The sequence below is a fragment of the Sphaeramia orbicularis genome, chromosome 6 (genome assembly GCF_902148855.1).
Source record: "Sphaeramia orbicularis chromosome 6, fSphaOr1.1, whole genome shotgun sequence".
Classification (NCBI taxonomy): Eukaryota; Metazoa; Chordata; class Actinopteri; order Kurtiformes; family Apogonidae; genus Sphaeramia; species Sphaeramia orbicularis.
The window spans coordinates 47,577,272-47,721,450 of NC_043962.1; the positions used below are offsets into that span (position 1 = coordinate 47,577,272).

Consider the following 144,179-nt stretch of genomic DNA (forward strand, 5'->3'; position numbering starts at 1 on the left):
AATATTAGTTAGGTAGGTTTGAAAACTACAGAACAGGATTATTATCTTGTATACTGTTGCCCGTAAAGTTGGACTTTATGGGTAACTGTGGAGATGGAAAATGTGATTTATTCTTGATAAAGTGCAACTGGAACTCAATATGTTATGATTGTATCTGATCAAAGGTAATTCCTGATGTGGATAAATAAGAATACAAAGAGGAATGTTATGGCTATGAAATGGACAAAGTTTATTTTTGATATGTATAATAGTTTAGCTTTTTATGCAGGACTGATTAGAATTTACTTTGACATGCGTAAGACTTGTATAGTTACTGTGAGAAACTGACATGGGACTTCAATGGATCAGTGGAAAAAGATGGAGTAAGGGGGTGGGACTATTTAGGTTAAACTTCAACCTGCTCCTTTTCAAATCTTTTTTCTACTTTTTTTATTTATTTTTTTATTTTTTTAACTTTTTTTAAAAACTTTTTTTACTTGTTGTTTTTGGTTTTTGATATTCAAAATAAAAAAACGAAGGGTCTGAAAACAAAATTAGTCCAACTTTATGGGCAACAGTGTATATACCGGTACTTGTGTCTTGGACATTTTCAGCAGTCAGCAAGACATTTATAAGAACCAGAGAAAGGAGCTCAGACTAGGAAGCATCTTTATCCATGACTTTACATGCTCTGCTCTGTCTCTAAGATGTGATGAAGGGGATTGAAAAAAAAAAAAAAGATCCCTACTGGACTGTGAATCAGATCTCATGAGTAACATCTAGTTCAGAGTTCACAGCTGCTAATATACCAAATGCTAGGCAGCTGTCTCTGGTATGGCCTGTGCCAGTTATCACTACCAGATTAGTCCACGGTGTGACACGAGAAAATGCAAAGCCCTGAAAAGTGAAACGATGAGCGTTTTGCCTTCTGGTCACACTGAGTAAAACTTGATGAGTGCTCCTGAGTTGTGTGGTGTTCAATCATGGTATCAGGTGGCAGATTAATGTCCACCACCGAGTTCAGTGTGGCATTCAATGTCAAAATGTTTCTTCTTGTCATCTCACCCTGTGTTCAGGATCAGACTAACAAAAGAGGTGATGAATGTAATGTTTCTGCTCCCATCTACTGCATTAAATGAGTTTTATGCTGGGTAGAAGAGCACTAACAATCACTTTCCTGAAGAAAAAAAGTTGCTGTTGAGGAATGTGAGAGAAGCATTAGAGGAAATCAGCACCTACTCTTCCTATTGCCTGCAGACAACTGTAGAGAGGACTAGATTTCTGAGTGAAACCCAATCATGTAGACAGTCATACGACTTGTGCAGCAGGCGCCATGTTCTGAATGAAGTCAGTGTGGGTATATCTTGGGCGTGAAACAGTCCCATAACTTGTGTTTAGATCATCGTCCTCTATGTGTAACATTTATGAGTGGGATGTCTTATTACGGTTTATGATCCCTCCCTTTCTGTCAGATCTTTTTAAAGTCGATTTCAACTATAAACATGATCTCACTTCGCCTGACTATGATTTGTTTAAGTGTAACTGATACAGCCATGTGATGCATTAAATTTGGTCTTTACAGCAGAAGACCTTGTGTCTCCAAACCCAAACACACCCTGACAGGCAAACCTCTCTCCTCTTCACACCCTTGTTTCCCTGTGGTCCATATTAGCAGTGGAAATGTGAAAACACAGCCGCAAGTATGAAAAACAGAGCCAAGGAAGTGGCCCAAGAGAAACAAATTGTTCGGGCTCGTTGGTTGTGAAGTTTAACCTACTAATTGACTGGTACTGCTCACATATGGAGTGAATCGGGGTTGACAGGGGAAATAGGACTGACAGGCTGTTTAAAACCACTTGGGGTGTAAGATACTTTTAAAATAGCATAAACCACCATAAACAGAGAAAACTGGGTAACAACAGGGAACACAACAGCATGTAGAAGTTAATTAATCACACCGTAATTAACTGAAGTGCATTTTGTTATCTGAAAAACCACTGAGTAGCACAAACACAAAACTATACTCTCTTTTCTACTTATATATTAGTTAAGTTTTCATTACATTTATTTCATTAAAGTCTTGAGTTTTTATTGAGAAAATTATCTACATCAGTGTGACATTGTTTATTGTTGTTTATTGTCCCATGTCCATTAAAAGTCACCACAGATAAAGTGGACAAAACCTATTAAAATCCGATTGACACCATGCAAAGTAAGGCAATGTAGACAATTTAGGTAAAGCAACACAATACAGACAAGTTTTTATTTTACAAGAATAAAGTAAAAACACTATACTGAAGTATTTTACAAAGTTTAAAGAGTAAGACAGGCAACATGCAAAGATTTAAAAAGATCTAAAATACCACTAAGCATTGACACAGACAGATAATACAAAGTAAAAGCTAATTATTTCACAGAAATTCCATGGGGAAGAGGACACAACTCAGACTGACTGACAGAAAACACATTAGAACAGACATGACAGTGACGTGTTATGATGTCTGGTTGTTTTTTGTGTGAAGGAATGATAAGTTTTGCTATATTGTATACTTATATATAAACATATATATTCTCTCTCTCCTCCTCTTCTCCCCTATTCATGTTCCTTCAACTACATGTTATTGACTTGACTTGCTCCCTGGAGTCTCTGTACTTTATGTCTTTGCAGGTTTTCCCTGGATCATCTCTAGATCTGCTGCTGTGGTCCTGCTTCTCTCCTGCCTCCATCATCATTATTTATTTATCCATGTAGTTGTGATAGGGTTTATCATATAAGTGCTGGGAAGGTCGAGGTTTCTATTGTTGGTTACTAACAACTGCAGTAGTTGTCCACTGTTAGTACTTGGAGTAGTATTATCAGCAGTTATGGGTATTTGTACTAGTTATTCAGTAGCTCTAGTTTTAACAGTTGTTAACAGTTCGGTTTGCTGTGCATCCATGTGTTTCCCCCTATTCCCTCCTTCCCCCAATCTTGCTATCTCTCTCTCTCTCTCTCTCTCTCTCTCTCTCTCTCTCTCTTCCTTTAACCCTCTCTCTTTAACCCCTTAAACTGGTCAAGGCAGACATCCATCCTCCAGAGTCAGGGTCTGCTCCAGGTTTCTTCCTGTTAAAAGGATATTTTTCTTCGCCACTGTCACTACATGTTTGCTCCTGGAGGATTCTGTCAGTGTCTGTGAATTTGCTTAAAAGTCTGGTTTAGACTGGCTCTAAATGTAAAGCGCCATGAAATAACTTTTGTTTTGATTTGTCACTATATAAATACAATTTGATTGATTGATTGATTGATTAATATTTCAGAACTGCAAAGCTTTATATCTGGCTAAATAACAATCTCCTCTCTTGTTTTAGATCATCTTTATTTATCTTCAGCATTTTTCTGACATATAAAAATGGTAAGGCTAAGGAAACCATAACCAGAAAGGATGTTAAAAGGATGAGAACTTTGTGATCTATTATCTAGATGCCCTCAGGTACAGGCCAGGTGACATAATAGTAAATATGTACAGAGACTGACTATTTAAAGCTGTATTATTTAAATGAACAATGGGTCATATGGGCACAAAATCCAGTCTTTGGTAGTAATGAACCTGCAGAGGTTCATGGCGCAACAGTGGATGACTACTCAGCATTACATTTCATGTTCAAGTCAATGTGTTGAGCAGATTTTTGCAATCTACAATTTTATAGTTCTGGTTAATTCTACCTACTTCTACAAGCTTTAAAATGACATTTTCAGTGAAAAGCACCAAAGCAATAAACACAACACACAGGAGATGGGGATGCCAGATAAAAATTTATGGCAGCAGGCCCATATCCTTTATTTGTACAACGATCCTGACTACAATGTGCAGTTAAAAGCCTAATTGCTAACTTTACCACAGTAAATACAGAACGTTGTTGAGTTCTGTCATCCATTACTGTTATTTTGCCGTAATATGATGATTCATCAATAACACACTACGCAGGGGAGTGATGAGAGAGTGCTGCTTTGACATTCTTCTCCAGCTGCCTGCAGTGCTACGACAGACAATACCTCACTCAATGGAAAGAGGAAAGAGGTTGACAGACCACTGTGTTTAAAGGGCACGAGGAATTCAGCGGCTTATGAAGCTTCGTTGCGGCAATGGGGGGCGGAAGCCTCTTTGGGGGGGCCTTAATCTGCAGTGCAAGCCAACACAAGTCTCAGGTGGCCAAGCTCCTTGATCACTGCACCATGAGAACCACCTGAATGGTCAGAGAAGGGGGAGGGTAGGAGCAGAGATAGGATGGAAAGGGGAAATATGGCTTGCATGTTATGGTAACTCCCTCAGTGACACAGTAACCTGCTGTCTGCACCCTGCAGACTTTTTCATTTATCCTCAGATGACTGAAAGACATGGTTCCCTACTGACTGTACAACAGAGTCATATATATATATATATATATATATATATATATATATATATATATATATATATATATATGTATATATATATATATATATATATATATATATATATATATATATATATATATGTATATATATATATATATATATATACATACACATACATATATATATGTGTGTGTGTATATATATATATATATATATATATATATATATATATATATAATATATATATATATATATAGCAGCACAATACCTGCTGTGTTAGCTCTGTGGTTTCTGATCATGAACCTGGTGTCAACCACAACTACAACAATACACAGGGATATCTTGCAGTTTTTTGTGGCCCCCCACCATTAGGGATTGTTTTTATGGTCATTATACAATCTATGCACAGGAGACCTCTTACGTGCAACTATGCATCAAAGCAGAGTTTGCAACACTGCAGAGAGTGGCTGGTGAACATACACTGATGTATATCAGGAAGTATAGATCACTGTTATGACTGGAGAGTTCAAACCCACTGAACCATGAGAGGGAGAGTGGCTCTGGAGCTGGAGGGAGTTGGACCCTGGATGATAAATCACCTGACATGTCAGAAGAAGAGGTTCCACTGCTGCCTTTAGTTAGAATACAGTAGGACGGGGGCACAGAGGCATTTTGAACACTGAGTTTTGGAGAGTTTCAAACATCTCCACTAGGAATCTTTTGCATCAAATTTTTAAAATGGCTATTTGATGATACTCTAACTCTCGACTTGCATTTTCTGACTGTTTCAAGTCGTAGTTTATGCATTTCCTTGCGCATTGCAAAAATAGGGTAACTACATTGTTGTGCCGTAGAAATGATACACAACATGATAGTAAAGCATTCAATTCTTTTGTTTGACGTGCAGTGAGGTTCGGAAAAAAGATCAAATACGAGAATAAACACATTAAGATATTATAAATATTACAAATCCATTGATCGTGGCAGATAGGCAGATAGTTTGGAGCAGAAAAAGTTAGAGCCAATTGAGAGCCAGTTAGTGGCATCCATTCATCCATTTCCTGAACCGCTTATTCCCTGAGAGGGTCACGGGTCAGTAACATCAGCACAGATAAAGCATCATGCATGAAATCTAAAATCTATCACTTTATTAGAAACTAAATAACTGTTGAGCTCAACATCAAACTCAAAGTAATTAATCAATAAATGTAATACAGAGGACCAAAACAAACATAAAATATAAAAATAAGAATATTTTTTTTCATCTTTTGTTCCATTATTTTCCTTTAAAGTTAGTATTTTCTGTTTAGCAGTTGGAGATTGACCATTAAATGTTTGTAAAAAAAAAAAAAAAAAGATTACTTGGCTGAACTGAAAAACCTGTCTACATCCAGAAATTACTAGCAGGACTGGAATAACATGAAGTAAAAGAATTCCCTTGTCATCAAACAATTCCACTTGTCATCAAACACCCCTTAACTTCCTTAACCTCAGAGTCATATATATCATTAACCCTGTTAATTTGAGAAGATGAAATGGCTAATGTGTTGGGTCCAACAGGCCTATGAAAGCCCTTTAGAATTAAATGATTGTCATTTGATTTTTGGAGCAATGATCTCAATATGCGAACAATTATGGGCTGCTGAAGGCATAACTTTCTGCTTCATTTAATTTCAGGTAAAATAAGAAATACAAGTCATCACAGGCTCAGTGGGGACTATTTGGTGTTTGTGCCCTGGGAAACCGTTACTGTTTAATTTGTACCTTATGCAGAGGGAGCACACTCCAAATTTAAGGATGCCACGTTATATAGAAGCTTAAGGCAGAAACTTTATGTGCAGAGACCTGGGTTTGTACATCTGGCAGAAATTGGGGATGGGTAATGAAAGCATTACCATGACATGTGGAGAATTAATGAGTATGTGGAGGCTACACTTACCCTAAATAAGCTATGTGGTGCAATCATGTGGCTATTGTTAAAATGTGCCTAAGGTGATCAAAGCTAGTTAGTGGCTCTGCTGGTGAGGTGAAGTTAATGTGATGTTTAAAGGCCTTGGCACCTGTGTGTAATGCAGAATCTAAAAGGTCACTAGACTAAGAAAGCAGCACACTTGGAATTCAACATTTTCAAAATACTAGTAAATATTCTCTCTATTAAACTCTTTTTCACATTTTCACTTTGCTCTTGATAGTAAAAGTACAGAGAGAGTGGTTTTGTTGGATGAATAGCCTCACAGGCAGCTCAAATGAATAACACATCAGGGAGGCATCAGAGATACAGTGAAGAGTTTTTGGTGATAAAAAAAAAAAAGAATAGAAATTCAAATGCAAATGGTAAAGTTTGACAGCGCTTTTGAATTCTGTCCACTTTTATGTTGTTGGGTTTACAAAATGACAGTGTAAACTTTTAATCTTTGATCTTTTTCTCTTTTTTTTTTTTTTTTACCTCTTTTCATACACTGTCATCTCACTTAAAGAGGGTATTTCTTTTCTGGCAAATACATTTAACATTAAAGATCAGCACCATGTCAATTCATCTGGCCATTTCTGAGATGTTGAGTAAGTTTTGATACAGCCACATGAGCATAGATCTGTGTGAAATCACTAAAGTAAAAATATAAAAGAAACCAAATAGCTTTTAGTGTCTCTTGTTATAACTGTGAACCCCAACTCCTTTGCTATGGCCCGATATATTAAGTAAACAAAAATAAAACACTCATGTAGTAAACACGGTGACTTCAAATGAAATGTGTCATTGAAACCCACTGAGTTTAGAGGAAGAATGAGAATGAGAAAGAGAGGCGCAAAAGAGACTTAAAAAAGTAATAGCCATGACTTGGAGACTAGATGTTTTGTGTTAAAGAAAGAGCTTACAGGATCCAAAAGTGTTTCCGGTGAGCCCACCGAGTCTAATTACTCACAATGCTGTGACATCAGTCTTCAAAGGACATGAAAAACAAGACTCCTTTCACACGTCCATCAAGTTTGTATAAGACTTTAAGTGCCCAAATGATTAACGAGAAGCTGACCACATCATGGCCAAAGAAGCCTACTTCCTCCAATAGATGACAGTGAAGAACGGCCCATAATGCCCTTTTGCTCATTATTTTGTGCTTTGATTGCAAGAAATAGTTTCCCATGTGCTATGAGAATTTCAATAGTAATTTGGCCGATAAAGCACAGAAATCCTGTTTTCATCATCAGAATTATGAGGTTGGTTTTGTGTTTAAAATCTGCATCACTTTAACTTGGGTGCAGATTTAAGACCATATGATGTTTTAATATAGTTACTAAACATATTTACAGGTACAGCCAACTCAGAGTGGAGACAATAATGTAAATAGCTGGTTCAGTGCTCTCCGGTGGTTTTTTGAATAAAGTGGGCTAAGTTTTAGGGGCTTAAATAGCTCAGAATTGTGCAATAAAATACATGAACTCCACCAGTTGAGAGCAAATTATGCAAGACATTTCATAATGTTTGACCTCCTCTTTGTTCTCACACATTTTTGTCTTTGCAGTGGATATAATAAGAGTCTGGTTCAGTGTCATGAGATACGTTTGTTATGATGTGGCGCTATATAAATAAGATATAATTCACTGATTGATTGGTTAATTGATTGATTAATATAATATCTGCTTTAACCCATAAAAACCCAAACATCCACCATCGACCAAAAGCATCCATCGATCTAAAATGTTGAATACCTGTTGATCCATTAATCCTGTCAATCCATGTAAATAACTGGGTGTAAAATACAGTTTGTTATCTTTTCGTGGTCATCAGATATGACCCATTTGAACATTCAGAGGCTCTGTAATGAACGTGGAAACACCATCATCTTCTACAACATTGATTCACAAGTAATACCCATGGAGTCTGATAAATGACAGTGGATGGAGATACTTATTTTTATGTTCACATATTGATGTCTTTGCTGAAAAAAGTCACTTTTTCTTCAGTTTTCTCTGTTTCTAATATGATAACCTTCAACTTTAATCTAAGCTTTTATGAACATCTACATGATCAGCAGATTAAATGGTTTAAACTGAAAAAAGGAAAATAGAAAGGAAAATATTATAATAAATAGAAAGATTAACTAGAGGGAAAAGTGCATTTGGGACAAAGGCAGCACTGGGTCTTTATGGGTTAATAAACACTTGTGGCTGTGTTTATTAAAAGGTGACCATAATACCCTGTTGATGTAAACCAAGTGTGTATGCAGTGTTATATCTGACCATTACAGTGACCTAATAATCTTTCCTAATGGCAAATCTTAAACTTTTGTGGATGGGTGTTATGCTTCACCAGTGTTTTTCAACCTTAATTTCAAATGGGGTCACCTGAAATTTCTAGTAATTGATAAAAAATGTTTAAAAAATGACTAATAAAAAAATATGGTGAGTTGAAAGAGACAATCACCATACATAAAAGACAAAATCTGAAGCTCAAACTGAAGCACTGTGGTACTGTTTATCTTTCAAATGTTCGTTGTGGCCGGTTTAAGATGCTGCAGCTCTTTCATAATTCATAATTTGAGTTTGTTTGTTCAGTATTAATTTGCAGCCCTGTAAATACAAGATGAACTGACTGTACATATCCTGACCAAGGAAAATAAAATTCTCACTTTGTGCAGTAATCTATACCTAGCTTTTTTGCCTCCGTCCATAATAATATACATTAAATAGACTGTTATCTAAAATTCACATTTATTTCCAACATAGTATAGCAAACTATTATATAATCAAAAACAAATTAATTTTAGCAAAAAAAAAAAAAAGTTTCCATTTTGAATGTCTGGGGTCGCCAGAATGTTGTGATTTTAAAATGGGGTCACAAGCCAAAAAAGGTTGGAAACCACTACCCGAAGGGACTGGGTTTGGATCCTTTGGGTTGATGGGGGCTGTATATGGCGAACTAACCTCAGCGAAACTAAAAGTACTTTGATATTTATCTGTTGATCTGACTGTACTGGATAAGAACAAAATAAATTATATCTTTTCTCTGTATAGTCTGCAAATACATCAATTCTTTTTTGTTGTTGTTGTGGTGTGGAAAAGTGTGTGTCTGTATGTATTACTTGCCCTCTATATTTTCATAAGACACACAGTAATTAATCAGTCAGACTAACTGTAAAAATGATTTTGAAACTTAATTATAGTTACTTTACATTTAAATTGTATGTCCAATCTCAACCTGGCTTTTCTGCTTCCGTCTGTAATAATATACATTATATAGCCTAAATGTCGTCTAAAATTAACGTTTATTCCCAACACAGTAATTCAAACTATTACATGATCAAAAACAAATTAACCCTTTCATGTATGAATTATGAGAACCTTAGTCAATATTTTTTCCTTGAATGTTTTTATTCCTCTTTAGGCATTAAAAAAACAATACAATTGATTTTTTTTTTTATGAAGCTATTTTTCATGGAGTTACAAAAATGTCCACTCAACTAGACACCATATGTTTAATTTTTGAAGCAATTTAACATGTATTTAAAACTCATCATCAGAGAGTGATATACTGTGTGAAAACTATGAAATAAAAACATTTTTAATGCTGCTAATCCGATGTTTTCTCACATTTTATCCTACTCAAATACTAGTTATTACTCATTTCATGGCGATAATATCCTCTGAGACCCAGGAAATTGATAATTTTAGCTTTTTTACACTAAAAAATGGTCTTGATTGGAAACTGCATAATGTAACTGTTTTTTCAGATACATTTTTAAAATAATTTTTATTTATTTATTGATTTTTTTAATGGAATGTCCTTTGCAATGGGCAGCATTTTAGTTAAATTGTCAAACTTTTGTACCCTATAGAGGACATAATGCATTGCTGGGTCTCAGGAGGATATGCAAAAAAAAAAAAAAAAAACCCAAAAAACTTTTGTTTCAGAAAACTGTTAATTACAGTCTCATAACAATTAGCAATTGATTTACACTAAAACATGTTACTGCAGATCAGGTTTATCAAGAACAGCAAAGTTACTGTAATGGTATGAATTGCAGTGTATAGGATGATGCATAAGACTCCACTGTGTTGGCTGATACACTGTAAAAAAAAAGTCCTGTTGTTTTTACGGAAAAAAACTGGCAGCTGTGGTTTCCAGAACAATTCTGTAAAAAACACATCCAACTGTAAACATATTCACAGAGTAACATGTAGATTTAACATTTTAAACATGTAGATTTAACATTGGATTTAAATGGTAGAATACTGTAATAACTTCAGTATTTGTTGAATTTCAGAGATGACCAAAAGACCAACTGTTCTTGCTAACCTCATGGTGGAAGGAGAAACAACCTCACTTGTCTTAAGACACCTGAAATCCAATGGAAGTGGCCCAATGGAAGCATTATAGCACCTGAAAGTAGTGATTTGTTACTTTCGGGTATCAGTAACATAAACATTACACCCACAGCAGATGACGACAACAGCAACATCACATGTGAGGCTCATTATGGAGACAAGATTCTTGAAAAAACGATCACCTTGACAGTTAATTGTAAGTACACTGTAAAAAAAAGTCCTGTTGTTTTTATGGAAAAAAACTGGCAGCTGTGGTTTCCAGAACAATACTGTAAAAAACACATCCAACTGTAAACATATTTATGGAGTAACATGTAGATTTAACATTTTAAACGTGTATATTTAACACTGGATTTAAATGGTAAATGGACTGCACTTATTTAGCACATTTTCTCCACCTTCATGGTGTCCAAAGCACTTTCCAAAACCACCAGGTCCAACTGGGAACAATTTAGGGTTCAGTGTCTTCCATGAACACTTGGACATATGAACAGTCGGAGCCACGATTCAAACCACCAACCCTTTGGTTATTGGCTCTACCAGCTCTACCAACCCATTAATTTACAAATTTAAAATGTTACATTGTTAAATGTTTACATTTTTATAACTTTTTTATATATATAAAAAAAAGGAAATAGGCCGTTATTTCAACATTATGGTCTTGCAATTTAAACGGCACCCCATTGTTTTTCAATTTACAGTTTTATTTTCTAAAAACAATAGAAATACATCATTTCTACATACAAATCTGGTTTTGTTCACATACTCTTCCTGTAAAAACTACAACTATATTGGATTTAATCGTTAACACAAAAATCTTTTCAAATAAACAACTTTGCATTGTATTGTCACTTACAGTTTTTTTTATGGTGCAATTTTACAACTTTTTGATGTTAATTCTACTGTCATTTTTTACAGTGTATAGAACTAAAACAACAAAACCCATGAATATATAAGAGAACAGCTGAAGAATAGCTGTCAACTGTAGTGACCACTATGCATGAAAGGGTTAATTTCAGCAAAACAAAACAAAACAAAACCAAAAAAAAGTCTGTCTTTTTGAATGTTTGGGGTTGCCAGAAATTTGTGATGTTAAAAAGAGGTCACGGGCCAAAAATGGTTGGGAACCCCTGTGCCACACTTACTGCTGGTTTCCAGGCTTTCCAGCTCTGCAGCCCTCCGGCCTGTCCCATGTGTGGTGATGGAAGCACACTCACCATTGGCTCCGGAGCCTGGAGGGGCGTTGCTTCGCAGTTGGTGAGTGCTTAGGGTGCACGGGGTGTTTAAGGGATGGCTAAGGGAAAGCGCACTTGGCACTGATCCCTCCTTTCAGTATAGACTGCAGTTTACATTAGGAAGCAATTTATTGTAAAAGGGGATGAATGTATCATAAATAATTCGCTTTTATAGAGGGTAGTGGATGCATGTTTAGCAATGCGATGAGGCCAGTGCACTTTGCAAGACTTGCGCTGCAGAGAGCCTCCGCAGATCCCACGACCTGTTGCTGACAAGCCGGGAAAAGGCGAGGGAGAGGGGGAGCCGCTCGGGAGACACAGAGGGTACTGCCTTGGAGACGACAGCCTGGGTTTCTTCGCGCAGGAAATCATGCAGTTTGCAATCTGGCTGGTTGGACTAACGTGTCATCTGTCAGCTCTGGTCCGGGACACTTTGCAAAACCGATTGCATCCGAAACAAGGTACAGTTTTGTGTTGATTTATGTGTTTAGAGCGCACGGTGAAGATGTTTGAGCTTGTGCGTTAGAGACTGATGCAGGCTGCAGCACAAATGACAGTGAAGCATTACTTTTAATACATACTACTTTTTTTCCCTCTGTACTCTCACTTTGTTTAACTTCTTGCAGAAAGCTTCATCAAACAGCTGTCATCGTATGAAATCATCACCCCACTCCGCGTAAATGACTTCGGAGAATCCTTCCCCCATAAATTGCACTACAGAAGGAGACGGAGAAGTGTAAATGATGACCTGTCGGGCTTACGGGTTCACTACAGGATTGATGCATTTGGGGAGCGCTTTCATCTCAATCTGACTGCAGACTCTAGCTTCATCGCTCCCTCTTACACAGTGACACACTTGGGAGCGGAACACAGCAACGCCACGGACTCCCACTCCATTGACCCGAGCGATATGCGACACTGCTTTTTCCGCGGACACGTCAACGCCAGAAGCGAGTACCCGGCAGTCTTCAGTCTGTGCACTGGCCTTGTGAGTATATGTTTTTTAACTTCTGCATACTTCAGCCCAACATTGCAGACATGCCTCCACGCTTTCTCCACTTTTGACCGGTTGCATCCTTGCATTTGAAGTGAAGTGTGAACCAAGTGTTGCTCTGAGCTGGAGGGCATCTAGTCCTGTATCTCAGGGTCTGTGAGGTGATGCTGTCAGGCATCAGGGTGGTGAAGGATAACAGATTGGGGCCAGTGTGGCAACAAATATCCTCTACACTGTGCTCAAGTGCTATTGAGCAAGACATGTTAAAATCCTAATCAGTTGAGTGTAGGTCTGTGGTTGTAAATTCTGCAGCACTTGCAACTATTTTGATGCAGCAGGAGTAATCTGAGCCTTTGCATAACAGTGCTGCAACAACTGATTTGTTAATACATAGTAATAGTACTTTGTTTTATTCAATAACTTTTTGTTTTGGACTTAACATGCCATGTCACCCTAAAGGATTTTTCAATCAATCACATTTAGTTATATAGGATCACATCATAACAAAAGTTATCGCATGACACTTTACATTTAGTGCTGGTCTAAACCAATTTACAGAAACCCAACAGAATCCTCCAGGAGCAAACCATAAAGACCCAAACAGCAACTGGCAACCAAAATCATCTACTGATTTAAAATGTTTAATAACTTTTGAACCACTAATCCTATCAAAATATGCAAATAATTGTTGTAAAATGCTGTTTGTCATCTTTTCATGGTCATCAGATATGACCCATTTGGATGTTCACAGGCTCCATAGTGAACATGGAAACGCCATCATCTTCTACAACATTGATTCACCAGTAAAACTCAAGGAGTTTGATAAATGACAGTGGATAGATGCTTATTTTTGTGTTCAGTTATTGATATTTTCACTTAAAAATCACTTTTTTCAGTTTCCTTCATTTTTTAACACAATAACCCTCAACTTAAATCTGAGCTTCCATGAACATCTACTTGATCAGTTAATTAAATACAGGAAAATACATGATTTTCACTGAAAAAACATAAAATACAGATGATAATATTGTAATAGATGGTGATAAATCATTTAAGAAAGATTAAATTTAGAGGAAAATTAATTTGGGAACTGCCACAAAAGTAGCACTGGGTCTTTATGAATTAATGACTAATGGCATCAAAAATCATCAACATATCACATTGATGCCAGTTTTCATAAATTATACACTAAATGAGGTATACTCATAAGATGTTAAAGCCTTAAGAAGGTGTTTTTTTTTTTTTGAGTTGTCCTTTATTATATCCTTCAGATCTTATGTGGTTTTAATGGAGTTATTGGGTAATAATGAGTTTACAGCCCACCATATGAAGGTCCTGATGCCCAGGCCATTTAGTTTGCTGACTCCTGTGTGAGAGAATCTGATAAGTGCTGAAAGGGATGACTTCATGGGTCACATAAGGTTACCAGTCCAGGGGCAGGGGGTTGACCCCAGTCGCGCCAGCTAGATTCTGGCCTGGACTTTGATGGGGGTGTTTGGCTGGACAGGGCAGAGGACCATACCCTTGGAGTCTCCTGTCTTGTCACAGCCCCTATCAGTGACTAAATCCTTATTTTAGATAGGTGCACCGTGTACAGCACCAGGATAGCATGTTACAGAATAAGCAACAGCTGTACTTTGAGGTGTTTTTAACTGGAACATTAACAATGTGATTGTTCTTCATTTGCAAACCAGCATGATGATTTAAATTCTTTGTGTAATATCACTTTTCAGACAATCCCCATTCAGTTTACATTTGAAGCAGTGAGATTTTTGTCCAAGAAGATTGTTTTTTTTATGTATGTACAGCCATTTAAAACATGGAGTATGGTGAACTTATCAGGGTAATAAGCCTTTAATTGCCCCTCTGCCCAACTTTGATGTACGACTCGCTTATCCAAACATGTTTGCATCCTTTTTCAAGCAATCTTTGTTGGTTATCCGCATCATCACTCACTGAGAATGACAGCACAATGGAGACAACCCCAGAGGCTATTGGGTCATAAATGTGTCCGTATATGATCACTGGGGCTTAATGGCCAGGCACATTTTGTTGGGATGAGGTCATTAAGGAATAATTAAACCCTAAAACAAAAGGGTCATTCTAGGAAAAGCAGGTTCCTTTTTTGTCCCGAGTTGCTCAAACCCATCCCCAGGGGGTTTTTGGGATGGGGTGGGTAGGGGTTGAGGAGCTTTTGGCCTTTTCAAAGTGAGCTGTGACAGAGAGAAAAGAGGAGAACCACTGTGAAGAGTAGAAGAGGAAGGAGACAACTGCCAATGGTCGTTGTGAGAAACTTAAGCATTGCTCACACCGTGGGAAATGTTAGTTCCTAAGGAGGATCATGCTCCTGGTGAAAATAATAGAAGTGTGTGGTGAGTCAACCTGTCCTGAGAAATGAGGTTATCTTCATTCCAGTACTAAGCAATACAGCTCTGTGTAAAGATCAGCCTCATAATGCTTTTATGTCCGGTTTAACTTTAGAGATTGAGTGCAACCGTGCATGGCACTTTTGGATGACTCAACAGAAAGTGTCTTTGTGGGATTTAATAAAATAGATTCGTGCCAACAGTCATTCCAACCATGTCTTGAGCATCACCTCCCTTCAAATAGGCGTCTCTCAGTTGTAAGGTCCAGTTCAGCGCCCACTGATGAACAGTAACTTTTGTGTCTGTCCAAACCTTTGCCAGATTTGCTGCTGAGCTAATGCTGGGAAATCCTGAAACTCTGCCCCTTCCTTTGACTAAACAGAGCATTTGTCTGTTCAGCCTTTTGATAATACCACATGAGAACTTTGGAAAGACTCATCCGTAATTATCTAATTAAACTAAACTCAGCAGGTAGTGATAATCATGTTTGTTACACTTTAATGATCTTACATTTTGTCCCGATCACTCAGCAGTACCTACAACATGATCATAACATTCTGAAATTTCATTTGAACAGTTGCTAAAACTAGCCTCATCATGTGATTATTTTAACTGCTGCTTCCGAGGTGGGTGTACCAGTTTCTTACCATAATCCAAACCTATGGAATTTGTTTTTCAGTGTATGATGGAAAAGTGATCCAAGAAGGCTGTTTAGCTGGGTTTTACTCAACTTATGGGGGGTTACTGGAGAGGAAATATGTGTTAAAATGACTGAATATATGTGTTTTATTTTGTGTATGTATGTATGCACTATCACACAGGATATATTTTTTTTTCCATTTCCTCAGGATTTACAGCATCACTGGACTCCAACAATGCTGACTCAGACATAACCATTAACTATAAGAATTTGAAAGATATGACACTCCCTATATAAGGTTGCCCAAAAAAGTTGGAATACAATATTTTACCTCTTCCCATGCAGTGATTGTGACATTGTGATTTATTCTTGATAGATAAAGTGTAACTGAGACTCAGTATGTAATCATTACACCAGGTCAGTGAGTACATACTGGATTACTGATGTGTATAAATAGGAATAAAAAGAGGAGTGTGCTCCAAAACAAAATTATTCCAACTTTATGGGCAACAATGTTTATTATGTGTCGTTTGTCATTTTGTCAGTTGTCACATATTTTCTTGCTTGTACTACGGGCATGGTAACACTACAGTACAGCATTTGTATCTGTACTCAGTTTGGAGTTTTAAACCTCCCAGGGCTTATTGTCAGAGATGAAGTTGTGTCTATTCAGTCTTGTTTTTATAAGCTAGTCATTACACTTCAGATCTGAACACATGTAGCACTCAAAGCCTGTAGAGCTTTCAAAGAAGTATTGTGTATATGTGGAAGTCTACTAATCCTTCACCCTTTGAAAGATGGGAAGGAAATGTACACATGTAGTTGGTACATGTTTTCCATATCCGATTTACATGTTTTCCACTGTCAAACATCCGTTACTTGTTCGGACAGTTATGGAATAACGCTGCCCAGAAGACAACATTCCGGGGTCCAATATCCTGTTTAAGTGTGCGCACAAAATTACCATACAAACACCATTGTGCCTCATGGCTGAGCGAGCTAAGAAGCTTTACAAGGGACTGAACCACCAAATCAATATTAGCATTCCTCTGTCAGTGACTCTGTCTGTGTACGATGATGTCACTTCTCCCAGTGTCAGGCTTTGAGGGGAAACACTTTATCACTGTGTAATAATAATTATGAATAATGTGCATCAAAAAGTGTATAAAATCGGTTTGTCTTTGATTCAGTAATGGCTGAATCAGCATGTTCTTTTCATGTGTGCCTGTAAAAGTAGAGCTTATATAGCATGTTCAAAAGAATGGAACTTGTGTGCACAGTGATGCCTGAGGGCAATGCTGAATGACTGCAGTGAAATTACACAACCGTGTAAAGAATACAGCATGCGCATATGCACGTGCCATTTCAGTGACATTTTCTTCTGTGATAGATTGGGACCTTTACAACACAACATGGAGAGTACTTCTTGGAGCCACTTTTGAATACTGTGGGGGAGGAATATGACGAAGAGCACAACAAACCTCATCTTCTGTATCGACATGAGAGACAGGGGAACGTCTCCAGTATGGACACCAACACAAAGCCCTGTACTGCCTCAGGTAACAGACTACAGACTAACTATACTAACTGTAACCACTGTCTGTCTGACTTTCACCCACAAACACTTACCTTTTCATGACCTGAATTCACTCTCTTAGCTATGGCAATAAAAGCTGCCTTAAAATATAAATTGTAGTTAGTCACGATCTTTGGCTCTCAGCTTTCCCAAAAGATTTCAGTCTTGATTAAGGGGTGCTATTGAAATCTCCTCAACTTAATTAAGCATAACTCTCTCCAGCACTGCCTGGTGGTTTCACTCACGTTCTGCTGGAGCATTCAATTGCAGGTCTGTGGCAGGAGCTCAGAGGAAAGGAATAATTACTTTGTAGTTTGGAGCTGTGAAGAAAAGAAGTGAAGAGGTTTTTTTATGGTTGAGGCCTTTGGGTGGTGGAGAGGCCCTCAAGAGAAAACAGGGTGACCGGGTGGAGTTCACAGTGATGGAGAGCCTTAGCGTTGTCCTTGCAGGGAGCTCTGTGGGTGGCCTTTGTTGTGTGATGCTATAAATCTTTTATGTGCGGACTGCTTGATTTGCTTGTTGTCTGAACCCAACCATTGTCACTTGGTGGTGGCCATTATGTACGGCGGTCTTTTAAAGGACTGGGACTGACCTGATGGGCCAGGCCAATACCTCCTTAATATGCTTTGTCCTTTCACTCATTAAGTATGTATGTCATGAACAGAAGCTGAAAAATATGGGGCGACTCTTAGGCCCCTCTCTGGGGTACTAAAGGTTTTGTGAATGACTTTTACTTTGCGATTATCCTTTAGTATCACCATCCAGTTGTATAATATGTTTGAGCAGCTTATCTTAGACTGCACTTGAATTCAGTACCTCCTGATGTTTTATCTTCTAACTGGAACACACCAATATGTTCCTTGTGTATTCCTTGAAACTGTGCTCAGATAGAAAGATGCACATATGGACAAGACACCTATAGCTTCATCAAAGACCAGTAGGTAAACAATAAGCAGAGGGATTAAAAGAAACTGTAGGTCTGGGTTAGGACTATAAGGTGTCCCAGGCTGCGGCTCCTTATCCTTATCAGATCGGCCCCTCTCCAGATTCAGCGATAAAAGGGCTCTTTGAAGGCCAAACTGAGCCAAGACTAACAGGTCCCCTGCCTTTTTATGGGAAGGAGTGCGGTACACGCTGCTACTAGTAGATATAAACACTGTTCTGTGCGTGTCATCCTACTTGCAGAACACACGGCACTGTCGCTCCTGGTCTGGGATTTGGACATTAAACCTGTTCATTGTCGTGTTTGACATTTGAATCTAGTGATAAAGACATGTATTTACTATGGTCTTGTGTCTGTAGTTCTTCCCTCCTCGGTACCCCAGTCTACACCACATATGCTGCAGTTTTGTATGTGTTTCTCTGAAACCTCCTCAGTCACTTTTTGTTTCTCATAAGACGAAAACTGTGTCTAAATTTGGGGTACCTATAACTTCACCCTGATCACTGAGGGAGAAAAAAAGTGCTGACACATGCAGGACCACCAAGTAGGATCTTTGTCAGCTGATAATTAAGACAGGAGGAGGAGGAGCCTTTTAGGAACCTTAGCACTAAATCTGTATGTTTACATTGGTGACAGGCCTCACGCAGTAGAATTTCTAAAGATGTTTCACATTTCTTAGCAGCAGTAGCAATGGATCACCTTCAGCGGAAGAGGTGATTCAGGGACAGAAACAACTGTTTTGTCTAGATCAGATTATTTCATTTACCAGTTTAGTGCATTTCAGTCTTCAGTTTAAGATAAGAAACAAAAGTTTCTGATTTATTTCCTCACATAAATGACAGAGTGCACAATCTGTGGTGTTAGCAGGGGGTAGATTCCTTTCCAGGCATCTCCTTTATAAAAAGCTTTAAAAACACATTGTCACGGGTCAGTCATCTTATGGCCCTTTTTCTTTTTTCACTTTGTGTTTCTCTGAAGAGGGCTCTTGTATTAAATCAAATTGGGAGCTGGACCTTGAGTGCTGAGAGGTTTGGCAGATTTGGGACTTTGAAGAGGCTTGGAGGTTTAGAGGGCATGTAGGTCTGAAACACGCTGGCTAGCTCAGTTCATCCAAACACATGGGAATAACATATGGCTAACAAGGCCTACAATCTGTTAGCCAGACAGCTTTTTTCCTTTCTATACAGATATTGTTTTGTAGGGCCTATTTATTTATGCACTGTGGTGATTATTATTCTTCATCTGCCTTTCTCTTTGTTGTGCCTAGAATGAAAACATATTTCTGAACAGTACAAAGATGAAACAAGCTGCAAGCTATCTAGCAAAGCTCCGGAAAACAAAATGTATATCCCCAGAAAGATACCACTGGTGAGATAATCTTTTCCCTCAGATATGATGTCTCAGAATACTGCCATTAGTGTTGTACAGACAGTACCAGATCGACAACAGGGAGTTTTCTATTTAGGCAGTTAGAGTTTCCACAGTTTGTACAGTCTCAACGCACTTCTGCAAGATGTGCTGAAAGGAGAGGAACGATATGTTTCCACGTATATGAACTTAACAAAGATGGAGTTTTGTTTTCAAATTTGCACTTGTCGCCTCTGACACGTACAAATACTTGACTTTTACACATGTGCCGTCACTACCTGTGAAGTGTCAGAAGCAGAAGTGCAATGACAAGGGCTTTTAAAGTGTTAGCTTAATGGAAAATGAAGTTTTGTTATTTCAGCAGTCATGACATGGCCTTATACCTGTCATCAGCTGCTTTTCTTCACTGTGTGTGTTCACGAGCTGTGGTAAAACACCACATGTGTCCTTGGTCCAAAATGTAAGATTCTTCAACTATAACTGCACCATGATATAATTGGAATAACTCTAAAAGGTAATCAAATGCAAGAAATTATTTGACCCTTTTACAGCTGTACAAGTATTGAGTCTGTGTCAGCAAACCTGGGTGGCTTCTCTGTTTAGAATACCTCTAGAGTAGATAGATGTTGAGTAGGTGATTAATGTTTTAACGTCACACAGTGCCTTGTTGTGCCTGGTTCTGGCTTTTAAAAGCCTCCGGGAAGAAGCTTACTGGGCTCAAATCACAACACAGCCCCGACCTTTAATGACACATTCTACGGGGTATCTGTCTCTGAGCTTGCATGTGAATCCCTGTGTCGCCCTTCGATTGAGATAGTCACAAGGATGAGGGTGGCTAGATAGGGGCAGATTCTTCCCTCCTTCTCTTCCCTTTTCTTTCTGAAATCCATGTGAAGACAAGCAAGACATGAAGCGAAGGAAGAAGAATTGTACAGTATCTATTTCTCACAGTTGTTGGCTGGATTAAAAGCAGTGAACTGAATATGAATGGCTTGACAGCAAACAGTGGCAGTTGAAAACCCAAATACCAATGTTGCAGTGTCAGCTGGTGGGTGTTTCAGCCGCTTTCTTGGTTTGATGGCCAACTGAGGGCAGCTGGGACAGCAAAGTGACAGTCTTTGATGCTGCAATACTTGGCACACATGGCATCTGTGCCCCCTGACCCTCAACACAATCATTATATAGGATTCCCCCCTTGGTGCCCACTGTGTATACATGGTAGTTCAAATGCTACCATCAGGTTTTTGGTCAATGGGTTCATTTACATGGAAAAATGCCCTCCCCCGCCTGGGGTTTGAACTAGCCGACTTGAATCACTGCCCGCTTTCCCTTTGCTCTTTCATGTATGTGAATAGGAGCACTTGTTGATTGTGACCTCACTTCCCTCTTTGTTTGGAGTCACTCACTGGACAGATAGATGTGACCTTGAGTTTTTTTCTCCAAGAGGTGCGTGGTTACTATTATTTAGGATGTAGTAGATGTGGAACTATGTACGCAGTAAAGCCTTTGTTTTCCTCTCCCTCTGGCTCTTGACAGGGGTCAGAAAAAGGTGGTCAGTCATGGTGTGACGGACGGCAGATGATCACTCAGACAACCTTTCTCACCTTCAGGGTCTGGCTTTAGATGGTGTGCAGCTTCTGAATGTCAGTTGGCTCCAAAAGGCTTAGGCTTGCCCTGTGCCCTCACATCCCCTGAACAGGACTAACTCCATTCCCCCATTCCAGGAAGCTCCTATTGTTTCTGGCCAAAAAAGTTTGCTTTTGGATTTTTTTTTTGTGTGAATGCATAGTTGTTTATCTGTGTCTTAGTGAAAGCGCCTGCTTCCATCAGGACTGCTTGTCAACCTCCTGGCCTGTCAGTGGACGGCACCTGCTGAGAAATGGGAACTGCACAGCGAGCAGCACAGGCAGACAGAGAATTCCCCATCTTTCTTAGTATGTTTCAGCAGTCCTGGCCTGTATTACATGTGTCAGTCTTGCTCTAGAGCTTGGCAGAAGCTAGACTTTTTTCATCTTACACCTGCTTTTCTGAAGTAGCTCTCTCATATGTTGCCATTAAATTGACTCCACAATAACAAAAGTTTGAATTTCTTTTTTTGTATTCATTTGATATTATCTTCCGAAGAGTATGTTTTTCTCATGTGAATTGTCAGTAAAAATTTTGGAATTGAATTTCACACACAGCTAATCTTGTCCATTTCCTTCATTGTTATCTGATTTTAAGAAAACAGATACTCTTTGCAGGTCTGGACAGGGTTGGGCAGCTATAGACAGTCTATAACTTTAATAGCTGCCATGTGTCTGCCTGCCCTGAGGCCTTAGCCCTATTGAACCCAATGTGTTGTGTTGTCTCGGGAGTTCCCGTGACAGATTCCAGCTGGGGCTATTTTCTGCCACTGTCTACTGTCTGGGCATTTTACGCAGCAGGGGCTGATTGGAAAGGCTAAAGCAGCTTGAGTGACAGTGACTCAGTGCACAGTGGCTTGGAGACAGTCAGAGGTGAGAGGGGGTGACAGGTGAGCGACAGTTTCCCACTGAGGTGGACTGGGTAGACACTGCTGAAAGCTGGCCGGTGAAATATCACTGTCATTGCCTTCAGGCCCTGCTGTTCATCATCTAAGAAACCAAACATAAGCTATTTGTTTTGGGAGCTTTCAAAGTTGTTTGCAATTTATAAAACTATGAGACATGCACTGATCTAATCCATACAGGCTGGGTTGGTTTAGTGTAATTATCACTCCTCCAGCCTGACTGAAATTGTCATTATCTTTTGCTGAACAAATCTATAATCTAATTAGTGTATTTTTTTTCTTTTCTTATAATAGTTGCATATGCAGCTCATAATTAAAATAATATGGTTTACTGGTAACTTGAACCTCACATAATATTCCATTGCTTGTAACATTGTACTAATCAAATTATTGTTTAGATCTGAAACAGAAACATTTTTTCATCAAAGTTGTTACAAGTTGAACAAGTCCAGTTGTGTGATTAAATTATGTTTCCAGATGTCAGCAATTAACATGTGAACGCAATGCTGTTATATGAGGCCGACCAGGGGATCCTAGTTGTGATAAAGTAGAATTATCCCGTTAAACTCCCCTCCTCATGTTTTCATTAGAAGCTGATGTCAGATGCCATGTTAATTGTTGTTTGTAGGATGCTTTACAGCAGGTTTCTCACCTTAACTGAGCATTATCAGCAGGGCGCTTATGCAACCGAAGGGTAGAACCTGCAACAATAAAACTAGATGAATTAGGTGACTTTAAGCATTGGCTCAACCTTCTCTTTAAAACATGTTTTTTTTAAATAATTGGTAAACTCCAAAATCACTTAAGCTGCCAGACACCTGCTGTCATAAAATGTAATTAAGGAACATAAAATATAGAGTTAACAAGAAGGTAGTATTTAGTTTTTAGGTCCAAGTTGATTGCTGCTTAAGTTTTTGGTATTTCTTTCATTACTATCCAGAAAATTTAATCCACACTGTTTTTTTATTTATTTATTTAATTACTTTCTTTTGCTTGACACTGTTTACCAAAACACTTAAATGTAGCGAATAAATATGGCTAATTTCAGAGGCACACAGTCACTGCGTCTTGATAATCATGTGAAATTTAGTGAGTGAGTGAGTGAGTGAGTGAGATTTTATCAAAGATGAACGAGTCAAAATAACCAGTTTAGGCCAGCTGATGCAAATTTTTCTTGAGCCTTGTCAATGTCAAACAATAAGTTAAAAATGGTGTAACTTTTTTATACATGCAGTCTGTGCTTTCAGATCATAATAACCATTAATCATCATTGAGCTATATTTGTATTTCATTTTATGTACATTTATTTGACAGGGACATACATACATATACATATAGGTGCTGTTATATTAAAAATATCGAACAGGCGCAATATAAATAGGGCTTGTAGCTGATATGCAGACTATGTCTCTTTTAGGTTTTTAATAAACAACATTAAAGTAAATGAAGACTAATATGAACGAACACCATAAATTCAGCAAAAACTAAATGTTCGACACAGTACACATTATTCGACTCAGATCAACAACCAGTTAAAAGATGGCGTAAGTTAAGGAAACAGAAATAACCCCAAAAAACCCAGAAGAAAAACAAATGATGCATGTTTGATCTTTAAATCTGATGAAGCCCATCAGTGTGAACCTAAGAGGAAAAAATACTTCCGCCCCCTGACCATCATTAAGACCTCAGATCCATAGGAGAGTGTTTTTTCTCCTTTGAGGAGGTCCTCCAAACACATTCTTCAGCTGGCAACCATGCCGTCTTTGGACTGAAAATAACAACTGAACTCTAAGAGCTCTGCCAGCGAACAAAGTCCATGTAGTCCATCAGTCTCCCAATGAGGTCAAAAGCCATGCCACTTGATTTTTAAAGGGCTTCTTCAGCAGCAACAATTAGCTGCCCTAAATTTCTCCCTGTCTCGCCACAGAATTGCACTTAATTATGCCTATGTCTGCAGGAGTTTCAACAGTTTTTTCTCTTTTTTGGTTTCCACTGTGAGTTATGCTACAAGACCTAAAGTGTTTGACTTCACAAAGAATCAAGGCACTACCTATACCCAATGTAAGGCATACTGTCTATTTAATTGGCGCCCGGGGAATAGGGCACTGTAAATCTCAGCAGGCCATTCTAAAAGAATGTTAATTAGTTCAACAATGAAATGTGCGTTGCCCATTATAAAGCTTCTGACATTGATACTTTTGACAGAGAAGCGAAGGAAAGTCAAAGAGCAGTTCTTTGATGTACACTGAAATCTAAGTGAGATCATTTGGACTGAGTGTACATGAATGTCCTCATTAAAGATTATATACAAGATCTGACAGTTTTCCATACTCTTATGTTATGTACAAATGTAAATACGTGTGTGCAAATGTAAGCAAGTAAAACAGGATTCAAACAGAACTGAAATCTTGGCAGAGGTACTTTGTTTAGTTTTATAACTATTCAGTCATAATGTGTTCAATGCGCATGGTGTGCACTGAACTTGTTATTGAGTGAGTAAATAAACATTTTTCTTTTGCCACAATTATAAAAAGTTTTTTCAAGTTTATGAGTCAAATAGGCATTAGAGCAGAAAAGTGATTGTGATGTGTGTCTATTTCAGTTGTGTGCATACTGTAGCCAACCATATTACAACATTTATTAAAGCTCATGCAGTGTTTTTATTGTTCACTGTTATGAAAAACTGTTGTAGTTTAGTTTTATAGGCTCATGCTCGTACAATACTTAGCAGGATTAAAAGAATGTAGTATATCACATTTTAAGGACTGGCATTTATCATGGTAAATTCAGACATTTATTATTCAGTGCCCCTTGATTGATGCATGTGTCCTTGTCCAGCTGTTTAGAGTGGTCACCTCTGTCTTCTCATAGTGTAAGTAGCAGCTCACTACCTAGCGAGAGGCGGATTTGAAGTAAGGCGATTTGGAAAAGGTTGTGTGTGGCTAATCTGCACTGATTCGAAGGCTATTATAACAGAGACCATATTTCCACTTTTGCCTTCTATTCTTTTTTTCATCTCACATTTGCTTGCTCTCTGAGACTTAGCAGCAGTTTCTCGATGTAGGTGCTCCTCTGCGCTTTGATAATCCCTTTGATGTCAGACTGTCTGTGGTGATGAGTCTGTTTAAGGGGTTTAGTGTAGGGTTTGGCCTCAGAGAGATTTTTCCTGGAAAATACAAAGCTCTGTTCTGGCCCAGCTGCCCAGGCTGTGTGTATGGGTATAGACGGGTTTGGCAGTGACTTGGATGTTCACGCTGGCATAGAGCTGGGCCTCACGGCGGCAAAGGGATATGTGCCATTGTGCCAGGGAGTCACGCTCCGCCTCGCGTGCCTGCTGGGGGCATCGCTTGAATAATCTTGGAGTGCTCAATGAGTTGTCTTTCTGTTTTTTCTTTCTCTGACCTAACAGTTACACACAATCTCTCTCTGTCTTACACTCTGGAAAGATTGAGTGTTCGGGAGACAATGAAACATTTCACTGTAATCGGGTTACCCAAAGTGAGGAGGTTGACTATGATGATGGACTCCAAATTAGGCGTGGCTTGTAAACACTGAAAGTCATATAAGGTTTAATGGGTGTCATTTTATGCTATTTGATTTGATTTATTGTTTTATTTAATTTAACCAGGTAAGTTAGTTGAGAACTGATTCTAATTTTCAGTAATGACCTGGACATAGAGACGAACAACCAATCGCTCTCACATTCACACCTATGGGAAATTTAGATTAACCGTGCATGTCTTTGGATGGTGGGAGGAAGCCATAGCACCTGGAGAGAACCCACACAAACTCCACACAGAAAGGTTCCTGGTGTTGGAAATGAACTCAAGACTCAGGACTCAGGCCCTTCTTGCTGTGAGGTGACAGTGCTAACCACTGCACCTCCATGCTGCCCAATTCTGGTTATAATATGACATAAATTATAATGCTAGTTTATGTAAAATGTTAATTTTTTAGGTTGATGCATGCCTCCTTAGAAACTGCACATGACACTGCACATGGCCAAAACATTTTACATGTGGATCCATGATTAAATTAAGATAAATTACTCTCAAAGACCTAAACAAGCATTGACCACAAACATCCAATGATTTAAACTGTTAAATAATGTTTGAACTGCTAATCCTATCAATATATGTAAATAATTCAGGTAAAATACAGTTTGTCAGCTTTTCATTGTCATCAAATATAACCCATTTGGACGTTCAGAGAGTCCTTAGTGAACACAGAGACACTGTCATTTGCTACATTGACTCACCAGTGAAACCCATGTAGTCTGATAAATAACAGTGGTTGTACTTGTTTTTATATTTAGTTAATGATATATTTTGCTGAAAAAAAGTGGCTTTTTCTTCAGTTTAATCTGTTTTTACATTGGAAAAATTAAATGTGCAGAAAAAAATTATTTGGAAGTCACCACCAAAATTCTTCCAGGTCTTTAAGGGTTAAGGGTGTGAACTATTTTCTTCCATTTTTTGTTTGCAGACTTTTCAGTCAATCTTCCTGCTACATTTATCTGGTACTTTGTTCAAAATGTACTCAAATCTTCCCTCCCTGAGCTACTAGATGGCAGAAATTACTGTAAGCAATTTTTTTGCACAGCATCACATGTGGCTATGCATCCATGGAAATCTTGGAAAGCACAATAATCTCTGTGTTTATAGTTATTCCTCAAAGGATTGGCATCGACAAAAAAATGTTGTGGGAACCTGTCCAGTATTGTAAAATCTTGTAATTGTGATTAAACATTCTGAATTGCAGTGGAGTACATACTTGAAGTGCTCATCTCTATCTTGATTGATGAAGATTTTTCTTGACAAAGATTCATCACTTTGTTTTCCTAACATACTCTGCAGCTGTGGGGGGAAACACAAAGAATCTTTACCAAGAAGGCCAGGCCTGTTCCCCCTCATGTTCCCCATTTCAGCGTCTCCTTTTCTGAGCTGTCAGGCTTCATCCCTGTAGACTGATATAAGATGTACTGTACGAGTAATTAACTCTGCCTCGACCTTAACCTCCACATATTCCTGTTTTTCTTTCCTCCAATGAAACAAGCTTTATAGACTCTCCTAGTCTGTCTCTGCCTCTGTCTCCCTCTTTTAACTTCACTCTGTCATGGTGAAGGAATCTATCACTCATAGCCAGCTCAACACGTGCAGTTCAGCTGAGAGTATGCACAATATATGGCTGTTGTCCTGTTTTTTTCCACATCTGATCCTCCTGCTGAAGGTATTCTCCACCAGTCTATGAAGAATCAGTTATTTCTTTGTACTTACATGATTGCCAACATTTTGTGTAATATGTTGCCTGGGGTCAGACAGATGGGATAATTTGTAGAATTGTATATCCTCTCATGGCCTGGTCACTGTGAGTCAAAGAATATTATGGGATTTCTGTTTGTGTGGTTTGCACAGATTGTCTGACCTAAAAATGCTCAAAGCTCAACAGTGACCCTGAGTCTCTTGGTACAACTGTGTCCCTGTGCAGTGGAATGACACAGTCATTTTGTGCCGTAGAAGTACTGTGTATTTCTGTTATGTCATAGGAATTCAGCTAAGCTAAAACCCTTGGGTCTTAACTGTATATGCCATGCTCTCATTTCATGCCTACATTAACATTATGTGATGAAATGTGGTGTTTTATCGTCATGTTCTGGGTTGTAAACTCTTATCCCTACCATATCATCACTTCAAATCATTTTCTCTTTTTTGAAACAGCGGACTCCAAGAGGCCAGTTGCTAATGAGAGCAGAAGGAACATGGGAGAGGACCAGGACTTTCTCAGACACACACTAAATGAGCAAGTCATTAATGAAAAAAACTCCACCAGCACACATCCCAGATCCCTACGCAGACGCAAGCGCTTTCTCTCCTACCCCCGATATGTTGAACTGATGGTGACTGCGGATGCCAAAATGGTTCGCCACCATGGACGTAACCTAGAGCACTACATCCTAACAATCATGTCAGTAGTAAGTAAAATAATGTTTCTAAAAATTATTTTTTGTTTTACTATTGGAACTGTACGATTTTGGGTGCCTGTATTTTACTTGGGAACGTAGAACCTGGTTAAATGATTTTTTAAGGGATTTTCCCCTAATAGGCAATATGGGTCAATATTAACCAGGAAAAAAACAGCACTAAATGTAAATGCTGTGATCTAAATATGATGGACCACCTTAAAACCTATCTGTAATCTATGATACTATTAATAATATACAGCAGTGAAAGTAATTAATAGATAACATGTTTTATTTATTTATTTTTGGGTTTTTGTATGAATTTGTGTGAAATTCTTCAAAATGGTTAAATAATTGCAGCAGTTTATGATAATACATTATAAATGTAATCGTAACAAAATAAATGTAATAAAATAAGCACAAAAACACAATATTTTAATAGTAAAACCTCCAGATTTACACTGGAAAAAAAGTCTGTCTGCTACATAGTATATAAGACAAAGATTATCGAAAGTAATTTTATAGCTTTATCATGGGAAGATAAATATGTAGAGGAAAAGATCCCATTTTAGGTTTTCATTTATTCTATTCATTTATTATTTGTTTGATTTAACAGCAATGACAGAGGAAGAAAACATATTTCAGCAACATGTCACAGTGGTTTATTTATTATTTCCAAAGTTGTATGATTATATTATATATAATCATATATAATGATTGGATGTAGAAAAAGCTTAGTGTTTCTCTCTACTTCTATTTTACTGTTTGATTTTTTAGCTGTAAACCTAGATGTGACCTCAGTGTACTGCTGCATCAGCCAAGGCAGGCCTGTAAATTAGTTAAAACTGAGTCAGCACTTTGACCTCTTTACGAGTTGCATATCTGACTGGGAAAGCTTGTGGGTAATCAAGGCCAGAATTGACTGTCTCTGTCTGTGTAGAAAAAATATTAAACATGATGGGGGAGTTTCTGCGTCAAACCAGTCGGCTCAGGGTATTGAGCTGGGTGGGCCTTTGTCTGTTTCTGACCAGTCTGGGAAACAAAGGGATCGTGACACTCATTAACTTAAAAAGAAGTAATGATTGTCTGTGAAGTGTTAAGGTTGAGTACAGCAGATGTACCAGCTAGTTCTATTGTCAGGTTTAAAGTTTCAACATAAGTTTTGTTATTTTAAGTTCTTTCTTTCTTTACACTTAACTGTGACTTAGAAATCAATGGAGTCTGATGAATTGGAGATGATCCAAAGTGCCTTTCTGTTTTTGCCATAATGAAAAAGAGCACTTAAGGTCACCGATTCTAGGAAAGGCCTATTAAAAAGACAGAGAACCTCGTGGTATAGCACTTGTTTTTGGTTAATTCTTACACTAGATCATGCAGTAAGATACATTAGTGCAAAGCAAGATGTCCCGTGTCACAGTTAAGTACAATTAAGTCAAAGCCAGTCCATCCAAAGCCAGGCTTCTTGCTGAATAGGCATGGTCCACATTTTTCTGCCTCTAAGCTAAGACGAGCTAAATGTTTATAGTGGAGTAATGAGTTCCTGTCAGGAGGGTGCACGCGGCCTCAGGAGACTGGCCGACCGGGTCCACGAGAAAAAACACTACCGAGGGAATGCTTTGTTGTCCTCACAGAACTCTAGGTTTTCTGGATCCAAGTTTTGGTTTATTTTTTATTGCTGCGGTCTGTAGGGGAGATATAATTGGTTTTAATACCTTGTTGATTAAACTTACCCTGAAGGAGACATTTTTTTCCTTTTCACGACTTGACTGAACGGTTGCTATTTTGATTAAGCCAGGTGGAAGTCAACCAGAGAAAGGAATAGCAATGGTCAAGGCTTATTTTCTCCAAGTACTGAGTTAGCAGACCAGTTTTATACATGTAAACATCTCAGCTAAAATTTACTTGGAGGGTCAAATGAGTGGCCATTTTTGTCAAAAAAAAAAAAAAAGTTGTAAGAAATGCATAGAAAGGCATAGAACTGTGTTGAAATAATGCTAATACATTTGTGCACAGACTACTGATATTATTTGACAGTGGAAGCTATATTTTCAGAAATATTGGATTTTGAATAGCACGTATATGTGAAAACTTTTGCTGGTGGATGGACGTGACATTACCCATGATGATCTGGTCAGTACCAGTACTTTATTAGTAATAAATTTATATACTTACTATTACTAATTATCCTCTTATTCATAAATGTTAGTATTGTGGATCTAAAACAATAACAGCTTAACAAAAACACAAAATGTGGCAGTGGACGGATGTGACATGGTTGTTACAGATCCCATCATACTGATGCTCGGCAGCCATGTCACCGTTTCCAGAAATGATCCCTGTGCAAAAACTAGTATCAGAATTATTTATTGCATAGTTTATCATCATACTAAAGAGTAAATAACAATATAGAATTGTTATTTCTTTATAAAAATGCTTATTATTAGAAAACTGTTGATTTAAAAAGTGACATGTGACATTCTTAATGTAGGTATTCACGTAACATAAGCAGGATGGATCAGCACCATACTCCATATTGCAACCTGTAAAAATAAAACATATGATATGTAGTATATAATCTTGTAAGAAAAAATGTGGAATCGAAAAGAATAGAATATTTGTTTTTCAGGTAAATTCAGTTAAAATATAACTTGGCCATTTGTGACATGAAAATATAGCATTAACTGTGATGAAATTGGACATTTTTGACCTGAAAACATAGGTTATATGACCATCAACACGTTGCAACAGAACTGAAATCCTGTAAATTTGCAGAACTTGCATTTCCCAACACAAAGTTCGTTTGGGGATTCACTTATATTGATTTCTTATGCACAACGACATAAATAAGACCTCTAAGCAAATTTTAGCCGATCTGTATTGTGGTTCAGGTTAGCAGAGGTTTGCATTTTTTTGTCTGTGTTTGTCTTTGTTACAGGTAGCAGCGGTGTACAGGGACCCGAGTGTAGGAAACCTCATCAACATCATGATTGTCAAGCTAGTCGTCATCCACAATGAACAGGTGAGTGCGGGGTCTTAAACGCTACTGTATCCAGGTCTCTAATATGGCTGACGTCAGTGCAGGTGTCTCTTGCCTGGCCTTTTCTCTGTGGGGCCGGTTTGAAAGGACACTGCCTGCCTTGTCAGTCTCCAGTCTCCAGAGGGGTTTTCATTGGGAAAAAAACAAACGATACTATAGAAGCAGCTAGCCACCTGCAAATGAGATGTGACTGAAGAGGCTCACTGTGCTTTTCTTTGCCATTTAAATAGATTCTAGATTAGTTAAAAAATAAACATTTTTGGAGGCATGCTCATTTGAAAATGATTAGCTGGTTAAAGAAGTCTCTCTTAGCATTAGCATTATGCTACAGACCAGTGTTAGCTTACAAAGTATTTTTCACACCTCCCACATATTATAGTATTTTCCACAATTTTAGTACAAACTTTAAAAAATGTATTAATTCATTGCATGTGATATTTTCAAACTTAAACATGCTAGAATTTTGCTCCTCCAAGCAATATTTATGTTAAGCTAAATGAAGCTACAAAAAAACTAACATAAACTGAACTAAGCCAAGCTAAGATAAACTAAGCTTAATTAAGATAAGCTAAATCTCAGCTGACTGTTGTTCAATATTTGTCTTACAGAAAAATTCAAACATTAGTACAGTTGCAAAAAATGTGCAGTATATTCCCTTACATTATTCTGATTTTTACTAATTATTATAACACAGTATAAGAACCAAAACTTCACAAATACATTCTTGAATCCTTGTTTGTAAGGTCTGACAAGAATTAAATTACTGTAGTATTTGTCTATGTAGTTATTTCTAACTGCTAACACTTCAAGTTAGGGGTAAATAATATCCAAACACAAGTTTATGGAAGGCTGTAAAAGGGTCCCACATTTTACTTTGAGCTGCATTTTTAGTAAATGGTATGCTTTTACTGGATAAAAATATGAAAAATATGATGAAAAAAATATGGGAATAATACTCATCAAATGACGAATTCCAGAATTTGCTTTACACATCCTGTTTCAAAACATTTTTGTATTATGTAAACAGTGTAAGTGTTAATTTACTGTATGTATACTAGTTGATTGGTCACATCCATCCATTGGTGTTTCTCCCCCTGCAGGAAGGGCCCACAGTGAGCTTCAATGCTGCTACTACCCTCCACAACTTTTGTGTCTGGCAGCAGAGCCAAAACATTCAAGATGACAGCCATCCCTCTCACCACGACACTGCACTCCTCATCACCAGGTACGCACCTCCTCTTGTACGGCGGAATAATTCAAACTAGCAATCCTGTTTAGGCAGGGGTAACATTTTTGTGTGTTTCTACTTTTTTTCAGGGAAGACATCTGCCGTGCGAAAGATAAATGTGACACCTTAGGTAAACTTTCACCTTTCTCAATTCAGAAAATATCATTACAAGTCTCTTTCAATTAACTTTCCACTCTGTTTAACACAGCTCATAAACTGTGTAGTAATGAGTTTATGGCAAGCTGTCAGCTAATAATATTATAGTGACAGAGCAGAGTGGTAGAAGGGGGAGGAGGCCGGGAAGATGGAGGGAGTCGCTGGCGGTGCTAATCTCTCTTACGGAACAAAAGTTTTGATGGTTTAATCGCCTTTAACACTCAAGTGGCAGCTCTTTTTTTTTCAATAGCTCTGTGCCTGTATGTATTTATGCATTTCTGTGTGTGTCTGCATGTGTGTACGTGACCTCATAGGGCTTGCAGAGCTGGGGACCATGTGTGACCCATACCGGAGCTGCTCCATCAGTGAGGAAAATGGAATTAGTGCCTCCTTCACCATCGCTCATGAGCTGGGCCATGTGTAGGTTGCACTGCAGAACCTAGGACGAACCCCACCCCTACTCCAACATACACACTGGATATACACACACACATATCCTTTCATGGCCCCCCAACAGCCAGCCTTGACCAACAAAAGCCCTCTTATCAGCAGACATAGTGCACAGCAGACACAGGTGCAACACATAATAAAGTGAAAAACTTGACTTTTAATAACCTGCCATCTTATAATATTCTACTACACAGCTCAGGAAGTTAACCCTGTATTCATCAGCTCTATATTTAAGGAACAACACACTCATTTTAGCTTTGTATTTAGGGAACAACATACTAGTTCTGTAAAAAAAAAAAAAAAAAAAGTAGTTTCCATAAATATATTCAAGTTGCACACAGAGCGTGACCAGACATTACAAGGCTACATATCCTGCTAAGTATTAAGAAGCTCACATACTTCCATTGTCCACATATATTCTCTGAAAACTGATTAAACAACCTGAAGATGTCACAGTGCCATCACATGTAACTTGTGTGTAAGTCGGTAATAGGAGTGTTATCACAACACGCCTGTCTGCCAGAGAGTGTTTTGACAACAAGCAAATATTGTCACATGTGTGAAGGGAAGAATTGACTAGTACGTATAATCTGTGTCCAAATGACCAAGTCAAAACATTTGACTGTATCTCTCATAAGAGGCTGTGTTTATTCTAAACATCCATCTACTTACTGCTGCTTTTAGTTCAGCCCAGGTTGTTGCAATCCAGCAAGAATTATTGGCAATAGATCATTCTTATGCTTCTCAATTTTCCATTCTCTTATTCTGGTTGTTTTTTAATCTTAGGAAGTTCACTTTTTGTTATATTTAGTGAGGATGACAAGTATCCTTTTTCCTTCCCTGTTTTTTCTTCTCACACACTTCCCTCACAGTATAAATGTGAAAATGAGGGATTTTTCTTTTTTTCTTGCAGTTTGCCTGTTCCTTTGCGTTGGATATTAAAACGTACAGTTGTGAAACAAGCGGCTTGTGAGCCACTGGATAAGAATGAAAGATATTTTTCTACCTCCTCTGTCCCGCTCACACATTCTTCCAGTGGAGAGACCAGAGCAGACAGATGAACTAGTGTACAGCCCCTCTTCCCATCGGATCTTGTGTGGATCTGTTTATGCTAAAGTTCAAGCAGCTGGGGAGCCAGTTGGCTCTGCTTCTTGGCGTGGTTAATCGCTGCGTTCACAGACGTGAGCTCTCAAGAGTGTTTAGCACTCTGAGAGACCCAGTGTCAGGTAGTGAGACCCACTCAGGAGCATTGAAGATTAAAGAAAGATTTAGACTAATGGATATGAGGCCTTTCTCAGATGACCGCAAGGATGTATAATTACTGGTAGTCATCATGGGGATTTTCAGGCAAAGCAGTGCCACTTGATAGCCTTTCAAAGGTGACACATACATAAGGAGTTATCAACTTTGTCTGCAGATGATGCAAAAGGCTTTAAACCACTTAGATCACAAGTAATTCTCTCTGACATTTTGATATATCATTACATTCCATTGCAACAAAGATAGTTTTTGCTGAACATCTTAAAGAAGAAATATGGTCGAAAGACTACACCACTCAACTTCGCTGGTATTATTCACATAAACTTAGCAAGCTGGCATGGTGGATACTGTTACTGTACTTGTCAGATATGGTTTTTATTATTTTGTGGCACCATACATTTTTAGGAGTTAAGATGAATAATCCACTGACAATGTAGCTATCAGTTTTTGTAGATGGGGTTATGGAGGGATGTCTGCCTCCAGGGGTGTTGTCAGACACTGTTACTACAGACTGTGACTCTTAATTATGTGCACACAATCTGGAGGAAGTCAACCAGTTCATCATTGCTCCAGCACTACATCTAACTTAGTCTAACAGTTATTTATGGGTATTTCACCACAGAAATCTGTTTTTGTTTTGCTCAGACTTGTTTGTTTTGTTGAGAGCATCAACCTTAAGTAAGTAGACTGGGATTATACTATTTCTCGTAGAATGCTTATATTAAGTGCTGATTTGGCACTGTGCCTCTGGAAAAGGCTCTTTTATTGATCTGTCCCTTGAGGTTGAGACACAATAGTAGCTGATTTATAAGCTAATTATCCTAAAAGGCTCTTATCTCAGGGTTTAAGTAAAGTATTCTCATGGGTGGTCATAAATCATTATATATTTGGAGTGCAGTCCTCTAAATTAAACCCTTAGATAATTATAACAAAATATAAAAGCCAGTGCTTAGTCACTACAATATGTCACCCATTACTGCATCTCTTTCATATACCTTTGCATGAGCATATTGTATAGTATAGTTTTCAATACATTTTGAGTCAGGTTTGTTGTTGTCTGTAACAGACCAATAGCTTGATTAGTGTGTCGGGAGCTCATTATTGAGCCAGAGGCTTCATTATTCTGTGGGTGTTTGCCTTCAGGCCCTCGGCCCCTGTGGAGCGGGCCTCTTGCCAGCCTTGCCAGGTCTTATTGTATGATGGTATGAATTGACCCTCAGCCACAGCCCAGAGCTCAATGCTGGCCCACATCCTGTTGTAAACATCTCAGACTTCACACAGCTGTGTGGGTTCCTGTTTGGATGAGCGTCTTTGTGTTTTTATATACGTGTGCACATATGTCTGCATGCATTACATTTATGGGTATGTGGACTACACTATTCTGGACATGAGTAAGACAGCATGCTTTATTGGACTGCCAAAAGCAGGCACACGGGATGAATTCATTAAGTTGCAGATACCATGCTGCGTACTTAATTTTGCCCAGCTGTTCTGTTCTTCCCTATACAGCTCTTCTATTCTTGCCTTCTGTATCATTTTGTGATCAGTGCTGAGACAATGAGTCACTGAAGGGAATAGTTTTTCAACAGGAAATTTGATCATTGCTTAATTGTTTCACCCTCTCAACCAGTGCATGCATACATCTGCTGCTTTTTAAAATTTATATCTGCAAAAATGGGTTTTGGACTACAGGAGTACACATTTGAGCTGTTTTAGAATGTGCAATTATGATCATTGACCTCTCAATGTGGTTGTTGCTGCATTTTGTATGATGCTCAAAGGGAAAGATACTCATAGACATCACAGCCACTTGAGGTTTTCCTGAGGATTTCTAGGAGTTTGATAAACATTAGAAAGTTAAGCAGCGAGGGAAAAGTATGCAAAAAAAGACAAACAGAAAACAGAGTAGTGGAGGGAGTTGAGCAAAGTGTGTGGCTTTTCTCACATTTGTGTGTGGCAGTCAATGGGTGATCCCCCATTAAAATGTCTGAATGTAAATCTTGTGACATTTATTCCCTTTGCTTTGACTGAGGCATTACGGAGCCGATAATAACTTTGTGTGTGTTCCTTATATCCCTCTCTCCATCTCTAACTCCCCCCTCCTCTTCTCTCTCCTCCAGGTTTAACATGCCTCATGATGACAATCCAAAGTGTCGGGAGGCCGGCATGAAGCACCAGTATCACGTCATGGCACCCACGCTCAACTATGACACCAATCCCTGGTCTTGGTCCAAGTGTAGCCGCAAGTACATCACTGAGTTTCTAGAGTAGGTACCTCCAGATTTTCATTTAAACATAAAACTAATTGCAAAACAGTCAAAACCTCTGAGTATGTTTTTTTTATTGAGGAGAAAGTAGAATTTACATTTCAATCTGATGTAATTGCATTTTTTAGTGGCCTTTAAGTTTTACTTGTTTTGATTTGACCAGCTAAACAAACCGCTTTTCTCATAGTGCTTTGTAGACAGGTCAGCGCAAAGTAAACTGTGCAGATGTGTTATTGGCTGCTGCTGAAAGAGTATTTCCTGTTTGAATCTGGGGGTCTTCCTTGGTTGACCTATGCAATGGACTTTCTTCAGTCCCTCTGCCGTCTCACCTCTCAATCACAGTCCTGGTCTTAAGGTGTTGGGCAAACAGTAATTAGTCTTTTGCCTGTTCTCCATGCTAAAAGCTGTAACACAGGCAACGGCTTACTCATGAACTCCTAACTTGCACCATGGGCACAGATCCTACTTCAGGGCTTTCCTTTAAGATGGGAAATGTCAGTTATAATTATATCCTCCTTGAATATGACCCTTTAATCTTTGCCTCCTTTCCTCTGTTAATTGTGGAGGCCTTCACAAAGGACAGCGTTGTTGATCATCTCTAGAGCGCAGTCTTAGCATGGAGTTTTAAGTCTCTGCATTACATAGTTTCCAGCCACCGATGACCTTAGACCGGTTTGGAACATTTAACTCAACACGAGAAGAATGTCCATGAATATCTTCATTATTTGGACCAGTCCATATCAGGCAACCTTAGTTCATGTGTGTGGCTGTTTCCTGTGCAAAAATGCTAAAGAATGTAATGGAAGTGTCAAATGCATTGGTAAACTTTGACATTTGATAAACAATAGGGTTATATATAACAAACAGATATGGAGAGAGTAAAGCACCACAGGCTTCAGTGTGGGAGCCTCAGTGGTGGGAAAAGCCCTTGAAAGTATAGTCTAAGTACTTTTGAAGTCTGTCTTCAGCCAACAATGAGGAGCATTGATTCAAAGTAGCACTTCTACAGTAGCACTCCTGCTCAGCGGGCTGACCTGGTCAAGTTCGTCAGTGTTTTGACTGCCTATTCTCCCTGAAGAGCAAATTCAATCTGCACCACTCTCCTACCAGTTTAAAAACAGAAGACTGCACCACCTCTCAAACATCTCTTTTCAAAAGGCAAAGGATTCCCCTCCTTATTCCCCTTATCTCACTTTTGCTGTAATAATGTGCACTGAACTCCTCCACCTGAAAGCTCATGAAAAGCGTCCTGCTGTTGTTCAGTGTTATTATGTGTCAACTGCTATATAAAGCGACCATTCATTCCTTGTCTGGCTCAGTTCCATTTGATTTAAGCCACAAAATCCAAATATAAAAGCAAAATGCAAATCTTCTACTGTTGGCTCCTACTAATGGCTCTGTCTTTTGTGTCTTGAAACCACATAAAATAAGTAATCTTGCTTCAGAGTTGCCGATACATTATCCTAAACACCTTAAATCTCTGCCTCTGCAGTGCATTTTAGATCAAATTTAGCAACTTCTGTCATTCTATTATTTTTAACTGTACATCTACAGTATTTGTTCCATAATGTTAAAGATGAAATTCTAGTACGCCAAGACCTCTGCAGTTTTATTTTACTTTGTTAGTGTTTGATCAAGAACTGTATACTGATGCGCTGTGTCATTCAGACATCTGCAACGCCATCAATCTGACACACGAGTAGACTTCTTGCGCTGTCTGCTGAGGGAAACTCAGTGTGGTGTACATGGAAACCATTATTGTTTAGTCCCTTTTGACAAGCGCACAACACCCAACTACAAGTTATTTTATAAATAAACTCGCTTTCAAGTCTCCCAATGGCTGCCAGGTGTGGAGTCTCCTCTGAAACTGGCTCACTGTCTCCAATCCACAGAACCAATTTTTAGTTTCATTTTAGAAATGACCACACTGACCTCTGCGTATCTGTATTGGCCTTAATAATCATTCCATTAGGTTCCAGGACATGATTACACAGATGACAGCTGGTGAAAGATGCTGTAATATGCAACTGTCTGTGTGATTTCTTGACAGGCTGCCTCATAGTTCACTTTTTGTACCACTTTTTTATGCACCTAGCAATTTTTTTGCTGCAGTCTTACATCATGGGTGGAATTGAAAGGGAAAGAAACAAAGTGGCTGTATCTCAGTGTAATTATTGGCCTGTCATATCAGCTGGTGGTGTACGGAGCAGGTGTTTGGGCAGCTCACTCCAGCATGAAATTTGTCAGAACGGTACAGACTTGTCATGTAATTACACATCTACACCTCATCCACGTTTACTTTTCCAAAAGTAAACAAAGAAGACATCCTTTGAGGCCCAGTTTGCTCTCCTAACACAAGATCTTTTCACAACCATGAAGGCTGATGATTTTATATGTGCACTGTTCTTTTTTGTTGTCTTTTTATGCGTAACTCAGGGTGTGTCTGACGTATAGCACAGTATGTCATTGTACTACAATGCTGGCACTGACACAAGTTTATGTAACTTAATCAAGGTGCTTCATGATTCCAGATTCTTTTGTTTGCCTCCATCGTAGATAAATGCACCTTGGATAAAGATGTGGTCAGCCTTCAGATCCTCTATATCAAGATGTTGGTTTATTCCATCTGTGGCGCCTCATTCCGGTTTCATATTGACAACATTTGCTAACAGGCCATTGATGAGAAGTGGTATCTGTCTCTCTGCTGGGTAGCTTTACAGACCACCCACAGTGAATAAACACATCTGAAGATGATCAGACAATGACAATGATGTCTATTTTATGAAAGAGATGACACATGTTGATTAAAATACTGGATTATCCTGAAAATGTTCATACCGTGAATGCTTTCCTTGTGTATGTCTATACAGAAATACACATATTGTGCAGTTCTCAGTGCATACGTATCCCTACTACTATGGTTTTGTGCTACACTGTTCCTTACTGTACTCACACTGATTTATCTTTTTTAGCACTGGCTATGGAGAATGCCTACTGGATGAACCTGTAGGCCGGACGTATGAGCTGCCCACTCTTCTCCCTGGTCAAATCTACAATGCCAATAGACAGTGTGAACTAATGTTTGGACCAGGTTCCCAAATTTGCCCTTACATGGTAAGTTGGCTTGTAAGGAACAGCATGACAAAGTGAACAATTAAGAGTTCAGGATCTGAAGTCATTGCTCAACATAGACAGTAGTAGAAAGTAGGAAATGTTAAATATAGGGTTCCCACGGGGTCTTAAAAACTCTTAAAAGTCTTGAACTTGCAAATCTGCATACCTTAAAAAGTCTTTAAAAGGTATTAAATTTGACATGGTAGTTCTTAAATTATGTTCCCATAAACTTGTTCGCTGTATTGTGTTTAAATGTGTCTGAGAAATGTCCAAACTGCAAATAGAGCAATGTTAGTCTACTTAGTTCCACCTGTTCCAACCCAACAATTTCTTTTGAAATTAGGAACCAGTTATCGCTAACTTTACAGCCCCTGGTGAGAAATGACTCAGAACGGTGGGAATCAAGGCGTTGGAGTAAATCAATACATTTTCCTAAATTCTAGGAGTCACGAATTTTTGCCAATATAGCTGTGAAATGGGCATTAAATTCTGTCCTAACTAGTCTTAAAAAGGTCTTAAAAAGTCTTAAATTTAACTTGTAGAAACCTTTAGGAACCCTGGTAATAAATCTATTTTTGAATACACAGTTGCTAATAAAAATCACATTCTGGGCAACTGATGTTGTATCTTGCATGTGTCTGGAAAGCTATGAAGTGTAATAGAATATCCAAGGATTTGTTTGCTAATAAGACTCAACTATTGCTTGAGAAACTAATAAACATATTTTTAACTGCTGTCACATATGTTTCCTCCAGCAACACAGAAAACAATATGGGAGGAAATAGCTGTTCAGTTATGTCAGCTCAACTGTCAAAAGTTAGTGACTAAACTGAGCATCTATGTATTTTGTTCATATGTTGGGAACCTGCTGTGACAGTTCACACAAGCCTCTTTTCCATTCTGTCACAGTGAAAAATTGCTAGCGTTTTGTTTTGTTTTTTATTCCAGAAACAGTGCAAAAGGTTGTGGTGTACAAGCGCAGAAGGGGATCATAAAGGATGTCGCACGCAGCACATGCCACTGGCAGATGGGACTGACTGTGGACATGGAATGGTGAGTTGCAGATCTAAGAAACTGTCAAGTCCAGATGTGAATCTGTGTTGTTAGGCAAAAGATCATACGTGTTTGTTCCCACTAAAAACATGTAATCTTTTAGCACAATGAAAATAACATCTGTAACAAAAATGAGATGGCAGTTTTTAACAATGAAATAAAAAGTAAAGCATAAATAGAAAGTGACTCTGTTCAACGTATTCAATTCATATAACCTAATTTCACAAGTCAAAGTTTCACCTCAAAGGGCTTTACAATTCTTACAAAATACAACGCTCTCAGATCTTTCACATATCAAATGTTTTCCTCCTTGTGTGAGTAGTGGGATGGATATGTATCTCAGATAATAAACTCCTTATTCTCTTTTTATGGGGTACTGTGCCATAGTGTTGACATGTTGAATTATGATGATGCTGTAAAGCCCATCCATCTGGTGGGCCTGCCTGAATCTGGATAATAAAATGAGATGAATTATTTGCAGCTACTGTGAAACCAGACTGAATTAACTTTAAACCAGAATAGATTAAAATTTTTGTCTCAGGTTACCACATTGTAACACTGGCTATGTTTCTCCCTAATCTGTAGTGTTGTTAATGAAGGCCCCATCGTAATTTAGAAACAATACATTACTGACACAAGCCAAACCTCCCATGCAGTGCTTTGAATCCTGATGCTGGTCCTTTCCAGGTCACTTCCTTTACCAAGAAAGAGGAATAATTTATCATGCATTACTCTCTCTGCTTGCATTCTGGTAGCAAAAACCCATGTAAATGTGGTCAGGTGATGGCCCTAGTTAGAAACTTGAAGCCTTACCCTCAGTGTTGTTACGGGGCCCCAACCCCCATTAGCCTTCATGTTCTCCTCGCTCTGGGATGCTATGCTAATTAGGGCTGAGACGGCGGGTCAGTCACTGAGGATGCATGGAAAGGGGGCTGGAGGGGAGGGGGTAGAAAAGCGAACGAGAGCAAAAGGATAGAGAGGAGAGTCATGGGGGGTGAAAAGAGAGTGAGAGAGAGTCTTGAGAGGGAAAGGTGCAGACATGGGCCCTTTGAAAGAGGATGCCGCCTGCCGTTCACAGTTGAGTCACCTTGTTGTGAACCCATGACCCTAAAACCTCTTTAAAAGGCGAGTGAGTGGGTCAGTGGTCAGGCCGTAACAGAGCCCGGGCTGAGGCCAGCCAGCGCTCTCACAAAAGACCTCACATCACTGATTCTGCGGAGCAAGAGGCGGGAGGAGAACTAAGAGGAGGTACGAGGGGGTGGGTGAGGATGTGGTGGACTGGTGTTTAGTATTCGGAACATGCATGACAAGGAGAAAAAGAGGGATAGAGAGAAGGAGGGTTCTCTTCTTTCCTTAACCTTCTTCCCTCTAGGAGCCCTTTGCCGTGTGTATCCATGTAGGTATTCCCATCCCTTTATCTAACTGAATACTGTTAGGTACTGTTAGGTCCACTGGTAGATCCTGGATCAGACCTGTCTAGAGTGAAGATGTTAACAGGGGATAACTAAATTCTTAATCCAACTAAAACAAGACTAAACAGTAATGGTCCTGGGATCGCAGCTCCCTTACCGGTCTCAGAGTGTACGTGGGATAAACAGAGTGCGAGTTTAATCACACCAAGTGACTCACTTTAATAAGCTGAAAACCCCCAGCCTTACTGGAGCATGACTTGTCCAGATTACTATCAATGTGTGGTCTTTATTGGGTCCTTGTTTTGGTGATCTGCAGGTCAAAGCGATTACAAGACATTCTGATTACAACAGGTTAGGTGAATGTGAATGCTTCACTAACTTTATATTTATTCAGCTACATTTCAGTGTGTGGAATGCAATGGAAATGTATTACTGATCTGGAATGAAATTTTGTTTCAGCCACATATAACTCGTTTTTAGTATATATATGCAAATCACAAAATCAGTGCTTAAAGAAGACTATTCTAGTCTTCCATTAGAGATCATTTGAATACCTTCTGTTGTGTTCTGGCCTTATGTAAAGTCAAATCTGCTGTTTTGTGTTTGTTTACCATATGAACACATTCACATGAGTTTATCTCATGTCTTTGCATTTCACCAGTTTGTGTGTGGATATAAGTAGTGGCACCACCTTTGTTTGTTGTGCTGAGGCCCCGGTTTCATCTCCATGCAGGGGGCTGTTTGAAGTAGTGTGAGTTGAAAGAGAGAGAGACTCTGCACAGTCACCTGCCCACACAAAAGCGCTTTTATGTGGTTATTTCAATTTGGTCTGTTTGTGTCTTGTGCTCAACCTTATGATAGCTTCACACATCTGATGATCTGCAAACCCACACAGTTCTTAAGGATTCTCTGATATCTTTTTGTATTTTATGCATCTTTGTGTATTCTGTACTCTCACTTCTTGTGTCTCTGTTTTCTTTCGATTCTTTCACCGGCTGTTTCTCTTTTTAAGGATTTTCTTCATGCATTGCATATACATCACACCCACTCACATCTTCTTTCTTCAAAAGTCATGAGGTTCACCTCTAATTCTTTACAGGGTCTTTGGTCGGTCTCTTGGCTCTAAGGTGTTTGGAGGGCCCTAAGGGGGGGGGGGGGGTAGGTGTCAGATCTGCAGGATTACAGCTATGGCCTCTATGTTGAAAACATGTTCTAGGTGTTATCTCAGCAACTACAACTCTCATCTATGAAGATTCGCCTCATTAGACCAAAATCTGCTTTGTTATTTTAAAGTATTACACAGGAAATTTTGTTTCCTGTTTGAGATCAATTCTCTCAATTGCTGTCACCTCTTGTGCCTGTGTTGCAAAGAGTTTTTGTGGTTATGAAACAAAATAGTGACCACATTGGGTGATTGAGGTCACTGCCTGAAAAAAGTGGGCGAGCGGCATGTCTCCTAAATGAGAAGCGAAAAAAAAGTTTGTTTATATACAGCTTAGTTGAAATGGGGCAATGATCACAAGGTCCATGGCTTGTTTCCCTGTCTGTTTTCTTCTATTGGACTCTGTCTACTTCCCCACTTCTGCCTCTTTCCCTCTCCCCTATCTCTATTTCCCTAGCTCCCTCACTGGTGCTCAACGGGCCCCAGGGTGAGTAATGGAGTCACATGACCTCTTGGCGGCGCGTCTGTCATCTGGCTCAGTGGGCCATACACTAACGAGGGCATCCCATCACTTGTTGTCTATAAATACCGCCACCACCCTCCCTCTTCACTATCCTCTCTTCTCCTGCTCTCTCTGCTTTACCCCCCCTTTTGGTTCCTCACACTCTTCAAAAGGATCTTGCCTGTGCGTCAGTGTGTCTCTTTGTATGTGCATAGGTATGCTGGACATGAATGTGAATGCCCTTTGTGTAGTTTGCATTTATATACTTGCAGAATTATCAGCTTTACTATAAGTGTAAGCACCCATGTCTGCATGTGTGCAAATGTGTGTGTGTAGATTAAAGGCTAACTAGTATGATCAATAAGCCCCTGTCAATCCGCTTAGCTTTGTATCCACATCCCCAACCTTTGAAGATCTTTGTGCTGCTTCTTACCATGTTGTCACTCAGTGGGTGGTGGAAAGAAAAAGTGCTGACCAAGCCCAGATCAGCTGCAAAGTTTTGTTGTCAAAGTTTTGATTATTATGATTTTTTTTCCAGTTTCTTGGCAAATTGAGTGTGGTCTTAATTGAAAGACTTTAGCAGGATTTGTCGCCAAAACAAAAGAGCTCAGGTGTTTTTTATTTCATTCACTATGATGACTGCCCACTGAGCTTTTTGTAAAAGAGGCATAAAACCCCAAAAGCTCTCCCAGATATTTTCCCCTTAATAGGGCCTTAATTGAGTGGTTAGTGTAAGTGAATAAACGGGAAGTTGTTTTTGATTTCCAGAACATTCCTCGGAACAGAACGGGGACCTGCTCTGGTTTCAGCCAATTAGAGTGAGATAGTGAGGTCATGAAAAGTGAAGCCAGGGCAGAACGGAGTCTGTTGGCGAAGGCGGTGAGTGTTGGCTGGAGCCCCCTGGCAGCCTGACAGACTTGTCGTACGATGCTGGGATGTGGTGTGCGTTTGTGTGTGCATGTGCCTGTACAGTGGCCTGGAATTGTGAGACTGGTATCAATGTCATTCAGATAATCTCAGAATGTTTGCAGGATGTTGCCACTTTGATTTGCCATCATCACAGGCATATCTGTGGATTTGGATTAATAAGAGGATTATTACCCCTGCAAAGGTATTTCAGTTGGTCCGTCTTTATGTATTTATGTCTGTCTGTCTGCACTGGTACTTCAAAATCTACAGAATTTTTTTGGCTTGAAAATTCTTCACAGGGTAGGTCTTTACCATTTTTCTGTGTTGCATAAAAATGGTCTGGATCAGGATACAGATCTGTATTGTAGTATGTTTTTAAAGAATTCACCATTTCATTTTTCTCAGTTACCTGCTCAACACTGCCACCCATAGAAATTCAGCTCAGAAGAATAATTCACCAATGAATATGATCTAAGGGGGGGTAGTCTGCAATGTGTCTAGCTCGCATTGTACGTAAATAGTTTGCTGCTGGGATCATTGTAGTCAGAGAGGTGCTAACAGACTAACTCATTGAATGTAATGTTTACTATTTTTATGAATGTTTAGTAAAAATTGTGGAAATATGAGGGATTACTTGAGAAATTACAATCCATTCTAGTCTTGAAAGGTGTATCTGTTCCAAATGTCATGGAAATATATGCAAAACCTGGGTCTAAGATCTGAAAGACAGTTTTATCTAAACCTTAAAGCTGTTTTTACGGTAAAAGTGTCTTAGAAGTGCAGGTGAATGGAATAGCTTCTAGGGCCAAACTGCTAAATTCACTCTAATAACAACACTTAGACTTCAGAGAAAAATGGAGGGGAAGGAGTACACAGAGGGTTGAAAAAAGAATAGGAAACAAAGTAAAGAGAATAGAAGAGAGGTTGGTTAGGGTCATGGTTGCATCATGTTGCCTCTCATGCACTCTTTTCTCACCTTCCCCTCTTCCTGTCATTTCTCTTCCTCTTGTCTTCACACCTTTACAAGAAAAGAGGAATTATGGAACTAACCTGGAAAAAATGCATGCCTTGTCTACAAAATGAGTCGGTGCAAATCACTCTGTAATAACAGCTGTCATTTGACTTATTTCCAGTCCTCCTGCTGCCCAAAAGTTCTAAGTGATGCAGATATTAATGAACTCTTCATTGTCTCTCATCCTCTAAATTATTAAACACACGTAGTTGTGAATAAAGCTTTATTGGAAATCCACAGTGGTGGTCTGTATAGTGGCATATTTGACAAACAGTACCAAATGTTTCAGAATTTTTGTATTAATATCAGTCTTAATGTTGCATTGTGGAGACAACGTGGACTTGCAGTAGAGTGTCAGAGACAAAGACACTAACCCCCCAACAGGTCAAGGCCAAAATGAACTCTGAACCCAGAGCCATGAGAAAGACACTGAAACATGAAAGGTGATGCCTTTTGGAAATGGCTGTGTTAAAATGAAAGAGTGGAGGGCTTTTTAAATCAGTCCTCTGCCTTCTCATTCCTGCAGTGATGTATGGCTTGGGTTCAGAAATGAGGTGCTCTCTGCAACACTTTCCTAGCAATTACAGGGTGCTTACATCCAAACCAGCCAGCTGAAGAGTTCAGAGCAGATGCTGTCCTTGGTGTTCACACTTCTAAGGTTAGCATGCTGGTAACAATTCTCTCTGTATTGCAAAGATGGTTAAACTTAAGGATTTGTTTTTTCTTGTGGGATGCAAAGCATTGTATGGGTTTGTATATGTGCTATATATTTGTAACAATGTGTAGTTAATATGTGCAAAAGGCATGCATGGGAAATACGTATGTATGTGTACATATGTACATGTCTTGGTATGAGTTGGGATGTCAGCGTGTGTCTTTGTGAAATTCCTAATTTGAAACATATGCTCGTCACAGCTGGACAGGTTTCTCTCACAAGACCTTCAAATGTCTCACCACATTCCCAATTGAGTGCAAATTCTGAAAATCTTTCTAGGAAAGGGTCTACTGTTGTCTTTAATGCTTGTTTGAGCTTTGCCAAGGCTGCCTTTCACCTCAGCGTTTTCTAAGGGTGTGTTTGTGCACTTTGGAAAAAGTGGCTAATTGGAATTGAGCATGGCCCCCAGATGCCTCGAGACTCTAAGCAATCATTCTTACACTTAACACATAGTCACACATGTGCACACACATAGACACACAGTCTTGGGCATACTCACATGTGCACACTCACACACACATACATCATCTCACACAGATGTTTTTTCCCCTTCCACTCCCCCTCTCTCGTTCCTCTTTCTTCTTTTCACCCACATCACCTTTTCAAGCCAAACAAAACGGTTGTAAACACAGGGTGCCAGCGGGGGGAGTGGAATGCCTCAGAGGCTTACACAGGCTTTGGTCCTCTCTGACAGACAGTTTGCCTTGTGTTTGACAGTTCCTTGGGTCCCACCGCCTGGTTGCACTGTGGTGGTCCCTGCGTGGCCCTTGCAGTTTCCCATAAGAGGATAAGGGGGATGGGCAGCAGTGGAAAAGAGGTATAGATGGGATGCTCAGGTCCAATTTGATAGCCTGTATGCCAAAGTGGGGGAAGGGGATACTATAAGGGAACAGGACACTTTTTGTTGTGACAAAGGAAAACTCTGGATTCACTTTTTAAAGGTTTTTCCTTCGACAAGTTTTAATCCAGATGAACCAGCACATGTTTGCCTTTTTCTGGTATGGAAGCCATTTCCACTCATGTGGGTGTTTTGATACATTCTTTTTTGTGCCTTTTATTTGAATTTTTCTCTTAAATCCATTGTTGGTGCTATAAAAAATTACCTGTACCTTCAGCTTGCATTTACAGTGGAGTCAGACAAGAAGAAAGGCTTGGGACATTACTCAAACCAAAGGCTGCATTATGGAAATGTTTGTGGCCTGTGTTGTTTATGCCCTGCAGCTGTTAACACCTGTCTGTCATTGTGCACAGTTTTTACACTCCATCATTAGATCTGCAAGTGTGTAAAACACACACACGAGCCAGGCCGAGACAGTGGAGGCAGCACTGCCAAATTTTCTCTGTGTTTACATGTGTTTGTGTATGACTTTGCATTTTGCAGGTGTTCACTCTTACAGGTGTTAAGTTTAATAAGTGCAAATTGTGCATTTATGGTCAAGCTGATGCTGGACAGGTTATCGAGTGAGTTTGATTGATATACTTCTTGGTGTATTTAAAGCAATTATCAGTAAATAAATAAATAAATACCCAAAGTGTTTCACACATTCTGTTTTCAATCTCCAGAGCCTTCGGAACAGGTTTTATTTAGCAGGTGTACTGGATGAGTGGCTGGTTAAAATGGCGCAAAGAGCATCCTCTTTTTCAGGTTACAATTTGAAAGCTATTTTCCTGAGTAGGTACACAGCTGAACAGGAGAAGAGAGTTCCTGATGTCAAGCCAGTAATGAATTTTGTTCCTCTTGTTATCACAACTCTAGAGTTTCCTTATCACGGTGCCACTGCTCACCATGCCTGTGTGCCCGGGCGGCGGGCTACGTACCCAGACAGACGCCGTCTTGTCCTGCATTCTTTCAGTGAACAGGACCCTCCGATATCTTAGTCAGTGAGACGGGGATTTGGTTTCACACAAAGGGAAATGGGACTGCCGTGCTTTGGTTATGAAAGCACTGTTAGCACTTCTTGGCAAAGGTTGGTTAGTGGTTACACACTGTTTGATACCAGGCGCCTTACTATCACACTGAGTCAACTATATGAGCTATGTTAGTTTAATGTTAATAATCAAATGATTGATATTTTAGAAAGCTCTGGATTACACGTTTTTATTTTCATGTGGTGCTAAACCAATCTTGTGTTCAACAGGAACTGTATGGAGGAAATTAGCTGATATACCTTTTGTGTAAAGAAAGAAGTGACAGTAATCATTGCACAAGGTTTTTCTTATTGACACTTAATCTTTTTTTTACCGCATCTAAATTTCTGCCTGTATTAGTGACATTCTCAAACTATCCTGTTTCTCTTTGGACAGCTGGAAGAGTTGGACTCATTCCATTTGGTTAAACAATGGTGGAATTAGGATTTATTTCTTTAAATATAGCCTTAAATGTAAACAGAGTATTAAGAAGGAAAAGGCAAACTCCACTCCCAGCTGTGTGTGCACTAAAACAGCTCAAGGGCTGCAGTCTGTTTGTCTTCAGCGTTGAGTTGCAGTCACTGCTGGCATGATGCCACTGTCTCTTAATGGAATCTGTGTGTATGTTTGTGTCTATTTACATGCAGTACTGCAGACATGGGATGTGTGTAAACAAGGAGTTGGACCTGCAGCCAGTCCATGGGGAGTGGGGTCCATGGGGGCCCTACAGTGTTTGTTCTCGGTCCTGTGGTGGAGGGACTCGGAGCACTATGAGAGACTGCAACAAGCCTGAGTAAGATTATGACAGTTTTAGCAAACAAAGCCTTTTCAGAGTTAAATATGTGATGCACTTTACTGATATGAGCAGCTGTTAAAAAACAAGATAGGTCACGCCTGAATGAGAGTTGTAAACACGCTAAAATGAGTAGCAAGGCTGCATGTCACATTTACTGATCCTCAACCCTGACTTTAACCAACAGCCAAAAAAGGTGGTTTCCTTAGTGGAAATTTCAAGAAAACATTTGTCATAAAGCACTAACCAGCAGTCAAACACAGGTGATCATGAGAACACTTGAATGAAACTAACTCAGCTGTTTCTTTTCTGACACCAGGCCCAGAAATGGCGGTAAATTCTGTGTTGGACGCAGAATGAAGTTCCGCTCTTGCAACACTGAGCCGTGTCCACGAGGACGGAAAGATTTTCGTGAAGAGCAATGTTCTCAATTTGACGGGAAGCACTTCAACATCAACGGTCTACCTCCCACCGTCCGCTGGGTCCCCAAGTACAGTGGCAGTGAGTACGCCAGCATAATCCACAAGCATGTAAACTTTATGTTATGTCATGTAAACCTGTGTTATAGCGTCAAAGTTGGGGATTTTTTACATCCAATTGTACATAACACTCTCGAAGCCAATGACACATTATATGGCTCTTTTTATTTACATCTGGCAATGTCTCTATGCAAGCCAAAATATGTATGTATGAATATGCATTTTCTAGCAGATTCACAACATGCAAAACTGTTGTGTCAGAGTATTCACTGCATAATCTTATGTGTCTAATTTCCGTACAAATTTTGAAAACATGAATAAAAGCTTGTTAAAGACTTACTGTTTATACAAGGTAGGCTGTGAATATATGAGGTGGAAAACACATCTGTTCTCCGTCATACTTTGCATTCCCGTGATTAAAGGTGTGTCGGGTAAACCTTTTATTGACACTAAACAACAGCAACATTATGAACCTCTTGGCAGTGTTTCCTCATGCAGCAGTATCTCATTTCTTGCTGAGATGGCTTGCCCAGCTACATGAAATTACCATCTGGCAGAAACCCCCATGTCTAAGTTACTGCAAGTGATTCATTCATTTAATTGATGCTATACAAGCAAACAGGCCAAGCCCCGCAGCCAGTATGCTGTCAGGTATAACAAGAGTTTTCCAAACAAAAGATCAAATTTTGGCAATTCTTACAAGACTCTGCTTAACTTTGAAAAAAATGTAAATAAGGTCAACATCCAAAATGTGGAGTATGTTGTTTTATTTCATCAGGCATTTCATGTTGATACAGTTAATTGTTTTGTTTATTTGATTTAATGAGTTCTATTTTTCCATGATTTATTTTCTTCTGCTTGCAGTACTTATGAAGGATCGGTGCAAACTCTTTTGCCGTGTTGCCGGCACTATGGCATACTATCAACTGAAGGACCGCGTCATCGACGGCACACCATGTGGGCCAGACACTTATGACATCTGTGTTCAAGGCCTTTGCAGGGTATGTCTCTTCCTGCTGCTTTTTTTGTTACAAATTTTCATGCATCAGCAAGCTTCATCATCAACTTTAAACAATTAAGAGTTCAACATCATTGTATCATGATGCTATATAGTTAAGATAATTATGTGGATTATTGATACAACTGTAAAATGCAACACCATTTCTGTTTTTTTATGTAGTGCTGCACTCATTGAATATTTAAATATCACTGAATCTACTGTTTCTTTTACTTTTACTTGATAGATGGTTTGTTAGCTCTTCAAAGGATGCAGTTTGATTTTCAGTGAAGTCACAATCTAAAACACCTTCTTTTGCCAAATCTGTGGTTATGTACTCAAAGACTAATGTGAAGATTCAAACATTCAAACAAATCCTTTTAAGAACATAATGTCACATTACATCATGAATCACAAATGTCTTCGCTTTTTTTTCATTTATGCCTCTTCAGCAAGCAGGCTGTGATCATGTGCTTAACTCGAAAGCCAGAAATGACAAGTGCGGGGTGTGTGGTGGGGACAACTCATCATGTAAAACCATGGCTGGGACTTTCAACGACGCTCAGTATGGTACGTCCTCAGATTACATATATGATACATTAATAGCTAACAGTACACAAAAAAGGTGTTGCTACTAAACATACTGTAAATCATCGGCTTCTACAGATGAGCTATGGGACATCTGATACCCAATAAACACAGCAGGGCCAAAAAAGATTTCACTTTCATGTGACTGCAGTGATGATATGCCTCTCATGTTAAGAACTGATGTCATGTCTGGTTATGTTTAAACATATTAAGCTTGATTTTCAGCAACAGTGTGCACCTCAACCAAATTAGGCACCATGCAGATTTTTTGTTTTTTTTCTTGAAGTTTTAGAAACGGATTAACACAGCTATCTTCCTCTGTCAGGTCTTTTGCTAGCATCACAAACCTGACATCACCCCTTTGAACTGTCCTGCTTAATGCATTACTTCTGCAAGGGCCAACTGCTGATTGCATCCAATCCTTTTAAAGTATGGGCAGCCAAACAGCAGAAGCATTAGCATAAAAGCCTTGGGTGTGGTCTCTGTCGTGTTTACTCCGCATTACTTTGGCACAGAGCTTTAGCGTCTCTATCCATCTGTTTTCTTTCTCCATTCTGTTTACTAGTGAGGCCACAGGGTCTGAAGACTGTATTAAACCAAACCAGGCACTAACCTCTTGCCTGGAAATCTGGCTTAACCTTAAGAAAGAGAACATGGGAGTGAAGCCCAGGCAGGATATCCCTCTGCTCATGGGTCTGGGCCTGTCACTCTGTCTTTCACTCTTTTTCCTTTTCTGCCTGGTGTCTTTTCATTTCCAGGTCTCTTTTGTCTTCTAGCCTCTTTCTTTGTCTAGGACTTTGTATTATGGCATTTGGTATGTTTTTTCTTTTAATTATTAGATTAAGCAAACTGAATGAACTCATATAATAGAGTCTTATAAATTATGGTTCAAGTCCAAATCGAGAATTAAGTTGTTGCTGATGTCCAATTTTTCTTTGTGTCACATCACAAAGGGTCAGAAGTAAATTGCAGATCGGGTTGTCTTTCAGATAGTATGTGTCAGAATTTTGGTATGCCATGTTAAAGAGGTTAAATGTAGTATTGATATTCCAAACTCTCGCCAGTAGAGGGAAGTCACATACCAGCATGCATTTATGACTACCAAAACCACCAATGAATCAATGCTATATATCCACAGACTGTATCACTGACTGAATAAAGTATAAAGCTCATTGTTTACTTACATCTGTATTATGGTTTCACCAAGTTTTCTTCCTCAAACTAAAACTCATAGCTGCTTATTTTGACAGTCGGTCAACATTCTTTTAATCTTCACATGCTGCAGCAGCTGATAGTTTACATTATAGCTCTGTTAGCTTAGCTTTGTTTTTAGACAGAAAACAGCCACAGTGAAACCACAAATAACTTCTCTTTTCTGTGCAGTTTGTGTTGTCAGTAGCACACTAAAGATCTGTTTGGAATCGTCCAAACTAGGTCAGAACTGTGACAGTTTAATCTGAACTGTGGATCCAGAAATGGCCAATATAGCAAAGATAATAACATCACATAATAACTTTATACCCTCATAAGCTTAGTAATCAAATTCACTTTTGTAGGAGAAATGCTGCCATTTCAACATCAAACTTGATTCTCTTCATTTAGAGGTATGTCTACTGGTGAAAACAACAGTGCTTCTAGCTTTTATCACTTTGTCACTTTCTTTGACTCCAAAAGTTGTTTCGTAACAGTTCTCATCCCATCTGGTCACTTAGTGATGCTTTTGTCAGAGCCCCTAGTTTGTTAGTTAGCTTTCCTCATCCATGGGAGAATGGCAGAGTGACTCACTGCTCCCTCTAGTGGTCACCTAAAACCCCCGATTTGTTGGTTTTAATAAATGCAGTTCATATCTTTACAGTACAATGCACTGGCATTTTTGCATATATTTAGAGCTCTTTGTTCTGAACTCTAATGGTTATTTTAGGTCATTTTTTAAACATTTGAAAATTGAAACACTACATATACCTCCTTTAATGTCTATCTGACATATATTTTAACAACTAAATTTGAATCTCCCTTCTCTAATAAGGAAACTAAACAAATTTGATTTAAATTAATTACATCAGTCATGTATGAGGCAAGGTTGAAGTCTATAGGTCTAAATAAAACACATATAAACAGCTGTGCAAATAATAAAATTAAACCTTAGGCTTCATACATTGGACTGATTTTAGCTGCCAGCTGAAAGTTAACCTGTAATGTGCTAAACTTAAAACTATAAAAGTAAAAAGAGTTTGAATTGCTTCTTGAAGGCTTGTATCGCGTAGTTTCTTTCAGAAGGCTTCTATCAAGTTGAGCTTGAAAAACTAGTTTCCTAGATTATTTTTTGCTCTGCCAGCTGTTAATACACCATCTACTTTCTTGCTAGTGGCGGCACAGACAAGCATGTTTGAGGTAAACCCCAGCATGTAGCATGGTGGTGTTTTCTGCCCCTGGGTGGTGTGTTTACTATTCACTCCTGGGTCACTCTGTGGTTTTAGGGGATTATGTATGTGGTTGGTTGCTAAGATTGGGGATGTCAGAGGCCTCTCATGGCTTGTGGTCTGATGGCTTGTGGATACCACGTTTCCTCAGAGGGAAACCATGTTGGAGGTTTCAAATGTGTCCCTATATTTTTATGAGCTTATCCTGTCTCTAGTGGTTAGGCAGGGATTGTGACATGAAACTTATCAGTGAACCGTAAGACTAATGTATAGCCTGTACTTGTATAGGCTTTTGAGCTTTGATGAATAGGCTTATTGTGAAAAAAACATGCAAAGTAGGTTCTTTTTGTCATTTCAGATTAAAAAGGAAGTGTCAAATCTGTGTGGCCTGAAACGAAAAGCGTTTCAGTCACGGTTGATATGACTTGAGCGGATGCTACCCTGGACATCTGTGTGTGTTTGTGTGTGAAAAAATCTATGTGGCTGATTTAAAGATGTGTAAACCAAGTGCTGCCCCCGAGTGGCTCAAGGTGTCAGGCTAACCATCTTATCACACCAACCCACACCTTTTTTTCTCACTCTGCACTCATTGACTTATTCCTTTATCTTAGAAGCAACAGCAATTAGACAGAAAATCAAAGACGCCCAGTGTTGAATAGAGAAAATTATTGCGTATCATTTCACATCCGGTCCTCTCAGACTGAAACAAGGCCATCTTGGGGTTATTTGAGAGGACTAGACTTTTTTGTATTTTACCAAATGTGACATTTTAATCCCTAGTGGTTAGAACCAGACTTCCTTGACTGGGTTTTGGTGTAACATAGTGAAGCAATTATAAACATCTAGGCAGTACCGCTTGCTGTTGCTATTAAGTCTGCTTTCGTCTTCATAAGACTACTTAATAGTCTTCGTTTGTATCTACAGGTTACAACACAGTTGTGCGGATCCCTGCTGGAGCCACCAACATTGACATCAAGCAGGTCAGCTACTCTGGAAAGCCAGAAGATGACAACTACCTCGGTGAGTGTACCCCGTGTGTGTCAACGCAAAGATGTGGTTTTAAGCAACACTGTATCAGATTGCATGTTTGCTTGGGACACTCAATCCAAAGTGGAAGCAGTCCAAGCTAATAAGATGTATATATTACCCCCTTTCACTTCTCATCTCATAGGTCAATGCCATTATCCCCTCACAAAGACTATAAACCACCCACAACTGGTGACCCAGAGTTGTAGAGGGAGGCTTTTAGTGAAGCAGGGTGAAGAGACATGGGCCAAATTGTTGTCAAAGTTTTTTGTTTTTTTTTTTTTAAATGAAGAAAAGGAAACTGACACTTGTACGGGGTGCACATGGAGGAAACGTGGAGGGGCGTTGGTCCATATGGTTATGGCAAGAGGGTTGGTTGGGAAAGCAAATGGAGTGTCAGCCCCTGAGAAAGATAAATGAGGCAGCAACAGGTGCTAATTAGAGGCATGTGGAGCCCAGCCCGCATGAAAGTGGATATAGGGGTATAGGGTTAGATGGACACACTGGGGTCTGACCATGTGTGTGTTGCAGTGTCTATGTGTGTCTTTTGCATGTGAGAGAGACAGACGGACTAAAAAAAAAAAAGTCCAGGTTGCCTATTTTGTAAGGCTGGGTGCTGATTTTCAGACAAGCTTAAGTCAGGTTCAAGATGTTCTCCAGTCAAATAGTCAGAAAACACATCTGGCAGTCCCCACCCTGCCCTGAGAAGGTCAGTCCCACGCTGTGACAGAGTGCTGCAACCACACTGTGAGCATGTCTGTAAATATGGTCTGAATTTGCAGCACCCTGTCAGTTTTGTCACTGCGGCAGGTACAATGTGTTAACATTTTTTTTTTTTAGATCAGTTTCAATAGAGTGGCCTCTGCATGCTTGTAAGAATTAAAGTACTGATTTAGTAAAGTGGAGCTGACAAAAAGGAATCCATGAAATTATACTGATAGAGCTAGACAGATAGAACTAGATAGAGCTATCTATTATTTGATATAGTCATATCCATATATAGTTGGACAGTGACACCAATTTGTAATTTTGCCTCTGTGCACCATCACAGTGAATCTGAAATGAAACTATCAAGATGTGATTCAACTTTAATTCCAGGGGTTTAACACAAATATTGCTTTTAACATTTAGGAATTATAACCACTTTAAATGTAGTCTTTCCATTTTCAGAGCCTCAAAAGTAAAAATGTGACTGACAAGCAGCTTCATGTCCAGATGTGTCCTCTTCCCTGGTTATTCTGTGACAAATGAAGCTGATAAAAAAAAAGTCTGGAGTTGATTCCATATGTTGAATTTACATTTGGAAGCTGTTTGCTGTAATTCTCAATCTGTGGTCCAAAGAGATGTCAATACAAGTGAAAGAGGCTGTTACTCAGCTAAAACACCAAAATAAATCAGAGACAGCAAAAGCTTTATTTTATTTGTAGTTGAAAAATCAACAATTTGATACATTCTTAAAAAAAAGAATCCACTGCGTCACTGTCATGCCCACAGTATATGTTGTCATGAGTGTACAGTATATCATGCTCCCAGCTTTCTACAACTTTCTACAACATGAGCAATAATCAGTTGTCAAAAGTCAAGTATTGTGATCTTTTTACAGGGTTCCCGCAGGGTCTTTAAAACTCTTAAAAGTCTTAAAAGTCCAAATCTTAAAAAACCTTAAAAAAGTCTTTAAAAAGGTATTAAATTTGATATGGTAGGTCTTCAGTTATGTTACCCTAAACTTTTTTGCTGTTTTGTGTTTAAATGTGTCTGTTAAATGTCCAAACTGCAAAGAAAGTAATGATAGTCTACTGAGTTCCACCTGTTCCAACCCAATAATTTTTACTGAAATTAGGAACCAATTATCACTAACTTTGCAGTCGCCGGTGAAAAATGAGTCGGAGAGATGGGAGTAAATAAATACATTTTCTTCAATTCTAGGAGTCATGAATTTTTGCCAGTGTGGCTGTGAAATAGGCTGTGAAATGGGCATTAAAATATGTTCTAAATAGTGTTAAAAAGTTCTGGAAAAAGTTTTAAATTTAAGTTGTAGAAACCTGTAGGAACCCTGTTTTATAACTAGCCACAGGTTGAATTTCAGCAATGTGTCATTATTTTACCTGAAAGAATCATCTAATTCTGTTTGGCTTCAATAAGCACAATATTTAAGATTTTATTATATTTTTCGATATTTTTTTCTGTGTGTGTTGTGACAATAAATGAGTTGGGAAACATTTTAAGTACAGTTCAAAGCTGAGATCACTGTATGGTCTGACAAACATGAACTGTTTTCAACCAACTTCAATGAGATTCTACATTTCTTGAAATAAAGCACAGTGCTTTGACTTTTGTATTAATCTTAGCCAGAAATCACATTTTTAAATACACATAATACTTGTTTTTCTTCACTGCCATCAAGGTGTAATGCTTTTTGGAAAGCAGCTTTCAGCTTAAGGCCCAAGACTGCATGACAGATCCATATATGTTTAAGATCAGCTCTTTGTGTGGAGCTGCATGTATTGTTGTATATTTTGCATATTCGCCAATGCATTGTTTGTTGTTTTTTTTTTTTCCCAATACCACAAAGCATCAGTGATGACAAACAGAGCCTGGAGATTGTTGTCAAAGCTCCACAAACACCCAGTGAGTTAAATATGGGTCGCTGGGGTCCAGTACTGTTCATGAGCAGACCTAAACGCACTGTAAACAAAGTTGTGTCTGGAGACGTAATCACATACATTGTTTTGGTATGCACACAAAGATTATAATTAAATGCATATTTCTTACAAGCATACTTTCTGAGGTGGAGAAAAAGATGCTTATTATTCAGTTTATGTTTATGTTAGTTTACCCTCTATGAGTTCATTTGAGTGATATTTGTGTTTGGGTATTTTGTGTTGGTATCTTTATGTACTTGTTTGTATTTGCAGTCAGTGGAGAACCTTAGTTTACATTTCAGTGTCAGTCACTTAGTGGAGTCATGCAGTCTAACTCTAAATTACTACAATTTAGTGCCACCAGTGTTTCAACATACCTCCCCTGAAACAATGGCATTGAAGAACAATAAACGAGCAACCCTAATAGTGTTTATTTAATAATAGCCTCAAATGATAAATGCTGCATTGTTTCAAGATTTCCGAAAACCTCAATGCTGGGCAGAAACTCAGTTTAGGAATGTTCCATCATTTACTCTGAATTCTTTCTTGTTTGAAGTTCTATGTTGTTTAGGGCTATGTGGTTAAATTTGAGTTTTTCTATCTGTGTGTTTGTTGTTCCAGCATTATCTGATAGCCAGTCCAACTTCCTTCTAAATGGGAACTTTGTGGTGGCCATGTTCAAAAGGGAAATCACCTTCAAGGGAACTGTCATTGAGTACAGTGGATCGGACACCAAAGTCGAGCGCATTAACTGCACCGACCGCATCGAGGAGGAGCTCATCCTGCAGGTATCCACAGCATGTTTCTCTTGTTCATCTTCTCTACTGCTCTTTCTTCCATTTTTATTCGATTTTATTTCCTATAATTTTGAATTTGATTATTTTGAAAGAACAAAAGACCACAAAAAATGTTGCATGAAATCAATAGTCAATATTCAAAAAGTATGTTAAGTATGCAAGTGGCAGATAACACAGTTAGAATCCCATGGTGCCCTGAGGTTTTAAAGCACATTTTAGAATTATGCCACTATATTATATAATATTTTTGGACTACTTACAGTCTGAACACTGATGACTGAGTTTTTTGCTGTTCTGTACTTCATGCATTCCTCCTCTTTTCTTGATCAGCATCTGATTCCTTTATATCTATTCACTTTTTCATTTTTTGGTGCAGTGAAGCTCCTACCACTATTTTTTGCATTAATTGTTTATTATTACTTGCTTGTTGAGCTGGTTTAGCTGTGCACGTTGGCATCTTTTCATTACTCACTTACTGATGTACTGCAAAATCCGTTTCTGAACTCTTTTCTAATGATATATATTTTTAAATATTTGGACCTCTTATAGTTTAAGCACTTTGTTTTATTTCCCCCAGGATGTTCCTTTCATTTATGTAAAGCTCAATTGGATTTGTGTATGAAATGTACAATATAAATAGACTTGCATTACCTTGCCTTTGTCTAAAACTTAGACAAAATAAACCTCGATGTCAAAACTTTCACTTAGACAAAATAAGTAAAACACTGTTAAGTGTGCTGACCTTGTCTTCTTCCCTATTGTTTCCTCAGGTCTTGTGTGTGGGAAACCTCTACAACCCAGATGTGCGCTATTCCTTTAACATACCCATCGAGGAACATAGGGAGCAGTTTTTGTGGGATCCCTCAGGCTCCTGGCTTGAGTGCAACCACATCTGTCAGGGTGAGACCTCCAAACTCTCACCACATAAAGAATATGATAACTTACATGTATATTATTTTAGAAATGGTGACATATTTTCCCATAAAGAGTAGTTTATTGTTTTATACACATGGCCTAACTAACTAAAATCCACCACCAAACATGTGGTTGTGAACTGAATATATGTAAAAACTGTGAAATTTATAGGACCACTAATGTGTCTTGTTACAGAGAATCTTATTTCATGGGCATGGATCTAAGTGTCAGTGCACATTAGGATCAGCATTTCCCATGTATTACACACACACACACACACACACACACACACACACACACACACACACACACACACACACACAGACCTCTGGATTCATTCATCCCCTTCTCCCATAAATCCCCCTCCTGGCAACCCCAATGTGACCCTGGCCAATCACATCTCCTGACACCTTTCCCATAGCCTGGCCCTTAACCCAACTAAGCCCCTCAAATTTCTTTATTAGAAGCAAACTAGTCGGGCTCCCAGTGGGTCATAGTGCACAGTCAGATAAAGTAAACAGATATATTTGTGGCCAGCATGGACCCTTATATTGAGTGATGATGAGCTGAATATAAGAAAGTTGTTTATACTAGTTAAATGTGTTGAATTTGTGGCATAGTAACTGTCACAGATTCTTTCTGATTGGAACATTGTTTTTCTTTGCATGTCTGTGCGCATATGTGTGTGTTTCTGTAGGTGAGCGGAGGCGAAAGGCAGTCTGTGTGCGTAAGAGTGATCACCTTGAGGTATCAGACCAACGCTGTGAACATTTACCTCGTCCTGTTGCTGTTACTGAGCCCTGCAACACTGATTGTGAAGTCAGGTGTGCTTATTGCTCACAGACACAAGATATACAACTGCTAATGGTTGTACTTGCACATGAACTCACATCCATGAGCAACTACCAATCAGAAACATGTGAATGCACATTACAGCTCAGAAATTATTATTCTCTTTCTTTTTACCTCACAGGTGGCATGTTGCTGGAAAGAGTGAATGTTCAGCCAAATGTGGACCAGGCTATCGCAGCCTGGATGTCCAGTGTATGAAATACAGCCTGATGAAGAGGCAGAGTGACAGAGTCGAGGCCAGTGCCTGTGCAGATGTTTCCAAACCTCAAACCAGAGAGTCCTGTCATGGAGACTGTCTACTTAAGAGCTGGCAGTACAGCGCCTGGTCACAGGTACTTTACAGTTTTTTGAGTTTTTACAAACAGGTTAAAAACACTGAATAGAATCTGAATGGAAACACTAAGGGGTAATGTCTAAGTGTACACTGTGCTCACATGTATTTTGTAGTAAATCTGTGTATCTTGATACTTCCTTAATCCTTAAAGACCTAGATCTATTTTTGTGATGATTTCCAAATTAACTTTCTCTCCATTTCATCTGTGATTTATTAAGTGTGTTTTCCTATAATTAGTTTATTGATCATGTAGATGTTCATAAAAGCTCAACATAAATTAAAAGGTTATTATATCGAAACAGAGAAAACTGAACAAAAAGTGACTTTTTCAGCAAAATATATCATTAACTGAGTCTACTACCATTGTCATTTGTCAAACTACATGTGTTACTGGTGAATCGATGTTGCAGATGTTGTGAATATTGTGTTTCTACGTTGATTAAAAAACTTACGATTAAAAAACGTTGATTGAAAAACTTACTCGAATTATTTCAGTGTATTGATAGGACTATTTTAGATCAGTAGATGGTTTTAGTTTTGGCACCTATTTAGGTCTTTGAGGGTTAATGTCACGTTTACTTTAACTTTGATTTTTTTGGAGCCTACTGCTCTTGACTTTTCTCAGCATAACTTCTTCAGGTGATCTGCCTCACATTTTTAATTCAAACCCAGACGGCAGAAAAATGGCATTCATTCAAAACATAAAACCTCATGTTTCAGTTGGCTGAATGCAGTTGATATGTTCTTATTATAGTGCTCTAAGACATGTGGACGTGGGAGCCGGAGCAGAGAGTCTTACTGTATGAACAACCTGGGTCGGCGTCTGGTGGACAGGGAATGCAATGATTACCAGAGAGTGGTCACTGAAGCCTGTAATGAACAGCCGTGTCCGAAGTGGACGGTCAGTGAGTGGAGTGAGGTGAGAAGCTGTCAAGCACACAGACACAGAACTTGAGATAACCAGACATTAGCAACTTTTATACACAAATCTACCAACAAGGCAGTAGATAAGATCAAATGCACAGGGATAGCACAGTAAAATATAATGTAGAAAATACACTACAAGCACAAACCTATAGTACCATTACCTACCACTCACATGGGATGCTATATTTCAACAGGCAAATGTATGAATTTAGATGTCTACAAACACACCTCTACACTTCCATTTTTTTCCTTTATCTTCTGCCATCATCCTACATCAATCTAATCACCATCGGACAGCTCCACTCACCACTCCATGACGTGCTGATCAGTCACAGGAGCACGTTCAGTGAGAGACTGATTCCATCCAAATGCACCACTGAACGACACAGGAAATCATTCTTGTCTGTGGCCATCAGACTGTTTAACTCCACCTTATAACCTCAAAATTATAATTACACACAATTATATATTTGCACACCTTTTATGTATATTTCTTTAATTATCATATTGACAATATTATATTGTCGAGCACATATTGTACAAATTGCTGTTCTAATTTTGTGTCTTCATGAGTGTTTTAATATGTATGTATATATATTCAGAACTGTATATGTATGCATATTTAGAGCATTATATATGTTTTTTTTTTCTCTTTTTCAGTTGTATTGATAATTTCTGTCCTGCTACTTTTTATTATACTTGAATGGAGTGACTGTAACACCCAATAATTTAACCCTAGGATTAACAAAGTATTCTGATTCTGATTCTTACCACCACTTTTCAGTGCCTGGTGACTTGTGGGAAAGGGATGAGGCACAGGCAAGTCTCCTGCACCATGGCAGCAGGGGAGGAGAAGCTGAGTGAGCACTTTTGTGACCCATCCAGCAAACCCCCTAGTGTGGGGAGCTGCGAGCTGCCCGAGTGTGCATCCTGGCAGGTCGGCGTTTGGGGAGCGGTGAGTCCTGCAGACGCACAAAGATATGACAGAGAAACACTAGGGTCTGGGGTTGAGGTGACTCGATGCAGTGTTTGATTGAGGAAATGGGTTTCACGTGTGGCTTGCTGTCTTGACGTTTGCCCATATCTGTTACTGTGTGTGCGTGTGTGTGTGTGTGGCCGGAGAGAGAATGTGGTGGGAGTGACAGTGTATATATCAAGCTTGTGTGTGAGCGAGTGTGTGTCTGTAACCTGATATAGCGGCAAGTAATGGAGGAGTGTGCTCTGACTCCAGCTGCCATTTCCTCCATAGTGCTTTCACTTTGGCCTCACATCCTGTCAGACTAAACCTGACCCACTGCACACATACACACAGTCACAGTCACACAGCTTTCATATAGATTCAAGTGTCTAACTTTCCAACTGCACAGAGTTAGTGCTGTTAGGGTAACACACAATTAGAATGACTGAAACATGTATGAATGGTTTATATATGTAGATTTAATGCCCTCCACACGTGTTTGCATGAATTCAGTTAGTTGTATTTTTAAAGCTGGAATATATCGGCTTGTTAATGCCTGTGTAATTATAATTTACTGCTCAAATAAACCGATCCTGTGGCACTTCCTCTGCTCTCATGTTATACCTAAATGTGGTCAGACTGCTGTGTGTATGAGTTAAGAATTGGGTAAAGGGTCGTGTTCGAAGTGTGGGTGCGTATGTAAATGCACGTGTCCATATGTGTGCATGTGTGTGTGTACATACGCATGCCAGGGTCTCAGCCAGGCTCTGCTGAGCTATACCTTGACTGAGGCCCCTTCTAAGATATCAACCTTGACATACTTAGATAGAGTTTGAGATAGCTTGTGGTTGACTGGGCTCCTCCATTCATGTATTTGTGTGTGTGTCTTTCAGTGTGCAGTGACCTGTGGCCATGGCTACCAGATGAGAGCTGTGAGGTGTGTGTCTGGAAACTATGGTGACACAGTAGATGACAGGGAGTGCAATGCTGCTGCGAGGCCCCGAGACAGTCAGGTAAAAGAAAAAAAAACAAAAAAACACTCAAACACACTGTTTAAATAGCCATGTGAAATAGCCATCTTTATTTGCTCAAGATCATGTGGTTTGTTCTTGTAGGAAAGAAATACACGCAAGTGCTTTAAATGTTGCATACAGAATTAAACACGGATTTAATATTTACAGTCTAAGGTCAATAACCAACCTGAGATCAAGAAACAAACATAAAGTGGATCTTTCAACTGAGGCCTATTATGAGACATTTTCATTGAAATGTCCCTAATACAACAGAAAACACTTAAACACCAATGGCTTCAACTCCTCTGTCTTCATTTCTACATTTTAGCAACAGTGGAAACCCAACTTAAATAACACTGGTTCATTTTTAATGTTTGAGTTCAGTACAAGCAAAAACAGCACAGAGGCCCGAAGCTGAAAGCCAGAAAAATCAGCAGGTTTACATGAGGACAAAGACAATAAGTTGACTCACTCAGTTCATTTTGAGAACAGACATAACCTAATCTCTGTAAATCTGATTCATCAGTTACAGAACATGACTAATTTTCACCTTGGGCCACTCTGTTTTCAGGCTAAGAAGCAGAGTTTCTAGGAAGCCCTGCCATTCTCAGGCAGTTCATGTTATGCCAATGAAATGTGTCCAAATTTGTTGAATAGGAGTTGATAGTAGCTGATCTCCTGATTTAAAGGGGTCATATTTTGCTAAACCCACTTTCATTAGTCTTTGGTACATGTGTTTGTGTATTGGACCCTAATAGTTCAAAAAGTTTAAATTTGAATCCTCCAGGCGCTGCAAAGCTATCTTTATATTCATTTTGGCAAAAAACGAGTGGCTTTCTACAACCCGTTTCCATTACTGCTTAATTAGATATGTCTATAACTAGTTACGTCAGGACATTTGCACATATTAGGTCAAAACTTCTGACGAACATTTCTCCAAGTACATAATTGTTTGTCAGCAGCAGCGGTTGTAGTCCATACTGAAAATATGTCTAAACTTTGAGCCAATTACCTAAAATGTTCAGTTGTTGGTTGAATGGGACAGAGCAGCATAGCCAACAACCTGGAGGGGGTGGGGCATGAAGTGGCTTATGTGCATTTAAAGGGCTAGCACTCTAAATGACCTTTCTGGTGTCTTTAGTCAGAAATAGGGTTGAAGATGGACCTGTGGAGTTTAATTATGTAGAATTCAGACCCAAGCATAGCATTTACAGTTTATGTAGGCCACTGGGAAATGTTTTAAAATGCATAATTCCATTTAAAAAAAAAAAAGCAAATTATCACTCCTTTAAAGCATATCAACTTCCGTACAAAATAACCATACATTTTTATGGCTCTCCTCACTCAAATACACAGTGACCTGGCTATGAGAAGCTCAAATCCTGAAATGTTCCAAGTCAGTTTCATGGTGGACAGTAGACCATAAAGAAGAAGATAAGACTGCAGTGCACTTTACCTGAGTGGTCTAAGTGTAATGCTTAAGGGGTCTTTGACAGAAGTGCCCATTGAAGATGCAGAGTGTTGAACTGTTGACATTTCAGTTTTCAGATAGACAGAACTGATTGAATTGAGGTCACCTAGATAAAGACAGTGTAATGAATGGTATTAAATGATGAAGGTGATGCTCTTTGCAACTGGAGATATTGTTAATGATTGCATTTCTCTATTATTTTGTTTAGACTGAAGAATCTGCCTCTATAATCTTTTACTTTCAGACAATTTTGGGTTATATAGTGCACAACATGATAGTCCCTACAGTGTGTTTAGAAGTATTCATGGCATTTAATAATTCAGTTTGCTGATATCACATTCGCAGAAACTGTTCATAATGTGTTTGCATGTTTGTTTTTGCAGGACTGTGAGATGTCTGCGTGTCCATGGGCCTCTCCAGCACAAAGCACACCTCATCCGGACAACTCTGCTCAGCTCCTGACTCAGTGGAGATACGGATCATGGACTGCTGTAAGGAAACATATTGAGTTCATATCTTATACAGTTTATGTAATATACGAAAGCAGAGTGGTTTCTAGTCTAATGGTAAACAAATCTTGTTTATTTTTCTGCATGAGTAGCTTGAAAGAAAATGATTCGCTCAGCTCTGGATGCATTTCAGGGATGTAGATTTAACAGTTTGTATATTTGTGTGTTTCTGTGTGTGCAAAGGACTAGTACTACACACCGGTAATGATGGGGTTTGTGCAAGCATGTGTGTGTTCACCAGTATTAGGCTGGCACCAGTATTAAGTTTTATTGTATATCCAAACATTCTTTTAGATAGAACATACTGTACAGGACCATGATCCTCCTTGGTATTGTCTTTTCTACCCCCTGTTGCATTTACACACACACATATGCAGACATACACACAGGCTCCTCTGTCTGGACTGAGAGGCCCCTCTGTCTCTCTGATGCTTTGCATTGTTACTTGCTGAAAATGAAAACCAGATTTCATCTAAACACGAGTCTACCGTTTCTAAGATTGAACCCCGCCTGTCAATCTGAAAGTCGGTGTGAGCTCACATGTCAAAGAGGCCAGCGCCAGTGTGGTCTTATGCGCACTTAATACACACATACACGCATACATTTCCTCAAGCTGCAGAACTGCCATCCTGTTTGTGTGAAATCATGGAATTTAGAGTGTCATTGATACGATAGGGATATTAACGTGCCTATTTCGTCTGGAGCCATTTGATTGCATTAGGTATTCATCCTCTCAGAAATGTTTACAATGATTTCCTGTTCAGCTCTTAGGGGTACAACTATAGAGTATAAGCAGGTGAAAGTTGATCAGGGAGTCATTTCAGGACACTGGTGACAGTACATGAACTCCTGAAAGCAAGTGAAAAAGATACTAAATCATTTTAATGTGGTGGAGTCTAACAAATGAAAATAGAAGTATTATTTTAAGATGTGCTGCTTTTGACAAAGCACATGAAACAGCACTGCAACAAACATAAACAAAATAATTTTCAATCAAGTTGACTTACTGACAAATTTGAAAACAAATCTCATGCAATCCACTCTCAAGTCTTGCTTGACGTGCTCACAGATTGAAACAATTGAATATCTTAATAATATCCAAGGTAGGAAGAAAATGTTTATCTCATTCTGCATGAGACAAACGGAAAAGAACAAATTGCACCAAAAGAAACAGATTACAGTTTTCTTGAATTATGCACTTGTTGGGACTTTCATAACTACAAATTAAACATAACTTGAACCTACTGAGGTTACTTTCCATGCAGGGTTTAGGTTATTTTGTGGCTACTACATGTACCACTGCAACTGAAAGCTGTATGTGCTTCATGTACAGTATATGGCATTAAATATTTTTACTCAGTGTCTCATTTCCATTATCATTTGCTATTTTCAAACATTGTAACACACATCAAATCAGCTACTTTCACAGTGCGTATTTGTGCATTGCACAGTAGGACTGAGGTCTCTGATACAGAAAGAACTTATAAGGCAGGGCTATGGAGGTGGTTTACATTCGATCAGAGTACCTTAAGGCTGTAGATGTTGCGGTGTTGCCCTGGAGGTTTGGGATTTTGATGCTGGATTGGTGATTCCCCTGTTTAAGAAGAGGGACTGGAAAGTGTGTCCCATCTATAGGGGCTTCACACTGCTCAGCCTCCCCAGGAAAGTCTATACCGGAGTGCAGGAGACGAGAGGCCAGGCTGGAAGGCTGTTGTGTCTGACAGTAGAGCTGCTCCTCCTCCACATCCAGAAAATGAATGGATGGATTCAACATGCTGAGAATTTGAACTTGGGAAAATGGATGTGTCCTTGCATTGTGTCATATAAAAACCTCTAACTCTGCCCTGTATGGATCTGCATGTCTTGCAGTGCTCAGTGTCCTGTGGCAAGGGGAAACGGGCCCGTTATGTCAGCTGCAGAGATGCCCAGGGAGGAGTTGCTGATGAATCATACTGTGCACACCTGCCCCGCCCCCCAGAGTCCTCTTCCTGCTTCAGCCCCTGTGGCCAGTGGCGTGCTGGGGAGTGGTCTCCTGTGAGTCAAACATTTAACACTGTGTCCAATCAATACAGATGTTTTTCACTTACTCTGGAACAAAACTGGTATTTGGTACAGCTGTAATGTTGGACAGTTAAGACTGGACATGTGAGACTTGGTGGTATCACGAAAAGATCAGTGATGGGGTTGTTTATCTTAAATTTAAGGAGCCAGGGATGATTTATAGTGATTCTGTCATGATCTTTTAATTACACTTTGTTTTTGTGAAATAAATACCATTTAAGGCTCTCACGAAATGCCACTGAGGACTGAAGAGGCGTCACAACACATGGCTTAGGTTGAAAACAACTAAAAAGTTTGATCTTGATTTACTACACAAAATTTATTAATGCATGAAACTGAAAGAAAATACACGCAGATTGGATATTGATCATGGGTAATGTCAAGAACATTTAAAAATGGTATAATTTCTGCCCCATAAGGCAGTCAGTCTTTTATATTTTGGCCTGACACCATCATTCCAGTCACATCAGATCAGTGTAGTTTTTGTTGCACAGCAGTACAGACCATGTAGTTGAGTGAACATCTGAAATCTTGTGTCTACTTTACAATTAGAGAACCTTAAGTATTTTTCTATATAGATACACTCAATGTGTATTATTTTTCCTTATTTACCTCAGATCTATTTTGTTATTGTTTTCTTCACCTTTGTGCTTAGTGTTCAGTGACATGTGGCACGGGGAGAACCACCAGACAGGTGGTCTGCTCAAACTACCACCAGCCAGTCGACCACTCTTTCTGTGACCCGGATGAGAGGCCCGCAACAGAACAGGAGTGTACCGCTGTACCCTGCTCGTCTATCTATCATCGCCAACGCATCAACGACCAGCCTTATGGATATCCCCAGGACCCAGGTCGCCATCCTGGTCACAGCAGTTGGAACGTTCCCTCAGCAGATAACCAGTGGAGGACCGGACCGTGGGGCGCAGTATGTGAAACATGTGATCTTTGAGGAAACAATTCTGTGCACAAGTATTTTATCCTCTGTATATTCCACCAATCCCAGAGCCTATAAAGATCTGTAGATGGACTGAAATTCAAACCTTAAAGGTGTGGGAGACTTTTGTGACCAATTTTTCATCAAATCTGTAAAACCCCATCATAGCCTAAGTATCACGAATCTGTAAGTCTTTCTGTAATTACTCACCTGAATCTCTTGCATCACGGTGAACAATTTCAAAGTGCCATCCACCATAAGCAAACCTTTTGTTTATAAACAGAGCCTGTAGGTAACTCGGGCATCTTTGGAATTTTGTCATGATGTGCATTGTGGGAAGCAAAGGTTAACGCAGCCGCCTGGCAGCAGGATGAAAAAGCAACAAACACGACAAGGAAATGGCAGGAGGAATATGCATAGAGGGAAGCGGAGCTTCTGCCGTTTCCGCATCGTGTCTGTTGCAGCTGCCGCTGCCAGGTGGACGTGCGAACCTTTGCTTCCCACAATGCACGTCGTGACAAAATTCCGAAGATGCCCAAGTTACCTCTGTTTGTAAACAAATGGTTTGTTTTTGGTGGATGGCACTTTGAAATTGTTCACCGTCATCCAAGAGATTCAGGTGAGTAATCACAGAAAGACTTACAGATTTGTGATACTTAGGCTATGACAGAGGTTTTACAGTTTTGATGAAAAATTGGTCATGAAAGTCTCCCACAGCTTTAAAGTAATCAAGCCAGTAGGGAATTATATGCATTACAGCCACCGTAGTGCGTAACATGTAAGACAATGTGTTGTCACGATGGCCTCGAGTATATGTATCTGTAAACACATTCTTATGAACACATTAACATGGAGGTAGCAGATGTTTTTATTTCCGAGGGCTGAAAGGGCCATACATGGTAAAGCACTTTAGCAGCAGCACCAAGGGACAGATTGCAATGTGTACACGGGATTGCAGAGTGTATACAGTGTATTTGGTGTGTTAATGTACATATAGACATTCAGTATGCTGTAGCTGAGACACCATGAGAGTTTCCTCTGAATAGCGCCTTGATTTTTTGACTGAATTGGATTGGACATTAACAAATCAAAATAGTTTGAGCGTGTTTATGTTCCTAATTCTCTTAGTGTCCTTGGCCTTGAATCTGGTGGGCATAAATTCCAGCACAAGAATATTTACACAAAGCACTTTTTTTCATGTACTTAAGTCATTCAACTTCTGTTTATTGTCATCTCAACAATGTAACTGTGATACTTCCACAACTTGTACTTCCCCTAATGAGTAGAAGACATTTAAAAGATGGCTCACACACACCAGCATTCTAGCTTATGTTTGGGGAATGTGTCTTCCTATGGTTTCCATTTTCTAAAAGCCCGGAGAGGAGCATTTTTCTGTTTTTATCCCTCCAGCAGAGACATTTAACTGTGCATGTGCTGTTAAATCTCACATAATGAACTTGACCGAAGGCACTGCTGTTCAGGCTCACTTTGTGCTGTCCTCCCTCACTTAGAGGGCACTGACTGTACTCACTCCCATTGACAGTGGGGATGTGTCATTTTAATTGGATGCAGAATGTACCTACTGCTCTGTTCAAGGCTGTAATGTTCAGTGTTTGACACTGTCCTTCATGGGCTAATGTTTCCCATCTTAGGAAGATCATTTTAACAGTGCAACTAGGTTTTGCCTTGGATAAACTCAGGTACATGAATATAGCATAACTGATTGTTTACTGTAGCTGCACTGCTTTCGCTCCATTTTTCACTGGAGAAAATCAAGACATCATTTATTTTTTTTTAATATCAGATGTATCAGGAAGTTTTGGGACAAAATTAAACAGTGGTTAATTATCATACCTTTTGATTAGAATAGTGAAATAAACTCCAATGCATGTAATCTTATGAATGAAAGCAAATAACTGTGTTAAAGCCTTAAGGGAAAATAAGTATCGTAAATGCAAGTTAAAATGTATTTATATACTTTTTATGTGACCAGTCATATTTGTAATTGACATACCTTGTTTTGTGTCTTTGTCTAGTGTTCCAGTACCTGCGCAGGAGGCTTTCAGAGGCGAGTGGTGGTCTGTCAGGACGCTGACGGTCGTAGTAACAGTTACTGTGATGAGAGGGTCAAACCTGCCGAGTCTAAGAGCTGCGACTCTGGGCCTTGCCCTCTGTGGAATTATGGTGTCTGGGGAGAGGTGAGATATATTTGTGGCTGAGGATTTAATAATTAGTCTGCTCACTCTTGTCTCTGATAGTTAGGTCTTCCAGCTCAAGGGACAAAGTTTGTAAAGTCACTTTTAAAACAGTTGAAAAGGGCACGTCTGACACATGCTGAAAGGATCCTGAAAATGTTTTTGTCTTCTGCAGTGCACCCAAACATGTGGTGGAGGAAGGAGAACTCGCCTGGTGGTTTGTCAAAGGCCCAATGGACAGAGGCTCAATGAATACAACTGTGATATACTGGACAAGCCGCCAGACATGGAGCAATGCAACCTGCAGCCATGCCCAGGCTCCGCCTCCTGGCACCGCAGACCGTGGAAGCCGGTACGATAGTACTACCTTGTTCCTTCCAGCTTAATTTCCTAACTGAGGGCACATCACTGTAAGTAAACATGGGGTGTGCTAAAATTGCTTCAGACCTTTTGTTCTGAGTGAGTTTTTAGCCGTAAACTGTAGGAGATTCAATCGAGAGCTGGTTACCTGCCACCATTGTTCGATAGCCTTCTCCAGCCCACCCAGATGGGCCCTGCAGTACCATGGTGCTGATTAGAAATGAGAAAAAAAGAAACAAAAATACACAAAAACAAAATGCTGCTCCACTTAGGGGATCATTAAAAACACATGTATCCCATTTTGAGCCTAGACTCCAAATTAAGTCCTATAAATCAGACCGACAGTGTTGTCCAACAATGCCGTATATCTGTAGAGGCGTAACTCTAGAAAATATTTATTTCATATATGTGGTGTGAAGTAAATGTTCTTTGTTGTTATTGCTGTCTTCACCCTGTATCAGAAGTACACAAGTGTATATTTGTGTATAAGAGTTAATATTTTGATGTTTATTGAACAGCAACAAATGACTGTTAGTGTATTTTGTATGTATCTTTGTACAGTATGATTTTATTTTTCAAGTAGGTAGTTTTCGTCATTTAATGTTATATTTAATATTTTTGCTGGTGCTCTTGGTCAGACCTCTTGTATCTCTCGATGAGTAAATGCAGTTTGTACAGAGGAAAATATTTTCAAACATGTGTCATTAATGTTTTTGATGATGTGTTTTTTACTAAGTTGAAATACAATTCAAAATGGCTGCATCTCTGGGTATAATAAGTTAACTTATCTTCACACAGTAGCAAAAAAAGTTCAATATGATGAACCTTACAAGAACATTCAATAGCATTTTATAATAAACAGATCTGAAATACAGAATGTTGACAAATATAGAAAAAATATTTATGTTAAGATTTTCAGTTAAGCCCAGTTTATATCAAGCAGGATAAAAGCAAATATAAACTCTTTAAGTATTTTATAAGTGTATTCAATCTCTGGTTCTTCCTTTGCAAATAATCACAGATGAAGCCATACTGCAAAAATTAAACAAGGGCAGAAACTTCATGAACTGTTAGAAATAGCTGTTAAAATGCTAAACATTTGGAATTGTGAATTCTGCTAGTGATTATAATAAGGTGCTATAAATTCTCCAGGTGCAGAGTTGTGAAAGTTGAGTTTGATCATATTTCTGCTAATAGTAGGCCGCATCAGTGTAGTTTATTGAACTGTTCTGTGATGATGAACTGGATCTGTGATGTTCTCCCTTTATCTGAACAACTTCCACTTATCGTTTCTCAGCTCCATCATCAAACGCACACAGATACCTCCTCCTGTTGAAACTATGGTCATTTGTTGCTGTCTCATTCCTTTGGCCAGTTTTTGTATTTCTGAAGGATTTGTTCAAATGAAACTTTATTTATTTGTTTACAATAGATTTTTAATTGTTGCAGCTTTAATGTGTTTTTTTTTCCCCAGTTTAGACTTATGTAACACTTTACTTGAATTATTTGTCATATTTGTCATTTACTGACACATGTCACCTGAACACTGCTGTCATGAGCCTTCTATGTCTGCTGTCATGTGACCTGGCCAGTGATCCAGGATCACCATTTAGCAACGAAAGAGGCCATGCTTTCAAGCCCTAATGGGTTTATTTAGAAATTAAAGAGGTTTCTATTAGAAATTACTCATATTAGTTACCTTAGTCTTTATCTGGCCTACTTTCTGATGTTTATACGGTATTGTACAAGGGAAGTTTGTAAGTTGGAAGCAATTAGTTTGAAGCATTTTACAGCAACACAAATTTACATACTACACGTCTGTCAAGCAGCAGCACTTGGATCAACAGTATGTTTAACCCATAAAGACCTAGTGCTACTTTTGTGGTAGTTTCCAATTTTTTTCTCTATATCTGTAACCTTTCTTAAGTGATCTATCACCATTTACTCTAAATTTATGCTCTGTATTTTACATTTTAAGGTATATAAATAGGCATTTTCCTTTATTTAATTTACTGATCATGTACGTGTTAATTAAAGCTCAATTAAAAGTTAGGGTTATTGTATCAAAAACAGAGTAAACTGAAGAAAAAGTATATATTATTAACTGAACATAAAATCAGTGTGTCCATCCACTGTCATTTGGTGAATCAATGTTGTAGAAGATGATGGTGTTTCCACGTTCACTACGGGGCCTCTGAACATCCAAATGGGTCATATCTGATGACCATGAAAAGATGACAAACTGTATTTTACTCTAATTATATACATGTATTGATAGGATTAGTGGTTCAGTTTCAGTTCACATTTATTTACAAATCATTTAAATTACGTATACAAGTTATATTCATAATTTCCAGCAAGATATGATTTTGTAAAATGGGTAATCCCAGAAGCTATCCATAGCTTATGAACGGGGGTGCAAGACATTAAGCAAAACTTAAGCAAAACGTAATGTCTTAATGTCAAAATCACCAAGTATTAAACATTTTAGATCAGTAGATGGTTTTGGTCACCAGTACATGTTTGGGTCTTTATGGGTTAAAACATGTTGCTGTTGTTACTTGTATTTGAGGTAGTTTTAGCTCAGTTCAGCATTGTAGTGTGTGCTGTCCACTCTGTAGCATATGTACTTTAGAGAGCATGTGTTGGACTCTGAGCCAGGCACTCAGACACTTTCCAGTGTTGCTTTGCAGATCCAGGCTCCTGCTAGCAATTTGTGACCACTTTAAATGTGACATATAAGCACTCTTAATAATATGTTGGTTAAGGCAACATCAAATTATTGTGACACATATTTCAGGTGAAGTGTTGCAGTTGGGTGTATATTTATGTCCGTATCCTCTGCAGTGAGGATCTCTGCATTCTCTTTCTTTGTTCATTTGCTTCTTTTTTCACCAAGACTTCCAGTTTAACCAAGTCTCCTCAGACATGGCAATTTCATTCCCTCCAACACATTTTTTTTTTAACCCTGTGTTGCACAGTTGCCACACTCCAAAATGCAACTTTTGCTTTATTTTTCATATTTTATTGTTGTTGTTGTTTTTGGTTTTGCTATTTATTTCATTCACAAGCAAAAATACATAAACCTGTTGACTTAGCTTTTCCCACTGTAAAGATTATTAAAGAAACATAAGTGTGAAATTTGTGTTGTTTTTTAATGTAATATTTTACTGACAAACTCAACAAACTGGCACAGGTTCAGAATATCTTTGTTCAAAAAATCAAAGAACACAATTTATACACATACTATATGTCAAACACAAATCAAAAAAGTACTTGCAACTGTTTTTTTTTTTTTTTTTGAAACTGACAGGCAAAAAAGACACAATACACTGGAAATGGGTATTATTTAAAATATATGATTTATTTTTTTGACATTGCATCTTACAAATAGAGTTGCTATGCAGTACATTGGTAAACCACATGTTTATGCACTGTATTGTGTGTAGATGAGTTACTGTAAACAGCCCATGGAAAAGACATGACTTTTGGCCCATTCTGATAAGTTTTGGTATTTGACCCTCAGTTGACTTCATGCAGTTTAGCTGCCATTTCAGTAATCCTTTGGGGGCATATTTTAAGTCTTTCTCCATAGTATCTGCAAGACTTTGCATACCTCTGCATAATACAGCAGAAGAACGAGGCTGGCCTTTTCCTTTTATGAGTTGGAGCATTTTATTTCGTAATCTCCCTGGAGAAAGCATGCACAGTCCAAATCAAACTTTGGCGCCTGGTGGCACATCTGTTTACCATTGTATTAATGGAGCTCTCTGTAATGTATTTGGCAGGAGATCCACAGAGTATTACTTTTACTACAACAATAATTGGTATTAATTCATGCTGGCAAAGATTATTTAGTGAAGGAGATCCAAAAGTAAACTTGTAAAACGCCAGTATTTGCACAGTATTGATGTTTGATTAATGGATGTCACATTGTCCTGCTTTAAGTAAAATTGGGGAGAAATACACAAATACAAATGTGTTAAAAGATAAATATTATGATGTCTATAAACATGATCAAATGACTTCTTTATACATAATCACCAGACTCACCAATAAGCAAATAAATGTAGGTAATTTTACTGCATTGTAAAAATTTATGTTAAATAGGTCTATGTTAATAAATGCAGACGCCCACATGCAATGGATTCATTCATGTTATGGAATTTTTTTAATTAATAGACCTAAAACTTTATGTCCTTATGCCACATTCATGTGGGCGCTGATTTTTGTTATTGCATAACATTGTCAATATATTCTTACCTTGTGTAATAGCCTGGTCCATCAGTTTAATTCCAAAAAGTATGTTTTGATTCTCAAGGACTCCTCATCAGTAGCCTATCAATCAGAAGTTTCTTTTGAGATCTTATGCCTATTTACCTTTAATTTATATATGTCAAATGTTTTTAGATATATTAAAACCCCTAAGAAACTATATTTCATACTTTCTGATCTCCAAAGACATCCTGGGTTATTTATTGGCTCGTCTTAGAATGAGTTAACAAATCATTGTACAGATAAATAAACAAAAACGCAATGATGTCCAAAATTATGAGTGCTATTTTGAAAAAGCTTTGCTTTTCTTTGTCGTTAATATCCAAAACATATCTAGCTTGTTTTTGCTTTTGAATCCCGGACCCCTTATTTTGCAGTATGTCTTACCCAAGGCCATATTCTTTTTCATTTGCAGGTCATCCAAACACAATTTGTCATATTATAAAAAGAAAAGACACAAAACAATTATCACATTTATTGCACAAAATTCGGATAACAGACACAGAGTTCAACATAAACTATCAAGAATGCAAATATCATTAACTAATGGTAATTACCTCAGAGGCAAATGTCAAATGTGTGCAAAGATCAACAATAAGGCTGTGTGTGATAAATTGGCAACCAAGGCACCATTTTAGGAATTTATGCCTGTTTGTTACTAACAAAAACATACCGTTTCCTGTTAAGAGTGGGTTTCCCATGGAGGGGGACCTCCATTGAGCGTTTGTGGACCAATCATGGCTTAAATGAAATCCACATGCACAACATTGACATACTTGACTTTGGCCTGAGGGCATTTGCAAGAACATTCCCCAAACCTATCACCCTGGGGTCATTTGGTCGTGACATCATTGGGCTTGTGTTTCTTGATCCTGCCCATATGCCAGTTGACTTTGAGCAATTGAAGCTGTGGCTGGAAGGTCCCTCGTGGTCCTCACAAGCATGGCTCTTGTCTTGGCTTTAATTCAAATGTGAGTTAGGAGATAATGTTTCATTTCGGCCTTTAAGAGAAAGCAAAATAGTTCAGTTGATGATTAAAAGTCAACACTACGGCCTACAGATTTTGGCAAACCATTAATTTTTGGGAGGCGGACAAGCAGATGCTGAGAGATGTTATGTGAAAACTCAAAATATTTGGATCACAGCTCAGATTCCAAATCAGCAATTTGGTGAAGTAGTTAAAAAAACGTCAACAACACATTTTACATTTTAACACAGGCATTCTCGTATAGATTAGGGCAGTAAAAGGAGGGCATTAATGCTGTGCCTGCCCCATCTGGAGGAATAAGACTTGACTCTAAACCACAATGAGTTTGTGCAGAGTATTGGAAGAAATTAAGAACGCAGCCCATCGAGCAGGGGGTATATGTTGTTTTGTGGGTGATCCAAGCTGGGAACAGATGCAGCAGGATGAAATGAGAGGAGACAGGGCGTGAAAGTCTGGAACCGTTTAGGTTGGTTTACCCCAGGCTCATCGAATGATAGGGAACACTGCCTTACTTTGACACAGGTTGAGAGTGTCTGCTTTTCCTCAACTCTTGGTCAAGTATTATGAAGTGGTCGGGAGCCTCTAGGAGTCGCTTCTCATAGTCAAACGGCAAGTTTTCTCACATAAAGCCTACACAGACTGGATGGGGCCTGGTCCTGTTCGGGCTTGTCAGTGCTATCAAGTTGATGGAATGAAATGGAGTCAGTGGAACTCATGATCTCTGTCAGAGAGCTTTTTTTTTCCCACTCATATGCTAATGACATTGATAAATTAGGTGTACTGAAAATGCACTCACCCCCCTTTAGAAGTAGGTAGCTCCATTTATTTTCTATCTACCACTGTGTTTGTTTCAGGTGTAATTTAGAACATTTTGGATGATGCTACACTTATACTAAACTATTTGCAAGCGTGTGCTGTTTTTTCCATGTGAATCAGCTACCTGTCAGGTCTGTTTCTACGCTCTCAGTTGGCCAATGGTGCACAGATGGTGAAGAAATTCCATATGCCATGTCAGTGATGCACTACGCTGCAGTTTGTTTTTGGGTGTTTTTTCCATGTGTAATCCTTAAAAACTTACAATTTGTACTATTAGTTTAGCTTGAAGTCTTGAAAAACCTACATTACAGTGTTTTAAAAGAAATACGCAGTGTATTACATTTGACTAATGTGTTTTAAATGGTATTTCTTGTGCTGATAGAGTCATGAGTTATATGTTTTACAACTAAGATCATGCACTGGGAAAGCAGAGCTTATTGGAGAATTGAAATAAAGCATTTTAGTAAACAGCTGTTAACTTCCTTTTTTTTCCCTGTAAATTCAAATACAAGGTCAAGTGCTTCCTTTCCCCTGAGCTTTTCCATACTTCCTTCTATACTTGTTGTGTGAAGCTGGTTGCTGTGACAGATTAGAAAAACAGCTGGGCAATATCTAGCAGGAAGAGGGGGGTAGACGGTGAGATTTTGACCTGGTGTTTGTATTTTTCAACTTTTGTCATCAAGAATCTGCTTTAGTTTGTTTGGAGTTATTCATCATTTTTCCCATCTGCAGAGTGCTCGTCATCTGAGCAGCATTGGATGTTTCGTTATAACACGTTAATGGAAACAGCACTCAGTTGAATGTTTAGACAGTTGGCTGTTTTGCCATTCCTTTTGACTTATGGTGGCTTGGTGTATCTTTTCTGAGTGGTGTTGACTTAAAAGGAAACAGTGTTGAAGAAACTGTATATGCCTACTCAACTGGGTGTTTATTTAACTCTTTGGCGATGGCAAAGTCATACTTTGGCATGGAAGCACAGAATATGCTGTTTAGATTTAGCTGATTATTCATGTATGCTGCAGCTGACAACTCCGTCCGGAACTGCTATGACAGACAGGAAATTATTTCCACTTCATGCAATGAACCCATTCTGGGGTGAATAATATTGCATTATTTCTCACATGTGAATTTAATCATTCATTACTATAACTTAACTTTGCTATCCAGCATATTTCTACAACTTAAAAAGAAAACGTTATAAAGTTAGAGCCAACTGAGTTGAGTTGAATTAAAGAGAGGATTTGACTCTGCTAGTAAGCTTGGGTGGCTTCTTCAGCCTGATGGATAAAAGATCTATGACTCTTGACATTCTTCTGCCCCATGACGCCGCTCTTACCAGCTGTTCCCATGTTGACAACATGTGTTGTTTTGACTTCTGTCTTTAAAACCTCCCTGCAAAAGAAGAGCATGAAATGAAAAGAAAAGCAGCCTGAATTTTCTGTCAATCTCAATTTCTTTGTCTCATCTGTTGTTTAATACATGCACTAGAGTCACAGTGATACTGATAAAACTGCAAGAAAAGACACAACACTGTCAAAGTGCATTCAGTTCTATTTATCTCTCGTTCCTTGCTTTTTGTAGAGATTTTGTGTGAGACTCATCGACCATAATCAGCAGGTTTTGTTCAAAGATACTTTATCTCAACCTTGACAACGTAAAGCCAGGGATATAGTTCTAGTCTCCCTTCACACTGTCTACTCCTGTACTCTTGCAAGTTTGTTCTTGCTCCAGGTCAGCACTGCGCTCCTTTGAAGAGTCACTGTAGCTGCAGATACCATATGCTTGGCATTACCATCCTTTTGCGTTGAGAGCATTCAGCAGTGTGATTGGAATTTAGCCCTGGTGCTCACATTTTAAGAAACAATCCGGCTTATTATAATTTATGTACAACAAATACATCATTAGTGCCATAATAACCTTTGAACAACCTTTTTATACTAACAGGATATATTAAAATTTGATGGTACAGTCATAACTTTGTGTTTTGTGTTGAAAATTATTTAATTATGTTGTTGTGGCATAGAAAAAGCAGGTTTAAGTACTATAGATTAATTCCCTTTAGCATTCCCTAATCTGCAAAATCACTTTGTTTTTCTTAGATCCATCATAAACCAGTGCTTTCAAAACACTCAAATCTGCTTTTATGACCAAACAAAAAGGCTTTATAAGTGTAATTATAGCTCTCACAGTAATAAATGTTTTGATTCAGTGCTTGAGGCTGCTGAATTACTGATAAAACAAATCCACATTTAAACTCAAAGTAGTTTTAATGTGAGCCAAAGTGTTTGAATGGTTCTGTGGAATTTACCCTCCGTCTGTGAGGTACTGTATTATCTGCTCTGACTGCCATACTGGCAGAGTGACAGATATTTAAACTCAAGTCAAGTTTCTCTTGGATGCCTAACAGTTTCCATGTGTCGTATTGGCTTACCTGTTAGTGGAGAGAAAAGTGGGTGGGGTCATGCTGAGGTTGCTGTCTGCCAGTCCTACACAAAGATCTTGATCTCAAAAAAAGAGTATCTAATATCAGTCTGATTATCCGATTAAAATGTCTCCATGAAATCAGCAAGAACATTGTTGAACATGTTCATATTTGGTTCTTTTGCTCAAACTCAGACTCATATGCTCAAAGCTCCCCAGTTTTATGGTTTTAAAGCACACAGAATAGTTATAAATTAGCGGGACCTGAGTTAGCACTCAATTATGTGATTTGTTCCAGAACCGTGAAACTCTATTAGATCAAGAAAAACACATTATCGCTGCTAAACATAGCAATTAAAGGCTTCTGCTTCTATAGATATAAACACAAAAATAACATTTTTTGTCTTCCTGTGTGAAAACGTTGCTCTGCTTAGAAGCTTGATTTAAATAGCTGTTTTGCTTGGCTGGTTTTCAACTGTGACAAATTTAAATCAGCTAAGTCATTCCACCTCATAGTAATCTACATTCTGTCTGGGATTATAGTAGGTTTAACCCACCTAATCATGTGAAATTAATTGCTGGGACAATGTGAGAGGGCAAGTCTGTCTGTAAAGGGTTTCACTTCCCATGTGACCCACTGATTTATGCAATATGTTTCTTAATTTTTCTCTAAAAAAGTGACCTCAAGACCTTTTCCTTATATTAGGAATGAGAATGTTACTGATATTAACATGACAGATTTAAATTGATCTTACATATAGAAGTGAAGATAACGAACATGTAGCATTTTATCAGTACAATGGACTACATTCTAATACGCAGTGTGCTTTGTAATAGATACAAACTTTCATGAGACATGCATACATTCATTTTAATTATAAATTTTTTAAAGATATGCATCAAATATTCATCATATTTTACATAGAAGAAACAAAATGAGCTAAACTGAAACTTGTCACATTTTGAGCTGCTAAAAGTAAGTGATAAGTGAAATAGTCCTACCTGAGAGGGTGCTGGTGATTGAAGCAGCCCAGCTGTAGATCGCTGAAGCAGAGGTCCCTGAGCTCTTGCCCTCTTCTTGCTTTCAGAGGTGAGGCTGTTCTTTGGTCCCCCACTCTGTGCCAGTTCTCTGTTCTGTGTGTTACCAGCTCTGATTAACTAATGGCTGACAGATGAGGTTGGCAGGGTAGAGGGAGGAGCACATCGCCATATAGCGATTTCTCCCACAGTTAAAATGCAGATACAGTTCAGCTGGGGAGCATAGCCCGTATGGCTGTGATTTCCTTTCTTCCTCCCTTTTTTTCTTTCTTTTTTTTTCCTTCTTCTTTTACAGGAGTAAGGAGGGGCTAGCACCCCTCCTCATCCCCCCCCAACATGTTTGCCTGTCTCTGCTCTTGTCTGAGGTAGAGGTAGTTCTGTTATCATTTTTGAGCGTGCGCACAGCGGGTATGTGAATCTGCCATGCTCACTCAGCTCTGGTCCAGCTTTGATGTTCTTCGTCAGCTGAGCCAGCCCTGTGTTTAAAATGCCTTGGTAATTACAAAGTGTATGATGCATGTGTGTGCAGTGTCAACCACACTCTAAAAGAAAAGGCAGGAGGTGGCTTTGTCTGAAGGCTGTTTCAGATAGACACTGCAGAGGAGTGTGCAACTCAACTCTAAACCAGCAGATCTTTTCACCATAAAACAACTGTGAGTGTCAAAAAAATGAAAAAAAGGAAAGTAAATCTGGAGACCAAGCTGCAAGATTAGGTTTTATATTATTTCCATAGACCATCATCTGTAGTATGATGAGTACCATGAGCACATTGAAAAAAAAAATGTGTTTGGTGTTACGCAACACTCTGAGCTCATAATTAGGGGACAATGCAATATTATGTTTATTATCTGGACTGGAAAATATGCTAAGACAAAATGTAGTTCTCCTCGTCTTGTGTATTCAATTCCAGCACCCAGTTTGGAGTGGCTTTGTACTAGGGCGCCCACTTGCAGAAATAGCTGGCACCCTAATTGCTGTCTGGCCTCATGGGGATTGTAGACTCTAGAATATTTTCATCTACCATCTCAGGCCATTTTCAAGGCTTTCATCAGGGTGTCTGGTTTTTATTCATTATGTTTTTTTTTTCTTTTTTTGTCATCTGTTGCTTTCCTGAAGTATTCCTACCTTCTTTATTGGTACCAGATGATTGTCTCGCCATGCGTATGTATCTATGTTTCACTCTGCATCTTTTCCTCCACTATCACTGGCCACACACAGCAGCTCTAAAAGTAATTCCTCTGTTTACAGGTTAAATAGTTGGCGGCATTCCATCTGTGTGTGAGTGTTTGGCCAAAGCTTTAGGTGAAATCCATTTGAGTTGTTTAGTTGAAGTTTGTTTGCAGAGTGTTCACTTGGCCATGAAATGCACCAGGAAGCTGTTGGGTCCGCTGAGTGCTCTTGTGCTGAGCTCTCAGTCCTGTATACGGTGTACAGATAGATATATATATTTACCATCATTCTACTGTAGATTCACTTTTTCCCCCTTTTATTAGTTTAAAAATGACAATAACTGCCTCTTACATTTAATGCATTTCTTAGCACATAAAATATTAGCTGTTTAGATTAAAATTCAACACAGCATAGCACAGCATGACTATGAGGTCAAAGAGATAGGGAGCTGTGAAGCTGGTAATTTGGTAATGTAACCTTCCTTTTGCTTGTCCTCCACTCATCTCCCTCGTCCTCCCTTTTCTCTCTCCAGTGTTCAGTGAGTTGTGGTCAAGGGATGAAGCAGCGGGAGATAGCCTGTGTTTATCAAAACCAAACCAAAATAGAGGAGGAGCACTGCATGCATCTACCTCGGCCGCGGACACAGAAGTCCTGTCGGGCACGGAGATGCCCCAGTTGGAAGGCCAACAAGTGGACAGAGGTATGTATGTTCCCCTCACTGTTTCCCCTGGCTCACAAAATAACCCGACCCTTGAGGACACCATGCTAACAGTAACTGCCACTAACAGCTGAAACACAAGCACAAACAGAGCTGAAGGCTTCCCAGAGGTTGCAGATGTAGGGCATGTACACAACGAGCACCTGTCCAATCACAACTCAGTTTATTTTAGCAATATGTCATTTCCTCAAGCGTTAACTAAACAACACAGGCTGAATTTACAAAACTGTTTATGTAGTGTACTTTGACATTTACGTGTCAGATTTAAAATGTTCAGACTAATGTTAAATATTTTAGCTGTGAAATATTCAGTCAGGATAATCGGCCAGTGAGTTCCTTTTGGATGCTGTTCTGTAAACTAAACCATCTACTGTTAGATCACATGCAAAAGCTTGTTCAAAAAATTGCATGTATCAATCACAAACATGCTCAGTTTTTTATGTACATTCATGTACATTCATTGTACATAATGCTTATTGACCAAAACCATGTAAAAATGGAGCTTAGTTTTCCATACAGTAGAAAACAAATAGTTAAGAAGAAGTTTCAGTTTCAGTTTACTGATTCACGTTTACAGTTATAAAAACTGAATTTCAGCAGAATTTACAAAAGATAAAACACACAGAGGTAAAACATAAAATATTCATGAATAATCAACCAATAGAGAAATTCTTCAAGTCCAAATTGTACAGTCTGACTGCTGTTGGCAGTACAGACTGCTAAAGTCTGCTGGTATGACATTGGTACTCAGAGATATTATTTCTATTACGTAGAAGTCTCTGGGAGCTCTCAGCTCTGGTTTTAGGCAGCAGTGGGTGTTCGCTGTAACCCATTTCTCTGACCAACTACGCAACAGCCTGCTCTCCTACACAGCAAATTTGTGGGGTGAAATAATCTGGAGTTAGGTAAAAAAGAGTGAAGGAGTTAAATTTCTGGAGTTCATTCTGTAAGTTTAACTCCAGCTTGTGTCTTTGATGGTGTCATTTTTCGGGGTAGATTTACCAGATGTTGAGGAGCATGATTGAACACCATAATGGGTATTGATTTCTGAACAGAGTAACAGAGAAGACCAATGTGCTCATGGACGTCATATGAGGCGTCGTATAAGTACCATTTTACTTCTGAAACAAGGCTATTTATTAGGTTGGAAGGAACTTTTCTGTCAGCTCTGTCAGTATCATAATGTGTATAGTTCTGTTCGAACCAACTTGCTAACCAGCTGCTAAAATTAGCTCTTGCTGCAAACTTAGAACGTCCAACATACTAATTTTAGCTCAACGGCCTCTTGCATTGTAGTCTTAGGTAATTCATACAATTCATACAAGAGTTGAGAGCAAAGCTATTGGACAAATAGTAACTGTCATGATGCGCTCCTGCGTTGCCACAAACCCCTCCCTCAGATTCATTATCAACTTCACCTGCTGGCACCTGTCACACCTGGAGCAGATCTGCTTTAGGAGCCCCTAGAAGTGGCTCCTCTGCTCTGCAGCAGATCTGTGCGAGGAGCCCCTAGAAGCGGCTCCTCTGCTCTGGTACGGTGCCAGCTCATTGCTGCTGCTGTCACTGCTTCATGCCTCCATAGACGCTCATCCCATTTCACTTCAGAGCCATAACCCGGACACCTGGAAAGCACTTCATGCAAGAGCACTTTTTAAGCATCTATATAGCATGTGTTTGAGCACACTTAAAAAAAAAAAAAAAAAGCAACTAATCATTATATGGTGTTTTTTGAGAGTTTCAGAGTTCACATAAAATGAATTCCAGGTGAGTGTTGTGTTTTAGTCTACATGAGATTAGTTTTTGTAACTCCCAGAAGAGTTAAATTTTAACTCCTGAAAAGAGTTAAAAGATCAACTCTCTGAAAAGAGTTACTTTAACCCTGCTCTAGAGTGTTTTCAATGGTCTCACAAGTACACTTAAATCGAGTTGATTTTAACTCGCATGGAGTTTATTCCAAAGACCAGAATTTGCTGTGTAACCAAGAAAAATGGTTACTTGTGCAAACCATAAACTCAGGGTAAGAGCTGCACGAAGTCACCACAGGATTCATTTATAACCACTGCACATGCACCAAACTGGGCCTGAAAGAGGCATATGCTCTTCCTGTTATAAAGTTGGAATCTGGAGAAGCAAACTTGATGGAAGAATGATTGCATCTATGGAAGCTCTGACCCATGCACAGAAAAAAAAAGTTGAAATGGTGATGCAGATAATAATAATAATAATAATAATAATAATAATAATAATAATAATAATAATAATAATAATAACTAGAAGCACTCGGAGAGCGCAGACCTCCGCCAAGGCTGATCAGTGGCCCCCCCCGTGGGCCCCCCCACCCCCGATCACCACCAAAATTTAATCATTTCTTCCTTATCCCATTTCCAACAAACCCTGAAAATTTCATCCAAATCTGTCCATAACTTTTTGAGTTATGTTGCACACTAACGGACAGACAAACAAACAGACAGACAAACAAACAAACCCTGGCAAAAACATAACCTCCTTGGCGGAGGTAATAATAATAATAATAATACATTTTATTTGTGCAGAACTTTTGAAGGTATTCAAAGGTGCGTTACATAAGTTTAAAAGAATAAGAACATTAATAGGACTATAGAAATACAGTATAGAATATAGAAACAAAATCACTGTCATGAAATCATCACACCAGAAGCAGTTGAAAAACGTCCCATATGTAGACCAAAGTTAAATGCAATTCTGGTTATGGAGGACTTAGGGAGGTTTGAAGGCACTGTAGCTTATTGAGGTGTTTGAAGGATGTACCATAGAGAATGCTGAGATGGTGAATCTACCAGGTTGTAGAACTTAAATGCTTAGTTTCACCAGATATCACACCTTACATGTAGATCCACTTTATCATTCTTCAGCATTTAAACCAGTGGTGATATTTTTGCTTGTGCTAATAAGCCATAACCATGCATTAACCACCTTTCAGAATGTTAAATCAAATTCCACTTAATGGTCTGCCAACCATCATCATACTGTATGTTACTGTGGTCAGGTGCACTGGGTCTTTATGGGTTAATGTGCCAATTGTTAAGGCTAATCCCTATAATGCTAATGCTAATACAAAGTGTATTAGGATGGGTACAATGCAGAGACTGGATTTCCCAATGGGGATAGTAAACTGATGTAACTTTTAACCTTTACTCCTTCAAACAAATCATTCTAAAATGTCTGATTTTGTTGTGAGTTTTGTTGATCTGAGAGAGCTAAAGGGATATGTCAAAAGTTAGGGAACAAATGCAGAGATACATTCATGTTCATATTGTTTATATGCAACAAATTTGATTATTTAATTGTATAAAGATTTATTTTGACCAAACAAATTTATAAATGTACAGCTATATTGGTACCAAAACTGTTCAATTTCATTGTTATTGGAAAAAAAAACAAAAAAACAAACATCCTCACTCCCTTTTCGCACTCTGAGTTGCACCTGGACAGTCAGTTTCTCCAAACATTCACATAAAATACTTTCCCATGCCTCATAAAAAGGTGACCTTGTGATCCAGTTCATCCCCGAGCAGTTCATCAGGATTTAGGTCAAGTGACCATGATAGATAACCCTCCAGCCAACTGGTTTCTGTCTAAACAACTTTTACAAAGCTTCGACATATGTTTGGGGTCATTGTCTTGGTGCAGATGAGGTTGGTGTTGAAGTATGGCATGGTAGCCTTATATAATATATAAGCCTTTATAATGGCTGAACCATCAAAGTGTTTTTCATTATTTTTCATAATTTTTAAAAAAGAAATTTTTCATATTTTTTGACGTTTGAAGTTTTTTTTTTTTCCGAAGGGACAGTGCATATTAATGAACACAATATGTGTCAATGCGCAAGATTATAGCCAAGGCTAATTTCCATCTTCAGTCCCTATAAAACAACATATAGTGAGTTAGCATGTTCTTGAAATCATAGAAACATGAATTTCATCCAAAATCTGCTGTAATTCCCTAAAGTACCACATTTTTTACCAACAACAGTACATTTATCCACTCTGTCAAAATAAATCTTCATATGTTAAATTACTTAGATTGTTTGACACAAAAGCATTTGAAAACACTATAAGAGTGGGTGTTTAACAGGCACTGTTAGCACAGCTACATGATTGAAAGAAATGGATAAGATAAAGGAGAAATCAGTGAGAGAGAAATGAAAGAACTGGAAACATCAAGATACAAAGCAACTGTGTTAACCCTTGAGACCCTGTTTATATATCTATCTATCTATCTATCTATCTATCTATCTATCTATATATATATATATATATATACAGGGTGGGGAAGTAAAATTTACAATATTTTGAGGCAGGGATTGAAAGACAGTGTATGACCAATTAGTTTATTCAAAGTCATGAGAATTTATTTGCCACAAGAAAATGTACATAATAGAAAATGTTTTTATTCTATGTGTCCTCCTTCTTTCTCAATAACTGCCTTCACACGCTTCCTGAAACTTCTGCAAGTGTTCCTCAAATATTCAGGTGACAACTTCTCCCATTCTTCTTTAATAGTATCTTCCAGACTTTCTCGTAACAGTTTTGCTCATAGTCATTCTCTTCTTTACATTATAAACAGTCTTTATGGACACTCCAACTATTTTTGAAATCTCCTTTGGTGTGACGAGTGCATTCAGCAAATCACACACTCTTTGACGTTTGCTTTCCTGATTACTCATATGGGCAAAAGTTTCTGAAAAGATATGGATAATAGTGTTAGGTATGATTATGACATCAATATATGTTTGGTTTCAGAGCAACTGATGTAGTGCCTGCTGAGAAAAAACAACTAAATGTTCATTGTAAATTTTGCTTCCCCACCCTGTATATACATATATCTATATCTATATCTATATCTATATCTATATATATATATATATATATATATATACATATACATATATATATATATATATATATATATATATATATATATATATATATATATATATATATATATATGTATGTAGATCCAGTTTTGATATCGAGATTTCAAAAAATGGTCTGTTTCATTTGGTTATGTTGCTTGTCGCAATATTGTGACTTTGGCGTTTATAGGGTTAACTAGACTGATGAAGTTATCATCATCGGGTTCTGAAATCCAAGACAAAAGTTTCCAGAACAGTGTCAGTGGTTTTCAGGAGTATCTTGTAATTTAGAGCAAATTTAACCAAAACCGTTTTAGTTTACATATAGTTTTTGATGTGTATATAATCTCTGCAATGAACATGATCATTTTCTACACATAGGGGACGTTGTGGTCTTTGTGTCTCTGGGTTCTTAAAAGTAGCCTGGCCAGCCATCTCCGTTTTCTCAGTGTATTCAATCCTGAGAAAACAGTCTGGAACTGGGCCAGTTGCTGTGAAATATGCGTGATCTATTCTATACCAAACCAGTCACAAGTCATATGCACCGACTTCTGTTTATCACTAGTCAAAGTCAGTTCCAAGTCTGCAAATTTCTTTACAACTGTTGTTGGTTGTTTACTTGATTCAAAAATAAGGATTGAATTACAGATTACACCCTGTATTCTTAAATTCATCTGACAACAGTGTCACGTCCATCTTATCTGTGATTGGTTTACTCGGCGCCTGTTAGTCCCGCCTTCATATTTGGAGTCAAGCCCTGCAATTCCAGACGGATTTCTCATAGAGAAAGAAGGATGGCTGGCCAGGCTATGTCAAAAGTACAGTTCAGCTACAAGAATGAGCTATTACCACAAAGCAAAGACCAAACTGAACAATGGCTCAATATGATTTGCTTTTATCTTGCTTTGTTATGTTCCACCGAGGAGTGAACACTACAACTTTTAAACTGCATATATATTCAGAGCTCAATGTGCAATGATGACTGGGATTGTTCAACACCCACAGAATGTGTGCATATAAAGGCACCATTTTTATCACTGCTTTTACTCAGGTTTTATTTATTTTTAGTGGTTTTATTGTATTTTTTTTATTTTAATGCTATTTTGTCTTCATGCACCTTCAAATGGATAGCATTCTCAATTTCGTTGTACATGTACAATGACAGTAAAGACATGCATTCATTCATTCATTCATTCATTCATTCATAATTTAATTTTTGAGGCTTTTTATTACTCTCCAAAAACATCTTTCTTTCTGCTACATTACATGGTTCCAAGTGGTTGTAAATCCCCAAAGGTCCACACAGGCTCCCTGCTCCCTCCACCGGACTTCTGCCACTCCCCACTCTGAGGGTGTCCTCCTCCTCCCTCTCTCTCCCTCTCTTGCCCTCTCTCTTTCTCTCTCCCTCTCTCTTTCACTCTCTCTCTCCCTCTCTTTCTGGTGTCTGGAAGCAATCATCTTCCTCCACATACCACCAGCAACCATGAAATCCTCAACTAGAGCATAAAGACATGTTTTATATCTTAATATCCATGCATGTGACAGCTCTGAAACCTCAGCACCCTCTGTTTGAGTTATTCCACAGATACCCGGCCCTCTCAGTCACCTTTGACTGGGAGGTGTACAGTAACAGCCAATGTGTTAATGGAGCTGAGGGGATTTGAACTGCCTCTGAGGCTGTAGTGTAAATAATTCTCTTTTTTCTACAAGTCTGCAATGCTGAGTACAATTTCTCAGTGTAATAGTGTGAAATTCAGATAATGATCTGTTTATCCATCAAACAAAACTGTTATTATTGTGTGACAGTGCAGGTAGTTTCAGTGTTTCAGATTAGTATTTCTTCATCTGTTGTTGAAATATCTGTCGTTTTGGTGAATTGAATATAAATGATCTGGAGCGGTTTAATCTTTCATGAACTACTTACTTTTCATTTGTACATTTCTAATCTGACATATCTGATAGGACAATAGAATACAGAATTTGTTGTTTAGGCTGCAGCAGTTAACTGTGACTATCATCACTTTAACAGCAGGTTATATTTTCATGCTTTGCTAGATCGAAAAAAGCCTCTTTTTTATTTGAAGGTCAGATTTCCTGTGGTGCATTTTTGTTCTCTTTCCAAACTAAAGCACTTGACCCTTCACATTTAACCACACACTGACTTTGCAACGATAACATGCAATTGCATTGAGAAATGAACACATAAATACATCTGGAAGTTTGGGGATATTTGATACCGGCTGTATAATGTGCAGATTTTCTAAATGTGTGAAATCACTGAGGCCTCGCGTTGCTCTTTGAGATCTGTAGGAGAGTTACGGAGAAATCAGGCTGATCAGTTCAAGAGTGCTTCCTCAGTATGCAGGTATGCTTCTCAAAGCACTTCAAAGAGATATCTGAGATAGACCTTTGTGTGACCCCGACCATACAGCTCTCAAAGAAGCGACAATCTGCCTTTTGATTTACTGTGTATATTGTTCAGAAGCATCACTATCTCTTTCTTGCCAGACTCAACAAACTTCTTAAATGCTCACATTAAAGACACAATTATAGAGCAATTGAAATGCTATCTTAAAAGTAAAAATGTAATTGATTATTACATGACCAGTTGCTTTTGTGGGGGTGTTATTTCTATTTCAGAATGAATGTCTTTATATGCTTAGACAACACTTTTTAGAACTCAGTTTTTTTGTTTGTTTTTTGGTACATAAATATAGATACACTTACACATATACATATAATAAAACACACAGATACTAGATTTAGGGATAAAAGAAATAATGACTGGTAGCCATACTGTGCAGAACATGCTATTTTCTCTCAATAAGAACTTAATACCTAAAAGAACATACATAAAGTCACTTCATTTGCACTAGATTAAAAAAAGGTTTTCTCTCTTTGTCTTCAAAGTTGCTGAAACATGTGACATAACTAAAGTAGCTTATCTAAGCAAACAACAGGCTAAGTTCAGATTTTAGTGTTTTCATCACCTTTACCTACATGTTTTACATTAATGAGACTTCGAACTGCTGATTAATTTTTGTTGCAGAACTGCACTTGGACACAAGAAAAAATACAAAACAATGAATAAAACATTGCAGTTGATTTTATGTCTTAGATTTGACATCTGTGAAAAATACAGGTTTTTTGCTGTACTGAGAGCCCAGTGGGTAAATGAAAACCATGCGGGAATGTTCTCCTTTGGTGTTTCTTGGGTCATATTGTAGAATGTGCAGAGCAAGATGAAAATGAGCCAGTGTGAAATTCCTTGAAAATAAACTTCTGTCCCTCTAAACAAATCTGGTATAATTTTATTGCTTTTTCATTTGCTATGATGCTATTTTCTTTGTGTCTTTTACTAGTGTTCTGTCACTTGTGGAGTTGGAGTGCAGAAGAGAGACGTGTACTGCAGGCTAAAAGGCACAGGACGCGTCAGGGAGGATCTATGTGACGCTCACACACGTCCTGCTGTTGTTCATCCATGCCAAACAACAGAATGCACACATTATACATGGGTTGCTGGTGAATGGGAAGAAGTAAGCCTTTCATTTTGTTTCCCAACCCCCCACCCCTGTTGTCTTAGTGTGATACAGATGTACAGATGTTGAACCATCTTATTAAGGCTTTTATTGGCTGAGATCTCTGCAAGCTCTCTCACTCTGCACCATTAAACAGATGACCTGCAGGTACCCTTACTTTATAGCATCAGTCGTGAGAGCTTTGGTGATAACTATCAGTCTGTAAATTATGGTAAATCTCGAATGCACTAATGGTCATCTTCCCTTTTGTCTTCCTGAATATCACACTAGCAGACTGCGGTATTTCTTGGCTCATCTTTCTTATATGCCCTGTTCTTTGTCCTAGAGAAAGAGGCGTAAAAAGAGGGGCACCATGTAGGGACATAGCACTGTATCCTCCTGCTGCAGGAATGTTTGCAGTGCTCAGATTCCTGTCTGTGTTGCCTCGTGAACCCTCTTTTCTCCTATCTCTCTGCTTAGTCCTGTGATTTTTCTGTTCTCATGAAATTAAAAAAGAAAAAGCACTCACAGGAGTTTTTTTTTTTTGTCATCTGTCATTTAGGGTGAATTAATTTCAAGTTTATGATGTCATTATAACCCGTCACAGACCCTGAGATAAACCACTTTAACCTTTATGTTTTATGGTAACATTACCATGCAGTACATGTGTTTGGGATTTTGTGGCAGTGTGGGAAAGCTAGTGTACTCATCCCCACATAACAGCCTCTACAAAATAAGGGGTGTCTATTTGTGGCCATGTGGTGAGCTAAAGAGGCAGCAAGCAGGACTCTGAGACATCCTTGGCTGTTGTTGCCGAAAACACAACACTGCCCCCCATCTGCCAGTAGTTCTTACAGATTTCTTCCTGTGTTTGGTTGTCTTTGCAGTGTAATGCAACCTGTGGAGAAGGTATGAGAAACAGGAAGGTGGGCTGTATGGGCCCCGGGATGACAGCAGTTCAGGATGATTACTGTGAACCATCATCTCAGCCTCCATCACAAGAGCCGTGCAAAGGAGCACCATGCCACTACATGTGGATGACAGGGGAATGGTCACAGGTAGGAATAAGGGATGACATGGAGGCTGAGTTCCAACCTGTTGCTAGAGCACTGATGTTTTTTGGGGTTTATTTGTAAATTTTTATTTTTTTTTTTAATTTAGTTGTGCAAAAGTGCCAAAGTCTGCATTTCTTCTTAACGCATAAAGACCCAAACCTCCACCAAAACCATCTACTGATCTAAACTGTTTAATACCTGTTGATCCACTATCAGTACATGTAAATAATTGGTGTAAAATACAGTTTGTCATCTTTTTATGGTCATCAGATATTCATGACGGTCAGAGGCTCTGTAGTTACAGTGGAAACACTGTCTTCTTCTATAACATTGAGTCACCAGTAAAACCCATGAAGTTGATCAATGACAGTGGATGGACACACTTGTTTTTATGTTCAGTTGTTGATATTTTTGCTGAAAAGTCACTTTTTCTTGAGTTTTCTCTGTTTTTGATATAATAACCTTTAACTTTAATTTGAGTTTTAATGAACATCTACATGATCAGTTAATGAAATACAGGAAAATACCTGATTTACACTAAAAAAAAATGCAAAATAAGGAGGATAATTTTACAATTAATGTTGATAAATCACTTGACAAAAGGTTAAATATAGAGAAAAAATAATTTGGGAATTGTCACAAAAGTAGCACTGGGTCTTTATGGGTTGAGGTTGTCCCTGACTGTCAGTCATTTGCCCCAGAACCCAACTTTATAGATGAAATAAAAATGTTTATCTGATGTCTGAGGCTAATTCCCCAGTTGATAATAACTGTTTGTTACGTAAATTTTTATGTGTTTCACTAATATCCTCTTGAGACCCATCAATGTGTTTTTGTCCTCTGTAGGAGATAAAAGTTTCACAGAACCTTACTTTACTACTTACTAAAGCAGGTTCTGCTTTAAGAAAAAAAAAAGAAAAAAATGCTTTCTGCTTGAAAGGACATTCCATAAATAAATAAATAAATTAAAAACATACCTAAAAAAAATGTTGCATTATGTTGTTTCCAATCAAGATGATTATTTAATGTAGAAAAGCCCTAACTTTTACTTTAATGGGTCTCCGTTTTGAATTTATAAGGTAACTGATATTACTTCTTGGAGTACTACATAATGGTGTTAATTGACGGTGTGTTCAGTGGTTTTGGTTCGTTATCAGTCCTGTTAGCTCACAGTTTCTCCCAGTCTTTCCCAGCTTCACTCTCTAGTACAAATTTGTCACTTCTAGCCCAAAAATCCAAGATGTTTTCATCTAAATGCAAACCAGTCAAGACCTTATCCATGCATTTTATACAGTTAATACAGATAAAATGTCAAAAAATGAAAAAATGAAAGACTCAAATAGTGATTAAAAAGGATTGCTTTCATTCACCACTATATTCTCCAACAATTTCAATAGTTTTCTCTGGTATTAATAAAGTATTCTGAATCTGAATCTACAGTCCTGAAGAAAAAAAGGGGACTTATACAATGAGTCATCCTGATGTTGTCATCCTGTCATCATGTTTTCATTTGTGTTTTTAGTGCTCTGCCAGTTGCGGTGTTGGCTATCAGCAGCGTTTTGTCTCCTGCTCCATGATGCCGTCCTCCCAGGCTCCACGCTCGTATGGCGCCCATTCCTCCACTAGCAGCACCCACTGCCCGGAGCCCCACCCTCCTGGCACCCGCTCATGTCTCCTCAGGGACTGCCCACACACAGCCTACTGGAAAGTTGGCCCATGGAGCAAGGTGAAAAAAACAGCCTGTTAGCCAGCGAGAAATCCTCTCAGGCTAATCACTTTTTGCGTAAAATATTTTGCTGACTTGCACATTTTACGGTTCTGCTGATAAATACGGATTTGGATCTGGTTTCAACTTATTTGCTGACTTTTTTGTTGCAGTGTGTGTTAATAGTGTTGTGTTTATTTGTGTTTATTCCAGTGCTCACAGACCTGTGGAGCAGGAGTGATGGAGCGAAGAGTGGAGTGTGTAACCTCCAAAGGCCACTCGTCCAAACACTGCCGTCCGACAGACAGACCTGAGTCCCAAGCTGCATGTCAAGACAGAGAATGTGAGTTTTCTATTCTGCTCTTTTCTGTTCTCTTCTTCTTCTCCTTTAAATTATGTAGTACCGACTGCCAGAAGAACCAGGAATGTGTGGAGTAATGGCATTAAATTGACTGTGCTGTATATGGCAACCAACACCGTGTCTGATTGTGTTTATACAAACTCAACTTTTTGCTTTGTTTTAACACATTAGGCAGAACAGCAAACTCCTCTTAAAGCTCCTTTGAGTGATTACTTTGTGGAACAATAAATAGACCGTCAGCAGTTTTCTACACATTGCGATATGGACAGTCTGTCATAACGCCTCAGGGGTCTGTGCAGCCAGTTTCACTGTGAACTTCCAAGCAGAGTAAAAACCGGCAGCAGGCCAAAGTTTGCAGGTTCGCTCCCCACTTTTCAGATGTTTCAGAACTGACGCACTGGACTGTTAATTCCCGACCTGGCTTCTGCCAAGTCAGGCACTAGCGAAATTAAAATGATATGCTCGGGTGACGGCCAGTTCTGCGGTCAAGTATTAATGCTAATCAGCTAATCAGCATAATATGGCCTCTGTAGCACTCTGGGAAAACAGAGGAGGTAACAATACTGAAACACTTACAACAGTTTCAATTTAAGAGGAAAAAAAGCCAGGTTATAATACATTGGAGTGGTTTATTTCTCTACTTTTATAATCGTTTTTGGCATTTGTTGTTTTGTGTGTTTGCTGGAACAAACAGTGTAGATAAATACCATGACTTTGTGTCAAACATTTCTTCCCCTGATGTTCTCTGTTGCATCAAAATATTTCACGATATATCCTCTCCCAGGCCAGCTGTTCAGTTCCTGCCGAGAAGTCCAGATGAGACAGGGAGTGAGGATGGATGGGGAGTACTATCTCAAAGTTAAGTCCCGGATCCTACAGGTGTGTCTTTTCTGTCAGAATTACTTTTGTGAACGTCATGACTCAGCCTGCACTTCCCCAACAGTTTTGTATTTATTGCTTCAATGTGCTTGGCTGCAGATTTATTGTGCTGAGATGCAGACTGATTTCCCAAAGGAATATGTGACCTTGCGCAGCGGTCAGACAGACAACTTCTCAGAGGTGTATGGACACAGGTGTGTATTGTCCAGTGATGAGTGATAGAAACTTGAGCTGTGACACACAATAGCTTTGGATGACATAATGTGTAATTTACTGTGCTGCCATGCTAACATGGCTTATATAACATGTGGTGCTTGTAGCATGTTCAGACTCTTGTATTAGTTATAAATATGTCTTACGTAACCCTTATTGTCTCTAAAACCAAGGTTGCTGAACCCTTTTGAATGCCCGTACAATGGCAGCCGGAGACAGGATTGCGACTGTAGAAATGACTATTCAGCAGCGGGTTATACACTGTTCCATAAAGTTCGTCTGGATCTGAGCTCCCTGAGGATAATGAGTGAGTAATTACTGTGTGATTGCCTTACACTGTCTACTGTAACAAGACCACACATCAGTGTTGTTTTAACTCTCAGACGCCTCGTCCCATTGTGCCTCATAATGCCTCATTGAACAGCCTGTGTGGTGCAGATGCAGTATTTGCTGCCTTTCCCCACATTCTCTCCTCTGAAATCAAAATAATGGCCTTTCAGCGTGCTGTGTTCACATCCCTGGCACTTGAAAACGGGCCTCTACTCAAACACGTGAGCACATGAATAGAGGAATGCATCCTTGCACATACAGACATGTGCGCCATCTCTTGAACGCAGTAAGACAGTAATAGAAGATATGAAGACATATGCATGAGTATAAGTACACACATAATCCTGCAAGCAGTCAAATTGATATGAAACACTTTACTGGTGTGTGAAAAAAAAAATCACACTTTTAAAGACACAATAATACACACACATCTTCAGGCCATATTCTTCTGCTCATTATTACAGTCGACTCCACCTTCCCTGTTGTGTCCAAGTATGCCTTTGATTAGCGTACGTGGATTAGTGTATGTGTGTTTATGTGTGCTTAGAGGGGAAGTAGGATTAGAACCTACACAGTCATCCTCCCATCCTCTTCGTCTGGTCTGGGTCCTGACAGCACATGTTCCCACCCTCTGCATGGTACTCATTTGGCTTTCAGGCGACTTGAAGAGAGCTGAGGGGAGATAATGAGTTCAAGATGAAGAAAAGATTAGGAAGAGGCACTTCGGTGTATCTTGCACATCTGATGAACCTTATCATCATTTCACATAGGCGGTGTAAAGGGGAGGGGAAATGGTACGACTCTTAGTTCTGAAATGCTCTTTGGCTTTTAATTCCTGAATGTAAAATTATTTGTAACGTATGTCTGTGAATGGTGAAAGCTACGGTACAGAAAACAAGGAATAAATTCAATAAGCAGATTCAGAAAAAGTTGTAGAAAGAGGAAAAACACACTGAAACAACAACAATCCTGTTATAAATTTTTGTCACACTAATTGCAGATCCCCCTGTACATGTCTGTGTGGTTGTTTAGCTTAGAGCAGCTGTAGTCAGTTTGTGTTTACTTCTGATGTTACACGTTGTGGCAGTGGATTTTTATCTTGTTTTTTGTTTTATTTATCAGTCACGGACCTCCAGTTTTCCCAGACCCTTCTTGGTCGACCTGTGCCATTTGCTACAGCAGGAGATTGTTACAGCGCCGCCAAGTGTCCGCAAGTGGGTGAAATACTACACACCATACTGGTCTTACTATATTACTATATTACTTACTTATTTCTTACTACACTTTGATGGGTTCCTTTGAACTGCTGGGACTTAAGTAAGCGAATAGCCTCTAATTTCTGCTTTCGTGCACTGGAGATGCTGAAATCTGTAGATATTTGCCCAGATCACTGCTGAATGCATGAATACACTCTAGCTTAATGCTCTTGCTCATGAATAACTCAATCAGATGTGTGTTTACAGGGCCAGTTCAGCATTAATCTGATCGGAACTGGCCTCAAAGTAGCTGAGGCCACAAAGTGGACGTCGCAGGGCAACTACGTTTCAGTCAAAGTCCACAGATCTGAGGTAAGAAGCAAACAGATTGTGTCATGAATGATTTCAATATATTGGGGTTAAACATGCGCTTTGTGTTCCGTCACGGAGTGCACAAATTAAATTCTTGAAATGTCATCTGAATTACCACGTTGTGTGTCTGTCTGATTCACTCAAGAGGAATCCTCGCTGACATTTGCTAACTCTTATTCTCGGTGTAAAAAGTTGCCCTTTGCCCACTTTTTCCCCTTCTCATTTGTCTCTGTCTGTAGGACGGAACAAGAATCTACGGCCGCTGTGGTGGTTTCTGTGGGAAGTGCATTCCCCAGGCTCACAACGGCCTACTCCTTCAAGTCCACTGAGGGCCATGCAGAGACCAAACCCCTAAATCTATACTGAACACGGTCACCCAGGAACACGCAATTATCCTGATTTGTTGGACCCTGAAGTCGTCTGTGAAGTTGATGGAGGACCGTCTAACTGTAATCACCCTACACCAGTTCCCAAATGGCAGCTAAAACATACAAGACATCTTGTACTGTGCCGTACTACAGGGCCACTGTTAGGGCCTTCATTCAAGCTGCTACTCTGAGGAGGAGCCAACTATATTTTCTTGGCTGCAGTGTTGCAACTGATATGAAACATTGGAATCTAAAATGCTTTTTTTCCACTGTCTGACACTGTCATGCATTGTTTAGCATTGCACCAAGGGATACAATACATCAAAACACTGGGAAAACAACTACACTGTCGGTAGAGGAACATGACTGCAACTTTTCTGTGAAGTTATATCTGTTCTGATGGTAAAAAAATACTCTCTAGAATGTGACGATGAATAACCTTGAACTCATCTTTTATACCTACAAACTAGACACTGTACTTAGTATTACTTAGTCACCCCTTGTCTTGTCTTATAACCTTGCAATTAACTCATAAAGACCCAAACATCTACTGGCGACCAAAATCATTTACTGATCTAAACTGTTTGGTTGATCTGCTAATTCTGTCAATACATGTAAATAAATGGTGTAAAATGCAGTTTTTCCATCTTTTCACGGTCATCAGATATGACCCATTTGGACGTTCAGAGGTTCCGTAGTGAAGGTGGAAACACTGTCAATCACCAGTAAAACCCATGGAGTTTGATCAATGACAGTGGATGGAGACACTTGTTTTATGTTCAGTTAATGATATATTTTACTGCAAACATCACTTTTTCTTCACTTTTCTCTATTTTTGATATAATAACCCTCAACTTTAATCAGAACTTTTATGAACATAAACATGATCAATAAATTAAATATAGGAAGATACCTGATTTTCACTCAAAAATATAAAAGATCGAGCATAATATTACAACAAATGGTGATAAATCACTTGACAAAGGTTAAAAGTAGAGGAAAAATTCATTTGGGAACTGCCACAAAAGTAGCATTGGGTCTTTATGGGTTAAAATAAGAAGTGAACACAAAACAGACAGGACAATTGAATAACCAGAGAGGGGTGGAGGCCAAAAATGTTGTGCATTATTGCCTTATCAAAACAATTTAGGCTTATAAAGAAAGCAGTATTTTTTTTCATGTTGTTACTACTTAGTGAGCTACACTGGATTTGTGTTGGCCTGACACAAATTTAAGGCTTTAAACGTATGGAAAGAGTAACCTAGAAATGTAACTACTGATATCCTTCCAGACCTGCCTTATGTCAGAGGTCAATCTATGTGCATTAGCCGACTTTGAACAACTGCAGATAATGTTAGTTTTTGTTGTGTCTGTCTGCTCTGCTTTTATCTGACTGACATCCAGCTGAGACAAAACAGCGCTGTGAGGAAATCGATCAGATATTTGAAGATTTCTGGGCGGTTGAGTTTCATGTAAACATAAGAGGATTGGGTTTTTTTAAGTTTCTTTCTTGAAGTTCACAAATTAAGTTCTCAACTCTGATACCACGACACAGTATCAGGTGTGACGTTTCTCCTCACACCTTCCATACCTGCAACCCCTACCTCTCACAAACACCCATACTCAACTGAGCTATGTGTTGTAATACACTATATTTATGTCTGACCGTATTTATTCTGTCAGGACTCGTAGATATGTTCTGTGTTTTAAGGTACAGTGACTACTATCAGCAGAGAAGCCATTGTCTGATTTGTTGTGTCTTTCGTCTGCTTTGCTCATAAAGGTGTTAGTCTACTTCTTGTCCTGTGTAACCACTAACCTGAAATGAGGATCTTCTGAATGGTGCTTTTGAACTACTGGAATTACCTCTGATTTTGAGAAGGAAAACACTGGCTTTGGGGAATAATACTTGCTTCAGCTTGCTCTAACAGACAGGGTTTAACTTCGTCTTTCCATAATGTAGCATTTTCCATTAAAATATATATCATCTTACATGTAATGTACCTGAAAGGTTAGCTGCAAGGTTGCCAGGTATTTCAGATTAAACACTGCATGAAGAAAAGTGTCTTTAACCAGTAAATGACGTTAACGCTGACTGTAACTTCAGCTCAGTATATTCAGCAACCTAGCATGCACCCAGATGTTAAGCTTTAACCAAAGTTAGAAGATAGATGCAGATTCATCTTTTTTTTTCTTCTCAGACAATGCAGCTTCTTTTGATTTAAAGAATGGCTGAAAATGAATAAAAACGTCAATGAGCAGCTAGAAATCCTTTGGCTATCGTTCATTTTATGATGGCCAATTGTACTATGAGGTCTGTATCAGAAATTTAAAGAATACTTGATGCACTATGTGCCATAAATTTTGTAGAAATGTAATCCTGTTTGTGTTTTGTAATAACAGTTAAGATTTGTAACTTATGATATATGTGTATTTTTAATATTCATACTTGAACTGTAAACAGTGTGTTAAATATTGAATGGGCATTGGTAGTGAATAGAGAAACAGTGTGCTTGTTTGCCAAGCTTTATCCAAAGATGTTTTTAAGAATCATATGTACCTACAGTATGTATGCAGCCTTTGTAAAAGAAATGAATGATTGATTCTGGTGCTATGATTACTAATCATGCCAATACTGTATGTCTTGCTACTCTACTAATGCTTTTTAAAGATGAGTAATAATAAAAACTTGCTTATCAGTTAACTGTCAAGTTATTTTCATTCATCATATTGAAAACTTTAACACAATCTGCAGTGAGTATTGTACAACGACAAATTAAATTGGTCAAGAGTATGTTTTCTGAGCGGAATTTCTGAATGTGTTGTTCAAGTGCCTGTTATCACCATGGCAGAGTTTCTCTCCGCTGCAGTGAGGCCAATTGGATAATAAAAAAGGGCAGCAGGTCACCACTGGCTGGGTGCTTGAGCTTTCCAGATTCTGAGTCCATGTGGCTTCACTTAGTGGTGCAGGTTGCATTTCCACAACATGCGTTTCTGGAGTTCAGTTCCACTTAGGGGACACATAAACAGAGCAAATACCTTTTAATCTAGTTCTCACTGAAGAACTAAATATTCCCGAGGTCTGGAAACAGCTGAAGTTGTCAACTGGCCGATGAGTCATCAAACTGTTATGTCAAATCAAAGAATGATGTAAGTTCTCAGAAAGCTTTACAAGCCTTTACCAAGAGGTGGAAAGTACAGTTTTCGAGGAATTATGTCACCAGAATGACTCAATAATATAGGTGCAGGTACTTGAGGAAAAATAAAACTTTATGTATAAGTCACTTCAACAGAGTTCATTACATAAAGATTAGTATATTAAATGAAAACAGACATTATGGTCCTTAAAGGTCTGCTTTGATTGCTTGCCAAAAGCCTGCCTTGGTTGCTAAAATCCAATCTAACATATTCAGAGAGAATTAAACACAGCATCACAGCAGTTTTCCAGTGAAACCAAGCTGTGATGAGATCCTTTCAGGCACTGTGAACTGTGGACAAGTTTGAAAAAAAAACATCCTTTGCCTGTTTGCTGTAAGCATAAACCAGACAGCGTTAATGACGGAGCTGAAAAACACGAACCTGCACTGAGAATCCTCATAAAAGAGACTAATGATTGATGTTTACCATGAAGCACAGTCTGCTTTGAGGTAACAGGACTGACATTCCTGTGCAATCTGCAGCTGTAACCTGCTCCAAAAAATCACGATCCAACTGGTTCACGCTTGCAGAGTGAAAACAGCTCACCTCAAATATGACTTGATCTTTTGCATAATTTAATACTTACGCTTATGAAGTGCTAAACTTTAATGATGCTGTCCAACAAAATTAACTGAGCTGCAAAAATGTTACTGTTTTATAGACAAGTATGTTAGTGTAACATTATATCTGACAGTGAAATGTACAGTGTAAGTACTCATTATTGAATTTATCATACTTACCAGTGAATAAATCAAGTTATGAAATGCAAACTGATAAAACTTCAGCACATTTCATCTCAACATTGAAAGGATTAGAAGTCTGGTTTTACCACACAATGAAACACATTGTCTTGAATTGTCTTGAAACTAAACAAACAGTGTCCCCTAGTGTATCCAACAAGACTTACATTTTATTAAATAGCTCAATCATAAAGTCAACCTAGAACTATAATGCATATAATACATTGTTGCCCACAAAGTTGTAATAAAATATGTGCACCTCATCTCATTAAATAATTGTGACAATGTGATTTATTTTGATAGATAATGTGTAACTGGGACTATGTAATCACTGCATCTGGTCAAAGGTGATTGCTGATGTGTCTAAATAGGAATAGAAATAGGACCGTGTCTGGAAACAAAATTATTACAACTTTATGGGCAACAATGTGACTGCTTATAAATGAAGATGTAAACATTATACAGATGATACAATGTGAGCAATACAAATAGCTTCATATGAGCACTCCAGGACTGATTTTACACTTTGTGCAGATTTAAAAAGGCCTTTTGCTGGCAGTTAAGTTTCACTAGCTGTCACCACAGTAGGTGCAAAGGAAGTGAGAGGAAATGTAACAAAAAAAGGTGCCCCTAAGGCAGTGTTTTTCAACCTTGGGGTTGGGACCCCACGTGGGGTCGCCTGGATTTCAAATGGGGTCGCCTAAAATTTCCAGTAGTTGATATATAAAAAAAAAACAACAAAAAAAAAACAACTAATAAATATATGGTGAGTTGAGAAAGACTCTGACGCTGAAACTGAAGCACTGTGATAATGTTTATCATTCAAATGTTCATTGTCCACTGTTTAAGATGCCGCAGCTCTTTCATAATTTATAGTTTGAGTTACTGTTTGTTCAGTATTAACTTGCACCCTTGTAAATCCATGCTGGATTGACTGACCCAGGAAAATAAAATTCTCACTTTGTGCAATAATCTCAACCTGGCTTTTCTTCCTCCGTCCATAATAATATACATTACATATCCTAAATGTCATCTAAAATTAATGTTTATTTCCAACATAGTATAGCAAACTATTACATGATTAAAACCAAATTAATTTTTGCAAACAAAAAAAATGTCACCATTTTGAATGTCTAGGGTTACCAGAAAGTTGTGATGTTAAAATGGGGTCACAAGTCAAAAAAGGTTGGGAACCACTGCCCTACGGGACTGGGTTTGGATCCTTTGGGTTGATGGGGGCTGTATATGGGGAGCTAACTGCAGCAAAACTAAAAGTACTTTGACATTTATCTCTGTGGTGCTGACTGTATTGGATAAGAACGAAATAAATTATATATGCTCTCTTTATAGTCTGCAAACACATCAATTATTTTTTGTTGTTGTGGTGTGGAAAAGTGTGTGTCTGTATGTATAATTTGCCCTCTATATTCTTATAAGACACAGAGTAATTAATTAGTCAGACTAACTGTAAAAATGATTTTGAAAATTAATTATAGTTACTTTACATTTGAAATGTGTCGCAGTAGTTTAATTAGTGTAGTCACTGGAACAGATTTTAGGATGATTGCAGAGGGTACACCCCCCTTCAATATCGCCCCTACCCTTTACACCTCTATAAAAAAAAAATGCTCCTCCTCCAAAATACATCACACAATCTTTTACATATACTTAAACATGGACAACAGATTTGATGCATGTTTTAACCTGTCTTTAAACTTCAAAACACACATATGTGAACGTGTACAAAGAGTTAAACTTCAGCCAAAAGGTTGTTGAAACACATAAGAGCAACAAATATGTGTTTCAACAAGATTATCAGTTTTAAGTCTCTATGAGTCAATTGAAATGAATTTATCATTAATGTAAAACAGTGTCATATGGACATCTACACTGAGTTATGTGTTTTGCTTTACACACATATGACATTGAAGACATTTCCACCTTAAACTGAGGCAGAAAAGGCACAGATTGTTGCAAAAAAAGCCCAATAATGTCTGAAAGGAAGTATTTCATCCAGACCCTTACTTAATGTGTCCCCCCACCCAATGAAATAACTGAAACCTACTGAGTGGATGGAGGACTTCTTTCAATGCAGCTTTAAATCACTATAGTGTACATTTGTTATTGACCAGTAGGTGGCGGTAAAGTATTAAAAAACATCACCTTATGTTGGTGGAGTTGTCTGGTCAGGCTCATGTATGAGTAATAGTTGGCAAAAAAATCCACTTCTTTCAGTTTTTTCACCCCTACCCTTGGAGGAGTTCTTCATATAAAATATTTCTTATACAGTCTGTGATTTTTGTGAGTTAATGTTGTCACTGGAAGCTGTTTTCATGCATTTTGAAGTGATTCACCTGGAGTTGGATGAGTTTTATTGCCAGCGTTGCATCAGTAACACTGTATGTATGATAGTAAATAGAAACATCCTCTGATTTTCTGGCTGAAGTCATTGTTATGTTCTTACTGTAAATGCTTTTGCAGTAAAAGGTTGTTTCAATGCCTTGTACATCCCGTCCATACATACATAACTCCCTCCCACACACATAGGCTATAATGTAACAGTTGTCCTTGAACAGTATCAGTTTCATCTTTTGATGCACCATGTCTGCTTCAAAATCCATGAAAACCTCACACGATTACACAGTTATCTCCACTGCCAACTGGCCTGTCGGTGGTGTAAGGGAAAGGAGCTGCTGGCGCTTTGCCTTACGGGCATTATCAACTGTCCTGTCAGCCAGGCCGCTTGCGTTTTGAGGAAAATCATATCAGCTTTGACTTTAACTGGCTGAGACTGAATGAGGTCATTTTTAGGTATGGTGTTACATGTCTAGAGTGTCCATTTTGTAACAGCTGCATACGATGTGTGGGGGACTGCAGCCTCGGTCCAGGGCTGACCACCTTTTCACTGCACATGGCTGGTTGGTATGTTGTCAGAGACGGGCATGGTCCAACTGGAGGAGGTATGAAGGGGGTGGGGGGTAAGTGTTGGACCCCCTGGGCCCACAAGTATGTGCCAATACCCCATACGCACATGTGGTGTGGTGAAAAATGGACTTGCATTGTTTGATCCATGATACTCACTCAAGTAAGATTTTCATGAGTGTTCTGGGATATTTTTAACACACCATGCACTATAACGTAAGACAGCATTTGACAAGACGTATTTCAGAGCCATTATTTCATGTGAAAGTACTCAAAACGGTAATCCTCACAGCAAACAGAGCAAAACAGTAGTAAAAGCCTCCTGGCAGTAATTTAGGAAATGCACACAATTATGACCGGTGGCAGAGTTTTTGTTGTGGAAAATACTTTCCCATTGTAAAATGAAAGGCTGTTAAGCAGCCTGGAAAATGTTGCCCCATGTCAGCATAGTTTGAGTGAATGAGGCAAAGGCCAGACAGCTTTAGACGTGAGCTTAGGGCAGCCTTTTGTGAGCGAAACACGCAGGCAAGACACTCGATAACAGGGGAGGGGGAAAAAAGCTAATTATTTTTAACAGCTTAACACTCCAATCATATAAGCTTTTAGATTTTTACACACTGTTGTGGCTCACGTCACTAGGGTATATTAAACCTCTTGATAGAATGTTGCCTTTGTTCTCAAGCATTTCCCAAGAGGCCCATGAGGTATATACAGTACAGCCCAGTCACATACCATGTCATATGATGATACGGTAAAAAAAAACAATCCTACTTTTTGTCCATTTTCATTTTAAACTGTATGTAAAAAGCAATGTGAAGCTGTATGTGTGCAGTGGAAAAGTTTGCAAAGCTTATGAAAAAGATGTTAGCGGTCATGAGGGAATTTTTGTCAAGGTAGCTCAGAATACGTTATGTCAGTTTTTCCATACCCAATTGTTTTTCTGTTGGAGAAAAACAGACTTTTTTATGCTGCAAGGGATGCACTGAAAACAAAACCATCAGAAGCACATCCAAAGAGCCTAGAGGAGTGAAAATAGTTTTGATAAAAGTTAACTGCATTAGACCTCCTATTTCTCTGATGTTCGTAGCATCTCAGTACTTTCATCTTAAACTATCCACATAAGCGTTTATACATTTGAGCTTTGGAGGGCACTGTTGTCTTTAACATGTGTAAAGTAAGCAAACAGCTGCTTTATTTGCCACTTGTACAAGAAACCTTATAAAGTTTAGACAGTGGTGTGAATAAAAAGACATTGGGAGATTCATGGAAGCAGTGAATGTAGAAGAGAGTCTGACATATCCGTGGTAGGTGAGAGCATTTGGAAGTGATTCATGACCCATTTTGCACTGATCCATAACCCTACATTTGACAGGGTTAACTCACATCAATCACTCCTCCGAAGGTGCTCTCCTCTCAAAAGCAACACTTTTTCTGCGCCTGACTAAATAACAGGTTCTTATTTCTTGTACCCAAGAGACATTGAGACTACTCCCCCCTCTGTCAAAGGAAGATACAATCTATGAACGAGAACATGAGACATTCCCAGACACACAACTGGTTGCACATACTATCAGTTGTGCTGCAGTTATCAATCAGGCTTTATTTTTTGTCTGAGGGTGTGATCATATTTAAACCACAAGAAAGCACAGCGATCGTCCAGCTATTCAGCCTTCAAAGGCCCTCAAACCCCAACAATGTCCTTCCCCCCAAAACATCTCCACCCTCTTTGTCTACCTGTGTTAATTAAGAGCTAGTCTAAGCGCCACTGTTGTGTTGTCTTCCTGTCTGTGTGCAACACACACAGGGAAATATGGCCACAATCTAACACACATGCACACACTGCTAGTGTGATAGTTTTACATGAAGGGTACTTATCCCATTCTGCCTCGTGGTAATGCTACTCAAACACAGACAAAGCCACTTTAGTGGACCGGCACAATAACAGTTACAAGCTTTTTATCCAACCAAGCCTTTACCATGTGGATCATACAGTTGCGGAAAAAATTATTAGACCATCAAAAGTCATCAAAAACAATGGTTATGCAATTAAGTACTAACTCCTGTGTGTATTATGTGACTAAAACAGACAGAAAAGAAAACATGGAATGCCTGAAAGCACTGTTTTTGGCAGTACAATGCCATAGCTATTGATGTAAGAACTTAAGTGATTTTAGTTATTATCAAGAAAACATGGAAAATGGCTGGATATCAGCTCTGAATTTAAACTCATATGAGCTATTTTTGTTGTTTTCATTATATTTGTCCACACAAATGTACCTTTAGTTGTACCAGGCATTAAAATGAACAAGAAAACACGGGTGGTCTAATAATTTTTTCCACAATATAGCAGAGGTGACAAACAGGTGGATCCTAAGGTTCCAATTCAGCCCATGCATGAATTTGTAAAGTGCAAAAATTACACTGATATTAACAATCAAGGATGTTGAACTCATTTTTGTTCAGGGGCCACATACAGACCAATATGATTGAAAGTCAAATAATAGAATTATATCCCTTTAATAATGAAATGTGGACAAAATGAAAATTAAGTGTAATATTAACATTATTCTTCCTGTTACTAAATGTTTTCTGCATTTGTAAATCCACTCTGATCTGTAAGTTTTTAATAGTAATATGCTGACACATAATATTGAAGAAATTATTCATAGTTTAGTTCTAAATTCTAAACACACAAAAACATTGTTGAGCCATATTATTATTAAAATTGCACTTATTTTTCTTAAGAGATTTTAGTTTTTTCACGTTATTCACATCTTTTTTGTTCGGACAGTTTATAAATGTAAATATTTTCATAATTTAATGTTTTCTATTGTTGTAAAACAAAGACAAAAAGTTGGTGCTTATCATTATTTATGGGTTATTATGTTATTATTTCACTGGTTTGGCCAACTGGAGATCAAATTGGGCTGAATGTGGCCCCTGAACTAAAATGAGTTTGACACCTCGGATATACAGTATAGCAATAAAAAGATGCTTATATATAATGGTACATTCATCAAACTGAATTCTGTACATCCTCAGAAGAATCCCCTCTGTAAAAGACAATAAAAAGAGCTGAATGTATTTTAATAATACAGATTGTGCATGTGTTCACAGATTCATTACATGAATCTGGGATATGTGGGTTTAATGTTCGTCAAGAACATTGAAGGATGTAGAAACAACTTCTACATCTGAGAAAAATGGGACAAAACTGCAGTTCATTTCAGACTAAACAAAATCAGCTAAACCCATACTTAAAAACATGTTTTACAGCTAATTACAATAGAGAAGTCTGGCTTCGTGTTTGGATCACAGCTGGCTAAACACAGAGGTCTGTTGTAGATTAAATAAAACCAAAGGTGGAGACTGGATCTAAGCCCGTGGTACACTCCTGTGCATACCATGTCTCCTGCCTTTTTGCATGTGTGAATGACTAAGTGAAGTACTGACTGCTCTGAGAAATACCATGTTCTATAAGCTTGCAGTAAATTAAACCAGTGCACGAAACTTTCAAAGACACATAAATTCTTCATGTTAATTTATTTCTCTGACTGGCACTCTCAAAATTAACCGTGTAACCACCTTCTGTACTGAAAAGTCCCTAAATCTTTTTCAAAGCAACCTCAAATTCAAGCCGCATGCCTTTGACTGGAGCCATTGTTTCTACTGATCCGTGAACATCCCAGTCGGTGCGTTTAATGAAATACAGTGTGTCTTATGAGAAAGATTCATGGGTTTTCATATGCCATGATGGCAGAAGGATTGTGTAATTTGGTTTTAGCACTCCATATGGTACCACAGCTCAACAACGTGCACCTCCCAGCTGCTTGTGACACATTTATTGGCACAAGGAGCAGCATCAGTGACCCTTTAGACCAGACTGTCTGTCAAATGTGTCTCTGATTAATTGGTTCAGAAAACTTGTCAGACATACAATTAAATGTACTCTAATTGGGCAGTCATGCTTGGTGAAGTATTAACCCTTGCATAATGGATTTGTACTACTAGAAGTTCCTGCTCTTCCTTTTTAACCCTTTATCGGGCAAGTGACTATTTTTGGTAATTTCTGCATACATCACAAGACAGTGACAGCAACAGTTATAGTGAGGACAGTGAGTCAACAATCTCAGGTCCATTGTGGTCTGCAGGGTCTGTAAGGTCCACCTCTGCATGAACAGTGAATGTATCTGCTTTGTTAGGTACCATGAAGTAATGGTACTAATGTAAGGAATGATGTTCAAAGGGATACACTGCAAAAATCTAAATCTTACCAAGTGTATTTTTCTCATTTCTAGTACGCTTAAAATAAGACATAATCACCTAAAGAGTAACTTTTCAGTGAGATATAAGAACTTATTTTTAGACAATAGATCTTGAAAAATCTTATTTCAAGAAATCTTTCAAAAGATAAATTTCACTTGTTCCATTGGCAGATTTTTTTTTGCTTAATTCAAGATTTTTTTTTAATTTTTTTTTTTTGCTTTATTCAAGCAAAAAAAAAATTGGCTAATGGAACAAGTGAAAATTATCTGGTAAGATTTCTTGAAATAAGATTTTCAAGATCAATTGTCTAAGAATAAGTTATTTGTCACTGCAAAGTTACTCTTTATGTGATTATGTCTAATTTTAACCCATAAAGACCCAGTGCTACTTTTGTGGCAATTCCCAAATTATTTTTTTCTCTATTTCTAGTTTTCGTAAGTGATTTAGCACCTTTTTTTATACATAATATTATCCTCTGTATTTTGCATTTTTTTGGTGTAAATCATGCATTTTCCTATATTTAATTCACAGATCATGTTGATGTTCATGAAAACAAATAAATTTGAAGTTATTTATATCAAAATGTATTCTCTTGACTCGGCTTGATAAGTTTATCATTGCGACAGACAATCAGTTTGGCTTCAAAGCAAATCATGGCACTGATATGTGTATCTTTTCATGAAAAGAATTACTGACCAAGTACAAAAATAAAAATTCTGCAGTTTTAATATGCTTTTTATATGCGTCTAAGGCTTATGATGATATTATGTGAATCACAGAACATTGTTTCAAAAATTATGTCAAGCAAATGTCCCTAAATATTTGATCAGATGTCTTTCCTACTGGTATGCCCACCAGACTATGCAGGTCAAATGGGACAACTGTGTATCTGCTCCTTTTCAGATTGGTAATGGTGTAAGACAGGGCAGTTTACTATCCCCTGCTCTTTTTAATTTTTATATGAATGACCTGTCCAAGCAGTTGAATATGTGCAGAACTGGATGTATGGTTGGAGGTGCCATAATCAATCATTTAATGTATGCAGATGACCTGGTGGTGTTCAGCTCTAGTTCAGCCGGTCTCCAGCAGCTCTTAAATGTGTGTTCTGTGTACGGGGAACTGCATGATATGAAGTACAACTCGGCTAAAAGTGTAATTATGATTTGTCGGACCAAGGAGGACAGATCTTTGAAGTTTCCTGACTTTAAGTTAACTGGAAATATCTTGAACGTATGCAATACTGTCAAGTACCTGGGTCACATCTTTACAGATCAGCTGCCAGATGACGAGGACATGTATCATCAGTACCAGATGTTGTACGCTAGGCCTATAACAGTACACAAAGTTTTCAGTTCGGTATGTTTTCAGTTTTGAAAGCCACGGTTTGTTTTTTTTTTCGGTTCAGTACGGGAAGAAAGAAAACCCCTCAAAATGTCTTTAATACATTTATGAATTTTTGAAAATTTTTCCCCCAATTTTTGGACACAATAGAATATAGAAAAACAGGAATATAATTCTGCTGCTGTAAATCAAATAGAAAATAAAATAAATTATTAATATTACTAAATGTATTTTAAACATTAGTATTGCACTTTTCCCTGACAGGTAGTTTTGAACAAACAACAAAAATCTAATCACAGTTCTGTCAGTTCACAATCTGCATAAAGATACCAAAAAAATTCCACATGAAGTGCAACATTAACAAGAGGACAAACTGGCATTCTCTTTAAACAAACTGAAGAGCAACTTTGACAACAAAAAATTAACCAAATTATTTATTTTAGAACAGATAAAAAACTGTTTAGGCCACTTTGTGTATGTGTGCACGTGCATGCAGGGTGTGATTTGTTGGGGGGATGTTTTTGGGGTTTTTTTGGTTGGAGCCGGGGGGTTGGGGGGTGGAGGGGTCCATAAGTAACGTAACTAATGCTGGCGTGAAACGAAAGTGAAACTTTATATACTTTCAACGTCCAACTCCAGGATCTATTCCTCTGATATACAGCGTGCGTGAGAGCACAGGACTGTAATGATGGCAGAGGGTCTCCAGTCTCTTCTTTCCAGGTTCACATCTTTTTTTTTTTTTTTTACCTTATATCGTCGGCTATTTCGTATTTCGGGTCAATGTGTCCCTTCAATATGTCCATGTGGAACTTGCGCAGATTTAAAGTTCCACATCAAACGTCTTTCGTTCCTTTTTCTTTTTCTCAACATACTGTGCCGCTTCGGTACAGCTGTGTACCGAACCGAACAGGTGTGTACCGAAACGGTACACACAAGCAAACATACTGTCATGGAAATTGTCATCTTGTTCTGTCCAGGTGAAACTGACTCTGTTTAGAGCGTACTGCACCCCTCTGTACACAGCACATCTGTGGGTGAACTATAAAAAGCCCAGCTTCCACAGACTGACAGTGGCATACAATGATACTCTAAGACTCATATTGAAAAAGCCCAGATAGATTAGTGCCAGTGAATTGTTTATGTCTAATCATGTAAATTCATTGCGTGCTGAGAAATCTGATGTTTAAATTTATGTGTTGCCTGAATCACTCAGAAAATACTGTAATTTTATTGCTGACAAATCTTGCATATAGTGCGGTATGTTACACATCTCTGTTCTGGAAACACTGGTATGACAGCCTCTTGAAAGTATAGAGTTTTTTTTTGTTTTTTTATTGTGTTTGTATTTATCTGTTTGCTTTTTAATGTGGACCATATCTATCTATCTATCTATCTATCTATCTATCTATCTATCTATCTATCTATCTATCTATCTATCTATCTATCTATCTATCTATCTATCTATCTATCTATCTATCTATCTATCTATAACAGAGAAAAATGAAGAAAAAGTGACTTTTTCAGCAAAGCTATTGCTAACTGAATGTAAAAACAAGCATCTCCATCCACTGTCATTTATCAAAATCCATGGGTTTTATTAGTGAATCAATGTTGTAGAAGATGACGGTGTTTCCATGTTCACTGTGGAGCCTCTGAACGTCCAAATGGGTCATATCTGATGACCATGAAAAGATGACGAACTGCATTTTACACCAATTATTTACATGGATTGATAGGATTAGTGGATCAACAGATATTAAACATTTTATATCTGTAGATGGTTTGTGTCTCCGGAGGCTGTTTGGGTCTCTGTGGGTTAAGTGTGATGAGATATTTTGACTAGAAATGAGAAAAATACGCTTGGTATGATTTTGATTTTCTCCAGTGTAACGTGTATGTTGACAGGTGTGTGGATCAGCACTTCAGTTGTTGTAATGTTCTAAAAGTGATGTTCTAATGTTCTAAAATACATGTTCCTTTCACCTTACATGTGTTTTTCTTGTATTTTTGATATATACTTCTTGGATTTTCTTTTTTTTTTTTTTTATTTATTTATTTTTTTTATTTAGGGGTAAGGAACCAAATATGGTAACTTCATTAACCTTGATTTTCTATATAACAATAAAAGGTTGAAAATTTTCATATAAGTAATAAAGTCTCATTGTGTCCTCCAATAACACACTAAGGTTGAACATTTGAATTTCAGAGTATTTCTATGAGGGAAATTTAAAGGGTTAACTGTCACTTAGTGTATAGACTATTACCATCTACTATTATTTCACTGGCTAATACTTGTCTTGATTACCCTCTCTCATTATTATGGACTACAAAGACAGTTAAAAATACACTTCAGAGATGGCTTGTTATAAATGGCCCATGCTCCGCTTCAAAAACGGATGCTTTTAGGACTTTTTTTTCTGGAAATCATTCAACTACTTAGTCTCTATGGCAGCAATAAATAACCTGCAAACACATTTGTTCCAAGCGTCTTATCTATTTTAGTGATAAAGAACTTTTCGAAGTAGCCTGATGGTGGAAAATCTCCTTGAAAAGTGCCTTTGAAGAAACCGAGGCCACACAGAGAGGCTTGTGTTGATGCTTTGCCAGATAGACACGCCATAGCCAAAGCAAAACTGTCTGTTGTTAGTCCTGTGTCGCACCTTTACACCTCTCTCATCTTCAGCTATTGTCCCGTGGCCCTTCACTAACAGGCTGTTATCCTTGCATGAATCCCCACACACAATAGGACTTCAGGGATCCTTTTCTCTGAGAGGAGATAGGCCCGTAGATCAAGACAAAGGCTTCAAACTATCCAAATTATCTCTTCTGGGTGTTCCTCAAATGGCATCATAGCAATCTGGAAATTTCATCTTAAATGATTTTGCCCCACATGTCAAAGCAAACACTCTTATTTTGTAAAATGCACATCATAAGCAGCAGGTTTTTTTTTTTTTGTTTTGTTTTTTTTTTTACCCCCCTCGCTTTCTCTCTCTTTTTGCCAAGTTGTAATTTTGTGTTGGCACCCTTGCACTATATACATCTTCAAAAATGTTAAAGGAATGTTTGATCTTTGTATGAATGCACAAGATGCTTATTACAGCAGGAGGTGGAATTTTTCTTCCATCTGATTTATAACAGGTGCAAGACCATGGATGGGTAATTTGGCTGATGGAAGCATTTTTATTATAGAGCTGTGGCTGTAGTGGAAATGATAGGCCTGCTTTACAGCATTTGTGGACTGGAGTTTACCTCCTTTCCTTTGTCTACAGCTGATTCTGCTGGAATGTTTGTTTAGACTCATCTGCTGCATGGGAGCCTTACCTGGAATTCACTGCTGTACCCAAAATGGAGATGAGTACTGAGATACGCCAGACGGGAGTAAAAAAAAACAAAAAAAACAGGCATGACAAGATTAACCATCCTGTTTTGTGCAAATGTTCAACTGAGTCACATCTCCTTCAAAAGTAAAAGTGGGGTCTACTTATTATACTCAGTAGTAGCTCTGGTAAAGGGGCTGTGCACTATTACACCAGATTATTCTCTTAATGTTTATGTCACTAACAAATACATGTTGGAGCTTTTTAATGTTGTACTGAATGAATGTAATGGATTAAATATATTTCCTTCTAAAATATTAGACAAGCAAAAGTGTAAGATTAAATGGAAATACTTTGGTCAATGACAATAAAAAATCATGATGCAATACAATAAAAAGAAAATATAATAATACAATAAAATGAAAATGGTATTGTTGCACTGTACAAGAATAGCAGACAAGTCTGAATATGTGTAAATGTCTCAGAACAGCGGTGTCAAACGTAAGGCCCACGGGCCAAAATAGGCCTGCCAAAAGTTCCACTCTGGCCAACAGGATGAATTTGCCAAGTGCAAAAATTTCACCCAGTCAAGGGTGTCAAACTCATTATAGTTCCAAACTCAATTTTTTTTAATTTTTTATTTTTTTTTACGATGTTTTGCCTGTTATTTAATGTTTTATGTCTTTGTAGAGCTGTAAGTTGAAATGCACACGTAAAAATGATAAGCCGAGGAATAACATTGTTAAATTTCACTTTTTTTTCTTATGAAATTTCAGGTTTTTCAGGTTATTCACATTTTTTTGTGAAAGGATTGTTTGCAATAATTTAATTTTACTGTTTAGCTTTAAAATGAAGAGGAAAAATTCGGAGTTCTCATTATCTGTAGGCTGTTACGCTGTTATTTTACTGGTCTGGCCCCCATCTGACATACTGCCAACTGCATTTATGGAAGCAGTTTTTATTGTTTTGAGTTAATTATAGATATTTTTGCTTTCAAAAAACTAATACATACTAATACTGTGGATGGGAAAATTCATCACACTCCTTTCAAGCCTCTACTTAAAGCTGCAGGAGCTGAAATCAGGAGGAGAAAACATCAGAATGTCTAAATACAAACGTTCCCTCTGTAGCTTTCTCCTCTCAGTCCAATTAAAGACTAAATATATAGACAGGTGAATATGATGCTGCTGTAGAAAAAAGAAGATGCTTTTCCAAGCTTCCATGTTGCAACACAAAGTAAAGCAGATCTCTTCAGACAGAATTTGATCAATGATGGGTAGTTACAGCTGTCAATCATGTATTTAACTCCCCTTCCTTTCTGAAAACACCTGGGAACAGTCAGACAGAGTCTCAGATGACTTGAACTACAAATATCTGAAATCTCTTTATGGATTTTTTGCCCAGAGATGCTACACAACTGCAGCATCTATGTATATACTGAGCTGGTCCATAGAAAGAATTATGATTTAATCCTTGTCGGGTCATGTCAACAGGTATTGAAGTTGTTTTTAATTGTATTTGATTAATTTCTGTGTTGAATAGGTTCACTTCCTGATTGTGCCAGACAAATGGATTAGATAAATGAATATGTATGTGGTAATAGAGGGAATAATAGAGGGATTATATAGTGGAAAAAATCACAATAACAAGAAGAAGAGAAGAAGGAAAAAAAATGCTGAGCAGGTAACAAGAACCTGTGCTGTCATTGGAGGATTACAGAGTTATAATTTTGGTGCCGTCAGCCAGTCAGAATTGTTTTTTATTTTTTGTCCTTATTGGATAATTTTCACTGGATCACCTTGAGAGAGATCCAGAAACTTTCAGGATTCCAGAATGAATGTGAAGCATTTAGTTTCCCCCCTCTCTATGCTTCATATAAAACTTGAGTTTAGTGGAAAATGAGGCCAAATGCCACTTGACTATTCAGCTACAGAAAACACTAATATTCAGATTAGTCAAACATTAAAATCAAAGGCTTAGAAAAAACATCACCAGCTGATTGAAAAATTGAAAGTCTGACTCTGATTCCACATGTTGCAATATTTCTATGTATTTTGCTCTGTCAATTGGTGGCCCAGTAAATAGGGTTTAAATAAGATTAAATCCCCAGCAGCAGAGCCTCTGTCTTTATTATTTGTGAAAACACTGAGGTGAGGAGGATCGTGTTTCCATCCAAGTGCACCATTATTGGTTAAAAGAGCAAGTTGAAGTGGGATGCATGAGAGTATTGCATTTCTTAAGCATTAATATCCTAAATTCTGGCTGTTATATTTCTAATCCCACTGTATGTATCACCAGTAAATATACCATACCCCATTACAGCTGTGTGTTTTCTCCACTGGAAGACTTTTAAGTATAGTATCTGTTGGTGTTGAAGTTCTGTATCATGTCTGTAGACCTTGGTGCTGTCACATTCCTTCACTGACTACAAATGGCAGCAGTGATCCTGTCGAAGTCTGCTGACAAAGGCCTGTTGTTTTTTCAGTCTTTTCTCTTTTCACACGCCAGCCCCCTTGGCTCAGAACAGCTGCTGAGGCATTACAATGAAATTATGGGAATATTTGTTCTTGGCGCTGCAGATTAGATAGATTGAACATTGATTCTGTCCATCCATTCTTCCTGTATAATCGCTGAATCCAATTTCCTGGACACATGATATGGTATCAAAGTGACCTGTATGTGCATTCCAAACTTTTACAAAAAACATATTTGGACCTGAATCAAATGATTTCTCATGAGGTTACTGCTGAATTGCTTTTAAGGTGATAATCATGCTTTCAAAAACATGATATCGCCACATACAACCACAGTCAAATATGCTTAATTTCCTCATTCATGACATCAGTAAACCCATGTCTCAAACCTTATTATCCCTCCCCCCAAAGGGGAGTCAAGGGAGTCTTTGTTTGTTTCTTTGTTTGTTAACACTTCAGCAGCAAAACAATTGGTTCATTTCATACTAAATTGGGTTTATAGATTGCCAGTGACCCAGAATAGATGTCCTTACATTTTGGGATAGGTAGGTCAAAGTTCACATTTTCAATTATTCTTTTTTTTTTTTTTTAAATCTTCACATTTACTCATAATGGGTGAAATTCATGTGAGGGGCGGGGTTAGTTGTGTCTGACACCACTTGTACAACTTTTATTGTGAGAAACCAGACTTGAAAACAATAGCAAAAAAATGAACGTAAAAAAAGGAAAAAATTCAACCTTTCAAACTAATTTTGTTTTAAAAAACATAAAAGTTTAAAAGTTTGCTCCTAAAAAAAAAAATCCAGATTAAAATTCAGTAAATTCCAGCAATATTTTCTAGCAGATCTGAGATCCTGATTTGTTATGGATTCTCATGTAATCAGCCTCTCCCACCATGTCAAAGTAGACAAGAATGGAATATTTGGCAGGAGTGTGAGACATGGACTGAGAAATTTCTCTGCTCAGGAAATCCAGTAAAAAAAAATCCTTTCATAAACAGAGACTCAGAGAGCTGTACTTGTGTTACAGTCGACAAAGAATTCAGAGTTTCCAAATACAGGATGTGTTTACATACAAATTTTTGTTTACCCTTTTTGTCATCTGAAATGTCAGATGACCTACATCTCAGAGGACATTTGTGAAGATTTATGTAATCAACACATATGGCTCTTTAGAGACGAAAGGTCTTGTCAGAGAGCTGTAGTGTTTATGTATTACTATTCCAAGTGTCTGCGAAGACACTTGAAAATCTCCTCCTCATATCACTCTAATCTTTTCCTGGGACTTCAAGTACTACTGTAATTACTGTTGGTCACAAGGAGTGCTATACTATACATCTTTGTATCTGGTTTGTTTATTCCATAGAGTAACATGCTCAACTAAATGCATAAACCCATTAATTAAAATGAATCCCATCTCCAAGAGCACCAGCTGTTGGTAGTAGCCTAAAACATATTTTTAAAAAAAAATCATGTTTACCAAATGGGGATTAACCCATTAGTAAATTAAAAGGAGTAGTTCCCATTGGAATTTGCTCAGAGATAAGTTCTTTGAACCTGCTGTAATGTGTAAATTTGACTAACTGTTACTGTGTTAATAAAAAAGTTGACGAGGTAATGGGTGTTTAACACATCTGATACAACACATATTAAACACTTTTTGAACTGTGAAGAATCTAATTACATTTCAGTCATATGATAGATACAAACATGAAAACAGTCTCAAATTATACACGATCTATTAAAACACAACTGGATGATGATGATGATGATGATGATGATGATGATGATGATAAATGGTAGGTACATGCAAACCAATCCAAGTCAAGTCAGTGTCATTTTTCAGCCCAAAATGACAAGATTAATGTAAATTATTATGTATACACCTTGTACATTCATATAAATAAAACATATAGAAATAAACAGACAGCATAGGTTCAGCTTTATCAGTTTGTGGGTCATGTTTATAGCAACCAGAACCAGAACTGTTGAAGTTTGCCTTGTTATGTTGTCTTTTTGGAGCCAACTATATTTGGACAAAAAGGGTGGAGCTACACAGGAATCTGAAGATTCAGAGCTGAGCAAATGCTAAATGCTAGATTACTGACTATAAAGTAATAAATTTCATCAAGCACTGCATAACAAAGTCATTTTACATTCTATTAATCATAACTATTGTCAAGCTGTCTATCAGGCAGTTACTAAATATTTCAGAAACCTGTAAAATGTAACATTAAATAACAAGGCTTATGCTGTCGGGGGCCGAGAGAAAGGATATATCCCCAAAATCAATTTTTCTCCACCTAGTGAATGAAAATGACACCATATGAACTCTGAAATCAAATCAAATCAAATCAAATTTTATTTATATAGCACCAAATCATAACAAAAGTTATCTCATGACACTTTACATATAGAGTTAAAACTAGACTCTAAGCCAATTTACAGAAACCCAACAGAATCCTTCAGGAGCAAACACTTGTGACTAGTGACAGTGGCGAGGAAAAACTTCCCTTTAACAGCAGAAACCTCGGGCAGACTCAGACTCCTGGAGGATGGACGTCTGCCTTGATCAGCTGGGGTTAAAGAGAAGAGTAAAGGAGGAGAAAAGAGAGAGCGATAGAGATAGAGAGAGATTGGGGGAGAGGGGGAGAAGGGGGGAAGTAGGGGGAGACACATGAATGCAGTTGATGCACAGATAACTGAACTAGAACATCTACAGAACTATACACTATCATAACTATATGGATAAGTGAGTGATGACGATGAAGGCAGGAGAGAGGCAGGACCACAGCAGCAGGTCCAGAGATGATCCTGGGAAAACCTGTGAGGCGATAAATCACAGAGACTCTGGATGGTAGCGAGAAAAGGGACATTTGTGAAACTGTCAATATGAACCAAATTTGATCTCAATTGGCCTATTGCTTGATTTATGTCCAAAAAACTGATTTTCAACTAAAGCACCCCCATTTGGATGACTCATAATAGGCAGGTTTATTTATATAGCACATTTCATGCACAAGACAATTCAAAGTGCTTTACATAAAACATTAAAAGCATTACAGCAGGGTGCAGGAGAAGCAATAAAAAGTATAGGCATGAAAAAAAAAACAATAAATAAATACATAAAAACAGATGAAAACTTTAAGCTTAAAAGAAACTCATTGAGAAGTTGAAATCAACAGGGTTCTTCCACTTGGGGTCCCCTATGTTGGTAATCAAAAGAGAAGAAATCCAACTGAATATGTTATCACGTTCATGCAGAGGATATCCAGCGGTGGCATTTGAGGTAAAAACATTATAACCCAAAAACTCGATTTTGAGGATATAATGGTATATTACATCATATTATAATGACAAAAACTGCTGAGTAAAAAACTCTAAAGCATTTTGTCAGTGTTTTAGATGGCAAATTTACTGCAGTGAAAATTACAACGTGACATTTGTCATATTGTCTTATAGCACTAGGGCTGTGTAAAACAATCGATTTGATCGATCTTAGATCAATTTCATTTTAATTTGCATAATTGATTAATAGTGGATGAGATCGGTTTATCAGAGCAGGACCGGAAGTATGCGGAAGTGCGGGCGGCTCCATCTTGTGAACCCCTTGGTCTTGCTCACGACGGCTCTGGTACGGAAAAGACGCGGATGAAGGGTGGGGAAAACCCCTCCACTGGAGGTACTCCCGGCCTCAAACTCGAACCCGCAGTGTGAAGGAACTTGCTGCCCGGAGGTTCTCCAAGGTGAGTCGTGGAAGCCGGTCGTTCTTGGAATAATAACTCAGATCCATACTATCACCTATGGCTGAGTATGGAGTTAGAGGAATAGTAAAGCGACAATGTCCGCTCCCTGACCAGCAATCACAGAGCGCGCGCACCCCACCCCACCCCCCAGCCCCGCTCCGACCAACAATCACGGAGAGCCCCCCCACTTACTGCTGAAATGTCATATTTATTTCCTTTCTAATATCAATATGATACCAGTATTGATGTGTTGCATGACTGCGGTAGTCAAATAATCAGGTTACAACTCAAAATTGTACTTTGGTATCACTAAATTAATCTGAATCAATTAATTAATACTGAATTGAATCGATATTGGATCGGATCGGATCGAATCGAATCGTGATTAATCAATTCAGAACTTTATGAATCAAAATCAAATCGATTATGGAAAGTGGCCATGATACCCAGCCCTATATAACACAACCCCATGTTAGCAGTGAAACAGAATTCAGTGTGTCCCAGTAGTTTTGTCCATGCAACGGATGTAAACAGTTATACATTTACAATGATAATTTCATTAATTTCCACACAATAACCAGCATCCAGTTGTGATTTTAACTCCATTCGTCTTCTGATGTTGAAAATGAAGACTTTTTTGAATTGTCTGAAAATGGGTTGTTACTGAATGACCAGAGGTTAATGCAAGGCAACACCACTTACCACCACTTACTTAAGAGGTAAGTTAAATTTTGTTTCTTAATATTCTGACATTTAATGAATCACTGACCTATAATGAATCACTGGTTTGAAAACAGCCTAATAGTTGCGACGCTAAGAACTTTTGCCTTCACAGATAAGCTTAACATATTGACAGTCTCTGTATTTTGCATCAGGTGAAAAAGCAGGTTTCCTTTCAGGTCGTTTAATGAATGGGTTAAGAGGCAGCCGTTCTTCAGAAAAACCCTGCTCACAGTGCAATACTCGGGTCCCAGACGTCTGTGAGGTGCTAAATCTCGCTGAGGTCTGGAAAGAATTTTGCCACCATTAAAAATCACTGCCGCCTGATTCTTCAGCAAATTTGTGAAATTGATTTTGCGTGTTGCAGACAGCCGCAGACTGTACAGAGCCAGTTCATAAACTGCATGTGCCGTGTGAAAAAAAGTGTGAGGTATACAGAAAAAAATAAATAGGACTGGTGTAAATGTGAATTTGATTCTTAATGACACATCTGAAGAGAGTTTTTAAAACCATTTTAACCATTCGATGTGTTTAGTATGACCACAACCAAACCCCTGTCCCTGTTTTCAACAAATGATTACTTTTTAAGAGCTTTTTTTTTCCAACGGCATTAAAATGTAATTACTTTTTCACTGCTTTTTAAACAAATAATGCACTAAGTTTCCTGCTCTAAATCCTTAACTGGAAAAGAACTCAGGAATGCTAATAGGTCATAATAATCTCTGTGATTTCAGACAAATCTGATGAAAAAGGCTACAGCACCGGCTGACCTCCGATTTTCTGATTTGATTTGTACTTTCCCCAGACATGGAAGTCTATGCCAATAAGAGAACTGCAACAGGAATGAACTGACATAAGTATAAATACTTTCCATGTGTAATTGACCCTTTTCCTGGACACACACACTCAGAGATCAAAAGGGGATATTCTCTAGACTCCAAGAGCCACTGATTAAATACATTTCAGAGGTATTTCCCTTCCATTTCCAGGGCAGATCTGGTTCAGGCATATAAGATGTGTTTCATTAAGTCGTGTCATGAAATGTACACTTTCCTTTGTGTGTGTACTGTACATGAAGATACAGTGTGCCTATGGATATTGTGTTGTGACGAGTGTTGCCGTATCTGTCACAGTGAAGAGAAGTGACGTGGCGTGCTGCCAGCTTAGTCTCAGTGTTTCTCAAGAAAGACAAATGGCATTGTTCCAGGAGCAGATACCAGCTTTACTGCCAAATCCCTGCTGGCTGGACTAAAATTTCAGCCATGTAAAGAGCGCAGGAGTGGAGCAGGGCCTGACAAAAGATGACATTGGCTTGTAAGTTTTAGGCGATAACGCTCAGGGGGATTCCATTATGCGGCTGTCACACAGCATTAGACGAGACAGCAAACACTTTCATGTGTGGATTACCATTTACCCATTGGTGATAATAGATATTTGCCTTGGCTAAGCCATTCCTCTATTGATTTTTCCCCCTTTAATAACTTCTTGCAAGCAAGCAAATTTTAGTGGAAGAATGCTGACATGTAAATAGCTAGAACCAAAGGCTGTGTTTGACACAGATACGCTTCTTTTTATAGCTTTCCTAACAAATATTGCATAGAAGATTAATTTTGACAGGTTTATTTATTCCAAACAACAAATACAGTTTATACAGTAGACACATAGTGTGATTATGATGCAGAAAAAAACAACTTGTGATTAATTAGTAGTAATTACATGCAAATATACACAAATGTGCTAAATTAAATTGCAGTTCTGAAACACATGAAGACTGTACTCACTCAGTCATAGAGGAAAGTCAAATATTGCAAAAAAATAGCTGTGTTTTTGTTGTTGTGATGTAAAGTTATTACTTAATATTTACAAGAATAAAGGTAAACTATCCTGTAGTTAAACGAACCTACAGGAGAAATATACCCATCTCTTACAGTCTCTCAGTTTTGTAAATTCGTAACATTAAATGCATCAAAATATCATCACTTCTAGATATTAACTCTGTCAATATACATACCAAGTTTTATAATGATCAGTGTTTCAGGTTGTGTATTACATTGGTTACACACAGACATGACCAATTCCAATACCCTGGTTCTTTGGGTTAAAGGATAATGAAAGAAAAAAAACTACAAGATTTTGAGTAACATTTAAAGATCAGAATGAACATCTTCCTGGTCCTTAAGTCCAGATTTATTCTCCTATAACCCACATGATTCTGGTTCAGCTGTACGCCATTAAACCTTTTTAAGCCTTTTTGTATGTTTCCCTCCGATATTTCAGACATCTGGTGTTAGGGGTCTCTTTGTCCTCGGTTTGGGTACAGGTGAAGGTTGTTGTCCAACAGCGGGTGTGGATAGGTGTGCAGGTCTGTTTTCGGTCTGGGATTCAGGAGGAGAAACATTCTGGTAAGTGGGTCCCGGTGAAGACGTGGGGCTCGGAAGTGGAGAAGGTTCACTCGCATGCATCGTCTCGTAGTCTGAGCTGACGGGGTCGGCAGATCGCGGGGTCAGGGAAAGCATCCTGAGCTGCCCCGTCCCCTTGCTTTTGGTGGTTTTGTTGCGTCTGTAGCAGCAGCACAGTGTGATGATGATAATGAAGAGCAGAAGCAGAATCACACTTACTCCTCCTGCTAGCACAGCCACCACAGCTTTAGAAGTAAAACATAGCAATGGAGGGGGTGATGGTGACGGCTTCTTACACATTGGACGGACAATGTCACTCTTCTCCTTACTGACTTTGTTTGCTGCAGCACATGTAAAGCCCCCCCACTCTTTGAAGAGTGACAGAGTTATGCTCCCTGTTGATCTGGTTTCACTAAATGGCCTTTCATCCAAAGTCCATGAAAACATCACGTCCTGTGGTTTAGCTACATGACAGTTTAGAGTCACAACACCAGACTTATAGTCACATACAAAACTGAGGTAAGGCTTCGTTACCTTGTCCATCAAACAGAGATATCCTGTCCATGTTTTAGCTAAAGTGCCATTCGGATAGGAGACATCTGCTTGGTATAGTCCTGCACTTGAGGATTTCAGGGTCTTCAGCAAAAGAGATCCAGTCACAGAAACGTCATCTGGTTTTCCAAAAGTCACTCTGCCCTGGTGTCTTTTGAAAATGAACTTGTTATTGTGAATCCATTGCAAGTTATCTCTGCTTTCCAGTCTCTCATAAACAAAAGGTAGAGTTAGATTCTGTCCCACAGTGGCGTAGAGGTCACAAGTGTCTCTGTAGGCTGCTGAGGTGGTCACAAAACCCAACAGAACGATGAATCCAAGTGATGGAACAAAACAAGCCATAATATACCAATGAAGACCAACTTGTATCTGTTGAAGACACTTAAATCATAAGCTATTCCTGTATTCTTATCCTTATTTTCATTTCAATTGAATAAATTACATTCAAAGTTCCTTGTCTCGTTCTTGGTTGACAAACCCAGACGTCGTTATCTTTACGACCAAGAGCACAACTAGCACATACATGACAGTTTAACACTTTTAAGGGAAATGAATGTTCATTAGGAAGGAAACTCTATTAGGCAACAGTCTACTTTCAGTTCTCTAAAGAGTACTATAAAAGGTTTCACAGAATGATGCAGAGTCACGTTCTTCTGCTCACATGATTATGTCACAGCATCATTCTTACTTCTTTTAAAAGTAGCAAACATGGCAAACAATTGTGGTTAAAATGATGTTATAACCTAATATTGGTGCAATGAATAATAACCTCCGACTAACTAAATGTCGAGAATACAATTTAAAGGAAAGTTAAAAAAAAAAAAAAAAAATGGAATTCTGCATTTTAAAACATTTCCCTGTGGTCTACATCTTACCCAGGGACAACAGTTGAAAAACAGCCTTTTTGCTAATACTGGCACATTTACAGAAATGTTCATTAATGTGTACTGTCCCTACTAAATAAACAAATAAATAAATAAACTGCAAATGTTATGCTTAGGTCTGAATTCTTCATTAATTAAACTCCACAGGCCCATCTTCAACCCTATTTCTGAGTAATGACAACAGAAAGGTCATTTTGAGTGCTGGTCCTTAAAATGCAAAGGAGCCACTTCACCCCTTCACCAATTATGGCGTACTCAGAGAAATGTTTGTCAGAAGTCTTGACCTTATATGTGCAAATGTCGTGACATAACTAGTTATAAACATAATAAATTAAACAGGAATTAAAATGGGTTGTAGAAATCCACTTGATTTTTGCCAAAATAAATATAAAGATAGCTTTGCAACACCTGGAGGGTTGAAATTCAAACTTTTTGAACTATTAGGGTCCAAATACACTAATAAATTTACCAAAGACTAATAACAGTGGGTTTAGCAAAATATGACCCCTTTAAAGGTTAATGGTCAAAGTGTAATACAGATCACTGCAATTCACTGCCCATACATGGATGATCCTTTGAGGACAAACTGGAATTTGAGCACAACCTTAGAAACCATCTTCCCTCTCTTGTTCCTCTTTTGAAAGAAAAGTTAAATCATATCTCAAGACGCAGCCACACTGAATGTTTGGCTGAATCTGAGGTTCTTGATGACTCTCTTTACATCAGCCTTCAAGCATTAACTAACAGTTGGATGAAGTCAAAAGCACATGTCTCAGTCACAGTTTTCCCTGCCAGTCTAACTGGCAGAGCGGTGGAACAGACGTTCATCTGTTGGCTGTCCGTCCTCAGCTCAGGGCAAAAAACTTAAACAGCAGCTGAGTAGCAGCGATGATTAAAACTAATCCTGTTCTGAAATTGAATAAATGACTGTTGACTTACCTCCAGTTAAGCTGATGAACTGAAATGGATACATCATGGAAACAAGTGTCTGATGAAGAAAATGGAACATACAGCAATCTAAACATAGACATATTCCTAGGAGATGGAGACGATGTGTACTGGAGCAAAAACAGAAGTCAGAGAAAATAAACATTTATACTAATGATTAGCCTTTTTCTAAAAGCAATTCCAAAGCTCTCTAAGTAAAATATGAAGATACTAATATGTTTTCTGGCGACACGGTGGTGCAGTGGTTAGCGCTCGTGCCTCACAGCAAGAAGGTCCTAGGTTCGATTCCAACACCAGTTGACCGGGGGTGGGACCTTTCTGTGTGGAGTTTGCATGTTTGCATGTTCTCCCCGTGTCTGTGTGGGTTCTCTCCGGGTACTCCGGCTTCCTCCCACCCTCCAAAGACATGCACTAATAGGTTAATTGGTTAATCTAAATTGCCCATAGGTGTGAATGTGAGAGTGATTGTTTGTCTCTATATGTTCAGCCCTGCGATGAACTGGCGACTTGTCCAGGGTGTACCCCGCCTTCGCCCCTATGTAGCTGGGATAGGCTCCAAGCGACCCCCGTGACCCTAGTGAGGATAAAGCGGGTTCAGATAATGAATGAATATGTTTTCTGCTGGTGGCTAATATCATGTAATCATAATATGCATTCACTTTACTTTCTTGCCTATTTTTATCTCCTTCAGATGAGATTCCTGTTGTGAGATGTTAACAGAGTTCATTACTGAGACAAAGAGAGAAATCAAACAAAGTCAGTTTTTGCCTGATGTATCTGTCTGATGAATGATTTTTTATTTATTTTTTTTTACTTTTTTAAATCGAAACAAGGGATGTCAGTTGAGTACATATAACATACACCCCTTTGTCATATTACTGTCCCAAATGAGCACAAATAAAACAAACAAACAAACAAACAAATAAGCAAAAAACCCTCAAATCAACAGGACAGAATAATACATAAGGGGCATAATTTCACAATAACAGCTTCTGAAAAACTGTTTCATTTTTATACATATTCTTTAATGCTCATTTAGTGATTGTGAAAGCATGGTGTACACTAACAGCATGAGCAGTCCTTTCAAGTTTCCCAATCTTATCTAAACATAAACAGGATGAATTTAGATAAATGAAAAAGCAGGTCAGGTTATAACTCAGTGTACTGAATAAAACAGTCACAATGCACTGTAACGTAAATTGCTCAAATACTATAAAAGGATTTGAGAGATTTATCATCAGTAAGATATTTCCCCGCTGGCTTTTGCGTCTTTTATCCTGGTTATTATTTCTTTTCTCCTCAAGAGTATAAATTATTTTTATTGTCTACCTTAATTTGACTTTTGGAGAAGCAATTGGATAATGAAAGGCCAACATTTTGTGAAAATGTCTATTACAAATCCTTTTGTTTGGCATTGGGCACAACAACAGGCTAGATGTGTTTTGTAATTAGAGACACTGACTATGTTGTCAGTTAAAAATGAAATAAATCACTTGTATAAGTGTTAAATCTTCTCCTGTGAGGGGAGCTATAGAGATCCCCAAATGCAACACAGCAGTCCTTTGTGTTTTACAAACAATAACAGAGACTCAAACCAAATCCAGTAATATGTTGGTGGTTATTTACAGTACTTTTAATCCAACATGTGTACAGCTGACACGTAGCCTTTCTCAAACTTTTCTTAAGTAATTTAATTGGTGAATCTTAAACATTTTTTTTTTTTTTTAATGTGAATAATAAATGATTTGCCTCTGAAATGCATCCAGATCATGATACTGCAGTCAAGCAAGTAGGCTTTTTTTTTAAATCCCCCTGCAGCGTTTCCAGTAAACAGGAGTCATTGTTCACTTATCTAGAAATACCCTTCTCATTCCATAATTCATGGAATCTACAATCCTCCCAAAATACTTCTATAACTATCTTGGCTGGAGCTGCACTAGAATGAGTTCATTTTGCATCCCATAACTGTAATTTCATACAATTAGCAGTGATTCACAATCTTTCTCTAACTCTCAGCACCTTCAAAGACACCCATAGCAAGAAGAACACCTGTTTCATTTAGTTTCACCATCATTACATGTTTTCCTAGCCCAAGGGAGTAGATTGATGTAAAATGTTAGCTATTCACAGAGGGGGAGGGGGCGTATTAACAGCTGAATGCAATGAATTCCTAGTTACAAATGCTGTAAAGATTATATCTTCAAGAACGCTGCCCTGTAAAAATTGCATGTGTGTGCTAAGCTAAAAGATGCAGGTTCACAGATGAAGGGAAAGAAAGGGGAGCAGACATGTGGCGTGTTTGTGTTTTATATCACAGCTGTCATAAGTCAAAGAAGGTGCCGATTCCCAAGACTCTGTCTTTTTGATCACTATCGGTAGAACTCTACTTAGCAACACAAAGCTTCTCAGAAAAGCATCTAAGGCTTTTTACGTCACCCATTTCAGCACAGTTGCAGATGTGTGAGGTCAATCAATGCATTCAAAGTTTTCTTGAAGCAGTATTACATAATGGTCTGCCTGGATACAAGAAGTCTATGCCTGTTGATATCCATTTTCACTGAATAAAAAAGGGCATCTAACTTTCATTTATTGCAACTTTCAAAACTTAATAATCCAGTGTTTTACCAAATACAGTACTACAAAAATTAAACCTTACTACAACTCTGATGTACATGTTAAAGTGGGAAGTGTTGGATTTACAGGCAGGTTTATATGTTCTTTTTATGAAAGGGTGCTTCTTCTTTAAAAAAAGACAATTGTGCAATCATCTGCTTTAGTTGTCTTCTGTGGTCTTCCAGACCTTTTGCTGTTGCTGAGCTCACCAGTGAATTCTGTCTTTGTTGGAATGTACCAAATGTACCAAATTGTTGATACAGCCACTCCTAAAGTTTTCATGATCTCTCTAATAACTCTATCTCTAGTCATTTGCATTGACATCTCTTTGGACCTCATATTGAGAATTCCAGTGAACCGCTACAAAATGTAAATGTGACACCTGGAATCAACTCTAGACCTTTTATCTGCTTCATTTGTGACAGAATAACCAGGGAACAAGACAACTCTGGACATGAAGCTGTTTGTCAGTCAGTCTTCTAATTCCTTTTGAGCCTCTGAAAATGACCAGCTACTATTAAAATGGTTGTGATCCAATGACCATAGGTTATTGAATCCAGTAACCAGAGGGTTGGTGGTTCAAATCCCAATCTGTCCTGGTCGTGTGCTGTTGTGTCCTTTGTGGTGTACAGAGAAAAGTGTGAGGTCTATTTTAGGCACTACATACATAATGGCATTGCTCACTATTACACTGTCCTATATGCTGATGTCCACCTGTATGCTGATGATACTGTCCTGTATGCTGCCAGCCCCTCCTCAGATGCAGCCTTTACATCTCTCCAGGACAGTTTCAGTTTCATTCAGCACACACTATCCTCAATACATCTGGCCTTAAACAGTACTAAGACCAAGGTTTTGTGGTTTGGCAGGAAGTACTTTATGCAGATTGGAATGAGCTTGGAATGAAACTGGATAATTTTATTTCAGTTTCTTTATTCAGAGTCAGCTTTTTTGTCATTTAACCATTGGACATGATTACAACAGAACACAGTTACCCAACTTTCAGTGTATGCAACATAAATAGGATAAAATAATAAATAAGAGCAATAAGAGCAAAAATGTAGAACAATATTTAGGACATTTTAACAGACACATGCTGCTGCTTCGGGTAAACATGCATTTTTATGTCTGTTTAATTTTTAGTTTTAATCACCTTGTATTTTTGTCACATCATTTGTCAATGTTATGTTGTACATTCTGGGATCCCTTCCCCATTAAGGCACTTTGCCTTTTTCAAGGTCATTATTGCACATAAGAATATTTTCTTAATGACTTACCTGGTTAATACAGGTTGAAAAAAAAGCCAACATTACAACATTTGCATCACTGTCCAAATACTTATAGATCTTTTTCTTAGACTGAAAGAACCAAAAAAAGAATATGTTCAGTTCAATTCAGTTTTATTTGTAAAGCCCTATATCACAACAAGGTTGCCTCACAGGGCTTTACAGAATTAGCTGGATAGGAAAACAAACAACAGCAATGTTGCTGTCCAAATGCTACTCAATAAATATAGTTATATTAACATAAACAGACATCCTCACCATAATCCTTTGTTGCTTTTACTCAGAAATGATAGAGCCTTTTTGTAACATGATTTATCATTGTTCTCTTTATATGAACTGAATGCACATATTTTTTTGATACATCTGTGATTGTGTTTTTCAGATTAATTGTGTAGAGTCAAAAGCATCATGCAGGCCAACATTCTGTGGTGACTAAATAAGCTTTTGTAGCTCAATAACCCCCACATTAAGTCACCATAAATAATACAAATTAATTAACATAAGAGACTTTTATGCCAATTTTATTTATGTAGTGTAATTATCACATCTACACTGTTGCCATTTGTCTTGAAATCTTCACCTAAAGATTATCAAGTGCCATATTTTTATATTATTATTATTATCATTGCCATTATTCTCTATGATATGCACTTATCATTACCTTTACTCAATTTAATCTACATACATTTCCATAAAGAAAAAACATTCCTTCACTATAAATCAGGTTTATAACCTATTCATTCATTCATTTTCTGAACCCACTTTATCCTCACTAGGGTCTCGGGGGTCGCTTGGAGCCTATCCCAGCTACATAGGGGCGAAGGCAGGATACACCCTGGACGAGTTGCCAGTTCATCGGGCAGTGCTGACATATAGAGACGAACAATCACTCTCACATTCACACCTATGGGCAATTTAGATTAACCAATTAACCTATCAGTGCATGTGTTTGGATGGTGGGAGGAAGCCAGAGTACCTGGAGAAAACCCACGCAGACACGGGGAGAACATGCGAACTCCACACAGAAAGGTTCCACCCCCATTGACTGGTGTTGGAATCAAACCTAGGACCTTCTTGCTGTGAGGCACAGGTGCTAACCACTGCACCACCGTGTCGCCCCAGTTTATAACCTAGTTGAGCTAAAATTTCAACTTGATTGATGCCAGGATTTCTGTCTTTTTATTAATGAATAGTATGTAGACCTGCAGATATTAAACTCAATTCATTTTTTTGGTAAGTATAACTTGTGATACTGAAGGTAAAAATATCAGCTCACTGCCATGAGATACACATGTTCCTTTAAAGTATTAAATAGAATGCTGTAGTATCAAAGATGAAGACAAGCTAACAGAAAATTTTTCAAGGGAAACTGTACTTCTGTCGAAAGTGTGCATCATCAAATCAAATTTATATAGCACCAAATCACAACAAAAGTTATCTCACGATATTTTACATTTAGAGCTGATCAAGACCAGACATTCAATAAGCCAATGACTAACTAATTAAAATTAAGTATAACTAATTTACTTTAATTTTTACACATAAGAAAGTGGTTGATGCTCTATTAATCACTTCTGCAACACATTAATTTAGCGACAATACCTATCATATTCAGTGTCCTTCTTGTCCTGTTATTGTCTTGTTTGTAGATATATTTGTACATATTTGACCTGTGTCAGAGATTTAAAAAAAAAAAAAAAAAAGAGGAAATGAGTTGTATTGGAAAAGAAGTGTGGTGTCTGACGAAATACAAGCATTGTGACAGTGTGTCTGTTGTCAAGAATTTCACTTCAGTATTTAGCAAATAAAAAAACCCCCTAAACAATCAGTGCTAAGGAAGTTATTTTCATATTAATGGAAGGAAATATAGCTCAAAGCTCAAGCAGACCTAATTATTATTAATGATGATTGTCCTGGGTTTTTTAATGTGCTTGCTTAACTTACAACGACGGCAATCATTGCCAAGGACAAAGGCGTTCCTGTTCAGTTATGATTTTATACTCTAGCAGTGCTCTGTTTTCCTTATGTCGAATCAAGCCAAACTGTTCTATTATCCCTTTTGATCCCCTTCTGTAATATGCCCTCTTAATTGGCTACAAAGTAAACTCTGAATAGACTGGGCATGGGTTAATTGGCCTCAGATCCCTGTCCCTCAAGCTTTTAGGCAGGGAGCCCGTCTGCCTAGCTGATGTTTAATTCAGAGGCCCAGATGGAGGCGTAACAGCCTGGCCGGGACATGATTCACACTGTCACCAGACGTGCCTGTGGCTCTGGATGTCCTCGGGGGAGCAGAGGGTCTGCATGGCCCCTCCTGCTCTTCAAAATCAATCTAATCTGGAGGACAGAGACAATACAGTAAGCCAAGTGCTGGTAGTTTGAGCATAATGGACAGAAGTCTTCTAAGAGCCTTGTTGCACTTGGGCCAAATCATACTGGCTGTTATCAGATTTTAAAGGTTCAACATGTAAGATTTGTGCTTGTGTGCCTATTTGTAGTTTGTCTGTAGTAGGGATTTTAGCCCAAATGAAACACAAATTTTAACTAAATGAAAAAAAGAGGCTAAAAAAAATGCACATTTATATCCACTATTGTTATGCACACATTACAGTAGAATTTCATACACTAATATGCCTGAGCTGCTGACTGATGAACCAATAAACATAAGAGGTATTTGGACAAAACCCTGGAGCTGGTTTGGCACCCTAAACTAAACTACTGGGGCCTCATGTATAAAGCGTGCGTGCGCACAAAAACCTAGCGTACGCCCTTTTCCACGCTCACATTCAGATGTATAAAGACTGAAATGTGTGGTCCTTCACGCCAAGTCCATAGCTGGCGTACGCACGTTTCTAGTGCTTTGGAACCTTTGGCAACACTTAGAGGTGACACTGAGAAACTGTTAATAATGTAACAAAGGCCATTCCCCCGATTGATGGGCACATCGGAGATACACAGATGAACAATGAACACACCGGCACGTCATCCTACTGCAAGAGCAGCACATCCACCACCAGAACCAGAACCAACCAGACCCTGTATCCATCAATGCCATTCCTGCCCGGGAGGACATTAAGCAACAACCATATAAAGAGACAAGGACCCCAAATTCATTGGTTCATAAATGCATTTAATGTAGTCTTCATGTTTGTGAGAACATTTATTAGTCGGCCCAGTCGCTCATTGACTCCGCCGATTGTCCTCACGATGTCCTCTTGTGACTGGGGTCAGCACGGACCCATGCCGGTGTTCTGGACACCGGTCGGACGGGTATCAGCAGTGGGCTGTGGCGGACCGGAGGACCGGCTAACGCCGGGGAGTCAACAGGAAACCTCTGTGACAGGAGGATGATACTGCGTCTGACCGTCTTCTGTCTCATTGTTGGAAAATAATAATTTGAGTGATTAAACAGGGGTCACAGTCTATGATTTCCTCTTTGATTTCCTGTCATGCTTACGCATGAACCTTTATCTAGTTTAGCTGTGATCAGACTGTTGTATGACCCGTAGAATAAACTAATGTGTGAGTTACACTAATACTAAATATATATTTACCTTGGGGGTGATCCGCGTCAGCCCTGTGAGAAAAGTGTCACCCACAATATCGTCAACTTTCTGCTCAAAGAGTCTCAGTTCGTCTCTTTTCTTCTTCTGCCTGTTTTGGCCTCCGCTTCACGTCCACCTTGATGTCATCGTCTGATCCTGCAGACAGGAGAATCCCTGCAGGTCACTGCATGTCTTGTTGAAAGATGCGCGATTATTGGAAATGCAAACGAGAAAGGCAGAATAAACATATTTCAAATGAGTGACACATATTGAGAAAACCTACTTTCATGGAATACATAATTCTGTGGTAAGTTTTAAGGTGGTTTCAGAATGAGTCACTGTTTTAAACTACTGGCCATATGATTGCACATTTAGAGGAGAAGAGATGGTGAAGCCAATAGTTAAACTGTGTGAGAAGGCTAACGTTATGAAAGGCTGATGTCATGAAAGGTTAACATTATCCTATGTTTGCCTCATGTTGAATACATTTATATTCATGCAGCTGCTTGTGTGACCAGTAAAACCTACAAACTGCTCCTGATCAAGTCGTGATAATTTTATAATAGTCAGCAAATACTACTGATGGATTTTGGGGTAAACTAAATAGAGTAGTCTTATATGTCACTGTTTCTAAAAGGACGTTTTTATTGACTGCTGTGAAACAGCACAGACATTCACCACTGACAGAACATGCTGCTTGATATTGATACTTATACAGACTAGCACCCCCCATTTTGGTCTCAGCGCCCCTCTTTCAGCTTTCCTATTACAAATGTAATGCATTGAGAAACACTGATGTGGAGTATAAACTTCTCCACAGCAACTTGACGGACAAATATTTGCTTTTTTTCTGTATTGCTCTGTTGTCTGTGTTCTCTTGACTGTCCAAGACAGATTTCTCCCAAGGGAAACAATAAAGTCTCATTTGTCTAAATGAAAAAAAAAAAAATGTTATTCTAGTGCCATTCGTTTTACAGGGCAGCACAACACAAATTAATTTTTCATGTGACTTTCTGGAGGGGCTGAGAATTCCTCATGATACTTTGTGTATGTTGTACCTTATTATAAATGAAGAAGGGCTCAAGAGGCTGCAGGTCATACATCACAGAGCAAACTGACATGTACAAAAAATTAGCATAATGCAAGAGAATTAACCTATCGCCACTCAACATCATACATTATCTCATTAGGCTCACACACACTGATCATATTAGCCCCATCATTTGCATAACACTGCATAATCCCTCACACAGCCCATTAACCTTGTAATTTGTTTGGGTTATACGTGAAGCTGGATGCAATAATGTTTCAAATACTGGTTGCGAAGGTTCTCTGCTTAGACAGCAACATGATTATCATGCAGTATCTGTGCCAATAATACTTCAAAAATATCAAGAAAATACAACCTTGAAAAGCTGCAACTGTGTTTACCCTGTGTCATTCGAGCCTGAAGCAGTGTCAGCTAAATCCGACGGGAAATTGTGCATCCTTCTAAAAATGTTTACCTCTACCTTGGGTACCATCCAGGAAAATTTCCTTGTAAGATTTTCTGGCTGTATGTAAAGACTACCATCACCACAAACTATCTGGCCTGCCTTTGTATTAATTATATCACATTGGATTTTTGTTTCTCATGTTGCATGTTTTGTCTGAGAATATGCAGTTTTCAATAAGCTTGCGTTCCATCCTTCCTGTAAAAGTGACATTCAGTGTTTTGAGAACGTTTGTCAAATTGATTGAAATCGAGTCCTGCAAATCTTCTGCACGGGCAATAAAAGAATAAGCAAACAATTTGTCACACTTTTAACTTAAGAGTGGAATATTTTCATATGTACTTCATTTTTATGTCCTTACATATCCTGTGTAGCTCTGTCATACTTACTCCATTCTCTCTTGCTGACATTAAGACATGTTTGAGTGCTTTCACAGATCACAGTCCTTGTAACTTAAAGTCACTCCCACTACTTCCCCAAAATGGTTGCAAAGACAAAAGCCAGACCTTTTCTTCTGACAGGGTTCAAGAGATCACAGTTTATATTTCCGCTTGCATTACATGGGTCTCAAAATTGTCTGGTTTTTGCGGTACTGCTGGTAGGGGGGATGCTGCGCTTCAAACGTAGTATATAGGCTGGGGCTTATCATTGTTGACTGCCCTGGTGCCGCCACTGAGGAGGAAGCTGCTTATATCATCTTTGTTTTGCTGAGGCCCAGCTGCTTTTGCTCACCAGGTTGACCAGCTATCTGCTGATGCTGAAGATCTTTGATGTACGCAGGGAGCCACCATATAGAGGGGAATCACTCTGGCCCCGCTGACCCCAAAACCTACCTCCCATCAGTTATTTGGGGTTCAAGTTTAAACAACTGAGGCGGAATGTTTTTTTCTTCCTGTCTTCCTCTCATGTTGTCTTTCCATCACGAAGGTTTTATGGCTGAACATAAGATACAAACATGGATTTGACTCAAAGTAAAATCAGTAATGTGTTATGCCTTTCTAGTGTAAGTTTATACCAAAACATGCTCTAAACAATTATTTACTTGCTCTTATTGGAACAAGATCTTTTGGTTCTTTAATGCCTGTTCTGGATATTCAAGTTTCACAGCTGGAGACCATAAACAAACACTTGTTTTCTAAGATTTCATGATAGATTATACATTTGTGCCTGCCTGAAGGTTATCCTGTCATCTGCGCTCTGCTTTTATTACTAATAAAGAGTTAATCCTCCACAGATGAAGCTTTTTGTTTGGTGTGCTCACAGTGCTGCCAAAAGTGAATGTTATAATGAAGGCAATCATCTGTTAGACTTGCTTCTTCCATCTCTTTCTTCTCTTGCTCTGCACTTCACTAACATTACTGTAGTATCTCCCAGCTTATTGGGTTCACCTTAAAACTTTTATCTTAATCAGGCGTTTACATACTTCTGTCTTTATTCTCTACAAAACTATATTTTATTACTTTATATAACTGAGCAAACGTTTGAAGACATCTTCATATTATGATAAAAATCCATGTCTTTCCTCTATAATTGTCTGGCTGCAGATTCATACCGTCAAACTTTTAATGTGCAAAAAGGTGAGATGTTAAAGGGGTTAAATGTGCCTGTCTTTGATTAAGTGCTTGTATGTGGGACTGTGTTTAACAAGCTAAAATACAACGCAAGGCAAAATACACATAGTGTGGTGCAGTAAATCACGACACAGCTGGAGGTGAAAAATAGCAGCCTAACTAAGTGCAGTGAAAAATGGATCATTTCATCGTGTTGACAACCCACAAGAACACATTGTCAGCTTTATTTATTGTTAAGGTCTAACTACTGCACTCAAGAGCCTGGGACTACTTCTCTGTCAGACAGACCCACCTAAAAACTTGCCCTGGTGCTTTACACAGTTTATAAAATTGTGTTTAAGTTTGGTTACTTGATATCATTTGTTGATATTTCTATAAACACTGCAGTACCAGGTCTTGGTATTTAAAATGTAAAGGTAATTTAAAGTCAAAGTGATTTAGGGCGACTGAAGTATGCAGTTCAACTGAAAAACAGCTTTTTTTATCCAGTAAGTCATCACAAATGTCAAGCTACAGAAGTTCATTATGTCATTAGCTTACATCTCTTTAAGTTTACCTTTCTTCTCTCACGACGCTAACAGGTCACACCAGATGAGGTTGTGAAGTTTTGTTTCATCAAGTTTAATTAGCGAAAGGTGGTGTAATGCCCTACATCTGGTGGTGTGATTTCATGCTCCTGTTCACTAATCATTGATTAATTAGTCGTACCTTTCATAAAGACGGCTGGTTTGAGAACAGCTTTTTTCTGTGGTAAACCAGAGCAACCTGTAACCTCCCTTGAGACTCAAGCAATGGAGAAGATAACATCAAATGTACCCCCAAAATGTGCAAATAGAGATAAAAGCACCAAATTTGGCATGGTGGTAGAGATTGAAACACTTATTATTTATGTCAGATTTGCCATAAGAAAAGAAAAAAAGAAAAAATACCAGCTCATTAGTCAGTCCACAGAAGGCATCAGGGGTTCTATTCATCTATACGTTCACTAGGTACAATGTCATCTCTGCCATTCGAGGCAGCGGCAATAGATCTGCATGGCTCACTTGGTGTGCATATGTGCGTGTGTGTGAGAGATGTGTGTGACTGAAACCTTTGTCACACTCATACTCCAAATGACGTGTCTGACATACTTCCAGAACGTCAACAGTTTCGTCACAAAGCAAAATTGGAGCTGTTTGCTAACTAGAACAAGCCCTATGATACCATTCCACCATCATGTACTGCCCTGGGGGAACATGTGAAACGTACTGCCTACCAGGCACGAATAATCTGAGTGCAGAAAACTGTTAAAGAGCCAGGGAGAAGTAAGAATGCAAGGTCAGATGTAAATGCTACCACCATGGACTCATCTACATTGCTCTCTGCAGTTGCATTTTTGAGAAGGAATAACTGTTGCATATTTATTTTGCCAGAAGTTTTACTCCCAGTTTCTGTTCCAAGATGTAGATGTGAGCCTTATCAAAGATTAGTTGAATGCACTTGCCTTCAGTGAGTAGGTGCATCAATGCATTAGTATTACGCTTAGTTTTGTATGTGACACACAAACATTATGCAAATCTTCATGTAATTTCCATCCATTTGTATAGCTACTAGGTGTCTGTTGTCAAAATTCTTTGGCAGCCAGCAGTGGGTTCATTTTGGCAGCCTATATAAAAAAAATGGCTTCTTGGATTTTTGGTTGGCAAATCAGGCAGAATTGAAGACCATATCCCAAAGAACAACTGTGCCATATTTAATACTTGTATCACCATTTGCACAATTTTCCATTATCTGCCCTGCTAAATATGATTGTAGGTGTCTGAAGTTACAAGTTGATCATAATCTGACGCTGAAACTTACTGTTTGGTCAAAGTTAACAAACATACTGCATATAATATTATGCAATAAACATATGGACAAATCAAACAGGAGCAGCAGACTTCATATGAACACAAACCTCACTAGTAAACCTCACTTTTTATGAAAACCTTGCTGGTGTTTTACCTCTTAATATCACCTCATTACTGTCTTTTAATGCAGGCCCCTTAGAACACACTGAACCTGTTTTTACTGGTCTTGGAAATTTAGTCTTAATGACTGTGCACCTGCAACATGGAACAGTATGCACAAAAGGCTAAAGATTACATCACTCAATCATTTTTGGGCAATTGCAATTTAATTTTACCACAGTTAAAATTGTTCTTGTTTCAAATAGTTCATATTTTAAGTGATTTAAATTTTTGTTGAACTGTCCATTTCTTCTTCTTCTTCTTCTTCTTCTTCTTCTTCTTCCTGATCACTCTAAATGGACACCCCGGTCTCTGTGATGAAAGTTGCCGGCCAGTGAAGGTCCTCCAAGGCACAAATTGTCCTTTTGTCCCATTTTTTTGTTGTTTTTGGCTTTTTTCACCTCTGAATACCCATGTTCATATTAATTCTGTTTCTTAGGTTTTTACTGTTTCCAGATATAATAGTTTTTACAACCATTAACTCCTGTGTTTTCTTGGTTCTATTGCAAATGAGGCCTTCAGCTCAGTATATTCTGATATTAAACAAAGATAATAATAATAATAATAATAATAATAATAATAATAATAATAATAATAATAATGAATTGCTGTTGAGGTACTATTACACTAGCAAAGGCTATTTTTAAAATGGCTTAATGCAAGGTATTGGGTGAAACTTCAATATAGTTCAAACATTTAAATAAGAAAATAAAGGATTACAGGCAAGTGGATATGAGGATTTTTTTTCTTTACATTCTGTGGAACAGAAATTGTGAGGAGTGAAATGAAGTTCAGAGCTTGGTGGTGGAATAGGAAAATGTAAGTTGTACTCTTTGCATCTCCACATAATAATGTGCCAAAAGCTGCACAGGTTGCATTAAATCACAAGAAAACTAGCCCTGAAGTGGCTATACTAAACTATATCTGAAAACTTCTATGAATTAGAACATAGCATGTTTTCTCAGAATTGCACATGTCAACAAAAGCACATTCAAGCAAACAAAAGTGTCTAAAACACAGCTTAGGAACAGGTTCCTAAACAAAGGCTTTGTCACGTCTGAAAATGCCCCCGGCTTTGTTTGTACATCAGTGCAGCGCATCAGTCTTCATCCCCTTCTCTACTTCCGCTGGGCTCGGAGTGGCTGACATGAAAACAGGATGTCGTATTCTCCACCTTCTTTGAATAGCTTAAAGGCTTTGATGTGGGTTCATATGTGAGAAAAGATCACAAGATCAAAAACCCGCTTGCATCCCACAGACAAAGCTCTTAGTCATATCTGTCAGTTGACTCCGTCCAACAGAACAATAATGTTGTCCTCCCAGTTTAGTCCTACGTTTGCAGGGGTTTCACGAGTGTAACTTACACAGTTTGGCTTGAGTGATGCTTGGGTGTGGTCTGAACTGATCAAATCCACACTAACAGCTATTTACATACAAGAAATTCCGATGCAAAGGGGATACGCCAAAAGGAAACCAGTAATTCTGAAAGTGATTGTTCTCTTCCCAGTGCTTTGAAGTGTTTTGCCAGTGTCTGCTTGTGTCTTCAATGCAAGGACGATAGGGATGTAACTGTTCTAGAGATTAGACTATCAGATTCATTATCCAGGCCTCAATCTAAATGTGTAAAGATGTACAGGATTCGCTTTCTTTGAGCTGAGACAAGCAAAACAAGACCTTCAATGTTGGTAGCTTTTTATGTTAATGTGCTAGGCAGGTTTATATTTATTTCACTGAATAGAACAATGGTCTGAACATAATAATTCAAGAAATAGTTTAAATTTAAAAAAAAAGATTAAAAACAGAAATTGTCAAGTTAAAAAGTTCTAGCATTTAACCTTCAACAACCTTCAACAACCGCCAACGACTTAAAGCGTCTTCTGATCTAAAATATTTAATAACTTCTATAACTTAAATCCTATCAATACATTAGAATAATTCATGTAAAATGCGGTTTCTCAGCTTTTCAGCATTATCAGATATGACTCATGTGGTTGTTCAGAGGTTTTTATGTTCAGTTAATGATATATTTTGTTGAAAAAGTCACTTTTTCTTCTATTTTCTGTTTTTATATAATAACTTTAGAATTTATTTTAAGTTTTATGAACATCTACATGCTTAGTAAATTAAATATAGGAAAATTACCTACTTTTAATCAAAAATACTGAAGATGATATTACGATCAGTCGTTAATGTCTTAGGAAAGGTTAAATGTTTACAAAGATTCATTTATAAGTGTCTGAAATAGTTGTACGTCTTTAAGGGATAAATAAGTTATTATTCATTGTCTGCAAATAAAAAGTGTTTATTTTTCAAAGATTGTAATGAATATTTCAACCAGTTATGTAAATTGTTACATTTTTATCAACAAAGCTCACAAAGAGAAGCCTTCCAAGGCCTCCTGTAGAGTGTGTCTTATCATTGCTGACCAGAGATTTATTTAATGCAGAGCTTAACTTCAAATGATTTTTGAGATGGGTGGTGACCGGTGTGAAGGGGTCATTCTTTCAATTCAGCCGTAACACTTTCATGTAGGTTAAACAGCTTACAGCACTCTGGTATGGTGCCCTGCCCTTGGCAGAAGTGACATGGCTGTCTCTGAACACAAAGAGACAGAGAAAGGAGGATTTAATTTAATGCAGGAAGAAGGCCATTCTGTCAGTTCCTTGTAATCCTTGTCCTCCTGACTCATGGCTTGTAATCGGACTGCAGTATCAGCCTTGCCAAACATTCCTTAAATACTGTTCAGCCTCTTTTTTTGGTGATGGGTAAAGTTAAAAGACAAAGGCAAGCCAATTGGCTGCATAAACAGCTTGTAAAAGGATAGTTTGTAGGTCCTAGATCCAACATAATTAGAAGGAACAATGAACATTTGCTTAGTCTACATCTGCAAACTTCTTGCTGGTGCACAGTATTGAGGAAATATGATACTGTAAACAAAGATATAAGCATAAAAATTATATAGAGATATTTCAGAGAAGTTACAGATACAGAAACATTGCATCCTAATCCTTGCTGGATAAAGCTTTTGTTCCTTAGTGTAATCCTATTCCCTACCTCCTCCTTTTAAAAATTAATTTCAGCAGTGTTCAGTCCTCAACACAACTTTTCTGTGCTTCTTTATAATTTTGTGATACAAGAAAAATTACACACGTCATATAACACACAGAGATAAGAAAGGAGATAGAAGAGTTCTAAAAACTTGAATGGACAGTCATCATATATTTACTGATACAAGAGACCAAGTACAAGAACAGGAATAATAGAAATAAGTATAATATGAAACATTAAATATATCTATGTATTAGCTAAAGTTCAGTTTGTTTATCCACATGTGTAATATGTGATTAACCATGAGTCTATATGATGCTGAGTGTCAGTAAATGGAATGTTTTATGTAGTGCTTTTCTAGTTTACTGCTACCTTCAACGGCCTTTACTGTGTGTCACATTCACACATCCAGTCACAACCACAATATGAGGTTCAGTGACACTATGACAGGAACTAGGGATCACCAGCCCTCTGGTTTACTAGCCAGACAAGATAAAGTCTCTGAAACATTTTAAGGCATGTGGATCTGGATGAGTCCATATTCCCACATCCCTGGATAGAGTCGATCAGTGGGTTTGTCCATGCTAATTTCCACACTGTCCACTTTTACCCTAACACAGATCTGGCCTTCCATACCAACTTGCCCATTTTGTTGGCATGACAACAAAATGCGGTTGCTGCAAATTAAGAGAAATACTGTCCATTACAGACAGTTACAACAGCTGTAGCACCTGGAGTACACTGAATTCAGAACCTTCGTCTCTTCAGAAACGACAGCTTTCTCTGCTGTTCCCTGTAGAGGGCCTCAGTGTTACCTTACAATGTGTTGTGGAGTTGCAGCCCTAGGAACATAGGTGTCCATCATCTCCTCTCCAACCCTCACCACCTATTACAAAAGGGGTGGAGGGCTGTAAGTCCAAGCACCAGCTGGTTTTACTGATGACCTGAACATTCCTGTTGCACCATCATGCATATGAAGTTTTCCACTTGGTAGCCTATCTGAACTGTATGGTCTGAACTGTATGGTACAGCAGACAATGGAAGAGTCATCTGTTATTACTCATCACTTTGTCTGACAAGCAGCCTGAGATACTGTGGATACACGTCTGTTAGGTAGTGTATAATTCAAGACGGCAGACGGCCATCCTCCAGGAGTCTGGGTCTGCTCGAGGTTTCTGCCTGTTAAAGGGAAGTTTTTCCTCGCCACTGTCACCAGTCACAAGTGTTTGCTTCTGGAGGATTCTGTTGGGTTTCTGTAAATTGGCTTAGAGTCTGGTTTTGACCAACTCTATATGTAAAGTGTCATGAGATAACTTTTGTTATGGTTTGGCGCTATATAAATAAAATTTAATTTGATTTGATGACTCAAGACTTTAAAGGCATTCTATGTAGTATTGATATTTCGGGGGGAAAGACACATACCAGAACACACTTTGGACTACCGAAACCACTGACGAATCATTGCTATGTATCCACAGACTATATCACACACTGAATAAAGTATAAAGCTTATTATTTACACACGTCTGTATTACGTTATCATCAGGTTTTCTTCTTCAGTCTAAAACTCAGTCACTTATTTTAACAGTTGGTCAAAATAACACTGCATCTTATCTTCCCGTGCTGCGTCAGTCAATAGTTTACAGTTCTGTTAGCTTATATGCTTTTACACATTAAAAAAAAACAAAAAACACAGTAAAACAACAAATCACCTATTTTCTGTGCAGTTTGTGTTGTCAGTAGCTGGACCATGGATCAACAAATGGCGAAAGTTGGCAAACTTTACATAATAACTATTATATCTTGATAAATCTCATTATCAAACTCACCCGTGTAGAATAACTGCCATTTTAGCATCAAACTCCAACTGTTTCGTTTAGAGCTGTGTCCAGTGGAGAAAACAACAGTCATTCTAGTTTTTAGTCACTTTCTTTGAGTGTAAAAACTGTTTCTTTTGGGTTCTCATCCCATTTGATCACTTTCAGATGCTTTGGTCAAAAGCCCTGGCAGAGTGACTCACTACTCCCTCTAGTGGTCACACAAATCCCCTCAACTGTCGACGTAAATAGATTCAGTTCATATCTCTACATCAAATATACTGGCATCTGTGGCAAATTTTCAGAGCTTTGTATTTTAAACACTGTACTGACATTTTAGGCCATTAAATAAAAAAAAAAAAAAAAAAAAAATTAAAAGTAGAAATATTACATTTAACCCCTTATATGCATCTAACACCTAACCATCAGTCTACATACAAGTAAAGCATAATGTATGTATGGTATAATCATATAGATATTTGCAAACCTTCAATCACAGTCACCTTGAATTATCATAATAAACACTCCACTGTCCTCTGTGCTCTTCACATTCATTCAGAGGAGCTGTGTCCATGTCAAGACCTGACTATATCAAGGTTTTTTTCAGTCATGTAATGAATGATAATCTTTAGACTGTGAGTTGACTGTTCTACAAAATTAGAGGTAAATAAATCTAATCTAGCAATTTATTACTTGCACAGAATAGACTTCTCATGTGTCTCATTCCCACACAAGGGATTTTATGGATATAAAGACATCTTGCAAAACAGTTTTACAACTCAATAAATTAATGCAAACATGAGAAACTGAAAGACTAATTAACAGAGAATTTTATTTTCACTGACAGAGAGTACAAAAGTGAAGATGCAGCATTCTCCCCAACACATGTCAGATTCCTGTGGTGCTGGAGCAGAGGTAAATAAGAGTTTCAAAGGGGTTGTACCTACAAATCACAGAGATAGTGGGCGCAAGAGTAAATCTTGTAGATGTAGAGTTGAAAAATGTGACTCCATTTGCCCTGCAGTGGAATGCAGCGTTGTTTCTGATAAGAGTGAGGTTTCACCGTGAAGCCTGAACATGCCAAAAGAACAGAATCCTTGGAACCATTGCTGATCTAATGATATACTACAATTTTACATTGCGTGTCTGCCAAAAGGCAGAGAATGAGAGAATGAGAGGAAAGTATGAAAAAAGAGAAGAGCGTTATTTAGAGCATTATATGGAAACATCACTGACACAACATGCTATGGGTATTTGTGCCTTGACGAAAAGCATCTGCAGCTAAGTATTTAATGTAGCTGCAGAAATTTCCCAAACATAATTTATTTGGGTGAGCTATGATTTTATGTTATGTGAACACTGCTACAAATCTCACATGGACTCATGGATGAGAACTTTACCTGCCATTTATAGCAAAAACTAATAAATTACAAAAAAAGTGACAGAAATCCCTCTTTAATCTGCAATAATAATGAAATAGAGTGGAGCAATATGAGTCATATGACCTGTCTCAGTGTCAGCAGTGGTTGCCAAGTATAGCTTACCAATCACTGGTAACTTCGAGTTCAAGGATAATCTGGGGATAGCACAGGCCTTATAAACTTTCAGGGTGCTGTGTTTGTGTTAACATTCCCAAAAGCCTTGACAAAATATGGCCCGTGGTTACAAAATCAGCCTCGAGCACTTGATAATAAATGTATGTTTTTCTTTAGACAGGGTAAAAGACTTTCAGCTCTTGGTATATTCAGATGCAATAAAATTTGGGCTGTTTGTAAAAGCTAGTGTTGTCAGATTCTGTGCTTTGAGCAGATGCCTCGGTACCTACAAGCTGAAGGTTTTTCACATGGCCTGCAGATGACTGGGCCTGTGAGAGGCAGTGGTAAATGACATAAACAGGTCAACAATGCCGTCGCTGACCACATGTAGTGAGGATTAAAATTAAGGCAGAAGACATAGTTCTATGAAAATTTCTCAAGTTCTCCTGGCTACCACAAGCAAATGTGGAATTCAAAACAGTGGTTTATGCCCAGAAGCTTAAAATTTACTTCTGTGAAAATGTCATATTTATTCTATTTTAGATCTTACCACACTTTTGTTTGCCCACTAAACCTATTTGCCTTTTGGCAACATGCTGTATTGGTGGAAACAGAAAATAGAATTAAACAGTAATAGAATTATACAAAATTGCTTTTGATGTGAGTTTCTCAGTGGCTGTACAATTGAACTTGAGGTTTCTAATTTCCAACAAACAAAAGT

General features: G+C 38.4%; 2 protein-coding genes and 1 long non-coding RNA gene across 3 annotated transcripts; 1 reads left to right on the forward strand and 2 right to left on the reverse strand.

Moving 5' to 3' along the window:
• Positions 1-12,259: 12,259 nt before the first annotated feature.
• LOC115421488 (A disintegrin and metalloproteinase with thrombospondin motifs 20) lies at positions 12,260-97,639 on the forward strand. Its single transcript, XM_030137393.1, has 39 exons — positions 12,260-12,371; positions 12,537-12,898; positions 17,301-17,469; positions 28,045-28,298; positions 31,222-31,305; positions 32,424-32,548; positions 32,641-32,681; positions 33,022-33,127; positions 36,538-36,684; positions 39,657-39,798; positions 40,747-40,851; positions 49,119-49,264; positions 49,584-49,765; positions 50,608-50,744; positions 51,193-51,310; positions 54,673-54,768; positions 58,038-58,204; positions 58,984-59,113; positions 59,826-59,952; positions 60,102-60,312; positions 61,069-61,233; positions 62,026-62,196; positions 63,093-63,212; positions 65,067-65,174; positions 67,062-67,226; positions 67,909-68,178; positions 70,224-70,385; positions 70,558-70,734; positions 81,983-82,150; positions 90,425-90,598; positions 91,468-91,638; positions 93,158-93,361; positions 93,554-93,683; positions 94,486-94,580; positions 94,680-94,774; positions 94,967-95,100; positions 96,246-96,337; positions 96,587-96,691; positions 96,931-97,639. The coding sequence occupies exons 1-39, from the start codon at positions 12,281-12,283 to the stop codon at positions 97,018-97,020; spliced, it is 5,736 nt and encodes a 1,911-aa protein (XP_029993253.1). The 5' UTR covers positions 12,260-12,280; the 3' UTR covers positions 97,021-97,639.
• On the reverse strand, positions 74,086-80,683 carry LOC115421489 (uncharacterized). The gene is made up of 3 exons (XR_003935688.1): positions 80,245-80,683; positions 79,253-79,325; positions 74,086-78,213 (listed from the first exon to the last, which is right to left on the reverse strand). It is a non-coding gene; the product is annotated as an uncharacterized LOC115421489 (long non-coding RNA).
• Positions 97,640-109,597: 11,958 nt separating the features above from the next.
• Positions 109,598-123,256, reverse strand: LOC115420345 (SLAM family member 9-like). The gene is made up of 3 exons (XM_030135580.1): positions 121,472-123,256; positions 120,269-120,272; positions 109,598-109,610 (listed from the first exon to the last, which is right to left on the reverse strand). Exon 1 carries the CDS (start codon positions 123,073-123,075, stop codon positions 122,056-122,058), a length of 1,020 nt encoding a protein of 339 aa, XP_029991440.1. The 5' UTR covers positions 123,076-123,256; the 3' UTR covers positions 109,598-109,610; positions 120,269-120,272; positions 121,472-122,055.
• Positions 123,257-144,179: the final 20,923 nt, after the last annotated feature.

Excerpts from the sequence above, each read along its gene's own strand:
- LOC115421488 (XM_030137393.1), top strand. The coding sequence starts at position 12,281 with ATGCAGTTTGCAATCTGGCTGGTTGGACTAACGTGTCATCTGTCAGCT. Across the intron at positions 93,362-93,553 it reads AAGTTGGCCCATGGAGCAAG|TGCTCACAGACCTGTGGAGC; the intron begins GTGAAAAAAACA and ends TGTTTATTCCAG. Across the intron at positions 96,692-96,930 it reads TCAAAGTCCACAGATCTGAG|GACGGAACAAGAATCTACGG; the intron begins GTAAGAAGCAAA and ends CTCTGTCTGTAG.
- LOC115420345 (XM_030135580.1), bottom strand. The coding sequence starts at position 123,075 with ATGGCTTGTTTTGTTCCATCACTTGGATTCATCGTTCTGTTGGGTTTT.